General features: G+C 34.6%; 2 protein-coding genes across 4 annotated transcripts; both read left to right on the top strand.

The window, feature by feature from the left end:
- Positions 1–314: 314 nt before the first annotated feature.
- On the top strand, positions 315–61147 carry LOC145286193 (uncharacterized). Of its 3 annotated transcripts, none has more exons than XM_080134989.1 (8): positions 315–591; positions 29128–29261; positions 36723–36859; positions 42898–43030; positions 50607–50746; positions 52786–52860; positions 56537–56658; positions 60809–61147. In XM_080134989.1, exons 2-8 carry the CDS (start codon positions 29159–29161, stop codon positions 60996–60998), a joined length of 900 nt encoding a protein of 299 aa, XP_079991115.1. In that variant the 5' UTR covers positions 315–591; positions 29128–29158; the 3' UTR covers positions 60999–61147. The 3 variants fall into 3 exon arrangements, with proteins under 3 accessions (XP_079991115.1, XP_079991116.1, XP_079991117.1); XM_080134990.1 differs by lacking the exon at positions 315–591 and adding an exon at positions 26938–27107; XM_080134991.1 differs by lacking the exon at positions 315–591 and adding an exon at positions 26946–27111.
- Positions 61148–113038: 51891 nt separating this feature from the next.
- Positions 113039–113362, top strand: LOC145286523 (protein FAM200B-like). The gene has a single exon (XM_080135419.1). The coding sequence runs from the start codon at positions 113039–113041 to the stop codon at positions 113360–113362; it is 324 nt and encodes a 107-aa protein (XP_079991545.1).
- Positions 113363–121896: the final 8534 nt, after the last annotated feature.

Below are 121896 nucleotides of genomic sequence, written 5' to 3'. Positions count from 1 at the left end.
TTTCCATGAATACATTTCACTTTCATTGCCCGTCCCTACACTCAAAAACCTTTTTATAATTTTATAGCATTGCTTTCGGTTCTTCAAGTGTTCACACTTAACTGTTCAAAAAAAAAAATGTGGAGTATAAAAACTAAAGGTTTAATTAAGTCGTCCAATAAAATTAGTGCCTTAAATGAAAAGAAAAAGAAACGACAACAATAAAATAAAAGAAAAAAAAGAAAAGTAAAAAAGGAAAGCGTAGGAAAAAAAAGAGAAAAATGTGCGGAATTGCCGACTGCAACAAGGAAAAACGGAGTGGGGGGGGGGATATTAGAACGGGCGAGTTCAATTAAAGAGTGGAAGTAGGGGGTGCACAGGTTGCGTGTTTGTTTCGCTCGTTCACATTCAATGGCGGAATTTTAAGTATTGATGAACTTGTTTTCTTCCGTTTAGAGCTTAAAAACAAAAATACTAATATTTATTTCCATTAAGCATCGATATCTACTTATTCTTAGAAATACGACCACCTTGTAGCAATTTAAGTTTTTATTGGGAAAAAGTGTAAAACGAATTACCGGAAAAAAAAATCTCGTCTACGAGCAGAAAGGGGTAAGTTATTATTGTTGTTGTTTTCAACGAAACCTAGTAGTTTGTTTTGAAATTCTTCTACCGAAAAAAAAAAATGTTTGCACTTCTATTTTATAAAGCCAATTTGATTTTAGGAAGTGATTTGTAATTTGTATTGTATAGTTTGAGATATATATAGCTTTTGCATCAACAACTCGAGGTTTCGAAATTTGCGACATCCTCAGAGCTGAACCGTTCGGTGTGTGTGTATATATATATATATATATGTGTGTGTGTCACTTATCTAAGTTTAGTAGGAGAGAACTCCAGTGGAGTAACTGGAGTGCTCGATCATTTAGGAAATTTCATAAGAGCGCGTAATTTATTTATATTCTTTAACGCATAAATAAAAAAAATACAATCGCACGCCACGCATATAAATAAAGATTCGTTGCTGAGAAATAAATATTATCAATAGGAAAAAAAGAGTGCTCAATTGTAGCACAAGAGCAATATATATATATATATATATATATATATATATATATATATAGTGGACTATAAGAATCTTGCCCCCTTCTATTTTTTTTTCGTCTTTTTAAAAAAATTTTTCAGCTGATTATTATCGAATGAACACAGATAATAAAAAACAATGAAAAAAAAGTCAATATTTGTTGGGGGTGCTCAGTTTCTAATGCAACGTTCTAGTAAATCGATCATCCATTTTAGAACCACTCGACATTTTAGGCCAAATTCTGCGAATTTAGCTTTTTTTTAAAGCAGTTTAACATTTTTCGAATTTCGCTTTTGAAAATAATCTCCGTAAAAAAAAAAAAAAAAAAAAGGCCAAACTGTTTAAAAAAAGGCTAAATTCGCGAAATTGGCCTAAAAACGTTGAGTGGTTCCAAAGATGTGATCGACTGATCGAGTTACTAAAACGTTTCATTAGAAACTGCACCCCCTACAAATATGTGAATATTGATTTTTTTTTTTTTTTTTTTATAATCTGGAAGAATAATGTCGATTTGATAATAAGCCGCTGCAAAAAAATTGAAAAAAAAAACGACGAAAAAAAAACAACAAAAAAACAAAAGAGAGGAGGGGAACAAGCTCTTTCTGCAGGGATCAGGGTTTTTGATAATATATATGGAATTCTCTTCAGCCTATATTTATATCTGTTCTCGCCGTAAACTGTCCGAGCCGAGCGAGCACCTTGCTTACATAATATGCAAATCTTAATATACAAATATAAAGAACATATCAGAATGCAAGTGAATATTTTTTATTTAAATATAAACATAGAATTCGACATTTAATAATAAATATAAGTACGCTCAAGGATGCAATATTGCAGTACTGTTGCGTGTGTTGCCACATCTGAGCAGGAGCTGCTAAAAGCACCTTATCTGCCTTGACAGAGTTCAAAATAGGCTTCGTAGCCTAGTAGGGAATGCCCTTAAAAGAAACATTGCGAGCATTTATGTGCTCTATCGTTATTTTCATGGCAAGTGCTCGTCTGAGCTCTAATCTATGGTCCACCCTCCACCCCTGCCAAAGTTCCACGAAAAGCATTCGTCTTGCTGAAACTCCTATCAATAATTTCTCCCACTCTTTATCTGTGCCTAAACCTAAACGTGGTTTCCATGATCAAAGTTTCTTTCTTAGAACTCTGCACGCCTGTGAAAATCTCTTCCGTTTGCCTGCTTTTTAGTTGAGTATAATATGGTCGTCTTCAAGTCTAACGTAAACAAGTTCTTGATGATCCGTCCTCGTATGTAATCCAATTTACCAAATTTCCACTACTAACGATTACTACGATATTTTCACATTAACTACCATGGATTCATTAATCCTTATCTTCGAGTGGCTCCCGAGCCTTGATATAAGGTGACTAACTTCTTTGTAAAAAAAAAAAAAAAAAAAAAAAAAAAAAAAATTAAATATTCGGCTAAGAATTTCTACCTAAATAAAATAAGGTTTCTACCTAAATAAAAATAAAAAAAATCTAGGTTAATCACGTCGTTTCTTGACGTATGTAAGTTCATCTGAAAGATGATACGCACTCAAAAATTGTATACTAGGTACCCCCAACGCGCGCCACAGTTTTAACCCCCCTATATGTAACACGATGTAATTGTAATTTATTTAATGTTATCATTCTAACTTTTTTACCATTTAAAAGAAAAAGCTTCAAATAAACTGCTAATATTTTTTAACATTTACATTATCGACGCTTTAAAACAGTGTTCCTATGTAGTGACGTTTTTTTTAGCCGTCGTTCACACACCCATGTTTTAAAAATCTAGTAAAAATCAAATAATCATATTTTCCTGAAATTTTCGATATTTATTCATTATTAGAAAACTTGCATATTAAAAGTAGGTTTCGTTAAATATATTAGAGGAAATATATTTGTTATCCGTTCTGCCGTTCTATCCTGACCCTACATTTCATGGTCCGAAAACTAAACAAAATAAATGTGGGTTAATAAACGTTTCAACATTTTTTTAAAGCTGAAAAGATCAAATAATTAAAAAAATAGTAATATATAAAATCCTGTTATTTATTTCACTTACCTCAAAGTTGTAAATAAAATTGGACATAAATTTAATATTATGTTAAAAAAAAAAAACACTTGATAATTTTTTCTCGGTAATATAATTATTCGAATTACACAAAAAAAAAAACAACTCTAAAAAATAATTATTTTTAAAAAGCTTTAAATGATATTAAATTCAAATATTACGCGATATAAAGTATAGATTTTTTTAATAACAGGTTTCCAATAATAAAAAAATATATTCATATAGAAGAATATAAGACTATTGAGATAATAAAAATTGTAAATCCAAAATCGACCTTAAAAAAAATCGTTTGGATTTCATTTAAATTGATAGAGGGTGGTCCTTATGCTTGACGCTTTTTTTTTTTTCAAAAATGTACGGAGGCTTGTAAGGAACATTATTTTTAAATACATGTTTCGACAGAAGACGTTAAAAGTAATTTTATTTTATTAACTCTAGTCTGTAGTTCGTTAATAAAAATGTATTTGTTTTACAAAAGGTAAGTTTTATATTATTTTTTATCCATAGCAAAAAAACAAAAACAAAAAAAACGTTACTCCATTAAAAATTATAACGCGAACGCTTATCCATAGAAATTAACACAAACACACGAAATGATGACGTCATTATTAATGTGTACTATTGACGTTTTACACATCGCTATGGAGGTACCTATTGTATACATTTTTTTTATTTTATTTTTTTAGATTGACATGCTAAAAGTATTGGCTTTAAAATCTAGATTTCTGAGGATAAAATGAAAATTTGGTACTCGTTCAGTTTACGGACCGTGCTGAAATTAATAACGTTATTATTTAGATAGAAAGCCATTTTTCACATGAGGAGGAGGGGGGGTAATTATTCTGTACTCCAAACAATTTAATAAACAAAGAATACAGTAAAAATTGAATTTAACTTGAAAATTCCATCTAAAAAAAAAAAAAAAATAGCACGGTCCGTAAACTGAGGAGCACCAAAAATTAAATGTGGGCGCGGAAACAAAATGGCGACCTCTGAAAGCCATTATAGAATACATTGGATAATAAGGGTCTTAATATCATAAAAACTACTTGTCGGCGACAATATTAAATGTGATAACTGCTCAGAACAGACCCGAATACATATAAAGATCAATGTTTTTAAGATATGTCTTTAGTTGGTACTCTCGTGCACATTGACCTTATGATTTTTTACTAGCAGAGAGACCTGATGTTGCCTGGGATTGAATGAGGATCAACGAATGTTCACACTTTAATATTTTTATTATCACAATCGGTGAAATCGCCCATTGTTCAATCAAATCGATTAATTGCTTACTCTGGTTGAGGACCCATCACTTGCACTGAGAGGAAGCCTCGCCTCACATGCCTCCCCGCAATGACAGTCTACAATTAGTCTACATTGCACTGTAGAGAACCTACTGTTGATTTGATAAAATTATTTTCATATATAGTGGCTTGAATTAAAGTTTAAAATGGAAAAGTCTAGTATCATGGTTTAGTTGTGCTCTAAACAGAAACAGTCATTTCCAACGTGCACCTCACCTGTCATGTCAAAGAACCTACTGTTGATTTTTATATACCCGGCCTTTTTGCTTGTGTGGTAATAAAACTTCTTGAATGCACTTGTGATGTTAGGCTGTATAATGTATTAACTTTGATACAAAATCGCCTGTTCTTTCTTTCATGAGATTATTATGATTAACAGGGTAATAGTCCTTCCTTGACTGAGGCAATTTCAAGGATTTAGTAGAATAACGATTATCGCCACAAAGTTAAAAGGTTCAATTATAGTTCATGCCAGAAATTAAGCTGAAACAGTACTTTCTTCTTTCAGATTCCCAACTGGGTATTAATTTAAGCTAGAAGCATGAGTTTCCATGAATGCTGTCTGTGATAAAAAGGCGGGAAAATTCGCTTTGATTTGCATGTTCAGGACAATTGGTTGGCAAGAACAAAAAATCTTCGTTGGGCGACGGGCTTATGTGCCAATGAAGGCATCTGGTTCTCAAAATGATGACTGTTGATTCTTGCCAACCAATTGTCCGAAACATTAGTATGTTCAGTGTAGCGTCTGTAGCGACTATGTAATATTTGTCTATATACACAGGGTGTCCACAAAGTCTGGCTACATTATGTAGCCAGACTTTGTGGGCACCGTGTATTATATATATATATGGTAGCCAGACTTTGTGGGCACTCTGTATGTATGTATGTATATATATATATATATAGATATATATAGATATATATATATATATAATAAATTTTTAACTGAACTTTGCTTTTTAAAGTCTTAGACATTTATTCCAAGATTTAGATGATGCCATTTTGAATTGTTTTTGTTAAATTATTTTTTTTAACAGCTTTAGTTTTTATTTTAAACACATTAAAACAAAATCGATAAAAATAGGGTTCTTGTGCAGTTTAATCAATACATTAAAAAAAATGAAAATATCGAAAAAAAGGTTATATTCTATGTATCTTTTGAACTGAAGATCTCCGAAAAAACATTTCACTTAATTTGATCGAATAGGCTTTTTTTTACAGCTGAAAACACGTTTTTTATGACAGCACGTTAAAGGCAGACATCTTCGCTTTTTTTTTTTTTTTTTTTTTTTTTTTTTTTTTTTTTTTTTTTACATTTTTGTTTGAATTTTAGAAACGCTACGGGAAGATAACTCCAGTTAAAGCGCCGACACTCCCTCCCCATCTTTAATACTAGCTTTTCTTCCTAAAAATCGAACCTTTTGCTCGGTATCATAACAAATGTTTTTTTTTTTCGCTGTAAAACAAAAACTACTTGATGAAATTAAGTGTAATTTTTTTTTTTTTCGGAGAACTTCATTCCATAACGGATACGTACACTTTAAACTTTTTTTCGATATTTTCATTTTTTTATGTCTTCATTAAACTGTACAAGTACCAAAAAGAGTTGATTCTTGTTCAAACCTCTTCATATATGTATGTGTGTACTGTATATATATATATAAGAAAAATCTGGATGATGTATGTATTATCAAGTAGTTTTATTTTTAAGTAAGAAAATCAAATTTTATGAGTGCTTGTCTTGACCACCATTTTGAAAACAATCTAAATAAAAATAAAGGGAGGATAACTCGACATAATTAAAATTTACGACATCCATGTTCCTACGAATTCCCATTAATTGCTTAAAAAATGATTTTCTTTATAAAAATAAAACTACATGATTTTTGGAATGTAATATTTTCATTCTATGACGAGTACGTAAATTATAAATTTTTTTCTGTATTTTTAAAAAATTAGGTTGAACGCTCGACTTGCACCACAAAACAAACAAATGGCTGCCAGCGATTAAAAAAACAACAACAAACAAACAAAAAACTGAATGAAAAGTTAAATTTTTAACACGAACTTTTTAGACATTTGTTCTAAAAATATTATTTAAGAACTAATCATATTTCAAAATTTTTAGAGGAAGGTTGATAATTTCGATTACTTGTATAATTCTGACTACTGTTCTCATCTTCGTTGGTATTTTCATAGCATTTCCGCCTTCTCAGATGTATCTTTTTAAACTCATCAACCTACTTTTTTGGTCCCCCGAAAAAAGGAGGGTGGACCTGTTAACTCACCCTTGTCCGTTCGTCTGTCTGCACTTTTCTCAATAACTACTTGGAATTTTTGGAAATTTTGCACAAACATTAAACATTATGAGCAAAAAAGTAACAGAAAGGATTTTCCGGAAAAACTCTGGTTGCCCCCCCCCCCCCCTAGGGGTGCCTTCCCGGTTAAAATGGCATAAAATTGACATTTTATGCTTATTAACAAAAAATTGATGTCTTGGGTTTTTATAAAACTTTTTGAAAAGTTGTAACTAACTGATTTCTATATAATTTTGTTTGTCTATATTTCACGATAGCTCTTGATTGTCCCCCAGAGGCTCTTTTAGGGCTAATAAAAACACTCCATTTTTTTTGGACTATTTTACCATATTTGTCCAAAAATTTTTTTCGTGGTGCTGAACTCAAACACGGGGGACCATGCATACTTCACTTGTTTTATGTCAAACTCTGGAACCCATACAGGTTTTTTAACTGAGCATTTTATTTAATCAGCAGGGATACATTGTTCTTGTCCTGTCAGCCATTACTGGGTAGAAGTATATCAATTGTCTGTTATTCTTAGTTTTTATCGCCTGTATTGATGATGGAACCTTCAAGTTGGCTGAAGACAGCCAACTGATTGTGAACCAATGCTTTTAACCGTTATGCCACATGTCCATGTAGATCTTAAGAAAGTAGATTTCATTGGCTAAAACGTTGAGAATATAGCCAAAGTATAGTAGTCCGAATAATTTCGATAATACAAAGGAAAATGTATGTGAAGTATGTGAGCTCTTCAATAATTTCAATTGTATAATTAAGCAAAAAAAAATAAAATTAAAAAAAAAAAATGATATACATACAGCCACACCCAGTTATACCGTGTGAAACGATAAAATTGTCGCCTTAAAGAAAACAACACTACAGTTTTATTTTAAAACTTTTATCGAAAAAATTAATTCAGGTGACTTGATTATGTAGTAGAGCTGACATCTTCAATGTAGCCACCTTCAGCCTCAATCACTGCCTCGATACAAGTCCAGAACTGGGTCATGCCTTTTCACAAGCACTGGCAGGAGCTCAGTGAATACTCCGCAGATGGTGGTGATCAGGTTGGCTTTGGTGTTGTGGGAAGTCATGTTGGTGATGTTCTTGGCATATTACCAAACAAGTTAATTCAGCAGGTTCAGGTCGGTGAGATGAGAGGATCCAGTGAGAGAATCGTACAAAGTCTTAGCACTCTTTCTGAAGTCTCTTTGTACTTGTAGGCCAGTGTCGAGTCCTACTGCCATACCCAGGGTTTGCCAGCGGCCACCTGATTGTACGAGGGGATCACCACACTCTTCAGCACCTTCAGGTACACTTTGGTGTTGACTTTCAAGCCGACTTCGAAGATGTGAGGTGGCATGATGTGGCCCTCACTTGAAACCACACCAAAGACCATAACCATGGCTGGAAACTTCGTTGAGCTGTGCCCTCAAGCATTGAACCGTTCAGATTAGAATTTTGAGGATGCTGGCAATGGTTCTGTTGACATAATTTGGATCGGTAGATAGCATGAGTTGTACAGCGGCGCATCTCGCTCGTTAAACATTGTCACTTTGAAACATGATAGAAAGCTCCTACTGCTCTTGGCATTTGTACACAACGGGCCAACTAATAGATGGTCTGCAACAAAAAAAAGAAAACCGGTTTTCATCAAACAGAAATGGAATTATGTTGTCTTTTCTAAAGTGACAATTTTATTGTTCCACCCTGTAAATGAACCCATGATTTTAAATTTCACTTAGTTATTCTTATTTACTTGCCTTCCCACGAGGGCAGAGTTTGACATAAGATCAGTTCTTAATGTGGGAGAGGGGGAGACAAATCCAGCTCCCCGAAAGAAGTACTCTGGATTGAAACAAAAAAAATAAAAGTGCATCAGTCTAGAAGAATTTCTGCTTCACTGAGTGAGGAAAGAAAAGATGAAGTGTAGTATAACAACCGATACTACACTTTGCTCCCACTAAAAAGATTATTCTTACTCATATGTTAATCTGATCATAGCCGAAGAATTATCACACAAATAAGTCTGATAATGACTTTGTTATTGTCGGACTGAGGTGTGGTTGGTTCTGTCCAGGCTAAAGAGACCCAACTTCCCAAGCTTTATCTTCTCGCGTTTTGAGAAGGGGTTAGTTTATTGTTAATTGTCTGAGGCGTCCCTACTGCTGCTCAGGCAATTTTTTTTTTTTTTTTTTTTTTTTTTTGTGGGTTAGAATGTACCTATCTTAGTGCCCTTGCTTCTCAAAACCACACCTGAACTTGTTTCTAGCTTCCTAGCAAAGGAGCTAACTAATATGTCGGTCATGGTTTGCTGCAGATATATGTCATAAAGCAAATTACAGAATTCAGAAATTTGATAGCTTTTAGATAGAATAAAAAAATAAATAATAGCATGTTAAAAAAAAACTGGCTTTATTAGTAACATGTTTGAAGGTGCAAATTTTATACTTATCAAGAGTGTATCATCAGCCCATCAGATTGTAGGCCGTTGTAGCTTCTCCTGGTTCTGCTCTGTCAAGCTGAGATATTGTCCTAGATTGTCTTCTATTTGAGAAGGGATTGGTTTTATGGTCAATAAGTTGAAGCTTAAATTGGCCTACCAGTCAAGGATACCTCCTCGACAATCAGTCCGACACAGGGTGGCTCATTGTGGCATCTTCTGGTTCTGCTCTGTCAGACTGAGGCATAGTTCTGTGCAGTTCTAGGAGGTCCACTCTCCCAAGCTTTGCGTTTTGAGAGATGGTTAGTTTATTTTTTATTTTTATTTTTTTAATCATGTTTATCCCAAACAAGGCATATTACCACTTGGATGTAAGGGGCTACTATTTGGGACCATGTTTAGATGAGCAAGATGTTGGTTTACATTACATTTAAACTTCTGCATATCAGTACAGTTAGGGAAGCAAGTAGCAGGAAGGAAATTCCAAAGTCTAGCTGTCTGAGGGAAGAAACTATTATAGTAGAAGGCTTCCCAGCATTTAGGGACTTCTCCAGTGAAGGGGTGTGATTTTGTTGCTTAGTGGATTTGTCGGGGGTATGTACGTTGAAGGGGAACGAGTGTAATAAGTTCGTCAGAGCACATTCCATTAAAATACTCGTAAAGCAGGCATAGAGATCCAACATTGTGGTGATGGGACAGCAGTTGGAGCTTAGTTGACAGTGCAGGACCTATTCGATTGAAGATTCTTTTTGGACCCTATTCAAGAGGGTGACCAGCAGTAGATACACTAGCCCATATGTGGCAACAATACTCCATGCTTAAGCTAATGGTGGCTTTGGAGAGGTACAGGATACTCTTAGGTGTGAGTAATCTTCTAGTATGATAGAGGGAACCCACCTTCTTTGCAGCAGCCTTTGCAATATCTTCAATGTATTTATTCCAGTTTATATTGCCTGTGAATGTTAGGCCAAGGAGGTGAAAGGAGGACCTTTCAGGTAGGTTGTTATTTGTCATGGCTATTGGTGATTGGGAAGGCTTCGAATTGTTAAAGGAGAGCAGATTAATTTTAGTAGTGTTAAATGTTACCATTCATTTACGGCCATATTTCACTATGGTCTGGAGTTTGTTTTTTAAGGATTGTGACATTGACTTAGATTTGTGTATATCTGTTATTTTTCCTCAGGCCTGTTATAGAGCATTGTATCATCAGCAAATATACCGATCTTGGACACAATGGTATTAGGAGGTCGTTAATGAATATCAGAAATAATAGTGGTCCAAGGATCGAACCCCGACGCATTCCTGCATTAATGTCATACTTTTAGGATGTACGTCTATGTTACGGATTTGTTCGTAGTCTAGGGGTAACGGAACACCACAAACATACCAATGAAAAATAAGAGTAAAAAAAAAACTTGAAAAGAAAAACAAATTTTTATTAACAAAGAAAAAGAGAAACAAAATCAAAAATAGTAAAGGAAAGGAATGTCTAATAAGCTGATTATAATCGATAGTGTAAGGGAAATAATTCTGTTTTCTAGTTATTTCCCTTTTAATAGAAGTAAATGTTTTTATAGTAATGTTTGTTTTTATCTGTTAGACATAAATGCTTTTTGGTCAAATATAATTCAGAAAAATCTATATTTACCAGTTTGTTGGTGAAAGAGATTTTTCTCTGTATCTTGTTTGGTTCATCTGCTATTTTAACGACTCAAGTTTTCTTGTGTTTTCCTTCAGTCGGAGTTATAATAGGTGGTCGCCTCTCATTGCATCCCAACATCATTTTATAACTGAGTTATAAATAACGCTTGTTCACTATTTATAGTGATCGCTAGAGAAGGTTCGGGAACAAACAATTTAGAATGTTTTTTGTTCCATATTTTGAAAATTTCCAGAGACGTTAATTTAAACGTTTTATTATTCAAATTCTTAAGTAATACTTTTCATATTATTTTATATAATCTTTTATTGCTATTTCCTTTTAATTAAGTAATTTATTATTTTTATTATTATTATATAATATTTTAAGTATATTTTTATTTTGTTATAATTTATAATAATATTAATAATTATTTTTATTATATGCTATTATTTGGATAATTAATATTATCTCTTGTGTAATAAATCATAATTTCTTCATGTCATAAGAGGAAAATATCATCCCATGACAGTCTATCAATGACAACCTGAATTGCCCTCTTGTCTAAGAAGGATCTAATTATATTTAGTATTTCTTCAGTTATACCATAGGATTTAATTGTCATTAGGAGCCCTTCATGCCTTATCCAGTGCATGGTGTATACATTTAGAGATGGCTGTTAAAATTTCTGCAGTGAAACGATATTGCCTAAATTCATACTGCTGGTCAGAGAGATTAGCTTTTGCAAGGTGGTGGACTAGTGCTTGATTGATTAATGTTGCAAAGATTTTAGCGAAAAGTGGGAGGAGACTGATAGGGTGATAATTGAGAGGGTCAGTCCTTCCACCAGAATTCTTGTACACTGGTACCACAAAGGCCATCTTCTGCTATTAGGGAAGCAAAAATTAGCAAGGCATTTATTATAGAGTTTGGAAAGTATGGGGGCTAGCTCAGCTGATCATTTCTTAATTAGCATAGCAGGAATAAGATCAGGCCCACACGCTTTGGAGGTGTCTAAGTTATGATATTGTTGACATGAGAAAGGATGATTTTCAGATCAAGTGTGGTTTTAGTTTGTATAGGGAAATTTGGGAGGGAGTTGTTTGTTGGCTGTAGGGTGGAGTTGGAGGCAAATTGCCTAGCAAGCAGTTCCGCCTTCTTGATTGCCATGCATGCGATTTCCTGGTCATTGAAGGAATCATTGATTTTCCTTTATTTACTACATTATTATAAATTTTCCAGGAATCATGGATTCCTATCTTCTACAATTATATGCATTTTCTGTTTATTTCAACATGCCCTTTTTGGCTCTGGCTATTTCTCTCTTTCAACGATTTCTCGCATCTATAAATTTTTGCCTATTAGTACTTGAGTTCTGATGTACCAACCAGTGGGATGCATGCTGTAGTGAACCATTGGGGAGAGTGGGGCTTGCTATAATACTTCCGTGTGGAAACCTATGCTTCAATGCCCGCTTTGCACCATTCGGTTGTCTCATTGGCACACTGTTCAGCAGGAAGAAAAAAGCTATTGGTCCATGGGGCATCTCTGATGTGTTCCCAGTCAGCCCTTTTTGCAGTATCTTGTAGTTTTGAGTAACGACTCCTCACCTTGGGGTTGGGATTTAAGTGTGATGTCTACTGATACCACTTGGTGGTCTGCGTTTCCAAGTGTACTGTGGGCATTAGTCACACAATCCTCTGCTACTGTGGTAAAGAATAGGTCTAGAAGTGAAGCTTCCTGATGTTCACAATCTGGGAGGTAGGTCTTGAACATGACCATCTGTGTAAGGAAATGGGCTGTAGAGAAGCTATCAGTACAGCGTCCAGCTGCATCTGCGCAACTTGAGAAACCAAGCTAATTTTTATGGTGGACATTAATGTCATTAAACACATGTACTTGGGTATTAGGAGAGTAGAGAAAATATAAGTGATTAATGCAGTGTTGAAAGGCTAGTCGAAAGCATATGAAGGACATTGCTCTCTAGTCAAGGGGAGGGTGCTATAAATATAGACTCCATGTGTATATCTATCAAAGTCCGTACAGTAGAGAGGGAGGTATCCTGTCATGTTATAGTAGTTAAAGAGGATTGAGAACTGAAGGTTAACTTCACTAATTTCACTAGTTTACAGCTAATTGCCTGAGGCTCCCTCTCCAGAGATTTCCGAAGCTCAGCCATTATTTTGATGCTTGTCTAGCTTTGCCCCATTATTAAAAAAATAAAAATAAAGAAAACTGTACATATCAACTTGCCTGTGACTGAAACACCAAATATTATGTAAATCGATCAAGTAGTTTTATTTTTAAATAAGAAAATCAAATTTTATAGTGAAATTACAGAAGACAATCTTGAGATGTCTTTTTGGTAACAGTAGCGGAAGAAAGGAGATAACTTCAAATAATTTAAATTGGCATAATTTTAAAAAAGCCTTTCTTAACATTGGGTGGATAGAGGCATTGGAAAAACTCAAATTCAATCATTTTTTTTAATTATTTTATTAAGTATAAATTATTGAAAACAGTTTTTGCAATCTTTTTTATTATTAAGAAGGATTAATGATGCAAACTTTGATAATCATCTACAAGAATTCCTGTACCTGTGGAGAATGAAGGCCAAATACTTTGAGAATATTATGTATTGTATAGGTTTTTTTGTTTTTTTTTTATGATTGAAATTTTGTTGTTTTGATTTCAATAATTTTATTTTTTATACTTTCATAAACATATATTTACAATATAAATTCATTCTTAAAATTTTATTCTTAATTATTAAAATTTAAAAAAAAAAACAACTTTCATTTTTATAATTTTGTAAGCATATATTTAAATAAAATAAAAATTAAAAAGTGCAGATAAAAACTAATTGTGTTATTTTTATCTATACATTAATACAACAGTGTGTGTTATTTTCTGTGTCACACTTACATCCGGGTCGTTTAATTGTTATGTACCTCCATTTCTTGTCATAAATAATTTTACCAAGAATTCTTCATAAGTTTTGGTTTCGGTTCCGATTATAGCTGATGGCACTCCGGTAATCTTTTTTTTCTTTTTTTTTTTTCTTTTTTTTTTTTTATAAAGCATTTTATTAAGAATTCTTCCGAAATTTTGGTTTCAGTTTCGATTATGGCTGAAGGAACTCAAGTTATATATTTTTCATAAGTTTTTATTTCGGTTTTGATTCAAGCTAATGCACCCAAGTCATATGGATATATTTTCTTGATTTTTGAAATCACAACTTTATAAAATATAAAAATCGATAGAACATTAACTCTATAATAATATATATGAAATCTGCAAGAATTAAAATATATCTGAGCGTACTTTACGACCGGGCTTTGCCGGGCGTTCGTGCTTAGATAAATACTTTTGCAGTTTTAATAAAAAAGCTACAATAATATCAGAGTGTCTTTATTTACACTGAACATCTACAGAATGCCAACATCAATATATTACATATGAATGAGTCCTCCATGGAATTTCCACAGGTCCCACTAATCTATATAAATTTTGTTAATTTTTATTATATATCTTATTTCAATAATGTCCTTTTTTTATATTTTATTTCAATAAATCAGTTTACAATAGAAATATTGAAGAACAAAAAAGCGAAGGAACTGATCTGCCCTGTCACCGCTTCTGGTAACACTCCGCAGAAAAATGAGAAATATGTTGGCTGACTATAATCATTTTTTTTTTAATTGTCATTTTTGCAACAAATTATTTTTTTATAAATAAGATTTTCCAAATTAAATTTCATTATTAGCGTCACTTAGTATTTAGATAATAATTGTTTTTTTTTTTTTTTTTTTTTTTTTTTTTTTTAAATCTTATTTTCACCCCCTAAATAAATAAGTGCCAGTAAGGGGCTGCTATTTGGGACCAAATTTTCAGGGATACCATTGAGGGAGTTGGGCAGCGAGATGTCTATTCACATTATACTTGAACTTCTGCATGTCAGTACAGTCAGGGAAGCAGGTACCCGGGAGGGAATTCCAAAGCAGGGTTTTACATCAAGATGTACTCCCTAACGGTAACCTGTTACAGATCAGTGGTCTGTGTGTTTTAATCAAGACGCAATGTTCAAGTGAGTTACCAACTAAGGTCAACAGTCCTAATTCAACTGAATTGGTCAGTTTGGTTTTTGGCTATTTAACACTTACCTATGCAGATTCGTTTATTACAGGAATCTGGTGTATTTCATGGAGGCATATCTGCCTATGGCAAGTCCGACGCCACCCTCTAGACTGAAATGCTAGTTATAGGAATGAATGTTGGTGTGAATTACAAGATTACAATTTATGTGTAGAAAAGAATGTGGGCTGCATGTTAGCCATGGCTGTACAAAGTCAATCTCTCCAAAATTGACCCAGAACAGTCATAGTGAAACTTGTAGCAGGGTTTTACAGCTGGATGGCCTTCTTAATGCCAACCTGTTACAGATCAGGGTTCTGTGTATTTTATCAAAACACAAGGTCTAAGTGAGTTACCAGCCAACAGTATAAGTATGGCTATGTAGCATAGCTCCTTATTTCTTTTACTACTGAGATTCTAATCATAAATGTCTATAATGTACTTCAAATAGTTATGCATGACATTGCTTCTTAGGAGTATGTGTCATGTAAACTATTATTTAACAGTAGGTATTAGGCATCAATCAATAAATATTCCTAAAATTATCAGTCTTTTTGGAGTATTTTAAAGGGCATAATATAAATGTGTAAATACCCCCCCCCCCCAACAAACCTGACAAGCAGCAAAATCACTCGTCTTTGCTGCAGAGGTGCCCATATATAAGGCTTTCTACTCTTAATAGCTTCTTTCCTCGGACCATTTGCCTTTAGAATTCTCTCTCTGCTCCTTGTTTCTATCTACTGTACAAGCATGCAGAAGTGTAAATGTAATGCAAACAATCGTTTTGCCACACAGTTCCCCACTTAGGCGACCTTTAAAAATCTGACCCTTATTGGATAGCGACATCTCTCTAATTGGTGATGGTAGCAGTCGCAGAGATGTTGATTTGTGTTTTTTTTTTTTTTTTTTTTTTTTTTTCTTAGGCTGGAATAATGGAAATAATTAAAAGAGCAACGAATGACTCCATTATCTTCTCTGGGATTTAATTTACTTTTTTTACATCTCGATAAACTGCCTTTTATTTCTCAATCCCTGTAGGGTGATGGGTGCCTCAAAAATAGCGTTGGTTCACTTCCACACTTAACTCCTAAGAGAAAGAAGTTTTTCTTTCTATGATGCAACTTCTTGTGCATGCCAACCTTACTTCTAGCTTGACCTTGAATAGCAAATTTTGTGTTCGTGCTTAAGTAACCATAATGTATTTTCAGTTTTCAACCTCATTTTTGTTATCTATAGTATTGAATCTTGCTACAGTCTCATCTATAATAAATATTTAAGAATAATTAATTTCCGGAAATTTTTATTAGTGAAGGTTTGGCCATTTTTCGTAGTTTTATTTTTTTATTTTTTACTTTTGGAATCCTTTGAGATAAGGCTTCATAATTTGTGCATTCATTTGGGCTTGTTGCGCAGTGGATAGAGGCGTTGAGTCTCTATGGTTCCAAGTGAGCATTGTCTAAAGATAGTGGTTTCAATCCTACCCAAAGCAGGTCAGAGGATTAGCTGGTCAAAACGTGGTGGGGCAACAATTTTAGAAGGCAGTAATTACTGGGGATAAGTTACAAGACTCTGCATTCCTATTCCGTCGTGGTTACTCACCTGAAGAAGGCCAGAGGATGGGTTGGCCGAAACATAGTGAAACAACAACTACTACTATTGTTATAATATTTAAGTGACCTCCCTTTTATGTAGCTTCATTGTCAAATACCATTAGAATAATATACAATCATTGTTATAATATGCAAGTGATCTCCCTTGGATGTAGCTACATTGTCAAATTCTATTAGAATAATATACAATCATTATAATGTGCAAGTGACCTCCCTTTGGTGTAGCTTCATTGTCGAATTCCTTTAGATTAATATACAATCATTGTTATAATATGCGAGTGAACTACCTTGGGTGTAGCCATATTGTCGAATTCCATTAAATTTATATACAATGATTGTCATAATATGTAAGTGACCTCCCTTGGGTGTAGCTTCATTGTTGAATACCATTAGAATAATATACCATCATTGTCATAATATGTAAGTGACCTCCCTTGGATGTAGCTTCGTTGTGAAATATTATTAGATTAATATACAATCATTCTAATATGTAAGTGACCTCCCTTGGGTTTAGCTTCATTGTCGAATTCCATTAGATTAATATACAATTGTTGTTATATGTAAGTGACCTCCCTTGGGTGTAGCTTCATTGTCAAATACCATTAGAATAATATACAATCATTGTTATAATATGCAAGTGATCTCCCCTGAATGTAACTTCATTGTCGACTACCATTAGATTATGCAAGTGACCTCCCTTGGATGTAGCTTCATTGTCGAATACCATTAGAATAATATACAATCATTGTTATAACATGCAAGTGACCTCCCTTGGATGTAGCTTTATTGTCAAATACCATTAGATTAATATGCAATCATTGTAATATTATGCCAGTGAACTCTCTTTTATGTGGCTTCATAGCTGGATATTTGTACTAGCAGAATACCAAGCGTTGCCGGTGATTGGATAAGACAGGTGGATATATGTACTAGCAAAATACCCGACATTGCCTGGGATTGGATGAGATAGGTGGTTTGTTTCCTAGGAGAATACCTGGGATCGGATGAGATAGGTGCATATTTGTGATAACAGAATACCCTATATAGGAAGATGGGGCGATTATGTCATAAAATCATGAAAAATTATTGTCCAAATAAGTAACATATCCAAGAATTATGAAAAATGATGAACTGTGAGTTATTTGATTGGTGTGTTTGTAATGAAATAAACAGCCCAGATATTGTCTGAAAGTTAGTATTTTAGTAATGAAAAAATAAAAAACCCAGCCAGACAATGTCTCACAGTTATTATTTTAGTAAGAGGAAGGGGATTATGTGGGTTAAATCATGAAAAAATGATTGTCGAAATTAGCAACATATCCAAGAAATATGAAAAGTGATTAAATATAAGCTATATGTGTTTATAATGAAATAAACAGCCCATATATAGTCTGAAAGTTATTATTTTAGTAAGAGGGATTTAATTATGTGGGTTACATGATAAAAAATGATCGTAAAAATTAGTAACATATCCAAAAATTATTAAAAATGAGTAAATTTGAGTTGTTTGGTGTGTTCTTAATAAAATAGAAAGCCAAGATGATGTATTAAAGTTATAATTTTAGTAAGAACGGGGCTATAATCAGTGTTAAATCAAGAAAAATGATTATCGAAATTAGTAAAATATCCAAGAATTATGCAAAATGATGACATGTGAGTAATTTTATTAGTATGTTTGTAATTAAATAGACAGCCCAGACAATTTCTCAAATGTATTATTTTAGTAAGAGGTGGGCGATAATGTTGGGTAACTCATGAAACATGATTGTCGAAAAAAGTAACATATCCAAGAATTGTGAAAATTATGAAATGTAAGTTATTTTATTTCTGTTTTTATAATGAAATAAACAGCCGAGAAAAAGCCTCAGAGTTATTTCTTTAGAAGGACGGGCTAAATTATGTGGGGTTAATCATGAAAAATGACTGTCGAAATTAGTAACATATGCAGGAATTATGAAAAATGATGAAATGTGAGTTATTTGATTGGTGTGTTTGTAATAAAATAACTAGCCAGACAATTATTGTCGAAATTAGTAACATATCCAAGAATTATGAAAAATGAAGTTTTAGTTATTTGATTGGTGTGTTTATAATGAAATAAACAGCCCAGTCAATGTAGCAAATTTATGATTTTAATAAGAATTGGGCGATTATATGTGCGCACTCATTAAATTTGATTGTCGAAATTCATAACATATACAAGAATTATGAAAAATGATGAAATGTGAGGTATTTTATTGATGTGTTTGTAATGAAATAAACAGCTTAGAAATGTCTCAAAGGTATTATTTTAGTAAGAGGAGAGGGATTATGTGATTGAACTCAGAAAAAATGACCTTTGAAATTAGCAACATATCCAAAAATTATGAAAAATGATGAAATGTGAGTTATTTGATTGGTATATTCATAATGAAGTAGACATACCAGACAATTTATGAAAGTTATTATTTTAGCAAGAGGTGGCGATTATTTGGGTTACTTCATTAAAAATAATCGTCAAAATTAGTAACATATCCAAGAATTATGGAAAATGATATAATGTGAGTTACTTTGTTGGTGGGTTTGTAATGAAATAACCAGCCATACAATGTCTAAAAGTTATTATTTTAGTGATAGAAGGGGGCGATAATGTGGATTTACTCATGAAAAATGATGGCAGAAATTAGTAACATACCATAGCCTATGTATCAAAATTTTTATTTTAGTAAGAGTGGAGGCGATAATGTAAGTTAAATCATGTGACATGGTTGTTGAAATTAGTAACATATCCAAAAATTATGAAAAATGATTGAATGTGAGTTATTTGGATGATGTGTTTGTAATGAAAAACCAGCCAAAACAATGTCTTAAAGTTATTATTTTAGACAGGTGAGCGATAATGTGGGTTAAATTGTCGAAATGTGTAACAATCCAAGAATTATGGGATTCAACGAGATATGTCAACATATATACTTACAGATTACCAGGAGTCACCCTGGATTCAATGAGATACATGCAAATGTATGCAAGCAGAATACTTGGCGTTGCCTTGGATTGAATTATATTGATTGAAATATATACTAACAGAATACCTTGCGTCGCCCAGGATTTCATGAGATTGATTGAGATATATACTAGCAAAACACCCAGCGTTGCCCGGGATTGAATGAAATAGGTGAGAATATATATTAGCAAAATACCTGGCATCGCTTGGGATTTGATGAGATAAATGTGTTGCATATTACCTGTCCTTGCATATACATGCTGTAAATTACCTACCCTAGGTAAGATACAATTATTTCATATGTGTAATGCCCGTCTTATGTAGGTAAAATATTCTTTTACTCGAAATAGCAAATGATACATAAACATACAAAATTCCTCTCTCATAAGAATAATAAATATATTACAAAACCAAATTCAATTTTTTCATTGTTTATACAGTCCCAAGCAACGCCGGGTAGCCCCGCTAGTAATGATATAAATCAAAACAGTGGCAGACTGTTTATAAATGTATATAATAGAAAAATCTGGTATGTCTCTATATGTACTATTTTAACGATATTAGAACTAGGAACTTGAATTTTGGTTGTTCTGTTATACGGCTTATCAACCCTTTACTAACACAGGTACTTCCTTCCATGATGCAGTTATTGTACACGTAGCTCTAATTATAACTCTACTTTTATTGGAAAATTCTTTCTTAATCTATCCTGATGTGGAATTTTCCATTTTTAATCTTACTTTGTACATGCCAAATGTTTAATATTGCTGCGATGGCAAATAACACAAAGAACCTTTGAGATTATTTGATATGTTTTTGTCCCACGGCAATGTTTAAATACCGCTCTGTGCTGTGGCTGAACAGACCAAAGCTGTGATAATGTACATTCACATTAAACCCTCTGCATAACACACCAGTGTTTGCTTAGAAATGTACCGGCGATCTTCTTTCACATTGTGTTCTGTAGTCCTGAACATGCTGCCTCAGAATTGTGTGAATGAACATGTATCACTGTCACATTTTTGGAGTTCTGTATTGACTATCTTGAGAGTCGTAAATTTTATGTATTCTCTAATTAGCTTATTAGTCTTTGTCTATTAACGGTTTTATGACCGTGGCTTAATAAAGGGCGGGGGGGGGGGGAGAAACCCAGGATTCCAAAAATATGCTTTCAACAATTTGCCTGATCAAGCTTTTTTTTTTTTTTTTTTTTTATCAGAAGAAAAGGCATTATGTTTCTGAATTTTTGAGATGAGGATTGATGATTCGTATCGTTTGGATTATTCACACTATTGGTTTCATATTAAGTGTTATTTACACATTGTTCCAGAAATATTTGGGGTGTATTGGATAAAGTATTTGACAAAATTGTAAAAATTACACTCTTCTGGAGGTTGAAGGTTTAACCCTCAGTGTGGTTGACATTCAAAATACACTTGCAAATTACTTAGGACTTATACTTAGTCATGGCTGATGGAATGGGAGCACGCTACCCCCATGGATTAAATAAAGAGTTCTGTTTGAAATTCTGTGCAGATTCCTGAGTTTGATAGAAAGGTTCCCGCGTTTGACAGAAAGGTTCCCGCGTTTGACAGAAAGGTTCCCGCGTTTGACTGAAAGGTTCCCGAGTTTGATAAGTTACACTTGAAGAAGGTCAAAGGTTACATCGACCGAACCGCTGTGTGAATAATAATCCAGATGAAGATTGCTAACAATATGAAGAAGAAAAGTTTTAATCTTTTTTACGTAGATGCTGAAATCTGTGTCCTTAAAGATTTTTTTTTTCCGGTTTTTGGATTTTCCTTCCTGAGTTTGGATTGTTCACAGATGGGTGGGAAAGATAATTTGTTTTAAAATGCTTCCTCATGCTGAAGTGTTTTTTCATAAATATTTCGTTCGAAAGATAAACAATTCTTTTCTCTATTATTTTGTTTTTTATTGTTTTATTTAATTTAATTTTTTTTTTTATTCAAGGTGTCCCCCAAAATAGTTAGCATCATTTGAGACGTGCATGTCGGAGAACAATATACATTACACTCCATTAAAAATAAAATTGCAAAATATATTTAATTTTAAAATATAAAATTATAGAATTATGTCAGCAATTTAATTTTTCATGTATAATTTATTATTTTAATATATGCTCTCATAATCTCATAATCTATATAAATAAAACGGTAGATGTATGTATGTGTGTCTATCTGTATAAATGTTTAACTGCTAAATTCTTAAACTATTGGTCACATAACACTGAAATTAACAGGAAATAGTAATCATATGCCAAAGATAGTTTATAATGAGTAAAATCTTTGTTTGGATGGCTACAGAAGTGGGCAATGTAAAATGTTCATTTCAACTTGGCAACAGTTTTATTAGTTTGCGCATGCTTAAAATAATCAGTTAAAAATCATTTAATTTTATAACTTTCTTATCTATTTGTTGCGTTAGCTCAAATGGTAGTGAACGCGGTTGGAGCGTTAAATGTTTTGGTTTCGATTTTAGCTGATGGCACCCAAGTAATTTTTTAAATTAGTACTAATATATATATATATATATATATATATATATATATATATATATATATATTCAATAAAGGTCTTTAGTTCTCTCCCACTGCAAGAACTATGACACCAGGGTTAGAAAGTGGGATGGAGAAGTCAGTGAACTCTGACCTGCAAAAAGTGTCTGGGCAGCCCCATCAGTATTCCCGGTAAGGGTGCCTCAAGCAATTAGCAACAAACTAACCTTGTCTCAAAGGGAGAAAGCAAAGCCTGGGAAGCTGAACCTCCTAGAACTACACATAATCAGCATTATACTATAATCAATAAGGATCGGGTCATTACAGGAATGTTCTAAAAATTCCTAGCCAGTTTAAGATATTGAATAGAGAATCAGCTTTGTAATAATAAATACGAAATCTGCATGAATTAAAATATATTTATTATATCTGTGCCTAAATCCAAACGTAGATTCCATGAGCAAAGCTTCTTTCTTAGAACTGCACGCCAGTGGAACTCTCTGCCGTTTGCCTGTTTCCCACCTGACTACAACTTGGACGTCTTCAAGTCCAACATAAACAAACTCCTGACAAACCGCCCCCTTAAGTAAGACACTCTATCAAAACCCCCAATACTAATGATTACTACAATACTATCTGATTGATTACTGTACACGCAATAACCCTTATCCCTGAGTGGCCTTTGGGCCTTGATAAGTGGTTACCCCCATGTAAAAAAAAAAAAAAAGAAAAAAAAGTGTATTTTATGATCGGCAAGGTCGGGCGCCCCCCACTTCCTCCGTGCTCTGCTAATTTTTATAAATTCCTATAATTCTTATTTACTCTATACATAAAGTTTGTATCTTGTAAGCTTGTTTACTTCAATTCACGTTACCGCACATCAACCCTTTTGGGTTGTACAACTAATCTTCTTGTATAAGAATGGTGCTCTACACGTTGTGGACCAGCTTTATTCAGCCACTCAAGCAATGATTTACATGTTCACACCAAAATGTGTCCATTACAAAGAGGATATTGTGCAAGGTACCGTTTCTCTCTGTCTTTCCTTTTTTTTTCCTCTCATGGCCATGCGTCCTTGAGTTGACTTGTGGGCACACTGTTGTTCTTCCTACCAATTTTCTCTCTGCAAAGAAATCTTTTCAAGCGTAGAATAATGCATGCAAAGTTTTTTTTTGTATTTTTAGGATATAGTTGAGGTTATTTTCTCATGCAGCAGTTCGGAGACGCATCGCTAATTTCCATGCTAGTCCCTCATCTTACAAGGAAGGGGTCTTGAACTCACTGGCTACATCCTAAGACACACATGCTCGCTTTCCCACTTCCAAGAACAACTTCATGCGTTTTTGACACTTTCCTGAGACACACTGTCTAAAGTTCTCCTTTCTATCTCTTCTCAAAAACGTGATCTCATCACAACTCTCGCTCTCACGCGTCTGGTCCTGTGACATCACAATCTGATGATAAGCTCAACTTTAGTGTGATCCAGGAACCCTTTTTCTGTCACTCAGCTGCGGCTGTGTTCAGGTTTTTGAACTCAATAACTTTCAAACCTAAAAAATGGACGTCCGTTATTCAAATCTATATCTATGTATCAGCTAAAACTGCTAGTCTGCTAACATAGAGTTGCATCATATAAACATTATTATCATTTCTGATGACCTAAAGGAAAAAACAAACTGACTTGATTTTAATCAACTTTTCGATCGTGTCTCTCATGCATTATGCTATATTTGTTTTATTGTATTGGCAAAAAAATATTTAAAATTGTTTTTTTTTTTTTTTTTTTTTTTAAGTTTAAAATATCTTGCCTTTCATTCCAGGAAATTCTGTTTTAAAAAAATAAATAATTAGCAAAAAAAAAAAGGAGTGACTTTTTTCTTTTGTTTCCAAAACCGAAAATGTCAACAATTTGGCGAGATTTCTTTGGTAAAGAAGATACAATTTCTATTTTGTGTATCCAATTCATTAAAAAAAAAAAAAAAAAAAATTAAATATATGAAGATTGAAAAGAATCAAAATTAAGACGAAAACACGATTTAAACGTGAAATTGTTTACAAAAAAAAAAAAAATGACTGATCAACGCGTTTGTTGACATTTTATTTTGAGTAAATGATTTCTTTCTAGAATTCATTTCAGGTGGCGAGTGTTTTCTGACTAACTATTTGCTCCTTCTTATCACTTGAAAAAAAAGTTATGTAGCCCATCTAATTATTTAGAATTTGTGCTTTATGCCAAATTGATGGTTGAACTAAATATTATGGTATTCGTTCAGTGCACAGTTAAGTGATTAATCACTAAAATATCTCATCTACTCTAGATGATTTCTTGGAAACTTCTGAGCCAATCTACCTGAAATTTTGTATGGACCTTTGCTATGATAAAGTACAGCGAACTAAGTATTATGGTATCCATTTCACTGGCCAATTAGAGATTAATAGGGATAATCATAGGGATAATTATTTAATGCAAAAAATGAGCACAAATTTAATCATATTTATAAAGTATTTCTAAGTCAACGGGCTATAACCATGCCTGTTTTTAACTGAGTAAAAGGTCTATAATGTTTCGTTTTGGTCAATGTGTTCGTCTATGTGTCTGGTGTTTTAAGTTTTTTTTTTCTTTTTATTTCACTCTGTAATTTGCGTTTGTGTGTGAGTAACAGCCTTTTTAATTGCTTTCAACCTACAAAAATAAAACACAATCGCGGGTGGACACAGGCAATTATATAAACTATAAAAATAAGTTAACAATGTTCTTTATGAGGAGGAATAATAATGTTCCTTGTAAAGAGGGTAACAAAAGAATTGTCATTTTATCTTCCATAATCCTTCTTCACTTCTCGGGCAAAATTCAATGTTTAAATTTCCTTGTGATTTTTTTCTTTGTTAAAAAAAAAAAAAAAAAAAAATAGCGCTAAAAATATTACTTTTCACGTGTCATACTAAAGTTTTTGTTTTTTTCTTTTTGTCTCATACGAACAATTTAAAATCTAATTGTAGTCTTAATTTCTTTCTGGTACATATGCAGAATACAGACCGCATTATCATCTGTATATTCCGGCAGGTTACGTGAACCGCCGGAAGGTGTCAAATGAAAACGAACCTACAGGGTGAAACGATAAGTGTTGCCCTAAAGAAAACAACGATATATTTTAAATTTTTTATTGAAAAAATCAATTCAGATTACTTGATTATGTAGTAGAGCTAACATCTATTCAATGTAGCCGCCTTCAGCCTCAATCAATGCCTCGACATTGGTCTGGAAGTGGGAACATGCTTTTCCATAAATGCTGGTGGAAGCTCGGCGAATACTCGGCAGATGACGGCGATCAGGCTGGCTTTAGGATTGTAGGAGGTCATGTTGGTGATGTTCTTGACATATGAACAAATGAAGTAGTCCAGTGGGTTCAGATCGAGGGGAGAAGGTGGGGGGTGCAGTGAGAGGAGAGTACAAAGCCGTAGCACTCCTTCTGAAGCCAAGTCTGGGTCTCTTTGGACTTGTGTGCTGGCACTGAGTCCTGCTGCCACACCCAGGGTTTGCCAGAGGCCACTTGATTGTACCAGGGAATCACCACACTCTTGGTCAACATGATTCCATTTCTATTTGGTGAAAACCGGTTTCCTTTTCTTTTTTTTTTTGTTGCAGACCATCTGGCCAGTTGTGTCCAAATCCCAAGAGTGATAGGAGCCTTCTATCATGTCTGAAAGTGACACAATGTTCAACGAACGAGATCGGGGATGCACCGCTGTGCAACTCATGCTCTCTACCGATCCAAGTTATGACAACAGGACCATTGCCAGCACTCTCAAAAATGCATCGCTGGATTGCCACGAATAACAGGGATATGCACAGGGTGATGAAAATAAAGTTTTTGGTCACGGTTATGGTCTTTGGTGTGCTTTCAAGTGAGGGCCACATCATGCCACCTCACATTTTCAAAGTCAGCTTGAAAGTTAACACCAAATTGTACCTGGATGTGCTGAAGAGTGACGATTCTCTTGTGCAATCAGGTGACTGCTGGCAGACCCTGGGTGTAGCAGCAGGACTCTGCACTGGCCCACAATTCCAAAGAGACCCAGACATGGCTTTCTCTCACTGACCCCTCTTCTCCCTCAACTTAAACCTGCTGAACATTTGGTCATACATTGAGAACAACACCAACATGACCTCCCACAACACCAAAGCCAGACTGATTGCCGCCATCTGCCAAGTATTTGCCAAAATTTGTGAAAAAGGTATGCTCCTACTTCAAGACCCGTCTCTAGGCAGTGATTGTGGCTCAAGGCGGCTACATTGAATAGATGTCAGCTGTACTACATAATCAAGTTACTGGAATTGATTTTTTTTCAAAAAGTTTTAAAATAAAGCTATAGTGTTGTTTTCTTTAGGGTGACAAATTTATCGTTCCACTCTGTATATACCAAATTTCAAGTCTGGAGATCAAAAATTCGTTGAGTATATTGGTTGAAAGTTGTTCTCCCCCCCCCCATATTTATAGATATATAGATAAACTTTTGGAAAGGATAGTCCAAGGATGATTGTGAGAAATGGCCATGCCTGAATCCATAGTTTCCACTTATATTGTTTTATTAACAATCAGATTTTCAAATCTTTCCTGCTTTGTATATTACATTTTTTCTTATTTTTTTTATTTATTTTTTCCTTTCACCCAACCTAAAAATGAATGTGTTCAAATGATAAAGCTGTTTCCAATTGTAAATTAAGCCATTCCCTGAATCAAAGCATTTATGAATCACAGAGAGGCGGGTAAAGGGGGAGAACCCTTGAAATGTAAAGTATGTCATAAGAATCAATCTGCTGCTGCTGCTGCTAATAATAAGTCTTATATATATATATATATAAATGTAAATTTATAGAAAGCAATATAATGCAGAGGCGTAACACAAACTGAAGCAAATGAAAACATTTAGATTTATCATTTATTAATACAATATATAAAACTCATAGTGTGTCTGTCTCTATTTTTTTTTTTAAACTTCATCTTCCTTAACACAAGGTTGCAGAGCAGTGCAAGGCAGGTTAAATGATCAGATTTTCTATGGTCCGTTTTTATGAGCCTTTTGCTGGTATAGAATAGCTACTGAGTGGTCAAAATTACAACAAAAAAAATTGAAATTTGGCAGAAAGAAGTTGAATTAAAGTATTCTTGTATGCATTTGCAAATATGTATGTATATATATATATATATATATATATATGGCACAATCACGTTGACACTGGTTCTCGCCAGATCACCAAAGTTAAGCAACGTTGAGCCTGCCCATTACCAGATGGGTGAGTATTTGGGAAAGTTAGGCGCTGTATGTACTGCACAGAGTCGTAGAAATTTCCAGGTTGGTATCTGGAGGCGCATTAATTCACTGGGAGAGATGCACCGCAGTCTTCGTTAAGATATGCATCTAAGAGAAGAAAACTCTGATGTAAAAACCTTTGGTCTACTGTATACTCTGTCCTGTGGCAGTCATCTGCACTGACAAAGATTAGCAGCAATACCAAAAAGTGTAGTCGTTTCTACACAAACGTTTCACTAAAAACAAATCATCTGTGTAGATTTCTGAGCAACTTAGTTGTTGTGGCGGAAGCTCATACGTCAAAATCGATGGGAGATTTCATCATATATATATATATATATATATATATATATGCTATAGTTAGCTCTTTTTAGCTATTTATCCACCTGAAAATAATTCAAATGGTAGTGACTAAGGCTGGTTTTGGTTTCGATTCTAGCTAATGGCACCCATGTTTTTTTTTTTTTTTTTTGGTGGGATGTGGATTGGCGGCAAAGTTTTACTTTCATGCCAACTCAGCACTCACCTTTTAAAATAACTTTTAGAGGTTTTTGAGTGTGTTGAAAACGAATATCAGATATAAATTTTAGGCAGACGGGTAGTTTCCTGGATATTAAAACTTTTATTATCCAATGTAATCCCTAATGTTTTCGCTGGCGGCCATGTTTTTTACCAACTGAACAAGTACTAATGCGCCTGCATATAATGAAACAAATATCATTTTTTCACTTTCTTAATTAATTTCATCAATTTGTTATCAGGACGAAATATTTCAGTACGGGCGGCACTAAAAATATAGCCATCCCCCCCCCCGATAAATCAGGGGACCAAAAATCACAAGAGGTATACAAGCGGATCAAGTCAAACAGTGTTATATGTAACAAACTATTGTTTTAATAGAGCCAAAAGGAAACAAAACAAGAAAGTATGGGTTGGACGCTTTAAAATGTGAGAAGCTCAAGAGATCCCCATCCCCCCAAAAAGTGCTTATCATTATGCCACATTATTATTAATTATTATTTTTTTATTTTTTTTTTTTACATGGGAGTCACCACTTATTAAGGCCCGAAGACTATTTGAGGATAAGGGTTAATGAGTGTACTGTAGTCACTGAGACAACAGCGTATTAATAGTTAGTGGTGGAAATAAGGTACAAATGAATTACTTAAGGGGACGGCTCAACAAGAACTTGTTTACATTGGACTTGAAGATGACCATATTGTAGTCAACTGGAAAGCCAGCCAGTGGAACAGTGTTCCGCAAGTGGGAAGTTCTAGGAAAGAAGCTTTGTTCATGAAATTTGCATTTAGATTTAGACATAGATAGAAAGTGGGTGAAACTGTTGATAGTTGTTGTAGATAGACGAGTGTTTTTTTGTGAAAGTTTGGCAAAGAGGGTGACCAAAGATTGGAGCTCAGACGTGCACTTGCCATGAAAATTACGATAGACCAGAAACAGACTTACAACGTCTCTTCTGTGGGAATTAGGTTACAGGGAAGAAAAAAAAAGTGCATCACCTACCAGGTTTCAAAGCTGGTTATGAACTTTGTCAAGGCAGGATAGAAAATGCCGAACAGCTCCAGCCCAGATATGGCAACAGTACTCCATTTTAGGACATATCCGGCTCTTATACAGGTATAGGGTTGCGTCAGGAGTTAGATACCTTTTGGATTGGTAAAATAACGCAATTATTTTTCCGGCGATGTTATTATTAAATAATATTGTTTTTGTTTTTTATTACAGGTGATTCTTGGATACAAGCACCACAGCCATCATGGGCAAGAAGGCAATTTTATTTTGTACTCTTAGCGTCTTGGTTGCAGCACTTATCATCAGTCTCCTCGCCGTATCTTTTCGGAAACTCCAGTCTTATGAAGGTTAGTTTTTACTAACTTAAAAAAATAATATTTTTCAGAAATCATGGACATTTTCTTTTACGAATCGAGTATGATGACCATTTTATGTTAAAATTACACACAAAAAAAAATGAACACGCTTATAAAAATTTAATAAGTTTAGTTTTTAATCGGTACTTACAGAGTATAAGGACTGTGTTAACATTGGAATTGTCCTGGTGGTTTATGGAAAATGCTGGAAGGTGCCAAAACGCTGAGTTCCTTAACCCTAATACAAAAAAAAAAAAAATCATACAGAAAACATTTATTTGCTATTGTTTTATTAAAAAAAAAATCTAAATATTTATCTTGAGTTTGAGTAAAATAATCATTAAAAAAAAATCATAAAAATATAAAAAAAACTGTTTTGTTTGCTATCAGTTGTTGTTAATTAAAAAAAATAAATATTTATTCATGAAACTTACCTTACAATGAGTGTTTTTTTTTTTTGTTTAATTTTAATTTTTTAAAAGTTTTGTAAAAATTGTCCAATAATTATTCAAGAATATTTCTCATTTTTTTATTAATTTTCTATTAAATTAACTTCATGTCAGCAAATATATTTTTCATTTTTTAATTAATTTTTCATTGAAAAAATTTAGCCAGCATTTACACATAAAAAAAAAATCGTCTTCCAGCATTTTCCATAAACTGCCTGGACGATTCCTATGATAGTACGGTTTTTATACTGCATCAGTACTATTTAATCAATAATAGTAAAAAATTGCTTTTTTTTAAAAAAAACATAGATTTTTGTGTTATATCTGTCTGCTAATTTAATTTCAGAAAAATTAACCAAGTGACCTATCTGACATTGTTTGCTAATAAATGAGGACTACTATGCACCCATGTGCTAAACTCTGTATTTACCATTTTTATAATCGTCTGTAATTTTCAAGTTTTACTTTTCTTTATTTATGTTGTTTATTTATGTATATAATCTTACTCACCCATTATGCTGATGCTGCCACTATTCTATGTACCACTTCCTTTATTTCTCTCCTCCCACGCCTATTCCTATTCACTTCCTCTTACCACTTGTCTCAATCACTCTTCCTCCCATTATCTAAAACATTCAATATGCAGAATAGCAATCTTCTGTAATTTTTAAGTTTTACTTTTCAGTACTTATGCAGAATAACATGATGCTATCATTGGAATTTTTCAGGCAGTTTATGTAAGGAAGGTGCCAAATGAAAATTTCTTAATTTTCTTTTCTTTTTTTTGTGCAAACACGGGCCAATTTTTTCAATGAATAAAATATTTTTGTTATTACAAAGATAATTCAATCAAAAATGAAATGAAAAATCAAAACAATATTCTTTTTTTTTATCTATACAATGAATATTTATTAGACAATTCTTACAAAATTAAAAGAAAATTAAAATTTAAACAAAAAAATTAAAAAAAACACTCATTGTAAGGTAAGTTTCACAAATAAATATTTATTTTTTAATAACAAAATTTTTTTTATTTGATTTTTTTTATGATTTCTTTTCTTATTTTCATGATTTTTTTAAAATCCTTTTATTTTATTTTATTTTTATTTTTTTTTTTAAATCAAGATAAATATTTATTTTTAAGAATAATAAACCAACGATAGCAAACAAATGTTTTCTAAATGATTTATTTTTCTTTTGGCTGCTCTGATTTTATTGGCTGAGCGTTTTAGTACTATACATAATCTGCCCGGAAAACTCTGATGATGCATAAATGACCTCTTTTCTTCTTTATTTATGTCATTTATTTACATCATCCTATTATTGTCCCATCATGCTTCTGCTATTACTACTACTATTCTATCTACCACTTCCTCTGTTACCCTGCTCCCACACATTTCCTCTTACTTCTTGTCTCTCTAAACCTTCCTTCCATTATATCAAACTAATCGGTCCCACTTTGTCAACTGTCCCATCATTGCAATGTTGCATCTCCGTGCTTGTTTGACAATTATTTTAATGGAATGTGCTCTGATGAACTCTTTGCACATGTGCCCCTCGACAAACCCGCTAAGCAGCAAAATCACACCCCTTCACTGTTGAGGTCCCTAAATGGCAAAAAGTTTTCTACTCTAATAGTTTCTTCTCTCAAACAGCTAGACTTTGGAATTCCCTTCCTGTTACCTGCTTCCTTGACTGTACTGATATACAAAAGTTTAAATGTAATGTAAACCAACGTTTTGTTAATCTTTCCTAAGCATGATCCCAAATAGTAGCCCCTTACGTCCAAGTGGCAATATGCCGTGTTGGACGTGAGCGTGAATACAAAAAACAAGAAACATTCAAGATGCAAACAAGCAAGCAGTCTCCATTAGAATTATAGAGATAAAATCAAGTACAATTTAAAATTTATCATTCAATGTTTTGCTAATCTGCATTCAGCGATCCTTATTTATTTTATTATAAAAAAAGATTACATTAATATTTTAACACTACTTTTTTTATAGTTTAAATCTTTCAACTACTTAAAAAAAAAATTTGTTTTATTTATTTAGGTTTAAAATGAAAGTTAAGTGTATCTTTTTTACCTGCTGTCTACATATATGCTAAGGTACTGCCAAAGTAAATGTTATTTTGAACGTAAAATGGTCACAATGTTGTAAAATGGTTTGAACACATGACTACAGTTCATGTACGAGGTACCTTAAATAAGTTTCCAGACTTTTTGTACAAGCATTCAAAATTGTTGCAAATGCTTGAAAATTCAGTATGTTATCGCTGTACATCTTATGAGATGACTGACAAATTTTTATGATTTCCGGTCCAAATGAACAGCTACAGCAGGAATTCGAATACACCCTACTAAAGCCTAATTGTCACAGCTGGTGAATTTCAAAAATGCAGTCGAGACATGAGGACTCTTTAGTAGAATGATATGTAATAAAACTTTATTTTAAACTTGGAGAAAATGCCACAGAAACCTATGGAATGCTTCAGACTGCTTTTGGACCATCTTGCATGAATTGAGCATGTTTCTGAGTGGCATAAGAGATTCAAAGAAGGCAGGGAGTCTGTGAGGGATGATGAGGTTTGGGAGGAATAAAGAAGTCAGAACACCAGAGTTGATTGGCACAATTAAAGAATTTCATGAATAAGGACCGCCGTGTGTTATATAGAGACAATAAGTCCACAGTTTGATGTCAGCGTGAGAACTGTACACACAATTATTTGTGAGGAACTGAAGATGTGGAAGATTTGCACAAAGTTTGTCCCCGTACACCAGTCCACAACTCCATCCTTGTTATGGACTATTTAACCAAGACAGTTTCCCACACTCCCTATACGCCATACTTTGCTCCCTGTGAGTTTTAGTTATTCTCTAAACTCAAGGAAACCTTAGAGGCTGTCGTTATGAGACAGTTGAGGCAATGAAAGAAGCTGTGACGAGGGTCAGTGACACGCTCACACAAGAGGACTTCCATGGAGCCTTCCAGAAATTGTGGGTACGTTATAAAAAATATATTGCAGCCAAGGGAGTTTCATGTGTGTACTATCAATAAAAATGCTCATACGAAAAAAAGTCTGGAAACTTATTGAAGGCGCCTCATATTTCTAAATTTGTATGTACAGTATCACCTTGCACACACACTTTTAAAAAGTCATATCTTATCGCAATAGAAATTAACCCATTGTATGGCGGTGCTGTTTGCCTCCTTAAGGTCTTGGTTTGAGCAATGAGGACCCAATCGGCAGTTTTCCCTAAGGTGGTGCATCGTTTGTACCTCTCCACATGGACATAAAGGTGAAGTGTCTAGGCCCCACTTGTGGAGGTTGTCTTTTGTTTTGCCTTCTTTGGCTCTGGCTCTATTTAGAGTCACCCAGTTTTTTCTACCAAGGTTTGAACCCTTTAAAAAGTTACATCGTCTAATCAACAAATGATTGGTGATCTGATGTCGTCAAGATAAAAATATTCTGACATTATCCAGTTTAAAATAAATTGTTCCTAAATCAAAGAAGTAAAATTTTAAATAAACACATTTGAAAAAGTCACATTCGTTTTATTGATTTTAAGAATCTTTTGCTGATAATTATTTTTACGGTAAGGACGCATAAGATATTTATGATTTTAAAAAATAATTAAATTTGAAAGATGTTTAAATTTCTTTAAAGAATATTTAGTATTTTTATGGAAGAAAAGAATAATTTTATTTCTTGATTCTATTGATCCAGAATGATATTTACAATTCAAAATGGAATATTATTATTATTAACAATAAATTATATAGACTGATGTAGAACGTAGTGTGAAATTTTTATAGGGTTTTTCTTAATCAATTGATGCTGCCATTCAGTCTCAAAAGACAAAGGATACCCCCTGCAAAGACAGCTGTGCATATAAGTATTGGCAAGGATTGCGCAATCTCAACCACACCTCTCCTGAATCAGCACTGTTTAAGTCGAGGACGACTGGAAACAATGCCGAGATAAGCGGAGAGCACATACAGCACCTGGAAGTCCCAAATGGTCACCCATTTAGTACTGATCAGGTTAAACGTTGCTTAACTTTGGTGATCCAGCGGTTCCTCTAGTATTAATACTTTATTAATACCAAAGCAGAATATTTAATCTATATATCTATAAAAGTGAGAATGTGTGTGTGTGAGGACAATTTTCAACCTATATACTCAACAAATTTTTGATCTACAGACTTAAAATTTGGTATATCAGGTATTCAGACATGTGGAAAACTTTTTAATCTGGTTTCATCCGGAAAAAAGGAGCTGCTAAGGGGGACAAAATTGAAAAATTGGTTTGTGGGAGTCATCAGATTTTTATTTGTCAACTGTTTTACAAATGTGCATGCGTGAATCGTTCACATGAGAGATTACTAATGTTAAGATTAAGTAGGTTTGAAAACACTTTCAAGTCGTGTCAAGCTGTCTTAATGGTTATCGTACTTGACTCCCTGTCTTTAGATTTTGGTTTCAATCACAATGAGAGTATTATTTTTTTTCTTTTTTACTTACAAGAAGTGAACTGCTAAAAAAAAATATACTCGCATACACACGTCTAAGTTTCTTTCTGTTTTTCACTTCATTTTTTTAAAAAGGAATTTAACATTACATTTGATACCTATGATATTTCTGTTTATAATAAATAAGAATAAATTTAGCTAAAGGTTCAAAACTACAAAAACAAACACCCACAATATTAGTATATTCTAGGTACGGGCAAAATGAATGCCGATGCTCAAAATGTATAAACATTTTGACTCCTCCCTTTCCTTAAAAATTCACTAAAAATCAGGAAATTAACCAATTTTAATGAAAATTTCAGTATTTATCAAATAATGATCGCGGAATATAATGAACTAATTATTTTTATTTAAATCTTAGTGAAAATGTATTTTGTTTAAACAAAAAATACCGTTACTAAAGTTATGGTTTTCAGTAGTAAATAAAAAAACGCAAGAATTTATTTTTGCTTTTTTTATGTAAATAAAGCATCATAATTTGTAACAATAAACATAAAAATAAAATAATTTTTACAGGAAAATTACAAAAAAAGCCCCTGAATCCATATTAATGAATTCGATATAACTCGAAGAAAAATTAATGTCTCAAACTACCAATATTATCATTGAATTCAGCATTGTTTATTTAATATTTTCACACAAAAAAATTATAATTGCAAAAATTATTTCTACTTTTTTTTTCTTTTTACGCTTACATTTTTAACGTAATCTTTGCATGTAAGATTCTAATATTTCCATTGCACGCAAGAACGTATAATTATCAACGTAAAATAATGTTCATATAATCTTGGAAAATAAAGTAAAAAAAATTAAATTGAAAAACAGGAACATAGAAAAATAATTTAATTAAAAAATGGCAAAAAGTATACGAACGTTCCATCTCGGTAAGTATGGATGCGCAGAGTTGAAAAGAAAACCCATCTGTTTTGCCCACCCTCCTCCTCTTTTCAACTACATGCCTGTTTGTGTTTATCAACTTTGAATTTAACGTAACCATTATGATAAATTTTGACGTAAGTCTGTATTTTTTTTTAGTGTGTAATTTTTTCAATGATCATAAATTGTTTTCTTAACCAATTGTAATTCTGTATTAATATTAATAAATAATGGTGCTAACTTTTTTTCTTTTTTCAAAGAATAAATTGTCAGTAGTATAATTAATGAATTTAATTAACTTTTATGCATTTTTAAATGAAGGAAAGAGGGTCTGCAGCTAAAAAAAAAGAAGTCTCTCTGTATGCCGGAATAAAAACATAAATTATGTCTAATTTGTCCTTCCATAGATATTTCAATTTTGCCGCCAGTGTTTATTTTGATATGATGAACGAGTCTCATTCCTACCATTGATATATTTTTGGATAATTATTACTTCTTTTTGCAAAAGTTAAGTACATTTATTGTATTAATTCGTTATCTTTAACTTAATACTTAACTTGGAAATAATTCCAGAAAACATATTTTTCTTACCAGAAAAATGTAAACGGGATTTTTGTCATAATAAATTTTTATGTGAAATCTAGGGTTTTTCAGATTTGAGATAAAATTATTCCATGTATTTTTTTTATTTCACACACTTTTTCTTTGAGGAATTAACTTTAAACTATAATCTTTCAAATACAATAAAAAAAAAGTACTTGAAAATTTAAAAAAATTATGATTAACCGGCGTTAAAAACCATACCCCGCTACCGAAGAAGCAGTCATTAATTGTCCATACCTAGTATATTCTTGATCAGCGTTGCCCTAAATAAATAACATCTAAAATTTAGAAAGAAATATTCATTTTTTTTTTTTTTTTTTTTTTTTAATACTAAACTGGCAGATTTCGTCGAAAGTGTTGATTTTTCAAAGGGAAGTAACTTTGATTTTTTTATAAGCAATTTTTCAAAAGGAAAAACTGCTACTTATCACTAAGCAAAATGAAAATAAATCTGTAATTGCTAAAATGAATTTGAAATATAATCTTTTTAAGATACTCAATTTAAAAACGAATGTCTATTAAAATAGAATCAAATATTGAGGTTGTATACGCTAGTCTAATGCACACACACACACACACACACACACACACACACACACACACACACACACACACACAAAAAGATATAAAGACACTAGTTTAAATCACGGTTTTTTGTTCTAAGGGAGATAACTAAAAACTCACTTTTCACTAATTGTCTTTGAAAACTGTTTTCGTTAATAAGTTTCTACCTGATTGTTTTTCATAATTTTCGGACATTTTAATTACTACGACATAAAAGTAAGTAAATATCATTGGTTTTACTTGAAATTCAATTTTTTAAATTTTTATTCATGAAAAGTTTTTAAGGCAATTAGTGAAAATTGAGTTTTTAGTTATCTCTCCTAGATAAACCCTGTGATTCAAACTAGTGCCAACACAAAAAGAATTAGACTGGTTTTCTTTTAGTTATAAGATATTGTGTTCATTTAAAACATTTTTATTTTTCAGTGGGTCTGATTTACAACAAAATCACTCGAAAACTGAATAGTAATCCTCAGACTGAAGGTCTCCATATTGGACCTCCTGGATATGAATTCATTGTTTTTCCGAATGTCTATGAAACGATGATGTTTGATGATCTTACGGTAAATAAAACTGAATTTTAAGAATATGTTATGTTAGGATGATTAATCAGAAGCGGAAATTTGAAAAAAATCAAAATTTGGGGTTTTCATAATTAAAAAAAAAAAAATGTCTATTTTCCAATGGTCTAAACAATTCTTTAAAAAGTCTTGGAAAGTTGGGATGCCCACCTCAATTTCTACGGTTACTCAGAGCTCTACACTAATATAAAGGCTTACCTAAACTTCAATGGATGTCTATCAGAAACCATCTCCATTGACAGTGACGTGAAGCAGGGTGATATACTAGCACCTACACTTTTTTCTATTTGTTTTGCAACTATGCTTTCTTATACCTTTTAAGGATTGTTTTCTGGGTGTTGATTTGCATTTCAGAACCACAGGTAAAGTCTTTGATTTTCGTTGTTTTCATGCTTCTACAGGGGTCTTTTTTAGAAATTTTATTTTCCACCTGTCTTTCCTTCTCTCTTCCTCTCTTTCTTTACCCCCCCTTTTCTTGGTGTATCTTGTGCTGTTAATGCTTGTTATATCACGTGTTGAATGCATGCCTTTTGATTGATAAAAGGAGATGTGTGCGCCATTTTGTGGGAACTTTTGAACGCGAGAAAGAAGTCGGCTTGCTATTCGGCGTCAAGAGAAAAGACGTTAAAAATCGCAAGTTTAAACAAGAGAAACCAGTGGTTTGATTTCTTTTTCTTCAATCAGAATTTGTCAAGGAAGACGACACAGAATTAGTCAGAAAAGACTGTTTAAAAAATCAGTTGTAAACGAAATTACGACCTCTTCACCGAGGAAGAAATAACTATTTTAAGGCCTAGAATTGGTCTTGTTAAAAAAAAAAAAAAAAGAATACTAACTCCAGTGAGGTGTTAGAATTCATGTCAAAAGGAACCAAGAAATCTTCTATAGAAATACATTACACCACAGAAGATTTGGATTATTTTCTTGGATTACAGAACCAAGAGGATTGAAATTTTCTCGAATGAGAACATGGTTAATGGTGCAAGGGAGGTAATTTACATACACCCTCTTTTAAAAAGATTAAGTGTTGACGTGTTTTATTTAAGTTCTTTGACACGCAGTAAGCCCTGACTACACCTATATTCTTACCCCTACTATCCCTTACAATATTGTTAATGGAGTTCTTTGAGAACCGCCAGAGGGACTAATTTGGCAGACACTGTTATTGGTGAACATAAAACTGACTATATCTTTCTTTCCCTATTTATCTTTCCATTTATTAAAAAAAAAAAAATTGTTTATCGTATTCTTTCGTTTTTTTTTTTCCCCCTTGTTGTGCAATGGGATAACCTTCATTGGACGTGATGATAAAATTCCTGTTACTTTCAGCACCTGGTTCATGAACTGCTCTATGCAGATGACGCTGATCTTGTGGCCCATAGTGAGAGAGATATGTAGGATATCGTGGATCTCTTTTTAGGGGCATGTGCATCTTTTGGGCTTACTATCTGCCTTAAGAAGACAAAAGTCATATTCACACCTCCACCCAGTAGTTTGTATGTGGAACCAAATATTTTTTGTCAACAATCAGAGGCTTGCTGTATTCGTGTATTTGGGTAGCACTCTTGCCAGACGGAACCCTGGATGCTGAGGTCAACTATAGGATACAGCGTGCCAGTAAGGCTTTTGGTAGCTTAGAGAAGCGAGTATGACCTGACAGAGGTATAACGCTTCATGCAAAGATCAGTGTCTATCAGTCTTGTATTTTACCATCCCTGCTTTACACTTCTGAAGCCTAGACAACTTACAGTAGACACATAAAGGTCATGGAGAGAGTACACCAGAAATTTCTGAGACACATTCTGGGCATCAGGTGGAACTCTTTTATACCTGATACGGATGTCCTCATGCGAGCTGACATCTGGAAGAAAAATCTGTCAGATACGTCAGATCTGTCGGAGGCTTTTGTGCAGAACCACATCTGTGATTTCTGCAGTAAAATAACTTTATCTGGAGCCGGTTTAGCTATCCACAAGCGATCACATCGAAATCAGCCTTTAACAAGGAAAACACTGCGGAGACCAGATATTCTATTTGGTCTATGGTCTGCAAGTCGAGTTGAAGTCTGAAACGTCATTTGGAAATGCATCTTGATCAAATCTCCACATGTATATGTGTGTGTGTGTGTGTGTGTATAATATATATATATATATATATAAGAAAAATAATAAATAAATTATAATCTGTATCTATATATCTATAAAAGTAAACGTGGCTGTGTGTGTGTGTGTGTGTGCCTGTGTATTTTTTCGCAAGATCAGTATCGTTTTGAAGCTCAACCCTTCAGATGATAAATACCGAAAAATTGGCTAAAAACATTAATTACTTCACCCTCAACTGGGCACTTTTCGACAGGGAGGAGTTGCTTTTTCGCCGATATTGTCGAAAGTCATCCCCTCTTTTCGATTGTTTAGCCTTAATTTAAACCTACATCACTTCCGGTCTGGCGGTGGTCGTAACAGCAAAGACGTCAGGTTTTTTCCTGTTCTTTTCTTCCTTCGCAGTACGGGTTCGAGCCTGCCTTCCTACTACCACTTTTTTTTTTTTTTTTTTTTTTCTTTTTTTTTTTTTTGCTCAACATACACCTCCAAATACCTGGACAATGCCGGGCTGAAATACACACACACATTATTAATATTTTTTAACCAAAATTTTAATATACTCGTAATTCAACCCGATTTTGTCTGAGCCCTATGTACTGTTCATAACTTTATGTGCATATATATATATATATATATATATTAAAAAGTTTGACTCCTGCCCAGGTAACCTACATCTAAAATTTCAAGTGTTAAGACCCAGAATTGACGAAGGAGTTTAGCAGAGTCTGCAAAGGTCAACTCTTTCAGCTTCAACCTCTTGGCAGCCAAATTTTCTGTCCAAAAACTGAGTAAAAAGCTTGCTGCATGTACGAATACCCTTTATGTAAAATTTCAAATGTTTTTACCTAAAATTGGTTGAGTAATTTTGTAGAGACCGCAGAAGTCAAATTTTTAAAAACTTAGGCCCCAATTTTGACTCCTTAACATTTATATTTTTGGGCTCAAATCAAATTAAAATATTTGATCCATGTTCAAGTAACCTACATCTCAAATTTCAAGTGTTTAGACCCAAAATTGGCGGAGGAGTTTGGTAGAGTTTTCAAAGGTCAAATTGTTGAACTTTGACCCCTTGACAGCCAAATTTCTGGCCGAAAACTGATTAAAAAGATTTTCCCAAATCTCAATACCCCTTATGTCAAATCTCGAGTCTGTAGACTGAAAATTGATAGAGTAGTTTGGTAGGGAAATATACACACATAGACACACACTCACACACAGACATTTTCACTTTTATAGATATATAGATTAAAATATCAAAATTTGGTAATATTCATCTATTATCTATAAATATAAAAGCGAAAATGTATGTATGTATGTGTGTTCGCTTTTTCTGTATGTCTGTAAAAGGCTTTTTTCCAAAAAGCGGTCGGTCAGCTCACAATTTTTAAAACTTTTTATATGGCATATAAATGATAATATTTACGAGTTAACAACAGAGGTCGCCTGTCTATTTAATTTTCTTGACATCGAAAAGATAAATATTCAACACTTTTCGCTCACCGCATGTGGATTAGTCTTTTTTGTTTAATAAAAGTGACGCTAATTCTGGCGGTATTTTTCTGGTCGCCATCGCCGGAAATGTCCGAAAGCAAGCAGCTTTGGTCAATGTGGAAATATTTTCCTTATATCAGACAATTGCTATTCAATTTGGATAATCCCCTTTTTATGGGGAGCTGGTTTCCCCCTCAACCCCTTGGGAAAATCAAAATAAAAAAAAAGTACCCCGCAGTCAAAGTTGACCTCATTAAAACGGGTACTTGCCAATTCTAAATAATTAAATAAATTCAAATGTGTTTCTGTTGTATGTCGCGGTGGCCCAATGGCTAATGTCACACGTTTTTTTTTTTTTTTTTTTTTTTTTTCACACTTTAATTTCCAACTTTGCCTCAAGGGTTCGGGTTCGATCCTCATACTTATCTATCAAAACTTTTTTTTTTATTATTTTACCCCCCCCCGACACACACACACCTCCAAAAACCCCCCCTAGTATAAATATAAAAGCGAAAATGTGTGTGTGTGTGTGTATGTTCGCTTTTTGTGTATGTCTGTAAAAGGCTTTTTTCGCTGGACTTCTCAGTCGGCTCCTTCTTAAAACTTTTTATATCACATCTAAATGATAATATCTAAGAGTTACGAACAGGGGTCGCGTGTCTATTAAATTTGCCCGACTTTCATGCGCTATTTTTTCCAGATTTTTAGATCGCCGCATGTATCTTTCGCTTTTCAGTATAAAAAAAGCGAAACTGGATTCAAATCGGCAGTTCCCGGTGGTCTCCAGAAAGCGCTGTAAACATTTGATTAATGTCGGCTGCGTCATATCAGACAATTACTTTCGTCTGGACACTCCTCTAATAAACGGGGAGCTGGTTTTCCCAAAAGTTGGGTAAAAACAAACAAACCGCGTTATTGACCTCATTAAAAACTGTCCTGCAGAAAATGTTAACTGCTGACTAGCTATTGCTTACGTCGTCGTAACACTCGCAGAAAATGTTAACTCCACGATTTCCACTTGACCTCATTAAGTCATTAGGTGCGGGCACCTGTCAATTCTCTTTCTACTTAAATAAATTCAAACGTCTTTCAGTAACTCTTTCTTGCTGGCCGATCGGTGAACGTGTCATGTTTTTTTCACATTTTATTTTCCAACTTCGCCTCAGGGCTTCGGGTTCGATCCTACATACCTACCAAAACTTTTTTTTACCCCCCCCCCCGTCTTCCTCACCCGGGCAACGCTGGGTACCTCTGCTAGTCTATTATATAAATCTCACCTGTCTGTTTAAATGTATGTTTGTATGTCTGCCTAAAACTTTCAACAGAGGCGACGAATTTTCACGAGATTGGTATCCTTTTGAAGCTTGACCCTTGAGATGACAAATATTAAAAAAATTGACCAAAATCATTAATTCCTTCACCCTTAACTGGGCAGTTTTCTACATGGAGGGGGTCGCTTTTTTCGCTGACATTTTTTTGCAAGTCATTCAAACCTCACATTAACAACGTTGCATAAAAGACATTATTTTGACCGCCTGTGACATCACAACTGCGGTAGGTGCATCTATGAGACCGTTTTTTTTTTGTTTTGTTTTGTTTTTTTTCACCTCTTTTTCCACTGATGTGTTACTGGTTCGAACCTGCGTACTACTCCTATTATTTTTTTTGCTCAACCAACACCCTTACTTTCTTTTCCGCCTTTGTATCATGGGTTCGAGCCTGCCTGCCTACTACTTTTTTTTTTTTTTTTTTTTTCAAACACCCAGGTAATGCTGGGCACCCAGGCTGGTATACCAATAAAAATTAAAGTTAAAATAAATTGATTCAATTATTCAGCTTCATGATTATTAGCTTTTATAATCAAGCATTCATATTCGTTCTAATTGTTTTGTGACCATTTGGATAATTTCAAATTTTATGCCATGTGGATAATATATATATATATATATATGTATTTATTTGTGTGTGTGTGTGTGTGTCTCATATATATATATATATATATATATATATATATATATATATATATATATATATATAAAATCTATAAAAGTGAAAATGTTTGCGTGTGTCGGTGTACATTTCCCTACCAAGTAACTTTGTCAATTTTCAGTCTAGAGACTCGAGATTTAACCCAAGGGGTATTGAGATTTGGCAAAATCTTCTTAATTAGCTTTTGACCAGAAATTTGGCTGTCAAGGTTCAACAATTTGACCTTTGAAAGCTCTACCAAACTCCTCCACCAATTTTGGGTCTGAACACTTGAAATTTTGAATGTAGCCAGAGATAGCTTAATTGTGAAGTCAATTTCTAAAAGCTGTCCAATACACAGTGTAACACAAACATTAAAACCGATGATGATGATGATGATAACTACAATGACAAAGAACAGCATCAACTCATATCAATTTCTCTTTATTTTTCTTCTAGTGCCTAAATTTTAATGGCGTTAGGATTGAACTTGATGTCACTTGCCAGTTTAAAATTCAAGTGGCCCACATGAAACAGGTTGTGATGGAATTCAGAAACATTTATAGATTTAAACAAATCCTTAAATATATGGGTAAGTTTTTATTTTTATTTTTTAAATGTCTAATGTTTTAAATGTTTTAGTTTTTAAATGTCCTGAATAAACTTTCTTCTGTTTATATATAGCAAAAAAGAATTTCTGCAGAGTCGTTGCTTCTTCACACTTTCCAAATATCTATCTATATATCTATCTATCTATCTATCTATAAAAGTGAAAAGTGTGTGTGTGTGTGAGAGGACACTTCATATACTCAATGAATTTTTGATCTAAAAACTTTATATTGGCATATATTACCCCCAAAAATGTAAAAAGTTTAAAAAATAAAACCCTACTGGTGGAAGTGGAAAGAGAAAAACATGCCAATTTTCTCCTAGGAATGAAAACTTTCCACAAAAACTATCAAAACTTATCCACACAAGAATCTGAATACAGCCAAAGGTGTAGTAAAATCGAAAGACCTCTCAATGTGCACTACTGAAGAGATAGCAAAAGAACTTAAAAACCAAGGAGTAATAAACGTTAAAAGAATTAAAATAAAAAAGAGAATCAGACTATACATACAAACACTTACATTATGCAGGTCGATAGACCCACTATCCCAAAAGAAATCAAAATTGGGTGCAACGTTGAAAAAGTTGAACCCTTTATACCAAACACACTTAAGTGCTTTAAATGCCAGAAGTTTGGGCACCATGAGGATGCATGTAGGGGACGAGCAGTGTGCGGCAGATGTGGCCAGAGAGATCCAGACCACACTATCAATAACTGCAATCTTGATTGCAAATGTGCAAATTCTGGAGAAAACCATCCTGCTTATGCTAGAGCATGCAGAATCTGGAAGAAAGAAAAGGAAGTAGTGTCAATAAAACGTACCAAAAACATCTTCCTCGAAGCCAGGAAAATAGTAGATGGATATATGAAGGAAAAAATGTACTCTCAAGTCACCTCAAGTTGTATATTATCCAACATCACTAACGAAGACTCCAAATACGAAATACTAAAAACAAATTGTTACAATTGGGACCAAACGACTGGCCCAAATTTATAAATGAAATCAAACCAAACATATCAAAAATTAATCATCCCATTAAATCATCAACTAATGTTACCAATAAAACAAATTTTCAACCAAAATCAGAACATCCAAGAAAACAAAGTCGATCAAAAGACCACAAAAATCATCAGTACCGTCGTGCAGATGCTGAAAAAGACGAAACTAAGGAAAAACAAAATTAGTTAAAAGAAAGACCACACAGGTCACCAATACGTCTTCCCCGTGGTGAAAAAAAACACACTTGAAAAACAAAAAAATACATCTACCAAAAAACAAAATAATATAAAGAAATTACTACAAACAGAAGCCACCACTACTACTACAAATAGATTTACGGAATTAGAAGACATGGAAACTGAAGTTACTCCTCAAACCAAAAAAAAAATCCTCATGAATTACAAGAAAATATAATGGAATTGCCGTGGATTGTAGGCAAATTACAATGAAATTTTATTGTTGCAAACCAAATTTAATCCTTTGGCTATTTATCTCCAAGAAACCTTCCTTAAGAATGAGGACAATTTGAATATAAAACACTATCAACAATATAACTACATTCATAATACAGGACTTAATAATAGTGTAACCCTTTTCCCCCTCCCATTGCAAAACCCAATCATATTCTGCAAGGCAGAGAACAAAAATGACAAAATCCACTATAAAACAACCAAATCAAAAGCTACGAACTAACGAGTGAAAATACAAAGAGCTTGAAGAATAACAATCTCATAAAATAACTGGATACAACATCGAATACTATTCTCAAAATAACTGGATTCAGCATTAAATAACCCAAAAAGAGTTGATATGCCGTTAAAAAAAAAAAAGATCTAAAAACTTGAAATTTGGTATATAGGATATTCAGACATGTGGAAAAAAGTGCCATTAAGGAATCAAAATTGGTACTTGGGAGTCATCAGATTTTTATCTGTTTGTCAACTGTTTCACGACTGCATGCAGTAATTGTTCACATAATGTTAGAATAAGTAGGTTTAAAAACAATGTTTAAAGAATGTGTCAAGCTGGCCTAATGGTTATCGTGTTTGACTGACTGTCTTTAGATTTTGGTTTTGATCTCAGCTTGAGTATTTTTTTTTTTTTTTTTTTATAGAAAAAACATAGTACTCGCATGCACATATCTTAGTTTCTACATGAATTAAAATATAATATTTATGCATATTTTATGACCAGGCAGTGCTGGGTGGCCTGTTAGTATGTGTGTATATATATATATACACACACACACCCCGTGCCAGAATTATATGCAAATCGATATTTTTGTTCTAACTCCGATAGTTTTTCAATGAAAATTCGTGAAATTTCGCATGTTATACAGCAACACTAACGCATGCGCAGATATAAAATTTTAAGCTGATCTGCGCAATAGCGAGCAAACGGCAGCCATTTTGGTGACTTGCAGTTTTTTTTCAGCGTGGCAATTTTATATGCAAGATGGGACGTAAACGTGCTTTAAGTCAAGCTGAGAAGTCTAAAATTGTTCAAAGGCTCCATAATAAGATTTCCAAAGAATTACACCGTGATCATCGTACAATAAAAAAAATATTGTACTAACCCTCAACTTTGCAGCGGATGTTCTGACAAAGGGGAAAATTCGTAAGAAATCATATCTGTCACGTCAAACAATGAGCAAGATCAAGAGAGAAGTTCGCTGTAACCCACTTGAAACTAGCAAACAAGTTTTTGAAAAAGCTGGTGTTCCTGATGTGCCTAAATCAATTCGTTGCCGTATCCTGAGGACGACTGCAAAATTTGGAAAAAGAGAATGGAGTGGGCAAGAGATCACATGAAGGTGAATTTTCAAACTGTTTTGTTCACCGATGAGTGTCAAGCGACCCTTGATGGACCCAATGGGTGGAGGGGAGGATGGTACCATAATGAGGGTCTACGTTCCCAAAGGACCAGGCATCAACAAGGAGGTGGTGGTGTGATGTTCTGTGCTGAAAGCATTTGCAATGAGCTGGTAGGACAATTCAGAGTCGCAGATGGAGTGAAAATTACCGCCAAACTCTACATTGACTTCATTAAGGAACACTTGGAACTCTGACACAAGAAGAATTTGGCATTCCGGAAAAAGATGGTATTCATGCATGATAATGCACCGTCTCATTCTGCAGGGATAGCCACTGAATATTTGGAGTTTTTGTCAGACATGGGAAAATAATGCAATGGCCAGCCTGTTCTCCAGATTTAAATCCCATCGAAAATCTGTGGAGCATCTTGAAACAAAATATTTACTCCGGAGGAAGGCAGTACAACTCCAAGGATAACCTCTGGAATGCTATTCTGACTGCTGCCAAAGACATTTCATCAGATGAAATCGAAAGTTTGACATCTTCAATAGACCAAAGGCTTTTTGCTCCTGTCAATAAAAATGGTAATTATATATGATATTGATTGTACTATGAAACCATATTGAAGTTGTTTGTTCTTTATTATTGTTGTTCTCAATTTACAAATTCCTAGAATAATCAATGTTTCGATGATCTTGTAGCACTTCACCATATTTTAGCATTAGTTTGCATATAAAGTTGGCACGCTGAAAAAAATGCAAATCACTAAAATGGCTGCCAATTGTTTATTACTGTGCAGATTAGCTTAAAATGTTAGATCTGCGCGTGTGTTAGCTTGCAATATAACGTGCTAAATTTCATAAATTTTCATTGAAAACTATCAGTTAGAACAAAAATATCGATTTGCATATAATTCTGGCACGGGGTGTATGTATGTTGTTAGCATTCCTAGGAATTTTAAACTGCAGTTTTTTAAAAAAATTTTATAAAATACTGAAGTCTTCTTTAGACTATCTATTAGTTTTTTTTTAGATTTGTTTAGTGAGATCTTCCTTTTATCCTGGCACCAAAGGTACTTAAGTTTTTTTAGTTTAATACATCTTGATTTTTATATAATTTTATATGCTAACTGGCAAGGAGATTTGACATTGCCTGGGATTGAATAAAGATTAACAAATATTTCAGACCTCCAACACTTTTATTTTCATTGAAATCAATGACATTGCTCATTTTTTAATCAAATCAATTGATGGCCTGCTTTAGTTGAAGACCTATCGCGGTGCACCGGGAGGACGCGTGACATGCCTCGCTGCCGAGATCTCAAACATTCTCTTTTTTTTATAGTCCTTTTTTCCCTAATAGTGATGTCAGTTCTCCTGCATTTATATGCATGCATCTGCTATATATTGATTTCATAATACATTTATATACGTGCATCTGCTATATATTGATTTCATAATACATTTATATACGTGCATTTGCTATATATTGATTTCATAATACATTTATATACGTGCATCTGCTATATATTGATTTCATAATACATTTATATACGTGCATCTGCTATATATTGATTTCATAATACATTTATATACGTGCATCTACTATATATTGAGTTGATAATACATTTATATACGTGCATCTGCTATATATTGATTTCATAATACATTTATATACGTGCATCTGCTATATATTGATTTCATAATACATTTATATACGTGCATCTGCTATATATTGAGTTGATAATACATTTATATACGTGCATCTGCTATATATTGATTTCATAATACATTTATATACGTGCATCTGCTACATATTGATTTCATAATACATTTATATACGTGCATCAGCTATATATTGATTTCATAATACATTTATATACGTGCATCAGCTATATATTGATTTCATAATACATTTATATACGTGCATCTGCTATATATTGATTTCATAATACATTTATATACGTGCATCTGCGCTATGTTATATATTGATTTCATAAAATTATTTTTATATAATGGCATTTTTAAAATGCAAACATCAAGTATCATAATCCAATTGTGCTTTATACAGAAACATTTATTTCGAACATGCCCTTGTCTTATCAAAGAACTTACTGTTGATTATATATGCCGGGCCCTTCTGCTTGTGCGGTGATAAAACTTCTCAAATGTATTTGTAATGCTTGGCTGTATGAAAGTTTCAAGTTTGGTCAGAATCGGACTGTTCCTTCTGTATTCGGATTTAAAAAAAAATTTTTTATTATAGATTGGTGGCATTCCAATGCACAACTTGTCTAAGAACACCCCCAGACAGATGTAGTACAGTTGTGTGAAATTTTTTTTTTAAATCGGCTCAATCATTTTGGAATCCATGTGGAAAAACACACATACAACACACATACCCCCCCCCCCGCATGCATGCACACACACACACACACACATACACACACAAAGGGCCCTTAATATATAAGTAGAGATTGACGTGCCACAGATTAGTTCTTAAAATAGTTTTATACTTTTATTAATCTATTATTAATCTATGTGTTTATCTACTTATATATATTATATCATTTTTTTTTTTTTTTTTTTTTTTTTTGTTGTCAATTTATATAATAGCAAAATAGTAACTAGATTCTGTCTAGATTTCTTATTGGGAAAGTAGTATTTTCTGTAGGGCAGCCGTCCTGTTTTTAAATCTCTGAAACAGATACATGGTAAATAGCAGATGATCCCCATTTGCTTAAAACTTTTTTTTTTTTTTTTACCCCCTCACTGTTATTTAGTTAAATGTCCATTTTGTAATTGTAGCGGAAAGTTGGTTTATGCAAGTGCTAAGTTTGCTATATGTTGAATTTAAACTGAATAATAAAGGGCAATCAGTAATTCCCCCAATATCCAACAACCAAAAGGTTGCAGCACGGCAACCAAAAATGCAAAACTGCATGCTTGGTGATTCGCCTCCAACTCCACCCTAGAACAAACAACTCCCTCCCAAAGTTCCCTATGCAGACGGAAGCCAAAATTGATGATCTGAAAATCACCCCTTCTCATGTCCGCGATATCATAAAGAACTTAGACACCTCCAAGGCGTGTGGACCTGATCTCATCCCTGCTATACTAATTAAAAAATACTCAATTGAGCTAGCCCCTGTATTTTCCAAACTCTACAACAAAATGCCTTGCTGAATCCTGCTTCCCTAATAGCTGGAAGATGGCCTCTGTGATACCAGTGTACAAGAATTCTAGTGAAAGGACCGACCCTCTCAATTATTGTCCTATGAGTCTCCTCCCCCTCTTTGCTAAAATCTTTGCGACGCTAATCAATCAAGCACTAGTCCACCACCTTGCAAAACTAATCTTCTTTCTGACAAACAGTATGAATTTAGGCAATGTTGTTCAACTGCAGATGTTTTAACGGTCATCTCTGAATGCATACATCATGTACTAGATAAGTATACATCATGTACTAGATAAGTATACATCTACTAGATAAGGCAGGTAAATGTAAAAACGTTTTCTACTCTAATAGCTTCTTCCTTAGAATGACTAGACTTGGGAATTCCTTTCCTGCTGCCTGCTTCCCAAACTGTACTGATATGCCGAAGTTCAAATGCAATGTAAATCAGCATCTTAATCTTTCTTAAGCATCGTCTCAATTAGTAGCCCCTTACGTCCAAGTGGCAACATGCCTGGTTGTGAGTGAAGGTGAGTGAAAGAAAAAAAAAAAAATTTTTGAACGTAACATTAAAAAAACTAGTAGGAGCCCATCGAAATTCCAGTGTTTTCTTTGAGAGGTGTTCCAAAAGTAATGCCTCCTATTTTTATTCCACCTGAATGGATCAGAAGGAATTGTAAATTGCATTGTTATGATGACTGAACTTATGCATTCATGACCTGAAAGTTTCATCTCTTTGTTGCAGATATTGATGGTGTATGACTCTAAGAAAGCAGCCCCTGTCACGAACGTGCGTCAGAAGCAAAGATGCGTCATTAAGTTCCTGGCAAAAGTGCATTGAGAATGGTGGTGACTATGTAGAAAATAAATTTTGGAGCACAAAACGTTGCTCATTTTAATTGTGCCTCTTACATCTTTGTAGCTCTTCAACTTTTTTTGAATTAAATAAAAAAAAAAAATAGGAGGCTTTACTTTTGGAATGACCTTCGTACATCAGTCTGTAGCCTATAGAATTGTATAACTTACAACAACTGAATTTTACCAAGTACTTTATCGACTATGCCATGGGTCCTTTTGAATAATTCAAATAATACAAACAACTTTGGACCAGCGCAATGCAATTGATCATGCTCAGTACAGTGGACACACAAGTGCATATTCGTACCACCCCAAGGAACGTGTATAAACTAAAACAAATTATCAATCCTCATCTTAAAAATGCCAAAACATTAAAAAAAAAAAAAACGCAATTTTTTTTTTTAAATCATCATTATATCATATAGATTCAAAGATTTTTTTGTTGTCATTGGTTTCCCCCAATATTTTTCTAGTCTGAATTCTTTCTAGAAAGACATCGGGAGGGACATATGAGAAAGTTGCCAACATTCTAAATTGTAAGTGATTGTTGTGGAAGGAACTGGATTCGAACCTGGAACACCCAGATTGTCAGATCATGTTGTTAACCATTTGATCACCGTCACATACCTTTAAGTAAATAAATGTTCATAAGGATGGAACAATATGATAGAACAAAAACAAATATTTTCATCTTGCTTATTTTGTGTTTCAGGAGTAGCAGCCATCCATGAAGCCTGCAGCAACTACACAACAGCACAGTTCCAAGAAACTCGCGAAGCTTTTCAGTCGCTTGTCATGAAGAAAATCGAGGCACGTTTTAACAGCGTGCATGCCGATGTCTCTGGAATACAAGTTAGTATTAAAACAAAAAGAAAAAACTCAACTTTTGACTGCTTGTTCAGTTTTACTCTTTATTTTTGTTTTCATTTTTGAAGAGTTCCACTTGGAATAGGGGGAGACAATTCAAAAAGATTACAAAACGTCATACACTTTCTGATAATGCAACTTAACAGATTATCGAACATTTGGGAACATGAGCCACCACCGATAACATCAAACGGAAAGGTAACAGTGTTCTATTACAAAGACATAAAGATGTGCAGAAACATAAAAGACAAGGCTGTTAAATCAGACATTGTAATATAGAACAAACCCGAAAGAACTGTGCTCATTATTGATGTTATCGTCCCAAATGACTATACAGGGTGTCCCCCCCCCAAAAAAAAAAACGGGCCCCAAATCTAATTATGCCCCATTTCTTAGTGTTTTGTCCGAATGAAATGAAACTTTGGTCATAACTAATTTATTATATTTAAAACATCACATCAAAGCACTAGGGTCTTTGGCCTTTTTTTCTCCGTTCTACAGCATATGTTCTAGATGGCCTCCATTTAGCTTTTGTTTTTCTTGGGGGGGGGGGGTCACCCTGTAGAGCTGAACATGAAAAAAATAACAAAATATCAGGACCTAAAAAATGATTTAAAAACATGATCCCTGGAAGAAATATGTATTATACCGGTTGTGATAGGAGCAACTGGCCTATTAAAAAAAAACAAAAAACTTAGATATTTGGAAACAATCTCTGGAAGACCAAGCTGTAACAAAATACAGTTGGCAACCATAAACAAAAACCGTCCTCTCATGACGACGACCGGTTCTACGCATTCGTCAGATGACGTCATGGCCTGATTTAGTTTAAATAGTTGAAGAACTGACTGAATTTCATGTATGTTGTGTTAGCTCAGTTGGTTAGAGCGTTGGGTCATTATCTAAATGTTTTGGGTTCGAATCGTGGTGTGAGATGTCTTTTTTTTTAAATTTTTTTTTATTTTTTAAATTTAAATATTGAAGCAGTGTGCCATTTTTCACGTAACGTTCGTTTTTCTGTTTTGTTTTTTTTTACTTCGCTTATCCACCCCCGACCACATACCCCAAAAACACCCAGGTACTCACCGATTTTTAAAATTTTAATATCGAAACAGGCTTATTAAGCCATTTTTCACGTGTTCGTTTTTCTGTTTTCATTGTTCGTTTGCCTTGCGTTAGTTTTTTTGTGGTTTTTTTTTTTTTCAACGTTTTAATTAAAACGTTTTCTTTTTTACTTCGCTTATAACAAACAAACCTACGTCGTCATCGTCATAATGCTCAACGACTTCCGGGTGCGCACCTGTCAATTTGGTTCTTACTTAAATAAATTCAAACATCTTTCAGTAACTCATTCTGGCTGGCCGATTTTATTTTCAAACTTTGCCTCAGGACTTCCGGTTCGACCCCCCCCCCCCCCGGTTTCTTTTTTATTTAACACTACACACACCTACAAACACCCGGGCAACGCCGAGTACCCCCGTTAGTCTATTATATAAAAGCGAAAATGTCTGTTTAAATGTATGTATGTATGTATGCCTAAAACTTTCAACAAAAGCGACGGATTTTCACAAGATCAGTATCATTTTGATGCTTGACTCTTCGGACGATAAATATCGAAAAATTGGCTAAAAACATTAATTACTTCACCCTTAACTGGGAAGTTTTCTCAGGGAGGGGTCATGTTTTTTTTGTTTTGTTTTTTTTTTTCCCCCCGATATTTTCAAAAGTTATCCCCTCTTTTCGATTGACTAGCCTTAATTTAAATCTTTGCCACTTCTGGTTTGGCGATGGGCGCAACAGCAAAGACATCACGCCGTCGTTCCCCCCTGCCCCCCATCATGGTACACTTCAGTTCTATATACCTTCTTTGGAGGTGGAAAAAAATATAATCATAATAGGAATTTGCAGGACCCATGAATATTGCCTCCCACTATATGTTGTTTTAGCATATCATGAAGACAATCTGGTCACAACAATTTTGTTTTTTCTTTTTTGTTGTTGATATATCTTTTATTTGTTTGCAGGTAAATAACATCAAGCGTCCGAGTAAATATGAAGCGGCCATCAGAAGTAAAGAAAGAGCTAGGGAAGATATTCTTGTAAGTTTCCTTTTTTTTGCTTTACTAATGAGTAATTTAAGTTCTATGTGGTTAAAAGTGTAGCAAAACCCGAAATTAAATGAGGACAACAGATAAATTTAAATATAATCTTTACGGTTATAGTCAGCTAATATACTTCCTAACTTTCAGTGGAGCGCTACCAGAAGTGGTGACAAGGCAAATCAGTTCCTCCATCTTTTTGTTCTTCAGTATTTCTATTTTGAAGCGATTTATTGAAATAAAATAAGAGAAAAAGACATTATTGTAAAGTATACAATAAAAATTAACAAAAATATAGAAATAAAAATAAGTGTTGTTTTATTTGAAATTTTAAAAATAAGTTTTTTATTTGAATTTATATAATAAATATATGTTTATGAAAGTATAAAATTGAAATCAAAATAAGAAATGAAATTATTGAAATCAAAATACCAAAGTTTCAAACATAAAACAAAAAACATATCCAATACATAAAAGCGAAGGAACTGATTTGCCTTGTCACAGCTTCTGGTAATGCTCTGTAGAAAATCAGGAAGTATGTTAGCTGACTATAACCATCTTTACTTAACACACACACACACACACACAAAAACAAAAAAAACAAACCAAAAATATTTTTACTTCAGCAGAGAGTGACCCCAGTAAAGCAGGGAAGTTGATGAAGGAGGTTAGAGTATGCCGAGTAATTTGAATGATTCCAGCAGCTGACTATAACCATCTTTACTTAACACACATACACAAAAAAGAAACATTTAGCATAAACGAAAACAAACCAAAAATTATTTTTTCATTTAACAGATGAAAAAGCAGTAAGAGGTAGTTGATGAAAGAGGAGAAGGAGGAGTATGCTGAGTAATTTGAACTATTCAAGCAAAAAAAATTTTTAAAGAAGTTACATTTTGTTAACAGGTTTTAAAGAGGATTCTTACGGCTGGATTTATAACCCTAGAATCACGCCAGAGTTGAGGTTGAACTCATCACATCGGCAAACCAGCAATTGCTGAGTTAGTGCGAAAACTTCCTTTTATAGAGAGCGTCACTGAGAATTAATATGTTCTAGATCTCTCTCAATCTTTTTTTAAGGTTCTGGAAAGTTCTGAGACCTTCTGGATTTTTCTATTTTTTTTCTATATTATTGTAGATTTGTGTGAAAGAAAATATTTTTAAAATAACAAATAAGACCTCTTTCTAAAATTTAGGGATGTTAAATTGAGCCACTCGAAGATAAGGGTTAATGAGATGGGAATGAATGCCGAAAGATGACAAACACTTTGGGAGATGGGACACATCCAACACTTGCCAAACAATTTTTTAATTCACCATTTTTTAATTTATCATTCGCCAGAAGACGGCTCATAGAAGTTGAAAACTTCGTGATTATGGCAAATTTCTTTTTATACTTGAACAGAACATTCAAACATTGCCCCACTAAATTTAAAAAATTGATCGCAAAACAGGAATTATCCCTGCTGTTCAATAAAACCTGTATAAGAGAAAAATGCTGCCCAAATATACTAATATATATTATTATTATTGTTATATATATATATATATATATATATATATATATGTGGAAATATTCTTTATTCACTTATATTTCTTTTTTATATATACCAATCCTTATTTAAGACGCTCAATGTAATTACAGAGCATATAATGAATGAATATAATGAATTAATGACAAAAGTCTATATTCCAAATTTCATGATGTTGACCATCTTGCAATTTATTAATTTAATTCAGTTGACATTTACAATTCTTGACAGTATCTGTTTTGTAGCACAAAATCAATCACATAATTATATCAATCAGTGAATCTATTTTATCCTTAACTCATCAGAAGAAATAGCAACAATCAATCCACCAAAAGGAAATAAAATGTTTTTGGACATGATATATATTAAAATAGTTGTTAAAACTGTGCCTAAATCAAAACGTAGATACCATGAACAAAACTTCTCCCTTAGAACTGCACGCCTGTGGAACTCTGTTCCGCTTGCCTGTTTCCCTCTCGACTTCAACCTGGATGTCTTCAAGTCCAACACAAATAAATTCCTGATGAACCGCCCCCCCTCTAAATAATGACACCTTACAAATTCTCCAATACTATTGCTACACTATCCCTTTGATTACTGCACACACAATAACCCTTATCCCTGAGTAGCCATTGGGCCTTGATAAGTGGTGAACTCCATGTTAAAAAAAAAAAAAGAAAAGGACAAGATATTATAGTAAAAGAAATAAATTTATAACTTAAAATATTGCAGCGTTAAAAAGTGATTATTAGGGCTGTGACAACAGCATATTCTTTTCATTCTTTTGACTCTCAAGTATATGTCCAACACAGACACACTTAATCAACCAAGAACCACATTAGTCTACATAAAAAACATATAAAATATTAAGAGATATATACTCAAGAGTCAAAACAATAAAAAGAATATGCTGTTGTCACATCACTATTGATTATATAATGTTATAAATTGAATTAAAAAAAAATTCTTAATGCTGGAATATTTTAAGTTATAAATTTATAATATTTTTTACTAGAATATCTTGTCCTTTTCTTTTTCAGTTTTAACAACTAGTCCTTTACTTTTCCATGTTTAAGCTTTACCATATTACTTTTCATGCTGTGATTTTTCTATTGTAATCCATGATTTTTCCTGGCTCCCAGTAAAATCATGTGTTCTTTGTTTAATTTCAGTCTTATTTTTCTGCCCTCATAAACATAACATACACATATGTAATAACAATGTATGGCACTCGCCTGCTTTCAATAAAATCTCCCCAATTATCTCCCTTTCATTCTCTGTTTCACTTGTTACTTCTCTTTTCGCAAAGCAGTGAATTAATAGCAACACTAGTCATTGAAGCAATGTGGTTGCTATGGAAACTAGTCATAAAAAATGTTGCTCACCTCCTTACGTTTTTTTTTTTTTTTTTTTTTTTTATGATTTTGAACACCAGTAAATTCATCATAACTTTTGTTTTACTGAATGAGATATGAAAATTTTCTTTTCACAATATATATAAAAACAGTAATAATTGTTTTAAATTTGGTCAAAAAAAAATGAGTGAGCGGTAAAGCTTTAAAGCAGTTCTAAATGACTAAAACTGCCACTTAACATTTTTTATGACTAGTTTCCATAGCAACCACATTGCTTCAATGACTAGTGTTGCTATTAATTCACTGCTTTGCGAAAAGAGAAGTAACAGTAGTGTTTGAATAATACTTGAATGCCTATTTTATACTCAGTGTGTATATATATATAGTATATATAATATATATATATATATATATTATGCCTACTAGACACTGTCTTTGAGTGTCCAAGATCTTTCTGTACAGGAGTTTGTTAGAGCAACCTAACATAAAAATACTTTTTCCTACAAGTAAACTCTGGCTAAATATTCAAAATAACAGTATTCGCGGTCAAAATAAAATCTCCTCAGCAAACTTTTATTTCTAAAATTAAAAACAATTTCATTTTTATAATTTCATAAGCATATATCTTATAAAATTTTAAATAAAATACAAATTATTCAATAGTCTGAATAATCCAAATTAAATGAACAAGCTCTGACTCTAACACATTGATTCTGGCTCGATTGACTTCGACTTTGCGATCAGGTTTATTATGCAATTGTTTTTATTTATTTTTTTTATTTTTAGGTTGCCAAGCAGGAACAACCCAAAAAACTGACCGCAGCTAAAACTAAAGAAATTGAGGCCAAGACTCAGTATAACATCATTATTGAAAAAGCTCGTTCTGAATCCAGGATCAAAGTAAAGCAGTAAGTTTAAGTTTCTTGTTTTTAAAACTGTGACAATAACAATGTTTTAGGATTTTGTGGAGAAATTAAATTATTAAATAAAACATTTTCTTTATGACTTCTGCTTTCTTTTCAAGTCTTGCTAGTGTACAGGGTGTAATGATAAATTTGTGTTTGTAGCTGTGTGTTGAGCAAAAAAAAAAAGAAAGAAAGTTGTAGTATGCAGGCAGGCTTGAACCCCTGATGCAAAGGTGGAGAAAGTGGAGTGTGTGTAAGGGTGTTGGTTGAGCAAAATAAAAAAGGAAAATTGCGAGCACAAAAGAAAAAAGCTGTAGTAGGCAGGCAGACTCCAACCTGTACTGCGAAGGAAAAAAAAAAGTGATTCGTTAGCTGTTATGCTCATCGCCAAACAGGAAGTGATGTAGGTTTAAATTAAGGCTAGTCAATCAGGAAGAGGGGATGACTTTCGAAAATATCGGTGAAAAAGCGGCCCCTCCCTGTAGAAAAGTGCCCAGTTAAGGGTGAAGGAATTAATGTTTTTGCCAATTGTTTTTATATTTGTCGTCTGAAGGGTTGAGCTTCAAAATGATACTGATCTCGTGAAAATCCGTCACCTCTGTCAAAAGTTTTTCCGGGATATACAAACATACAAACTACATTCAGGCATGCATTTAAACAGGCAGAGATTTATATTATAGATGAAAGATGAGAAATAAAAGTTATAACTTTATTATGTCATCAGACCAACAAGGAAAAGTAAAAGGGGAAAAGTGAAGAAAAACAGAAGCTATTCCTTTTATGTTATTAAGCCAATTTTTATATTTGCATTTTGTATAATTCCGGCCCTTCTCTTCTTCTGATGAGAAGCATTTAGCTTCAAAATGCTATCGCCTAAAGAGGTTTCTTTTTTCTAAATTTTCCCCTTTTACTTTTTTTGCAATAAAAGCATATTTTTTTAATCTTTACATTAAAATATTTATTTTTTAATTTTTTTTAAAAGTTTACATGAAAAATATTTAAAAAAAAAATGTAAAATATGTTTTTATTGCAAAGCATTTAAATTTAAAGAGTAATTTTTTATGTAAGCTTTTAAAATATATTTTACATACACACACACACACACACATATACACATATATATATATATATATATATATATTATTTTATTACCATTTTATCTGTTTAGTTACACATGTTTCTGTTACTGAATCATATTATTGATCCAGTAACTTCGTCAGACTTGGACAGAAGTGTCCAAGTCTGACGAAGTTACTGGATCGATAATATTGCTCTGCAATAGTATTGAGCACCTTCAAGTTTTCATTATTTACCAGTTCTGCTATAATGTAAATAGACACCGTTTTGTATTATCTTTTTTGTATATACATTGAAGGTATGGATGTATAGTCCAAGCATATTTTTCTTCTCGAAGTGTCTGCGTTTTTTTAGCTTAACTTTTTGTGAATTTGTGTGAAAGGCTTGTTGGGAATTATGGGTAGATTTATTCAAATAGTAGTTGCGAGTGAAGGTCAGTGGGTGTGCTGGCAGCGGTTGGGGGGGGGGGGGTTAGTATCATGGGGAACGGGAGAGTGTGCCAGTTCTATGGGCAATGGCCAGAACGGGTTAGGTGTGAGGGGGGGGGGGATTATCCAAGGCGTTTAAGTGTGTTGTAACCATTTCGGAATGCGACCTGATTTAGGGTAGGTTTTTGTGTTTCCATATAAATAGCTTTATATATATATATATATATATATATATATATATATATATACACACACACACTTGAATGCAAGACATTGAATTAGACAGTATCCTTGAGTGTCTAAGGTCTCTCTACATGGGTTTGTCAGGACAACCTGGCATGATGATACTTTTCTCTACAAGTAAACTCTGACCAAATATCCAAAATCACATAGTATGCAGGCTAAATAAGATCTCCTCTGTATGGCCAACCTGCAGTGGCTTATATGAGAAATGGTGCATCTTCTCCAAGTGATGTTGTATATGGTAACAGCACTAAGCTGGATACTCCACCAGACTAGATGTATTCTTGTCCTGGAATCCAGTAAAACCAAGAGACCACAAAAAAGATATACTAGAACATGTTTAACTGATCAATTGAAGAGAGGAAAAATGATATTAACTTCTTTACTAACTCAACGTTTGCAAGGTAAAGGAGAACTTAATGAAATATTTGAATATCTGTATATCTCATATAGAGATCAAGTGTTGATTTTTGAGATCTTCGACTGAAATAAAGTGAAACATATATATTTTTTTTTATTTATTTTTTTTTTTTTATTACATTTTCACCCCAAACAAGGCACATTGCCACTTTGGTGAAGGGGGCTACTATCAGGGGAAACATCTACTGGGGTACTATGTAGGAATTAGGGCAGCAAGATGTTGGTTCACGTTGCACTTGAACTTATGCATGTCAGTACAGTTGGGGAAGCAGTGACCCGGAATGGAATTCCAAAGTCTAGCAGTTCTGGGGAAGAAACTACTGGAGTAGAAGGATCTTTTACATCTAGGGATCTCTACAGTGTGGGGGTGGGATTTTGAAGCTTGTCGGGTCTGTCGAGGGTGTTCACGTCGTGGGGGCACAAGTGCTTGCAGTTCTTCAGAGCATTCACCATTATAATACTTGTAGAACAGGCAGAGGGATGCAACGTTTCGACGATGGGACAGAGGCTGAAGTTTTGATGCCAGTTTAGGGCCTATCAGATTTGCGACTCTCTTTTGAACCCTGTCAAGGAGCGAGAGACTAGTAGCCGATGCACCGGCCCAAATATGACAGCAATACTCCATACATGGGCGAATAGTGGCCTTATAGAGGTACAGGATACTTTCGGTTGTTAAAAGTTTTCTAGCACGGTAGAGAGAGCCCACCTTCCTTGCAGCGGCCCTGGCAATGCCCTCGATGTAACTGTTCCAACTCATGTTTCCAGTGAACGTTAGGCCAAGGAGCTTGAGAGACGTACTCTCATATAAAGAGTCGTTGGCCATTGCTATAGGTGGTAGAGAAGGTTTCTTGTAATTATTGAATGAAACCAGTTTTGTCTTGGTGACATTGAACGTTACCATCCATTTTTGTCCCCATTCCACTACTGATTGGAGGTCATCCTCTAGTGTTTCTGCCATTACTTTAGATATATGTTCGTTTGTTTTCCTGTCGTGCCTGCTATAGAGTGTGGTGTCATCAGCATATATCCCCATCTCAGAGGCAATCTTGTCGGGGAGGTCATTTATGAATATCAGGAACAGCAGAGGTCCCAGGATAGATCCTTGGGGCACTCCCGCATTTATATCATATTGTTTAGATGTACGACCGTCGAGGACAACCTGGATTTTTCTCTTATCTAAGAAGGATTTAATTACGTTAAGTATTCTACCAGTGATACCGTAAGATCTAATCTTCCTGAGGAGACCCTCATGCCATACCCTGTCAAAAGCCTTAGATATATCTAGAGCTACCGCTCTTCCCTCTCCCGCTTTGTCCAGTGAATGGTATATGCGTTCAGAGATTACAGTGAGGATGTCTGCCGTGGAACAGGCTTGTCTAAATCCATATTGACGGTCGGTCAGAAGTTTAGCATCTGTAAGGTGCTGGACTAGAGCATGGTTAATTAAGGTCTCAAATATTTTGGCAAAAAGTGGGAGGAGGCTAATAGGGCGATAATTTAATGGGTCAGTTCTTTCGCCAGAATTCTTGAATACTGGTACTACAGAAGCAGTTTTCCAACAGCTCGGAAAGCAAGATTCATTAAGGCATTTGTTGTAGAGTTTGGAGAGAACTGGAGCTACTTCGGCTGAGCACTTTTTTAATAGCACAGCTGGGATGAGGTCGGGTCCACATGCTTTGGAAGTGTCAAGGTTTTTTATGATAGCATGCACCTGAGCAGGGGTGATTTTCAGGTCGTCTAGCGTGGTGTCTGTCCGCATAGGAAATTAAGGTAGGGGGTGGTTTAGAGGGTCCAGTGTGGAGTTTGAGGCAAACCGACTGGCAAGCATGTTAGCCTTCTCGGTTGCTGAGCAAAGAACCTCGTGATTGTTGGTTCTAATATTTAAAAAAAATAAATATTAAGAATTTTTTAATCAATTTTTTTTTTTCACAATTCATTAAAAAGAAACAGTGTTTGTAGAATGGTTTTAACTTGTATATTTTCAGAGCACACGCTGAAGTTGAAGCAATTACATTCCAGTATCAGAAGGAAGCAGACTCTTACAAACAGATAATGGATTCACAAGGTTTAGGCTTCAACAGTACAGGTTTCCTCTCTTACTTGGCCATACGAGCCCTTTCTTCTGCCAAGAATCCACTCTACATCAACATGGACTTAGCCGAAAACCACCACTGAACAATTTTTTCTTTTTTTTTTTTTTTATTTTATTTTGTCTTTTTGTTTTTTTACATTTGATTAACAATACAAAAATGTAATCATAATTTAAAATCTGAGTTTTAATAATAAAATTAACCCAATAAAAACATGCAAAAAGCTTAAAAGAAGCTTTATTCAACTTATAGTATTTTTGTACGAGCATAAATAATAATTTAGACTGAGGATTTCTTATTAAAGGGAGGTAATCTTAGACTAGAGATGGCTTAGTACTTATTCAAGGGAGACAATATAAAAACAAACTTGTTTCTTTCATTAGCATTCTGCTGCAAGAATTTCAAATGAAAACGAATTTACCCTAGACACAAGTCTATATCTTTTTATTTCCAATATATACAATCATGTTGACCAGGTTTTAAAAGTTGCACCTGAATAGTATTTAAGCTGACAAATCAAATTTTGATTATGTCATGCCAATTTTCATCCGTTGTTGTTATACCATGGTATTGGTAATAAGCTAACTGAGTTTGCTTCAATTTGTTAAAGAAAATATACTTAATATAATACTTTGCTCAATATTTGAATTATGATTATTAAAAAATATATTATATATATATATATATATATATATATATATATATATATATATATACTCTTATATATGTAATAATACTCTTCGAAATGTTTACATATACATCATGTACTACTAAAATACCCAATTCTCTCTCTCCCGTACATTATATATATATATATATATATATATATATATATATATATATATACACACACACGCATTTATAAACACATATGTACTAATGTATATATTCAATAAAGTTATTCAAAATTGCCACAATTAATTAAGCTCAATAAAAATGGATTTACACTTTCAGAGCATTTATATAACTTTATTAAACGTTCCAAAGTCACAGAAGTATTCACTTCATTCACATATTGTTTTATTGCTGTGTGTTACTCGTGTTTCGTTGGATGGCATGAATATACCAAGCAAATCTTCAAAGACTTACATGAGTTCATCAGGAAAAAAGAAGAAAAAGATATACAGTTAATTTATTTTCTTGGATTGAAAAGGATAAGTAATGTTAAAATGATAGGAAGCTTTCAGAAATTATAAGAGAAAACATAAAAAAGCCTAAAAACCTAAAAAACAAAGTTCTACGTGTATAAAAATATTGAAACCTACTGGATATAAAGAAAGGTATGCATTAATTCAGAAGGATTTTAGATCAATACATGGCGCCATATTTGAATCAATAGTGAGCTAACAACTTTTGTGACTTGGAATGTTTAATAAAGTTTTATATATCTATATATATATCTATATATATCTATATATATATATATAATGTCTTGGAAGTTCCTTTAAAGCTATTTAAAAAAAAAAAAAAAAAACCCTCCTTCATTGAAACATAATTTTATCAGTAATTCCCCCTACACGATAAAAAACAAAAATAATGTATGATGTGTGTACCCGTTACAGAAAGAAAATATTGTATGCTTAAAATAATATAAATTGATCACATAATTTTATTTTTAAATAATAAAATCAAATTTTGTATCCAAATGAACAGTGGCAATATCATGACACCATCGCCTGAATCGCTGATGATTTGAATCAATTTTGAATAGCTTTTCAAATGGTAAAATGTCAATCCACATCAATGAAACCAAGGTACATCTCTGCTATATGTAACTTATTGTGTGTGTGTATATATATATATATATATATATATATATATATATATATATATACGTACACACACACATATTTTTTAAATTTTTATTCTTAATTATTTGTATTTCTTTTATATACTATGAAAAAGATTTAATGTTTAATCATAAAATAGTTTCTAGAAAAATCTTTTGAAGTAACACGAATTAAATTAATACATAGCACAAGTGGTCATACCTTTGCTAGAATAAATTTTGTTGACATAAGTATTTCCTGATGTTTGAAAATTTTTGAATATAAGAATAATTTTCATTTTATTAAAGTGTTTAAATCAAAATTAAGTCACTCAATCGAATAGAATAAATCATATCGTTTTTAAAGAGATCATAATAGTTTGATGATAATAATCGGACATGGAAAATTTATCCAAATACTTTGCAAAATAATTAATTGCTACCTGCAGGAAAATAAAATGAATGATGACAAGATTCCTCTTTTTAAGTTTTGAAATGGAATTAGCATTTTAAAAAATAGAACTTGAAAAAAAAAGGGAGATAATTCGTCTTTTTTATTTTGTATTCTGAATATTTGAAGAAAAAATTAATCTATAAACATGAACAAATTATTGAAATATTCTGATGTTGTATTTTGTATAAATTGGTTTTCTCAATACCAATGTCTCTGTCACAAATATTCAATATTAAAATGGATTTTGTTTTGCTGTGAAACTAAATGGACACTAAAATCAAATTATTATTCTGCATTATTTTATATTTATCTTTAATCCAAGAGGAATGGCTCAGTTTAGTCCCAAACAAGATGAACGTAACACAACAAATCCTTATCAGACAAATTCTCATTTTGACACTTATCAAATTGAGCATATTAATTAGATCTTGTAAATAAAAGTATCTTATTGAATTCTTCATGTTAGTCCTAAATAGTAGTATATCTGACAAATTGTAATTTTTTTTATCCTTTCAGCAGTTCTTCACACTAAAAGTAATTTGCTTTAGTTTCTTCCCAAAAATAATTATTCCAGTGATTCAGATTATTAGATTGGAGACAATTTTAAATAAAATAATGACTCAAAATGTATTTTTAGTTTAAATTTATGTAAGGTATCTCCCTTACATTTTGATTTAAAAAATTTTTTTCTTTCCGCTTTTCATTTTTATTTTTTTAAATTTAAATTAAAACTATGTAAATGACTCACAGACGACACTGAGCAGGTTCAACTAATTGTGTATAAACTTAAATCAATTGCATTTTTTAATTGCATATACTTAAATTTTTACATGAAACTTTAAGTATTAACATACAATTGAAAATTTTCTTACTGCCTCAAGCTTATAAAAATTGACTAAAAACTAAATATACATGTTGTTTTATTTCAATGTTTATAAAACTTTAAAACTGTTTTTGAAAATTAACTGTATGAAAGAAAAACTTTCTTGTACTATTTGCACTAAAATTGATGTCATTGTCAAAAGCAAGAAATTTTTTTTCCCCTAAAAAAAAAAAATAACGCACATGAAAAAGGTCATCCGTTATGAAAAAGATGAGATACTAAAAAAAGTATCAGTACCCAGATTTTTAAAGGATTTGTAAGAGTTATTTCCCTTGCATTGAGAACTTTTAACCCCCCCCCCTCCTCTGACCAGAGCAAGAATATTAATTGTTTGCTTTTTTAATAAAAATTATTTGTATAAAATGAATTAAAATAATTTTAATTACTAATTTAAAAATCCATTAAGAAACCAGATAACACAATGCAGAATTTTTTTTTTTTTTTTTTTTTCAAATCAATGAATCATGTATTGATTTTTTTTATCCAAATTTTTGGATCTATGAGCCTTCCTTTAGGTTGATACAGAATTTTCTTTTCCTTGTTTGAGATCTTAGAGTATTGTTGAAGATTGTTGATTTCTTCCAGTGTTGTTGAAGAAACTGTCTAATCAGTAAGATCAGGCGAAATCATTAATCATAACCTATGCTGTAAGAGCTTGACAAAAAAAAAAAAAAAATATCTGTATCACCACAATTAAGGATTAAGGACGCCAAAAATCTTAATTAAAAAAAAAATAAATGATTTATTTGAAAAAAAAAAAAAAAAAAAATCCTGCGAGTTTATATGGTTTTTAATAGATTTTCAAATTTGTCATTATCTCAATGTTTCTACTGTAGTAATATTTCAATGAATTCATATTTGATTAATTTCAGTATTGTTTAGATGCTATTGATAAACTTTTAAAATGAATTTGTCTTGTTAAAATATTTTTGTCTGATTCATCGTAATTGTCTCTCTGTAAAGTTAACGTTAGACACTAGATGGATTTTTAATGTACGGAAATCCAGCTCTCCAAAATTTGGCATTCCGTAATGTCTCAGACGACAAACAGGCATTACCCCCTCCTTTTTGGTTTACTGAGAGGCTAGTTTCCTAAAAGCAAATAAAGACTATGCTTTCATTTTAGTCTGAGGAGTGGATGTTGGGATTCATCTTGTTTGGATGACACCAAAGCTGAAAGTATTTCATTATTGTCTGTGTCTTCATTTTCATGCAAAAATCCTTGTAAACCTTTTTCAGTTCTTTTATTGTTTTCTCCCATAATTTGAACATTGTACATCAGTGCTGTTATGTTTTGTAAAAATGTCCAAAATATCTAAACGCAAATAATCAACGAATAAATTGATATAATGTTTTACAAGGAAAATGTCATCTTTATTGTTTTGGTAGGGGGGGGGGGTTGAAGGATACATATGAAAAATGACTGTTTTTTTTTTTTTTGGTTTAGGATCATTGTAGTCAAGGGCGACTAGAGGCTCCTTTTTTTATTGGCAATTATAGTAGGATGTTCAATAGGGTGCTACTCCTTTTTGTGGATCCTCACTTTCTATGTTTAGCAAGAATACATCAAATATCTTTTTTTTTTCTTGATGCTTTGATAGGAGTCCATTAAGAATTGAACCCCTGACTCCCAATCCACCAGAAAACATAACTATTATGCCAAGAAGTGGACACAAATTTTGATACTTGACTTTCTCTTAAAACTTCAGTTAAAGCCAGAAATTACTTTCTATATTTGTTGATTTAAATACTTCAAGATTAATTTTGAAATTCCAAAGCATCTAAACTTCTGATTCTTATTTTATTAAAAAATAATTTTGAACCTTTAAGATGACTGGAGAGAAAGTAATTTCTGGCTTAAATTAAAGTTTAAAGACAAAAGTTGAGCATAAAAATGTATATAGAATTTGTCTGTTTTGCCTTTCGGAAAAAACTTGTTAGATGGCGGGGAAGTAATCTTCTTTGTGGCAGAATATGAACAGTTATTTCTCTTTGTTTCTTGTTCAATTTGTTTGTGTCAGCCATTTTAAAAAGTAAACTGGAGTTTAAAAACAATTTTTTTTTTTTTTTTAGTGTTTTGCATTTACAATTAAACCTGGTATATCTTACTGTTTTTTTTATTATCAAACAAAAAAAAAACAGAAAAGAAAAAAGAAATGATTTGAAGCAATAAGTTGCTTTAAAATAGGACCAAGCATGTTTTTTGGTTCTTCTTTCTTAGGTGTAGCGAAATTGAAATATTGAATTTCAAATGAAATCAATAGTATCCACTGAATTGCCGTGTCACAATAATGAACATATCCAAAAATTACGAAAAACGATAAGGTAGAAAATGAATTATTAATGAAAATTGTTTTTGGAGACAATTAGCAAAAATTGAGCTTTTTTTTTTCTTTTTTTTTTTTTTTTTTTTCAAGAAACGAAACTGGAGAGTTCTGATTGTAACAGGGAGGTAAATATTTTCTGAAAACTGTAAATTTGTGTTCAATTTAGCAAAACTTAATTTTCAACTCTTACAACTGTCGCTGACCACAATAGGATCCAAACTCATTGTGTTTTTTGTTTTAATTTTTTTTATTTATTTATTTTTTTATAGATTTCTCTAGGAATATATCTGCATAAGGGAAATAATCCCTATAAATAAACAGTTACTTCCCTTTTATTAATGCACCAAATAGATTGGAAACAGACCCATCCCCTGGAAATGTGCGCCAATTTAGAGTCAAAGAGATAAATATTTTTTTCCAAATTTTAAATATTTAAGACAAGACCGAGCATAAAAAATACCGACTTTGTGGGTGTTTGTTTTGTAGCTTTTGATTTTTAGCTGGACATACACATAGACAACGACCGTTTTGTATAATAGATTTAAGAAAACAATTCCTTTAATTTTCAAAGCCATATTTTCTTGCAGCAAAATCGTTGCAAAGTGTATTTTTTTTAAATGGTATTAATTTATGTAAAATATAAACAACAAAAAAAAAATTGTTTCAAATTTTATCGATGTTATTTTTGAAAATATCATTTGTGTGTCGAAAATTTAACGAATTGTTGTATTGTGGAATTTGTTTTTATTATTCATGTTGTCTGTTTCGAACAATATTTTTTGATAACTGAATGTGAAGATGATATTCGGACGTATCATTTATATCCATAAAACTGTCGTAAAACTGCTCCTTAGAGGGTGTGCCACTACGCGACTCATTTTTAAAAAGCAAGTTTAATCACAAAAAAGTTCAACCCCCCCCCCCCCCCCTCTGCTACAAACCGTCATATTACGGATCTTTTTGGATTCTCTCAGTTTATATTGTTTTATATCCTCTAGCACACCAGGTAGGTCTTTTTAAAAAAATTTTTTTTTTCAATTTATTCGAAAAAAAAACAAAAAAAAACAATGTGGAGTATCGTTCCCACATCTGGGCAGGAGCTGCTAGAAAGGCCTTATCCTGCCTTGACAGAATTCAAAATAGACTTCGAGGCCTAGTGGAGGATGCTTTTTTTCTCTTCCCTGCAACCTCTTTCTCACAGAAGAGACGTTGTGAGCCTGTCTCTGCTTTATCATTATTTTCGTGGCAAGTGCTCGTCTGAGCTCCAATCTATGCCCCCCCCCCTTGCCAAACTTTCATGAGAAACACGTTTAGCTGAAAACACTATCAATAATTTCCCCCACTCTTTATCCGTGCCTAAACCTAAACGTAGATTCCACGAGCAAAGCTTCTTTCTTAGAACGGCACACCTGTGGAACTGTCTTCCATTTGCCTGCTTTCCAAGTGACTATAATATGGTCTTCTTCAAGTCCAACATAAACACGGTCTTGATGAGCCGTTCCCCTTAATCAAATTTACCTAATTTCCACTGCTATTGATTACTATATCATTTTCCCATTGACCAATGTACACTTATTAACCCTTATCCTCGAGTGGCCTCTGGGCCTTGATAAGTGAAAAAAAAATTGCCATGTAGAGAAAGGATGGTAGAAATTTACACGAGAGAATACAGTAGCCAAACATCTGTTCGAATTCAATTGTTAGTGCATTCATTACCTCACTGGGAAGTCAGATCCTGTTTGAGGAAGCAACCTTCTTTGGGTTCAATCAGTTAACATTTCAAATATCACAAGCCTGTAAAAATACACAACAAATATAGAATAAAATAGAAAAGATCAAACAACGAATGAAATAAACGATGGTTGTAAACGTAAATACTTTTAGAGAAAAAACATTGAAGGTAAACACCTTCAATGTGTTTGTGTATAACTATCTTTTTATAAATGAAAGTTAATCCTGTGGAAAGATGTGTTATCAACAGTAGTAATAGTTTTTTAGCTTTGATCAAATAGATGCTGCTGCTGCTTGTTGTTGCATAGTGAATATATTGCTGTTGTTAGTATTATGCCCTTTTCTCTACCCTGCAACCTCTTTCCCACAGAAGAGACGTAGCGAGCCTGTCATTGTTCTATCGTTATTTCCATGGCAGGTGCTCGTCTGAGCTCCATTCTCTGGTCCCCCCTTGCCAATCTTTCTCAAAAAACACCCGACTAGCTGAAACCACCACCAATAATTTTCCCCACTCCCTATCTGTGCCTAAATCAAAACGTAGATACCATGAACAAAGCTTCTTTCTTAGAACTGCATGCCTGTGGAACTCTGTTCCGCTTGCCTGTTTCCCTCCCGACTTTAACCTGGATGTCTTCAAGTCCAACACAAACAAATTCCTGATGAACCGCCCCCCCCAAGTAATGACACCTTACCAATTCTCCAATACTATTGTTACACTATCCCTTTGATTACTGTACACACAATAACCCTTATCCCTGAGTGGCTATTGGGCCTTGATAAGTGGTGAACTCCATGTAAAAAAAAAAAAAAAAAAAATTAAGAATTAAAGTGGTCGGATCTCTTGTGCCAAGAAATAAGCGTTTTACTTTGATGTGGAGACTATAAAATGCCATTTGGTTGCAATCTTACTGGTTTATTGCAGATGATGGTGATGATTGTAGCTTGTCTCAATTATTACTTTATTATTATTATAATAATAGCAGCAACAGCTACTCTTTTTGTAGGTTATGTTGCGCATTTACTTTTGTCTTCTGTTGTTGGACTGACAAGATCTCAATTTGCTGTCAGTCTCAACAAATAAAGTAACTTATATTTCACACGAATAATTATAAAAGGTTGAAACCAAGAATTAAGGGAAAACATAGGAAAACTTAATGCTTTTATTAGCTGTGATTTTTACATTACTGTTTATGATGAAAAAAAAAATGGTTAAAATCTCATTTTTGTTTCTAGTGTGACGTCAGTGAAAAATTCTTATAACTAACTAAAGAGTGTCGCATTTAAAAGTAGCCCACAAAAATGTAGTAGAGAGGAGAAATATTCTTTTATTGTTTAAATTCCGTGCAGTGTTATAAAAGATGCTGGGAGTGTTCCCTGTTGACATCCATGCATTTCTGGGCATGTTCATCAACTTTTTACAGATACTGCCTGTAGATCTTCTCTGGTGATTCTCCTGATAGTAATGTTCTCCTTCAGTTAGTCTAGTTTGTGATGATTATTTGCATAAACTTTTTGTTTTTAAAGACCCCCAAAGATAAAAATCACATGATGACAAGTCTGGGAAACGTGATGGCCATAACCCTTTGCTTATTGTTCTCTCTTCCGTAAACGTGTCGGTGATCTGTGAAACGTGTGGCATGTAGCGCCATCTTGTTGGAAAAAGAATTGCATTTTGTCTTGTGGTGTCAGTTGGTCGTTAAGAGAAAGATTAGAGAGAGCGGGCTACTTTTAAGTGGGCTACCTCGTGTTATAGTAATAAAGCTAACATATAATCTCTTGATCTTTAAATAAGTTTTTAAGGTTATTATTATCACAAAATAATCTTCTCCAATCCTCCATTATTGGACAATAAGTGAAGCAGGGCAACATTAAAAGCATGTTAGAAAGTATTAAAAAAATTTTTAAGTTGATAAAAAGTTGTCACCTATTTTATTTTATTTTTTATTTATTTATTTATTTATTTTTTTTCCACATTAAAGTGAAATTTGACGATTTTTATGACAAAATAAATACACGGAAACAAATTGTCTTTTAAAAGTGAATTTTTGTTTTATTGCCACCCTCATAGGTGCAGTTTTACCAAAATTGCGTTATTTTTTATTAAAATCAATTTTATTCAAACTCTTTTTATTAAATAAAGCAATATCATGTTGGTCTCTTTTTTTTTGTTTTGTTTTTCTTTCTTCGTTTTGTTAATCTAATAACTCAGCTTATTCCTTTGTTTTTCACACGTTTGGAGGGTAGTGGTGGTGGTGGTGGTGAATACTGATGTGGACTGGCAACCTGTATGTTCCAAGTTCGAATCTAGTTGGTTGCATAACACCACTTTCATTTATGGATGTTGGCAATGTTCATGTGGTCTCTCCTGTAAGCGATTCAAACATACACTAAAAAGAAAATAGCTGTAATTGCTTACCTTCTTTCTTTCTTCGTTTCATTTTGATTCACTCTCCTCGTCATTCCCAGAAGCATATAAGTTTTCATAGGAACATGTTAACTCAAAGTATTTTCAACCAATGAAAATCGTTTCAAACACCAAAAAGTAACAAGTCTTTATCAAGCTGACATGAACATAATAAATTCCTATAAAATAGTAGTTAAAAACTTTGTTTTCTATATTTTATATATATAAAGAAAAATGCGACATGAAAAGTAATATGGTTAAGCTTAAACATGGAAAAGTAAAGGACTAGTTGTTACAACTGGAAAAGGGACATGATATTCTAGTAAAAAATATAATAAATTTATAACTTAAAATATTGCAGTATCAAGAATTGATTATATAATGTTAAAATTGAATTAAAAAAAATTCTTAATGCTGCAATATTTGAAGTTTTAAATTTATTAGATTTTTTACTAGAATATCCTGTCCTTTTCTTTTTCCAGTTTTAAAAACTAGTCCTTTACTTTTCCATGCTTAAGTTTAACCATATTACTTTTAATGCTTACATTTAAAAAAAATTTTTTTTTTATTGTAATCCATGATTTTTCCAGGCTTCCAACAAATTCACTTGTTCTTTGTTTAACTTCAGTCTTATTTTTTTGCCCCCATAAACACATATGTAATAACAATGTACGGCACTCGTTTGCTTTCAATAAAATCCCCCCAATTATCTCCCTTTCATGCTTTCATTCTCACTTGTTACTTCTCTTTTCGAATTAGTAGCAACAGCTACTGAAGTGACGTGGTTGCTATGGAAATTAGTCATAAAAAGCGTCGCTCACCTCTTTACATAATTATACGATTTTTAACACCAGAAAATTCATCATAACTTTTGTTTTACTGAACGAAAATTGAAAAAAAAAAAAATTCACAATATAGCTGAGTTTGGTCAAAAAATGAATGAGCGGTAAAGCTTTAAAACAGTTCTAAATGACTAAAACTGTCACTAAACCATATATTAAAACACGGTAGTGTTTGAATGATATATATATGTTTGTGTTTTTATTTAATTATATTTCACCTTTTATTTATACCAGGCCTTTAATTTATTAAACTAAATGTAATTACAGAGCATATATATTCTTTAAGAACATATAAGAAATATTAGAATTGTGCATTTCAACGTACTTAAAGATATAAGCAGTAAGATGATCAACATCTTGACATTGGACTTTTGTCATTCATTTATTTATTTATGAACCAAATTTTCTCGTAGCTGGGCTCAAATCTCATGATCAACAGGAATTGTTACTCTGTGCAGAAAATTGGGTTCATTTCCACAACTATTCAAAAAAATCTGTTGCGGGAGTTTAAAATTAGAAAATGTACACTTGCACTTACTGAATCAATTTGTGATTCTGACGAACGCTAAAAACAAATGCTCTGATTGTTACATTCTTACTTTCTCCACTTTGTTTGAATTCTCTCCCAAAAGCAAGAAAGTTTTCACATGAACATGTTTTCACATGGACGTGTTAACATGTTTAACCAATGGAAGTCGTTTCAAACTCCAAAAAGTAAAAAGTCCTTGTCAAAATAATTAGCCAATGAAAACTTAATAAACTTCTATAAAACAAGGAAACAAATGGTCAAAAGAGACAAACAGTTCTCACTAACCAGACGCATCAGACAGGACTCTAAGAACTTATTCCTTACCCCCCCCCCACACACTTTATAACTTTGACTGCGGTCAACAAGGTGAAAAGAACTGTGACTCGCATACCAGCCTTCTTCATCTTGTGCATATATTGTTACACATTAGCAAAAGTCAGGCGAATGGAGATAAATTGCTACTCACAGCTATGTGTAACGTAGCTGTTACATGTCAACACTTGGGGCCCACACATTGTATGCTGACAGTCTTGTGTCAGCCATTTGCTTAAAGGAAAGAATTTGATTAACTTTTTTTTCAATTGAAACAGACCTTTATTTACGGGTACTTTCAGAATAATACCTTGTTACTTGTTCAAAAGTCTTCTCGTACTTCAATGTGCTTAACAATTAACAAGGCTCTGCCGTGTCAAACATGTGGTACTCTGTCTTTGTCCGGCCAAGTTTAAGACATATTTTTCCCTGTCGCTCCCAGGCCATATGTGTAACACATCTATTTTTGTTCTTCTCGGCCAGATTTTTCTATTTTATAATCTTTTTCTTTCCTTCCTTGCTGTAACGTCACCTCACATACAGCTCGGTCATTTGCATACAGTTGCTGCATGAGCGTCTGCACTCTATTACATATGAATGCGCTAACTAAATATTCACATACATATATTATTTACAAACACATATCATTCACACTATGAATATTTTGATTTCGAACTACTAACTCAATTTTCTTCACCAAACATTACTTTGCATAAATGAATACATACTAATTGAAAATAACTTTTAGCTAGACGAGTGTTTGCTGTGAATGTCCTGCGGAAGGGAGCATGTGAGAAAGAGGTTTTAAGTAGGAAAAACGAAATTTTATAACAAAACATTTTTATATCTACAATTTTATAATCTATATATATAAAAGCGAAAATGTATGTGTGTATGATTGGATGTCTGCTAAAAACTTTCTACAGACGCAACGGAAATTCACAAATTTGGTATCACATCGAAGCTCCATCCTTTGCTCGAAAAATATTGAAAAATTGGCCAAAAACGTTAACTTTTTCACCCCTAAATCGACAATTTTCTATAGGGGGGGGGTCAACAAAAGCGGTCCTCTCATGACAATAACCGATTCTACGCATGCGTCAGATGAAGTCGTGACCTGATTTACTTTAAATAGTTGAAAAACCAAACAAATTTCATGTGCGTCATGTTAGCTCAGTTGGTTAAGTCCTTGGTTCATTATCTAAAAGTTTTGGGTTCGAATCGTGGTATGAGATGGGTTTTTTTTTTTTTTCGATATTTTAAATTTAAATATCGAACCAGTGTTATTTAAGCCATTTTTCACGTAACGTTCGTTTTTCTGCTTTTTTTTTTTTTTTTACATTGCTTATTCTTAGCGACACCCAAAAACACCCGGGTACCCACCAATTTTTTTAATTTTAATATGGAAACAGGCTTATTTAAGCCATTTTTCACGTGTTCGTTTTCTGTTTTCATCATTCGTTTGCCTTACGTTAGTTTTTTTGTGTTATTTTTTTTATTGTTTGATCACCGCATAGCGGGGAAAACAGAAACTGGTTTCCGCAACTTGACGTTGTTGCACCTACTAATTTCGGTTTATAAACGACAACTTAACACATTTATCAATTCATCTGTTCCCGTGGTCGAGATGGTTAGGTAGCAGGGTTTTTTTCCCATTTCCTTTCCACCTCCACGTCAAACGTTCGGGGTTCAAGCCTACCTTTATACTAAAACTATTTTTTTTCTTTTACACCTCCAAACAACCGGCCAACGTTTTTTTTTTTTAACAGAGTTGTTTTAATCTACCCCCCCCCCCAACACACACCTCCAAACATCCGGGCAATGCTGGGTACCCCCGCTAGTCTATAATATAAATTTCACCTGTCTGTTTAAATGTATTTATGTTTGTATGTCTGCTTAAAACTTTCGACAGAGGTGATGGATTTTCACGAGATCAGTATCGTTTGGAAGCTCGACTCTTCAGACAACACATATCAAAATATTGGCTGAAAACATTAATTCCTTCACCCTCAACTGGGCACATTTCTACAGGGAGGGTTCACTTTTTTCGCCGATATTTTCGAAAGTCATCCCCTCTTTACGATTGACTAACCTTAATTTAAACCTTTGCCATTTCCAGTTTGGCGATGGACGCAACAGCAAAGATGTTACATTTCTTTTCATGTTCTTTTCCTCCTTCGTGGTATGGGGTTGAGCCTGCCTGCCTGCCTGCTACCAATTTTTTTTTTGCTCTACACACACCTTCAAACACCCGGGCAATGTCGGGCACCCAGGCTAGTTGTAGATATAAAAATGTTTTGTTATAAAATTTCGTTTTTTTTTTTTTTTTTTTTTAATTTTTCGTTTACAAAACTGTGTTCATGTTTTAGTTTGCACTTGCTAACTGGTGAACCTTCTATTCTCTCCAGATTTCGTTTCTTACCAAATTTTTATACACATACATGCACATCTGAATATATCATACATTTTTTCCTTCACTAAAATATAACTTAAACTTAATTTGTATGAAATGTCGGTGTTGTTCTTAGCAATAACTAAAGATGTTAATGTTGTTCGAAATTGTTTCTACTAAGGGCGGGGACCACGCCATAAGTACCTGATTCAAGAAAGAATCAAGAAAATCAATGCCAACATGCACCTGCTTACGTGCAAAACAAAAAAAGAAAAGAAAGATTTTAAGAAAGTGATAAAAAATCTAACGGTCTATTTTTCTCTAACGGGCTCAGCATGTTGTATGTAGACTTGATTGCAAAGGAAAATGATAAAGAGGACTCAACTTTTCTTGATGGAGGAAAAAGGTATTTATTTTGTCACTGCACGTTACCAACACAGCTACTCACTATCAATATCAGTTTTACAAAGTTTGACTTTTCTTAGGAATGAGGAGAGAGAGACTTGCATTTGCAGGCCATCACTTGCCAACCTTTCTTTTTTGTTTTGTTTTCTTTTTCTCTCCCCTCTCCTCGCTTTTGTCTCCTTGTTCTACTTCTGTCTTTTTCCAATATTCATCCCAGTCTCGGTTGCCCTTGCAAAAATTCGTCATAGAACACGACTGCGGGCAGTCTCGTGCCAGCTATTTGCTTAAAAGCTACAAGGATCAGTTGAGGCGAGAGCTGCATGAAGTTTACATCCCAGAGGAAGACTGGGAAGGTAGGCCCATAGACAGAGACAGTTGGAAAGCTTTGTCAAAGTGAGGCAATACGAATTTGGAGATCACAGAAGGAATGCTGCAGAGGACAAATGTAGAAAGAGAAAAACATCATCTGCCCAGGGATTGCCTGATTGTCACAAAGTGTTTATGTCAAGGATCAGACTGCACAGTCACCAGAGGGCATGCCGCCAAGGACAATCTATATATATAATTATTTACTATAATAATTATTAAATACCTACAGACACTAGTATTTCATCCTTTCAGGAATCGTCAGTGCAGGGTGTAATGATTAACGCTGGTTGGTAGATTTGAACCTGGCAACAGAAGCCATCTCTGACTTCATTAGAAAGGACCCAATATATTTTGCCACCATTAACCGCGAGAAATAGTTGAAATTTAAACATTTATTTTTAAATGTTTATTTTTCTTACCTCTGTCATAGTGATCTAATCATTATATGATGATCTGCACATACAAGTTAAATTGACCAACTTTATTTCAACTGAAAGTGCTCAATGATAAGAAACGAGTTTTCTTATGCATTTGAGTCCATGACATCTCACTTACGCCACATCCCCAAATGCTAACACAATATTGTTACACAAATACATTGATTTATTTTCTTTACTGTTAAGTGCGCATAATGCTGAGAGACGCATGTTCTCCTGATCTTTATAGGAATCAGAAGAGTTCATTGTAATCCATAATGTCCATACCATAACATTAACCTTTTACCTTGTAGTGGCTTTTAGCCTTGATAAATGTGATTAAATGCTTGAAAAGAAAATTGGTACAAACCTGTTTCATGCAATCTGTAGTGTTAGTTGGCAGGTAAAAATAAAATAAAATAAATGGATGCTACGTCTTTTTATATGTTTGCTATCTTGTCACCTGATATACAAATGAAATGCTTTTGAGTCTGAATAAACAGACTGATTTTTCAGGGACTCGGGCAGTTTTAACAACAGAGTGTCGGATTTGGAGTAGCAAGGTTTGACAGCAGTGTGACAGATTTGGAGTAGTGAATTTTAACACCTGTGCGTCAAATTTAATCCCAGAAATTGATACTTGGAAAGTGTAGAATAGTTAACTCTTGACTATTTAACCACAATAAGTGATAAAATTAGTAAAAGAAAAGAAGGAAAAAGATAGATAGTTTGGGGTTAACATGCTAGATCTGAAGATTTGCATTTTTTTTTTTTTTTTTTTTTTTTTTAGCATAATTTTTCATTAATATTTTAGGTTACAGGCAATTGTATCCATTAAATATATGTAAATTTTGGTAAATAAAAGTAATTATATACATATTTTTGTTGATATTTAAAAAATTAGTTCTGTAGCTCATCTGTCAAAGCAGACATTGTATATTTTTCTAGCATTGTCGAACTTAACGAACAAATCTGTCCTGCTATTGCTCATGTGTCTTCGGATCTGGCTGCCAAAGTATTTCACTTAGTCTCAGAAGAATTAGTGCATTGAACTCCGCAGCAGTGAGATTAAACCTGACACCACAAACCTTCTTGTCAGGGGTTTCCATAACAATATCGTTTACCTGTGCTTGGAACATTATTACCACATCTGGGCTCGTGCATTAAACACTAGCCTCTCCTTATTTGATAGACTATACAAAGTTATTTTATTGGTTTTTTAACTCCTGTAAAAATGTGAGTGTAATTTGCAAATGTACTGTAATATAAAACCCAATCCAATCCAAGGAATAATAGTAAAGTTGAGGAGGATAATAACACTGAGATAAAATACTTACTCGAATCGGATCTCAACCAATCCGAACTTCAGAATAATATGCTTACTCTGGAAGCCCAGCATCTATTTTGTACTTGCTAATTAATGCTTGTAAAGGTGTGGATGATGATAATACTGATAGTGTTATTAGGGATGTCAATAAACTAAACACCAATAACAGACCTACTATCATTTAATGCCAAAGCGGCTCAATAACAGGTTTGTTAAAATATAGAATCACTAGACATATACCGTCTTTTCAAATTCACATCTTTGGTTTCTTATATTTGGGATCTTAATGATAAAAATATTGGCTTTCAATTTAAATGGTAATTGATAAAATAAACATATGGTCGTATAAATCCTTCGAAAGACATGAAAGATGAAGCCTTTTTAATCATTTAATATAAGGGCTCTTTGTTAAACAGAAAAGATGAAATATTACCTTGTTGCATGCATCAACGTCTTTAATTATTATATGTTCACTAAAAATTTCACTCATTTTTCCCATCTTTTAATTTTAATTTAGTTTCACTTTGTAATTTGTAAACCTTTTCTCTACCCTGCAACCTCTCTCCTACAGAAGAGACGTTGCGAGCCTGTCCTTGTTTTATCGTTATTTCCATGACAGATGCTCGTCTGAACTCCAATCTCTGGTCCCCCCTCGCCAATCTTTCACGAAAAACACCCGTCTAGCTGAATCCACTGTGAAAAATTTCCCCCACTCTATATCTGTGCCTAAATCAAAACGCAGATTCCATGAACAAAGCTTCTTTCTTAGAACTGCACGCCTGTGGAACTCTGTTCCGTCTGCCTGCTTCCCTCCGGACTACAACTTGGTTGTCTTCAAGTCCAATGTTAACAAATTCCTAATGAACCGCCCCCTTAAGTAAACATATCAGCAAATCTCCTCACTAACGTAATGTACTTGCAATAACCCTTATCCCTGAGTGGCTTCCGGGCCTTGATAAGTGGTGATCACTGTGTAAAAAAAAAAAAAAAAAAATCGGAATTCTTAATCTACACCTGGATTTTCAATAGAGTTCTGTTAGACAGGTATCAACTCTATTAACTTCTATGTCCGGTCTTTCGTCCCAGTCACCGTCACACTTTGATTAACCATCCAATTTCAGATGTCTTTGCGTGAACCACTTCCTCCCAATTGTCTTTCTACTTTTGTTCTGCTAATCAACTTATTTCCTCTTTTTGTTATAGTCTTTCCTTTTCCTTTTTAAAATCAGTTCCTAACACTTTATGGGATGTCTGTATTATTACATATAGAATAATATACATATACAAATAGTGGTATATGTACATAGATAGACAGGTAGATAGATACATAGTCAGAAAAAATATTTTTCTCTAGTATTTGTAGTCAAAGGCCAAAATTTTACAAGACAAATAATTCTGTTAAAACAAATCTGTTGCAAGATTCTTGAGAGAAGTGGAAAAAGTAAGATGTTATTAATGTGTTAAGTGTTATGAAGATGAATTAAGTGTGCGCAGTTTCATGGTACACAGTGGTCGATGTGTCAGGTCGATTGTTATCTACTTAGCTTGATATTTACTCCAAAACATTGCATAAAACATTTCAACATTTATCATGTAAAATCTAACTGCCCATTCTCCCTCCCTCCCTCCTTCTCTCTCTCTCTCTCTCTCTCTCTCTCTCTCTCTCTCTCTCTCTCTCTCTCTCTCTCTCTCTATCCGTGTATATATATATATATATATATATATATATATATATAAAGTATCTTGCTTAAGGAGAGGGTTTATCAGGAACTTGTTTATGTTGGACTTGAAGACATCCAAGTTGTAGTCAGGTGGGAAGCAGGCAAACGAAACAGAGTTCCACATGCATGCACTTCCAAGAAAGAAACTTTGTTCATGGAATCTACGTTTTGATTTAGGCACAGATAAAGAGTGGAGAAAATTACTGACAGTGGATTCAGCTAGACGGGTGCTTTTTGTGAAAGATTGGTGAGGGGGAACCAGAGATTGGAGCTCAGACGAGCACTTATCATGGAAATAATGATAAAACAACGACAGGCTCGCAACGTCCCTTCTGTGGTGCAGGAAAGAGAAAAGGGCATCTCCCACTAGGCTACAAAGTCTATTTTGTACTCTGTCAAGGCAGGATAGGCTGTTTTCAGCAGCTCCTGCCCAGATATGGCAGCAGTACTTCATCCTTGAACGTACTTGGCTTTTATATAGATAGAGAATTGCATCAGCACTGAGATATCTACTGGAGCGGTAGAAGGATCCCACCATTTTTCCAGTGACCTTGGCAACAGATTTAATGTAGGTATTCCATTTCAGATCAGGAATAAAGGTCAATCCCAGAAGCTTGTCAAAACATGGGGCCTTTCCAAGACGAGAGCCATCCATTTCAATTGATGCCAGATGGAGATCAGATCGTTCATGATGTAAAGATAGAAGCATGTATATAGTCAAATAAAATTATAAATTATACCATAAGGTGGGGCAAATACGGTAACCAGGGGTTCGGAAAAACATTGTATTCCACATCGTAACCTGAAAAAACCATATCCTAGAGCCACCGTATCCCAGGGTTGTACCATATATATATATATATATATATATATATATATATATATATATAAACTGATATTTACATTGGTTTTACAACAACTACTCCATCCCACTGCCTCACTAGGCAGATGAGTTTTTCGATGGCACAATGGACCATATCGCCAATCAATTCAACAAAAAAAACTTATGAAAAATATAGTATAATAATTTGAAAATAAAATGAAAAAAAGTCATGAATGTGGACTGGTTCTGTTTTTTTGGTCATTAAAAACGCTAAATCATATATATATATATATATATATATATATATATATATATATATATATATATATATAGGCATGCATCATTTCAAACTTCCTGTCCATAGAATACTATTATGACTATTAGATTAAGACGAATACACTTCCATTTAAATGTCAATTTCTCATGACCTAAGGCGAAAGAACGCTAACCCAAAAAGCCATGGTTCAGTTCCCTTCCTGTGCTGATAATTATATAAGCATGAAATACTAGCATCCATAGATCTAAAAAATTATTAATATTTATTGAAAAAATAATCAAGTTATATATATACATATATGTATAATTTATAGAATGTGAGAGAGAATATATGATTATTTCCACAGCCAGATCTGGCTGTGGAAATATATATATATATATATATATATATATATATATATATATATATATATATTGGGAATGGATGCACAAATTACCATTAGAAAGTCCGACTGTCATATGAGCGGTCGGGTTTCGATCCTGACTTGAGGTAGTTGCTTGCCCAGCCGCACTGATGAGCTGTGAAACTGCGAAACAGTATTGCATGTGGATGACTATATACATATATATATATATATATATATATATATATATATATATATATATATATATTACTATAATAATTATTAAATACCTACAGACACTATGTTTCATCCTTTCGAGAATCATCAGTGCAGGGTGTCATGATTAACACCGGTCAATAGATCCGAACCCGGCAATAGAAGCCATCTCTGGCTTCATTAACAAGGACCTAATCCATTCGGTCATTGTTAACTGTGAGAAATACTGTTGAAATTTTAACATTTATTTTCTAAATGTTTTTTGTTTGTCAGAGTGATCTAATCATTATATGATGATCTGCACATAAGAGCTATATATATATATATATATATATATATATATATATATATATATATATATATATATATATATTTAGCTCAGAGACCCAACGTTGACCAGGATTGAATGAGGGCCAACGAGTGTTCGACACTTCCAATACTTTTACTGCCATCATAAATCAAAATCGGTGAAATCACCAATTCGTCAATCAAATCGATTGGTTGCCTGCTCTATTCGTACTAGGAGAAAGTTTCACATGCTTCCCGGAATGACTAACTGTAGGAAACCTGTTGTTGATTTCATAAAATTATTTTTATATAAATGCTTGAATTAAAGTTTTAAATGCAAAAGTTCCTTTTTTTTAATAGTCTTTTTTTTTTCGATTATCGATTTTTGATACTTATCAGAGTCATTCCGATACAAAACCTATGTAAAAACACTCCCAGACACATAAAAGATTTGTAGGAAATTTCATAAAAATCGATCCAGCGATTTTGGAGCCCATAGGGAACTCTCTCTCTCTCTCTCTCTCTCTCTCTCTCTCTCTCTCACACACACACATACACACAGTGCTTTATATATATATATATATATATATATATATATGTGAAGAAGTTAAAGAAGTATAAATGTGAGCCTATCAAGATGCGTTAAGCTAAGCTTAATATAATAATGGGATTATAGACAACAAAAAGCCATGTATTGGTATATATAGATTTATGTGTCAACACTTACCCCCATTAATGTTTTTATCTTGGCAAATAAATCTATATGTACCAACATATGGCTTTGTCTTGCCTATAATCCTATTATATATACTTATGTATATGTGTGTATGTATGTACTTATAGTGTTTTATGCATTTTTCAAGTATTTAATCAGCGAAAAACAAGCGATGTTGATAAGCTTAATCGTTTCTATTGATAAACAAGTTTAAAGTGACTCGTAAAAATAACGATAAGAAATACTTCTGTTACGCATGAACACATGATTGGCCTCCTTTTGTCTCAAGAGAAAATGGACACTATTTGCCAGGGTGCCTGTTCCCACAAGCGGGATCCTACGCTGGCACATGCCATACTTTTCACCGCATCTACCGTTAGTCTCTCACTTTTATACAGTTTTATATACCTAAAAAGGAGTCTCAAAGTCCCGCACTGTCGGCCAAGCTCCAACCTCTGTCCCATCCCAGTTTCACATCACTGTGCCTGTTTTACTACCTTAATTGAATGTGCTCTGATGAACTCATAGCACTTGCGCCCCCCCCCGATTAACCTGATAAACAGCAAAATTCCACCCCTTCACTGGTGACGCCCCTAGATGCCAGAAAGCCTTCTACTCTAATAGTTTCTTTCCTTTGGACTGCTGAACTTTGGAATTCTCTCTCTGTTTTCTACTTCCCTGACTGTACTAATCTGCAGAAGTTTAAATGTATTGTGAACAAATATCTTCGTGCTCAACTCCCCACAATCTGATACAGCCAACCAACCTTTCTGTGATTCAAGACATCCATGCTTCTGCAACAATTTATCCAGGAGAAGGAAAGCTCCACATAACCATACCAGCGGAATCAATTCATTCTTAGGATAACATATGGTTCATGGCTTTGCTAGAGCCATTTTGGATGACGTTAGCATCTTTGGATATTACACAGAACAACAGCAAAATTTAATATAAAATGGGTATAAAAGTTATGTTTTAGTGAAGGAAGAAAATGAAAAAAAATAAAAAAAATGTCTGCCTTAAACCATTAACCTAGTTTTAAAACAGATCCTTTGTTCGATAAAATGTATGCCCATTGGCTGATAGGAAGGGGCGCGGTGGATACTAGAAAGCTGATTGGCTAACTAAATCCTCAACAGAAGAGGACCTTATAAAAACGATAAACAACCACAGAATTCGCGCATAAGCCTGAGGAATCCTAGAGTGGATGAAACACCAAATATTCAGTGTAGCTTAATCGTCATATATATTTTATAAATTAATAACTAGCTCTACCTACGTATTGAGCACTTTTGAAGTAAATACTTAAAGTTTACGCATAAATCTATACTTTCGTATATTAATTTTATGTGAGTAAATGAAGTAGTCATATATATATATATACATATATATATATATATATATATATAACCTTGATTGTAGACTTGATTTAACAAGAAAGAATAGTTATACATACATTTTTTTTTATAAGCAATAAATTTGTGAAAAATGCATAAGACGTATGTGTGCGTGTGTACATGAGTGCTGTTGGTATTTGCCGATCAGTTGTGATTAAGTATTTGTTTACAGTTGTTACTGAGGTAATTCACGATTGTAGTGTTTGTTCATGATTGGCAATGCTTGGGCTTACCTCGATAATGTTTGATAGTACACAAAAGGTCATCTCATAAAAGAACCGGTTGCGTGTGTAAAACGCACTTGGAGCTCATGATGCATGAGTTGCACGCTACTCGAGAAAAAGAGGAAGGAAAAAGTGAAGGAGAGAGAGAAAATTGATATCGCCATCTATTGGCTGAAACATGCAACAGGGGCGATAATCGTATGTGTCTCGAAACTGAAAGTGTTGTGCATTGTGTCTGTGTGTCTCCTATGCACGAATCTTGGTTAATGTGTCTCTAAAAATGGGTTTGACGTAAGTTAGAATAATCTAAGGTGATGCAGAAGTGTAATTGTAATATGAGAAAACATCTTGCAGCTCAACTTCCTACATGATGTCTCAAATAGTAGCCCCCTACATCCAAGTGAAATTGTGTCTTGCCTGCGGTGAATAAGAGTAAAAACAAAAGAAGGTATGCACACGTTGAATCAGTGACAATGTGTAGCGATGCATTAACATCATTTAATCTATAATATAAATCTCACCTGTTTGTTTAAATGTATGTATATATGTATGTAAGTATGTATGTATGTATGTATGTATGTATGTATGTATGTATGTGTGTCTGCCTGAAACTTTCGACAGAGTCGACGGATTTTCACGAGATCGATATCGTTTTGAAGCATGATCCTTCGGACAATAAATATCGAAAAATTGGCTAAAAACATTAATTCCTTTACCCTCAACTGGACACTTTTCTACAGGGAGGGGTCGCATTTTTCGCCGATATTTTCGAAAGTCATCCCCTCTTTTCGATTGACTAGCGTTAATTTCAACCTACGTCACTTCCGGTTTGGCGATGGACGCAATAGCAAAGACATCACGTTTTTTTTGTTTTTGTTTTTTTTTCACCTATTTTTCCTTTTTTGTGGTATGGGTCGGAGCCTGCTTGCCTACTACCACTTTTTTTTTTTTTGCTCAACATACACTTCCAAACACCCGGGCAACGCCAGTCACCCACGCTAAACATAAAGCTTGACTTGATTGATGCAATGCATGAGTTTCTCACGTGCAAATAAAATGCATCCTCTAATGCAACTTTAATGAGTAGAAAACATTAAACATGCAGCTATTTATACACGAGGAAAAAAACGAATGAACACATATAGTAAGGAAATAACTGAGTTTGAACTCTAATCTATGCCCCCCTTGCCAAACTTTCAAAAAAAAAAAAAACACTCAACTAGCTACAACCAGTAACAACAATTTCCCCCGCTCTCTGTCTGTGACTAAATCTAAACACAGATTACACCAACAAAGCTTTTTTTCTTAAAATTGTCCACCTATGGAACACTGTTACATTGGCCTGCTTCCTGGTCAACTACAACATGGTAGCCTACAAGTCCAATGTAAACAAGCTCTTGTTGAACCATCCCCTTAAATAATCAAATTCTACTCAACTTACACTATTAACGATTACTAAACTATCACCTTATATTCATTAATCCTTATCCTTGAGTGGCCTTCAGGCGTTGATAAGTAGTGACTCCCAAGTAAAAAAAAGCAAACAAACAAACAAACAAACAAAAACCTTAGAGGAAGATCTCAGTCTGTAATGGAATGGAATCAAAAATAGATGGTAACATTCAATGCTGCTAAAACTAAACTTCTTTCCTTTAGCCATGGCTAATGATACACTACTTAAGAGCTCTTCATTCAAAACTCTCGGTTTAACATTCACAGGTAACATGAATTGGAACAATTATATCGAGGGCATTGCCAAGACTGCTGCAAAAAATTGGGCCCTCTACCATGCTAGAAAGTTACTCACACCTAAAGTGTATCCTATAGCTCTACAAGACTTCCGTTCGCCCATGCTTGGAGTATTGCTGCCACATCTGAGTTGGTGCATCTGCCACTAATCTCTCACTCCTAGACAGCATTCAAAAACGAGTCGCTAACTTATTAGGTTCCGCACTATCAACCAAACTCCAACTTCTGTTCCATCGCCTGTGCCTGTATTTTAATAGAATGTGCTCCAACGAACTCCTAGCACTTGTACCCCTTCGATGTAAATACCCTTTATGACAAACAGCAAAATTCAACCCCAACACTGTTAAGATCCCCACATGCCAGAAAGCCTTTTAAAATAATTTCTTCTCTTGATCTGCTAGACTTTGGAATTCCCTTCCGTGTGCTTGCTTCTCTGACTGTATTGACATGCAGAAGTTCAAGTGTAATGTGAACAGATATCTTGTTGCTCAACTCCTTACATATTATCTCTGTAAATTTGGTCCCAAATAGTAGCCTCTTCGTTAAAGTGGCACTATGCCATGTTTAGGGTGAAAAAACTCACATTGTGTAGTTTCCTCTTGACAAGCCCTGGAGATGTTATTAGGACATGTTGTGTTTTAGGTTCTGTTAGATGTGATTGAGCCAGTTGTGCCTCTGATAGAGTGAGATGAAGGCTGATTGATTATGTGATGAATAAAGTGAGGGAGAAACTAACCACATACTTATTCTTAGAAAAAGAGTTATACTCCCTGGCTGTAGTCTAAGAAACACTGGTAAAATATTCCTCCTTGGATTATCTTGTGATATTGGATTTTGTCTTGGATCATACTTGTAAATAGTAATGAGCCGGTCAATAGAGTAAAGTACAGGTAGATCATAGGGTGAATCAGAGTTATTGGGGTGACATTTGAGCAGACTGCCTCCCTGAGTGTTGTTACTCTAGCTATGCCATTAGATTGTATCACGGATATTTTTATAAATTGAACATGGATAGGAATCATAAAACAGCTTCATTTTCTCTGAGCTCAAAAAAATGATGTCATTCATCATCTCGATTAATACCTCTTTTTTGTTTACCCCAGAGTTTCCCAAACTTCAGGACACCATGGAGCCCCTGAGCAGGTCAGAGGATTTTTTCACGGAGCACTGACAAGATAATTTCAAAAATATGATAAATGTTTATCTTAGATCACTTATACAATTTTATTTTTATTTCGGACTATTAGTCTCATCTTTTTTTTATTAGTTGTTGTTTTTTTAATCTTTTTTTTTTTTTATTGGTTCACAACGTTTCGGCCAACTTCCTCTGGCCTTCGTCAGGTGGTAACCGCGACGGATAGGAACTTCGAATCTCCTAACTGCATTCTCAGTCATCACTGCCATCCATAGTTGTTGTCGTCTCACCTCATTTTTGACAACAACTATGGATGGCAGTGATGGCTGAGAATGCAGTTAGGAGATTCGAAGTTCCTATCCGTCGCGGTTACCACCTGACGAAGGCCAGAGGAAGTTGGCCGAAACGTTGTGAACCAATAAAAAAAAAAGATTGGAAAAACAACAACTAATAAAAAAAAAGATGAGACTAATAGTCTGAAATAAAAATAAAATTAACATAAAATGCTCATCTCAAAATAAAAATTCCAATTAAGGAATAATATATATATATCACTTATACACTTTTCTTTAAAATGACGACTTTTAAAGGTTTTCCACTATGTTGATTAAGAATATCTCATTTACATTTAGCGGATGCAAGTAGTTTCTGCGATTTAAATCCTTGTATTATGCACTTTAACTCACTAACAAGACTTTAATTTTTCTACAAGAGGGGGGAACATGCTTCCATCAGGCAATGCCGGTTAACAGGTTCTGCTAGTATATATATATATATATATATATATATATATATATATATATATATATATATATATATATATATAATAACTCTCTGAAGTAAGCAGCGAGTGGAAGTTCTTCATTATGCTTCATTTTTCACATTGTATGATTTATGCATTTCTTTTTCTGATAAAAATTTCAGTTTTTCTGATGAGTTTATGTGAGGAAACATTTAATGTAAACATATATGTATATTGATTGTTTAACGTAAACAAAACAAGTTTGATATGTTGATTGGTAAGATAAATAAACCTTGGATTTTGGAATATAGAAAAATTGTTGTTAATTTATATATGCTCTGTTGTTATATTCAACAAGCATTGAGCTTCTAAACAAAAAAAGGATTGGAGTCGTGATTTAATATACACAGTTCTGTTTTTAAATCTCCCGAACGGGTTTTCATGGTAAACAACTGATGATCCCTAAAATAATATTAGGACTAATGTGAATTTTTAAAAGTGACTGCAAGAGATTAATGACTTACAATAGTTTTTAAATGAAGAACATGGAATTAAAAGTTTATTTATTCCTTCTTCTTCTTCTTCTTCTTCTTCTTATTATTATTATTATTATTATTATTATTATTATTATTATTATTATTATTTGTCTAATTACAGTTTTGTTTGGTTTGTTTGTTGATTGGTTGGTTGGTTGTTTTTGTTTTACGGCATATCAACCCTTTTCAGGTTATTTAATGCTGAACCCAAAGATTTTGAAGAAAAATTTTTTAATAGGATATATTTGTTGTTTTCAAGTCGGTTTCTATTTAGCCCATAGTTGGGACCCTAACAGGTACTACCATTCCGGATCAGAGTGGACCTGGGAGTAATGGCAATTAAAGGGTGGCTCCACACTCTCCAAAGCCCGCAAGCTGGGGCCTCACCACTGGATATAGTTTAAGGTCATATCCAGGACCAAATTACAGTTTTAACGGCTGAAAAACTTCCAAGACTATATGTGTGTGTGTGTGTGTGTGTGTGTGTGTGTGTGTGTGTGTGTGTGTGTGTGTGTATATGTATATGTATATGTGTGTGTGAGTTTATATGTGTGTGTGTGTGTGTGTGTGCGTATAATTTTTTTTTCAAAATACATTCCTACAGGTCACCAAATAAGAAATATAGAAAAAAGATATAAACAGATACACTTTATTGATTTTACACACACACACACACACACACACACACACACACACACACACACATATATATATATATATATATATATATATATATATATATATATATATATATATATATATTACTACTCCTTTGCACTTTAGCTTCTTTGCTATTTGGCGTTAGTTAAATGACGTGTGTTGTTGTTTGCGACAATTTTGATCATAAGTTTTTGGCCATGACATCAAAAAAACGGAAAGCGGTCACGTATTTTTCCTTTCTTTTTTTTCTTTCAAACGGAAAGCAAGCGTCACAAGTGATTGTGATTTTGATAACAATCGCAGCAATAACGATGCACGAGTTGGCAACTGAGGGTCGGATGTTGCGCAGATTTGTCTAACTAGGTTAAAGTCAAGAAGGACAAAAATAATTTCGCAGATAAACGTTTTGAAAAGGTTATTTACAAGTGTCTTCATGTGTCAAACCAGAAACATTGAAAAGGCATATAGTGATATATATATATATATATATATATATATATATATATATATATATATATATATATATATATATATATATATATATATATATATATATATATATATATGGGGAAATATGTTTATTAAATTATATTTTGTTTATACCAGTCCTTATGAAGCTCGATGTAACTACAGAGCATATGCAAATAAATGACAAAAGACTATATTCCAAATATCAAGATGTTGACCATGTTACCGTTTATTTCTTTATGTATGCTGAAATGTATAATTCTTGACAGCACCTGTTTCGTAGCGGAGTCATGTAATTATGATGTCAATTTTTGAATTTATTCCACGCTTAACTCATCAGAAGAAAAAAGAACACATCAACTTTAAAAGAAAATAAAGGAATATCGGCATGATTACAAAATCTGAAAATCAGAAGATAAGTTGCAATTGTGGTTTCTTTTTGTTAATTTTTCTTCAGTGCATACACAATTAAATTGTTAAATGTTCATAGTTTTGTCAGCTGGAACTATTAAATTGGAAGCGTATGTTCTATCTGAACATATTGAATCTGATGTTGCTTTGCAGGGTAGAACGATAAAGTTGTCGCCAAGAAGAAAACAACACTACAGCTTTATTTTTAAACTTTTAAAGAAACAATCAGTTCAAGTAACTTGATTATGTAGAAGAACTGACATCTAGTCAATGTAACCGCCTTCAGCCTCAATCGGGTCCATAACTGGGAGCATTCCTTTTCCATAAGTGTTAGCGGGAGCTTGGCAAATACTCAGCAGATGGCGGCAATCAGGCTAGCTTTGGTGTTGTAAGAGGTCATGTTGGTAATGTTTTCGACATATGATCAAACGAAGTAGTCCAGCAGTTTCTGGTCGGGGAAGGAGGGAGTCCAGCGAGAGAAGGGTAAAAAGTCGTAGCACTCCTTCTGAAGCCAAACCTGGGTCTTTTTGGACTTATGGGCTGGTGCCGAGTTTTGCTGCCACACCCAGGGTCTGCCAGCCGCCATCTGATTGCACCAAAGGATCACCACACTCTTCAGCACATCCAGGTACACATTAGTGTTGACTTTCAAGCCAACTTAGAAGATGTGAGGTGACATGATGTGGCCCTCACTTGAAACTACACCAAAGACCAGAATGTTGGCTAGAAACTTTGTTTTCATCACCTTGAACATCTCTATGTTATTTCTAGCAATCCAGCAACAATTTGAGAGTACTGGCAATGGTCCTGTTGTCATAACTTGAATCGGTAGAGAGCATGAGTTGTACAGCGGTGCATCACCAATCTCTCTTGTTGAATATTGTATCATTTTCAGACATAACAGAAGGCTCCTATCGTTCTTGGGATTTGTACACAACTGGCCAACTGGTAGATGGTCTGCAGCAAAAAAAAGAAAACCGGTTTTTATCCAACGGAAATGGAATCATGTCATCTTTTCAAGGGCAACAATTTTATCATTCCAGCCTGTATATTCTGGGCGAGGAGTCGACACTTGCCGATGTTTGGTTTTCAGGTGTTTTTTCGACTTCTTCCAAGAGATGTTGATGAATAACTCTCCACCCATAAATTTACAGCTTGTATCATGTCCATTGTGTAAGATTTGTGATTTGGAATGTGTTTTTAGGTGAGAATGTGATTTCCTTCCTTTCAAACATTTTGCAAGGATTAAGTATATCAATCAGTTCAACTTGAGGAGCAGAAATAATTTAACTTCTAGTGAGTTAAGGGCAGAATGAATTAAAAAATTGGTAAAATAATTACATGACTGATTCTGCGCTATGAAACAGGTGCTGTCAAGCAAGAATTGAACATTTCATCATATTTTAAGAATTAAACAGTAATATAGTAAACATCTTGAAATTTGGAATATAGACTTTTGTCATTTATTTGTATATATATATGTGTGTGTGTGTGTGTGTGTGTGTGTGTGTGTGTGTGTGTGTGTGTGTGTGTGTGTGTGTGTGATGCCTTCAATAAGTTTCCAGACATTTTTTGCATAGGCACTTAAAATCATCGTAGACTTGAAAATTGAGTATATTTTTGCTATACATCTCATGTGATGACTGACCAATCTTTACGATTTTAGATTAACTACAGCAGGAATTAGAATACACCTTACTAAAGCCTGATTGTCACAGCTGGTGAATTTCAAAAATGCAATCTGGACGTGAAGGCACTTTAGAAGAACGATATGCAATAAAATTCTGTTTTAAACTTTGAAAAAATGCCACAGAAACATATGAAATGCTTCAGACTCCTTATGGACCATCTTGCATGAATCGACCATCAGTTTTTGAGTGGCATAAGAGATTCAAGGAAAGTAGGGAATCTGTTAGGGATGATAAGAGCTGGGAAAAAAGTAAGGATGTTAGAAAATCAGAGTTGATTGGCCAAATAAAGAATTCCATGGATAAGTACCGTTGTGTGTCTATAGAGAAAATAAGTGCACAGTTTGATGTCAGTGTGGAAACTGTACACACTGTTATTCACAAGGAACTAAAGATGCGGAAGATTTGTGTGAAGTTTGTCTCAAAGGTGCTCAGAGAAGATCAGACTATTTGGCCAAGATGTGAATCAAGACAGTTCCTCACCCCCCCCCCATACTCCAGACCTTGCTCCATGTGACTTTTGGTTATTCCCTAAGCTCAAGGAAAACCTTAGAGGTTGCCATTATGAGACAATTGAGGAAATGAAAGACGCTTTGACGAGGATGATTGATACGCTCACTCAAGAGGACTGTCATGTCGCTTTCTAGAAGTTGTTGTGCATTGCAGCCGAAGGAGATTACTTCAAAAGGGACTAGAATTTCATGTGTGTACTATTAATAAAAGTGTGCATACAAAAAAAAGCTGGAAACTTATAAAAGGCACCTTGTATATATGCATACATATGTGTGTATATATATGTATATATATATGCATACTATATATATATATATATATATATATATAGTATGCATATATACATATGTATATATGCATACATATGTGTATATATATATATATATATATATATATATATAGTATGCATATATACATATGTATATATATAAACATATGTATGCATATATAGCCTTGGCCAAAATTATGGAGCATCAATGAAAAATAGGAATGATTCAAACTTATATATTTAAACGTTAAGAACAGTGAAGAAAACATTAATAGATCTATTTTAACAGCAATCAATATTTGAAATGTCCTACTTTTGCCTTCATAACAGCTTTTATTCGTTTTTGCATTTTATTGACTAAATTGTTGCAGGTAGTATGATCTATTTCCTGCCACTCTTCATGAAGTTTAGCCTCTAATTCTTTTTTGAAGAATATTTGTGCATTTTCACTCTTTTCCCTAGATGGGACCACAAAGTTTCAATGGGATTTAGATCTGGGATTGAGGGGGCTCCTTCATCACTGTAATCCCTTTTTTATTCTCAAATCAACGCATTGGAAATTTTGACGTATGGCATGGAGCGTTGTCTTGTTTAAAGATTACATCACTTGGAATTTTATTATTAAATATTTTAGTCAAAGAGGTTTGGTAAACCTGGTGCAGTATGTTAGTATTAATTGTAGAGTTCATTTTGCCCTCACATGTGTACAACATTCCAGTGCCTAAAAGAAGCCATGCAGCCCAAACCATTATGCTTCCTCATCTAAATTTGACAGTTGGAACCACACAATCAGCTTGAAATGCCTTACTTTCCCTACAGCAAACTTAAACTGCTCCAGCGGCGCCAAAATCTGATGAAAAAAAAAATTGTTTCGATTTTTTAATAAATGTTATGCAATAGAGTCCAAAACTAAGGGAAAACATTTTAAAACCTAATATTTGTTAGAAATGACAACTGTGAAAAGCTGAAATTTTGACAACTGGTAGTCGTTATCATCCATCTTAAGATATTAAAATCTGAATCATTTGCGAAGGATAGAAAAAGAATTATAATAATAATTTATTTATTTTCAAAATAGGAACGTCCAAAAGTAAGGGATAAAATTGAATAAAACAATGTAAGCAGTATGCTATATTCAAATTTTTTGATTTCCTCTAAAGAATAAGTCTTACTTAGTCATTTGCAAATGTTGAATCAGCCAGCACCATGGTGAAATGCCAAAAACTTGATTACTCTGTGAGACAAGCTATTGTGAAGCTACACAAGGAAAAGCACACTATTAGAGACATTTCAGAGAAAGTTAAACGTTCCAAGAGTGTTGTACCTATTTACAATGCCTCCCCACGGGACAGAGGTAGACACCAGGGTCGTTTTTTAACGTGGAGAAAAGGTTTTGTAGGCAGGGTTGTTAAATCCTACAATGATATTGGCAACATAGTTAGTGCTTTTAAAACCGGCAGACCCCGCAAAACTTTGGCAAGAGAAGATCGAATAATGTAACGTATGTCATTAAAGGACCGTTTTAAGTCTTGCACAGAAATTAAAAGGGTTATGAATAGTACCTCATGTGTTAATGTGTCAAGACAGACTTTTTTTTAGACGATTGCAAGAAATAGGGCTGTTTAATCGAACCCCAGGGAAGAAACCACTTGTTAGTTCGAAGAATAATAAGAAGAGATTAGTGTTTGCAAACAGATAAGTAATTTGGACATATGAAAATTGGGTAAAAGTATTTTTTAGTGATGAAAGCAAGTTTAATTTATTAATTATTATTATAAAGCAAGATTTCGAAATTATGGATTGACCACTGCAAAGTCCTGACTTAAATCTAATAGAAAATCTTTGGATGAACTTATGAATGAAAGTTATGGAAAGAAACCCGACTAACAGAAGATTTGTGGGTGAAGCTTCAAGAAGAATGGTCTAAAATTAGCATCGAGGATTGTCAAGAACTGATTCGTTTCTGTAGTCGAAGATGTGCAGCTGTTATTGGGAGCAAGAGCTCATTTCTGTATAGTCCTTTTTTACGGTGGCGTCATTTCGCATTCGCATATTGATTGTACATGTATTTTTATTGTTTTTTTAGCTGTTTACATTATTTTTCTCGATTTTGGTCCCTTACTTTTGGACGTTGCTATTTTGAAAATAAATGAATCATTGTTATAATTCTTTTTCTATCCTTTGCAAATGATTCAAATTTTAGTATGTTATTATGGATGATAACGACTACCAGTTGTCAAAATTTCAGCTTTTCACAGTTGTTATTTCTAACAAATATTAGGTTTTAAAATTCTGTCCCTTAATTTTTGGACGCTACTGTATGTCGTAGTTTGCTTGAAGCATTGTTAAACGGATAAACAGTGTTTATGAAAGCTTACAACGCAGGAAGGTACAGGATGTAAAAATTTCAATTGACAACCTAGAGAGTAGATATATCTTTCTCCAGAATTATAGAGAGAGGTAGAGAGGTAGAATTTTCAATAAAATATGTTACACTTTTTGCACTGAGCAACGCCAGGTAGCCCTGCTGATCTAAAACAATGGGAACTAACGATAGCTTAGTAGTTAACAACACGGACTGAGAGCTGGTATTTCAAGTTCGAATCCAATCTGTTCCATAGAAGCCCTTTCAAAATATTTACAGCAAATACTTGTCCAGTTACAACAGCTTCCTTTATTCTCGATCTGTGCCTAAAACTAAATGAAAATGAAAATTCCACGAACAAAGGTTCTCTCCTAGAACGGTTCGTCTGTGGATTACACTAGTGTGGGGTTGCTTCTCAGCCGCCTATAACATCATAACATCACCAAGAATCGAAACCAAAGTGTCTAGCTTACGATTTGCTTTTTCTTTTGACGTTAATGCCTGAGCTATGAAGACATGTTTGCTGCAATGCTAAAAATTAAGTGAGTGAAAGTTATGGAAAGAAACCCGACTAACACAGAAGATTTGTGGGTGAAGCTTCAAGAAAAATAGTCTAAAATTAGCATCGAGGATTGTCAAGAACTGATTCGTTCTTGTAATCGAAGATGTGCAGCTGTTATTGAGAACAAGAGCTCATTTACGAAATATTGATTGTACATGAATTTTTATTGTTTTTTGGCTGTTTACATTGTTTTTCTTAATTTTGTCCCTTACTTTTGGACGTTCCTATTTTGAAAATAAATAAATAATTATAATTCTTTTTTTATCCTTTGTAAATGATTAAAATTTTAGTATGTTATTATGGATGATAATGACTACCAGTTGTCAAAATTTCTTACTGTAAGTGTTCAACAGTTCCACTCCTTAGTTGTTGTTACCTGCAGATACACTCTGATCCAGTGCGCTAGCTAGATCTATGCTATGGTTTACATTGATTTTGTTCTGAGTATGGGACTGAACTGCATCCGGGGATGCTGAACAATCGTTACTCATAATGCAAATACATCATGAGAATAAATAAATTACTCAAATAATTCATTGTTCGTGAATAATAAATTTCTGCTTCATCATCTACTAGGCAAGATGAAAGATGGATTCGAAATTATAAGTATTAGGTCGATGGAAGAAAAATTAATTTATCAACTATTGTGATTTGGACACTTTTTACTATTGTGACAACATACTGAAAAAATGGTCAAAAAACAAATATATAATAACAAAATGTTACCAAAGGCAAGATAAGTTACTCTTCTACCTACCTGGATAACTTTTTGGTGTTTTAACTAATTTTGAAGAGTATTAAGTTTGAAATGTCAAGCGCTTTAATAAAACTGACATCATCATTGCTGACATGAGTCTGTCAGTTTTGGAGTCTTGAGAATTGCTTAAAACTTGAAACTAAAACAAAATAATCATAGAAATCCACTCAATAAATATGTTAGAATAATAGAAAAGAAACCGGAATAAAATTAGTATTCTTCTTTTGCGTCACACTGAGTTACATTACTCTTAGGTCCGTAATGACCGGAAGTGATAGTACCTGTTGTAATCCCACTTATCTGTTAACTATAATCGATCGGTTATTATTTATATATACATACAAAACAATTAATCCATAAATCATTTGTATACAAAAGATATGCGCAGTTTAGAACGAAGGTTCTGTTTGTAAAAGAAAACATGTTTATATATCAAGAATACGTACCATACACCGGTGTTGAAGTCAGGGTCATGTGGATATGTGTGTGTGTGTGTGTGTGTGTGTGTGTGTGTGTGTGTGTGCGCGTGCGTGCGTGCGTGTGTGTGTGTGTGTGTGCGCGCGCGTGTGTGTTATAGTAAGTCCACGTGTATGCATTTATAGTAGGCATGTTGAGTCCATAGTTTTTCTCGTCAAAACTCAGAGCAAGAAAGCCAGAGAGTGGGGTTGGAGTTGGAAGAAGTGCTGTGAAAGGGGCCAGCTTGCTTTGATCTCTTGCCCGGAAAAGTGAAAGTAAACCGTGTATTAATCCTTTTTATCAACTTCTATCATGTGCTCAGCTCGACTGAGAAATGACCTCTTATTGGTAAAGCCAGAAAGGAAGTTGAATGCTTGCACCAATTAGCACCGAGCTTAAAAACCAAGCACAGACTCCAAATCGTAAACTAAAAGCTGTCGCTGCTGCTACCATTGTGATCGTCTGTGATGTATCCTTTCCATCAGAGAGTCTTCTTCATTAGAAGATCTACCATAGATAATATTGTTTCATATTCAAGTATTTGCTCATTGGTTAACTCGTCCTGCTAAACTATATTTAAATAACACAAACTAACAACCTAGATGTGCCAAGTTCGAATCCAGTTTGTTATACGGAAAGACTTTCACTTAGGATATTGGCAACTTTCACGTGGTTCCTTTTGTAAGTGTAACAGAACGTGGACATGCATATGGCAGCTGCATGCAAATGATCGTGCCGTATGCAATGTGATGTCAAGGCAAGAAAGAAGGAAAAAGATTATAAAAAAAACTTGTGCACAGACCGAGGATGATGTTAGAGAGAGGACAGAGATAGATGTGTTAAACACATGAGCCGAGGGCAAAAGGTTTGAACAAGATATAGAGCGTTATTCTGGAAAGTACCTGTAAATAAATGTCTGTTGTTTCAATGGTAAAAAGTGAGCCAAGTTATTCTTTGTCTCGGTTTCCTTGCAGAGCTGTCTACATGTTAACAAGTGGGTAACGGTACATAAGTACTTGATGTCTTTCTAGATAGAATTATAACTAGAAAGATGTTGGGGAAATCAATGCCAACAATAGAATTGTAATCGCAAAGCCATTCCAACAAATAATCGGAGTTGGCAGAAGTGCTGTGAAAGGGATCAGCTTGTTTTGATCTCTTGCCTGGAAAAGCAAATGATTGAAATTAGTAACTCTTTTTCTTTCTCTGGATCGTTTTGATACACTTTCTTCATCACTATCTAAAGCAAGTAAGTTTTAACATGAAAGTGTTAACTCAGATCGTTTTCAATCAATGAAAATCGTTTCAAACTTCAAAAGTAACAAATCTATGTTAACATAACAGGACAATGCAAACTTAGAAACTGCTATAAAATAGTGGCTTGGTGATCTGAAATCAGTGTTTTCTGGGTATAATTGCGATGCGCCTCAATTTTCTACATCAACAATGCCTCATGCTGAAATTCCTTTAAGCCTAATGTTATATCTCTAGTAAACTCAGCCACCCAGAAGATAAACACAAACAGATACAGACAGCGGAACTTTAAAACAAACTTTCTGGCGCTTTTGTCTACTTTTTATTCAAACTTCTCAACAAACTTTGATCTTTCAAAGTATATTTTATATCTCTTTAAAATTGCACATATATAAATATATTTTGTTCATTATTTCATGTTTTTTCGCTTTCATCCACAAAATCCGGTTGTGCAGTTAGCACTTGCTAACTGGTGACCCATTCATAACATACATGTTTTTTTTTTATTCATCTTTTTATTTGGCATATCAAATTTTTTTTTATTATTACATTTTCACCCCAAACAAGGCACATTGTCACTTTGGTGTAGGGGGCTACTATCAGGGGCAACAAGTACTGGGGTACTATGTAGGGATTTGGGCAGCAAGATGTCAGTTCACGTTGCACTTGAACTTCTGCCCGTCAGTACAGTTGGGGAAGCAGGGACCTGGAATGGAATTCCAAAGTCTAACGGTTCTGGGGAAGAAACTACTGGAGTAGAAAGATCTTTTACATCTAGGTATCTCTACAGTGTGAGAATGGGATTTAGCAGCCTATCGGGTTTGTCGAGGGTGTTCACGTCGTGGGGGCACAAGTGCTTGCAGTTCATCAGAGCATTCACCATTAAAATACTTGTAGAACAGGCAGAGGGATGCAACATTTCGTCGATGGGACAGAGGCTGAAGCTTAGATGCCAGTTCAGGGCCTATCAGATTTGCGACTCTCTTTTGAATCTTGTCTAGGAGCGAGAGACTAGCAGCAGATGCACCAGCCCAAATATGACAGCAATATTCCATACATGGGCGAATGGTGGCCTTATAGAGGTACAGGATACTTTCGGGTGTTAGTAGTTTTTTAGCACGGTAAAGAGAGCCCACCTTCCTTGCAGCGGCCCTGGCAATGCCTTCAATGTAATTGTTTCAACTCATGTTTCCTGTGAACGTTAGGCTAAGGAGGTTGAAAGATGTACTCTCAGATAAAGAGTCGTTGGCCATTGCTATAGGTGGTAGAGAAGGTTTCTTGTATTTATTGAATGAAAGTAGTTTAGCCTTGGTGGCATTGAACGTGACCATCCATTTTTGTCCTCATTCCACTACAGATTGGAGGTCATCCTCTAGTGTTTCTGCCATTTCTTTAGATATGTGTTCATTTGTTTTCCTGTCATACCTGTTATAGAGTGTGGTGTCATCAGCATATATACCCATCTCAGAGGCAATTTTGTCAGGGAGGTCATTTATGAATATCAGGAACAATAGAGGTCCAAGGATAGACCCCTGCGGCACTCCCGCATTTATATCATATTGTTTAAATGTACGACCGTCGAGGACAACCTGGATTTTTCTCTTATCTAAGAAGGATTTAATTATGTTAAGTATTCTACCAGTGATACTGTATGATCTAATTTTCCTGAGGAGACCCTCATGCCATACCCTGTCAAAAGCCTTAGATATATCTAGAGCTACCGCTCTGCCCTCCCCCGCTTTGTCCAGTGAATGGTGTATACATTCAGAGATTACAGTTAGGATGTCTGCTGTGGAACGGGCTTATCTAAATCCATATTGTTGGTCAGTCAGAAGTTTAGCATCTGTAAGGTGCCGGACTAGAGCATGGTTAATTAAGGTCTCAAATATTTTGGCAAAAAGTAGGAGGAGGCTAATGGGGCGATAATTTACTGGGTCAGTTCTTTCGCCAGAATTCTTGAATACTGGTACCACGGAAGCAGTTTTCCAACAGCCTGGAAAGCAAGATTCATTAAGGCATTTGTTGTAGAGTTTGGAGAGAACTGGAGCAACTTCGGCTGAGCACTTTTTTAATAGCACAGCTGGGATGAGATTGGGTCCACATGCTTTTGCAGTGTCAAGGTTTTTTATGATAGCATGCACCTGAGCAGGGGTGATTTCCAGATCGTCTAGCGTTGCGTCTGTCTGCATAGGAAATTCAGGTAGGGGATGGTTGGGAGGGTCCAGTGTGGAGTTTGAGGCAAACCGACTGGCAAGCATTTTAGCCTTCTCAGTTGCTGAGCAAACAACCTCGTGATTGTTGGTTAGTGGGGGAATTGTTGATTGCCCATTATTTACTACACTGTTGTAGATTTTCCAGAAGTCACAAGTTTTTGTGCTTCGATGCGTGTTTTAGTGGTTTCTGTAAATTCTATCTTAGTTGTCTCTATTTCTTTCTTAACGTTACTTCTAGCTTCTATGTACTTCTGTCTGTTTGAACTGGAATTATGTCGGTTAAATCTGTGGTATGCATGCTGCCTTTGAGCAATGGCAATTGCACAAGTCAAAGTAAAGCATTGGGGAGAGTGGGGCTTGCTATAAAATTTCCGCATGGGAACATGCGCTTTCATTGCAGTTTTGAACCATTCAGTGGTCTCATTTGCGCACTGTTCAGCAGGAAAAGAAAAAATATTTCCCCATGGGGCATCTCTCATAAGATCTCTGATGGCTTCCCAGTCAGCCTTTTTATAATATCTCGTTGTTTTGAGCACTGGCTCTTCAGTTTTGGCTCTAGAGTTTAGGGCGATTTCAACCATTATCACTGCATGATCAGCGTTCCCAAGTGGGCTGTCAGCATCCATTATACAATCATTGGGAACTGTGGTCAAAAACAGATCTAGAAGTGATGCATTTTGTTCATCCTGGTCAGGGAAACGGGTTGGAAACGTAACAATTTGTGACAGGGAGTGAGATATAGAGAAGTTACGAGTTGTGCTGCCTGCTGCATCTGTGTAAGTAAAGAATCCAAGCCAGTTTTTGTGGTGGACATTAAAGTCACCAAATACATGTACTTGTGCGCTAGTGTTGAGGGAGAGTGCTGTGTCTATGCTGTCAGAGACTTTGTTTATTATGGTGCAGTCCTGGGTCGAGGGAGAGTGGTAGAGAAAGTAAAAGTAGCTAATGTTGTGTTGCAAGTTTAGTCTAAAGCACATAAAGGCTTGATCATCCGATTCTAGGTTTGCTTCTCTAGTCAAGGGAAGGGTATTATGAATGTAAACTCCAAGTCCGTGCATGTGTCTGTCAGAGTCCTTACGGCAGAGTGGGAGATATCCAGGCATGTTGAAGTAGTTAGAGGGGATGGAGGAGTGTAGGTTAGTCTCATTTAGTGCTTAGATATCCGGTGTATTTGTTAGGAGAAATGCTTCAACATCAGCTAGATTAGTTCTAAGCCCACGAATATTTGTGAATGCAAGCCTCAAGGGAGGAGGCAAGTTGGATTTGTTTGACTCTAAGCCTGGTTTAAGCTTATTTTTAGATTGTACTGTCATCATGTTTTTTAAAGAGTTTCAGTTTAGGTAAGGGGGGGGCTGAACAAGAGGTTATGCAGAGCATCAGACATGCATCACAAGTAGACCATCAGCTGACCTTTCTTCAATTAGGATTGTGGTCTCAGGAAAGCCCACCGGGGATGAGTGCAGGTCCCTTTCCATGCACAACAGGGCAGTACAAACATCCCGATATTTTACAACTGTTGATGGAGCAGCCACTCTAAGCGCTACCAAAGAGTTAGGGCACCTGTACTACCAGCCAGAAGGGGCACTAGCAAATCATTGTATTTATACGAAATGAATGAATAAATGAATATTAATAATGAAATGACACATCATGTAGCTATGGCATCATTGTGTTGGCGCTTATGTCAACAGATACTTCGAACTCAGGGAGATAACCAGCATAGACATAGCAAAAAATAAGCATATTTTCCAAAGTATAATTTGGGACGCTTATTAATTAACGTACGCAAAACAAAAAAGTAAACAACCTGTTACAATGAAGCGATAGTAATTAATCAACAACAAAAATTAAATAAAATTGTTAACGAAAATAAAAAAATTTTAAAATAAGAAATTTGCTTTCTTTATTTTCGTTAATCAGTCAACATCAGGATGATTAAATCTTTTTTGAAGGAGATTTTGAAGTATTTAAACTGTCAATTTCTGGCAATGGTTAAAGTTTAATTTTTTTTTTTTTTTTTTACTATTCTGTAGTTGCACCTAGCAAACATTCTTTCATTGTCCTTCTAATTATTTCAGGGTCCAAAATTATACCTTGGAAAATAGGCTCATTTTTGCTATGTCTATGCTGGTTATCTCCCTTAGATCGGATTATCTGTTGACATAAATGCCATTGTGTCTTGGTGCATCCGGGCGTTGATTGCAATATGTTGCTCGTCCTGTGCAGTTCTAGAAGGTCATCAATTCCAGGCTTTGCCTTCCTTTTTTGTGAAGGGGTTCCTCTACTCGGGATGCCCAGGGATATTTTTGCAGGTCAGAGTGCTCCTCCTTGAAGGCGCTCCTCCTTCAATACCACTTTCCGACATTTGTGTCACATGTATCTGCTGTGGGAGGGACATAAATACCACGATGTAGCTGTGATGCTTTTTTACTTTAGTACGATATATATTCCATGTTTCCACTCCATACGAATGAAGTGAAACGTATGACCTATATTATTCATACGGCTATTCTCATCTTGAATGTTATTCTGACAAAGTTTCATCCGATTTAACCAACCTTTGACCTTCTTCAGGCATGTCTTGTTGAACTCGAGAATCTTTATATCAAACTCGGGAATCTTTATATCAAATTCGGGAATTTATATAGAATTTCAAACTGAACCTTTTATTTAATCTGTTGTCGTTCTATCAACCATGGATGGGTGGAAATCCTAAGTAATCCTTATTATATTCTTATCCCCTCCCCTCACCACTAAGGTTTGGTGCCACTAGATCAGCCTGTCTGAAGTTTATCGGCTTCCTGACTTTAAATGCACCGCACATTGATGTTATTGTTTTTTCCTTTCCCTCAAACAAAAACAATTTTTCTCTACAAAACAACCAAACCAAACCAAACACCATGAATAAATATTTGAAGATATAAAAAACTTGAAGCATAAAAACTTTTTCCAAAATGATTGAACCTGAAAAGGGTTGATATGCCGTGAAGCGAAACAACCAAACTAAGCACTTTGAATATGAAGCATAAAACCTGTTTTTACAAAAGCATAAGATTCAACATTCAATTATTCGAAAGGGGTTGATATGTTTTTTTTTTTAAATTCCATTTTCACCCCAAACAAGGCACAGTGCTACTTTGATGTAGGGGCTACTATTGGGGACATAAGTTGTAGGGATACTATGTAGGGGGTTGAGCAGCAAGATGTCTGTTCACATTACACTTGAACTTCTGCATGTCAGTACAGTTGGGAAAGCAGGAACACGGAAGGGAGTTTGAGAGTTTAGCAGTTCTGGTGAAGAAACTATTAAAGTAGAAGGCTTTCTTACATCTAGGGATCTTTACTGTGTAGGGGTGGGATTTTGTTACGTGTCGGGTTTGTCGGGGATATTTCCGTCGAGGGGGTACAAGGGCTTGTAGTTCGTCAGAGCATCTACCATGAAAATACTTGTAGAACAGGCAGAGGGGTGCAAAATTTCGTTCATGGGACAGAGGTTGAAGCTTGGATGACAGTTCAGGACCTCTCAGGTTGGCGACTCCCTTTCGAACCCTGTCCAGGAGTGAGAGACTAGTATCACATGCACTACTAGCCCAAATGTGAAAACAATACTCCATACATGGGCGAATGGTGGATTTGTAGAGGTATGGGATACTTTCAGGTGTAAGTAACTTTCTAGCATGGTTTATAAAATAAAATAAACAAACTAAACTCCTACAGAGGATTTAACCTTTAACCTCCCCAAAACTGTCACTTATAACTGATTATACTTAGCACTTTTATCCATTGTGCCATAGTCCATATGGAAAACTGCCCTATAGAATTTGCACTTCACTCAGACGGTAACATTTCAGTTTATCTAGTTTCTCTTAAAGTCCTCCATAAAATATGTTTGCTTTAACCATACTTAACAGGAATTGTAACATGGCCACTACTTTTCAAATGTGTCATTAAATTCCAACCCTCTTTGTCCCACACGCTGTCTGGTACTGCTGAAAAAGAAAAAAAAAAAAAGGAAAAGAACAAAAATCCGACTCTGCACATTTCGTTATATTTTCAAAGTTTTTTTTGCACACATGTGCTTTTTAGAAGTCTCTATCTCCTCGCCATTTCACACAGACCCAGCCAGTGTTTTCTTGCCTTCAACTCACACGTCAATCTTGCCCAAAAAGCAACTTGCTTCTCTCCTCGACCACAAGGTGTATTTTTTCTTTCCTTTTCTTGTGATCCAAGCTTGCACACACTTGCTAATTTACATATATCCTTTAATGGCTGCTGCTGCTAATATTTTCGTTAGCCAGCTATCCTTCGGCTGTTGCTGATGATTTTCTCACACATGCCGCTATGTGTTCTGTTAAAGAATTCTTTTTTCAAACTAGTGCTTTCTGAGCTCTCATCTGCATTAAATTCTTACATTGTGTCTATTTGCTTGTATTTTCAGGAGATCAGGGTTAAACAACAGGTCGATTTATTATGTGGGGGAAATCCAGCTCCCCAAAAAGGGGTACTCTGAATTGGGACAAAAATAAAAATTGCTTCAGTCCATAAAAATCTCTCTTTTGCCGATTAACTAGAGAACATATGTAATGTTTTCATCAATGAGCAATAAAAAAAATGTTTTATTACATATGTGTTGGTAGGTTATGTCTGTATGTGTGTGTATGTTTCTCTGTGTATGTCTGTGTGTGTGTGTGTTTTTATATATGTGTGTGTGTGAGTGCGTGTGTATATATATCTATGCGTGTGTGTGGGGTGGGAGTTTTGAATGAATAATTGTGTGTGTGTTTGTGCGTACGTGCGTGTGTTCATGAAATAGTATGAACATGTATGAACGCATTGGTAAAAATGAAAAGATATGCCAAAAAGCCTATAAGAACTAATTTAACATTTCAGGTTTAGTTTCTTTAGAGAAAAAAAAAAAAAAAAAAAATCTCAAGATTGTTGCCTTCCGAGGTTTTGAATGCTTCCGACTTTTAGTATACACTGCACAGTAACCATTTTTAACCATTTGGTAGTGTTCTTACATTAATAGACTCCTAATCTCTCACTTCTTTATTATATTTAAAAATTCTGAATATTGTAGGGTTGAAATTAAAGTGAAATGTTCACATACCTGAGACGAGCTTTGGAAACGAAACATGGAGCCTAGCTGTTTGTTGATTGTGAGATTGATCAGTTTGACAAGCACTATTTATACAGAAATATGAAAGAACTTTCTACTGAAAGTAAGTAAGTTCCATGAGGGGTAAGAATTGTAGGATTAATGAATAAAATTTTTGACCATGAGTAACAGTACAAAGAAAGTGTTTATATGTTCTTTTCATTCTCTTCATTGTTGCTGTTTGCTGTTGTCGACATTTAATGAGGGGGCGCTTTGTTTAATGGTTCTTGACTATCCTGTCTGTTAAACTAAGATTAATAAAACTTCTCGTGCAGGAAAGACATAAGTAAACATTCACTGAATTTCTTCAAGGTTTTATTGAAGAGAATAGATTTAGAAGAGAGAGAGAGAGAGAGAGAGAGAGAGAGAGAGAGAGAGAGAGATTAAATAACTAAATAATTGTTTACTTCTTAACTTCCTAACTTCAGAAATAAGCGATGCAAACAACAGAGACATCAATGGATTTTTCTATTTAGATTATTTCTACATTATTGGACGTTAGTTTTCTCTTACTTGAAGACGTGACGTCATTCGTCATATCCTTATATAGTTTGACTCCTGTTTTATCTACTGCATTTGGCCCTTAGCATCCCCCCCCCGCTTCAACTTCACATCACCCATTGTTGGGTACAATTCTGTTTGCAGATTAAGGTTTACCTTAACATGCACCTAAGGTGACCCTTGTCAAAATTCACACTAGCTAACTTAATCGTCACTCATGTAGGGTTCCTACTATATAACACATATAATAAACTTGGGTCAAAGCTGGTAAAAATGCAATCAATTTTTGTGTCAAACATGTGAATTATGTTTTGTTTTTGTCTTAATTTTCGTGAACGCAAATAAATTCGGTTATCAGTGTCACTTCATTTTTCTCAATCTTATCTTTTTTTTCATGTTTTTTTGTTGATACTTTTGTAAACGCATAAAAAATTTTAAAAAAATACACAAGAAAAACATATAAATCAATAGTGAGACTACATACTTCCACTTGAAAACGTAAAGATAGGTCAAAGTCTTCTTCGGTGTTTACTTCTCCATAGTGTATTAAGTAATCCCAAAGTTATACTATGGAAATGTTAACTCAAAAACAATTTATCTACAGGTCTCAACTTTATGTGTGTGTCTGGGGGAGGGGTCATTTTACTCCTGATGTAATCCTCAAGAGTCAGATACATCCTAAGTTAGAGTACTGGTTCCGCATCTGTGAAGGTACCATCCAGAGAAGTCTTTCTTGCCTTGCTAGAGTGCAAAATCAACGTGCAATCTAGTGACTATGATGTTTTCTTCTATGTACAATCGGTGTGTCACCAAAGAAACTTTCCTAATCAGATTCAATCAGCTCATAAATTTAGGCCCAACAATCAAGCAAATCTTGGCCCTGTCCAACCAATTTAGTAAATCTAGGCCCAATAATCAAGCAAATCTTGGCCCTGTCCAACCAATTTAGTAAATCTAGGCCCAACAATCAAGCAAATCTTGGCCCTGTCCAACCAATTTAGTAAATCTAGGCCCAACAATCAAGCAAATCTTGGCCCTGCCCAACCAATTTAGTAAATCTAGGCCCAATAATCAAGCAAATCTTGGCCCTGTCCAACCAATTTAGTAAATCTAGGCCCAACAATCAAGCAAATCTTGGCCCTGTCCAACCAATTTAGTAAATCTAGGCCCAACAATCAAGCAAATCTTGGCCCTGTCCAACCAATTTAGTAAATCTAGGCCCAACAATCAAGCAAATCTTGGCCCTGCCCAACCAATTTAGTAAATCTAGGCCCAATAATCAAGCAAATCTTGGCCCTGTCCAACCAATTTAGTAAATCTAGGCCCAACAATCAAGCAAATCTTGGCCCTGTCCAACCAATTTAGTAAATCTAGGCCCAACAATCAAACAAATCTTGGCCCTGTCCAACCAATTTAGTAAATCTAGGCCCAACAATCAAGCAAATCTTGGCCCTGTCCAACCAATTTAGTAAATCTAGGCCCAACAATCAAACAAATCTTGGCCCTGCCCAACCAATTTAGTAAATCTAGGCCCAACAATCAAGCAAATCTTGGCCCTGTCCAACCAATTTAGTAAATCTAGGCCCAACAATCAAGCAAATCTTGGCCCTGTCCAACCAATTTAGTAAATCTAGGCCCAATAATCAAGCAAATCTTGGCCCTGTCCAACCAATTTAGTAAATCTAGGCCCAACAATCAAGCAAATCTTGGCCCTGCCCAACCAATTTAGTAAATCTAGGCCCAACAATCAAGCAAATCTTGGCCCTGTCCAACCAATTTAGTAAATCTAGGCCCAATAATCAAGCAAATCTTGGCCCTGTCCAACCAATTTAGTAAATCTAGGCCCAACAATCAAGCAAATCTTGGCCCTGCCCAACCAATTTAGTAAATCTAGGCCCAATAATCAAGCAAATCTTGGCCCTGTCCAACCAATTTAGTAAATCTAGGCCCAACAATCAAGCAAATCTTGGCCCTGCCCAACCAATTTAGTAAATCTAGGCCCAACAATCAAGCAAATCTTGGCCCTGTCCAACCAATTTAGTAAATCTAGGCCCAACAATCAAGCAAATCTTGGCCCTGCCCAACCAATTTAGTAAATCTAGGCCCAATAATCAAGCAAATCTTGGCCCTGTCCAACCAATTTAGTAAATCTAGGCCCAACAATCAAGCAAATCTTGGCCCTGTCCAACCAATTTAGTAAATCTAGGCCCAACAATCAAACAAATCTTGGCCCTGTCCAACCAATTTAGTAAATCTAGGCCCAACAATCAAGCAAATCTTGGCCCTGTCCAACCAATTTAGTAAATCTAGGCCCAACAATCAAACAAATCTTGGCCCTGCCCAACCAATTTAGTAAATCTAGGCCCAACAATCAAGCAAATCTTGGCCCTGTCCAACCAATTTAGTAAATCTAGGCCCAACAATCAAGCAAATCTTGGCCCTGTCCAACCAATTTAGTAAATCTAGGCCCAATAATCAAGCAAATCTTGGCCCTGTCCAACCAATTTAGTAAATCTAGGCCCAACAATCAAGCAAATCTTGGCCCTGCCCAACCAATTTAGTAAATCTAGGCCCAACAATCAAGCAAATCTTGGCCCTGTCCAACCAATTTAGTAAATCTAGGCCCAATAATCAAGCAAATCTTGGCCCTGTCCAACCAATTTAGTAAATCTAGGCCCAACAATCAAGTAAATCTTGGCCCTGCCCAACCAATTTAGTAAATCTAGGCCCAATAATCAAGCAAATCTTGGCCCTGTCCAACCAATTTAGTAAATCTAGGCCCAACAATCAAGCAAATCTTGGCCCTGTCCAACCAATTTAGTAAATCTAGGCCCAACAATCAAGCAAATCTTGGCCCTGTCCAACCAATTTAGTAAATCTAGGCCCAACAATCAAGCAAATCCTGGCCCTGCCCAACCAATTTAGTAAATCTAGGCCCAATAATCAAGCAAATCTTGGCCCTGTCCAACCAATTTAGTAAATCTAGGCCCAATAATCAAGCAAATCTTGGCCCTGTCCAACCAATTTAGTAAATCTAGGCCCAACAATCAAGCAAATCTTGGCCCTGCCCAACCAATTTAGTAAATCTAGGCCCAATAATCAAGCAAATCTTGGCCCTGTCCAACCAATTTAGTAAATCTAGGCCCAACAATCAAGCAAATCTTGGCCCTGTCCAACCAATTTACTAAATCTAGGCCCGACAATCAAGCAAATCTTGGCCCTGTCCAACCAATTTAGTAAATCTAGGCCCAATAATCAAGCAAATCTTGGCCCTGTCCAACCAATTTAGTAAATCTAGGCCCAACAATCAAGCAAATCTTGGCCCTGTCCAACCAATTTAGTAAATCTAGGCCCAACAATCAAGCAAATCTTGGCCCTGTCCAACCAATTTAGTAAATCTAGGCCCAACAATCAAGCAAATCTTGGCCCTGTCCAACCAATTTAGTAAATCTAGGCCCAACAATCAAGCAAATCTTGGCCCTGTCCAACCAATTTAGTAAATCTAGGCCCAACAATCAAGCAAATCTTGGCTCTGCCCAACCAATTTAGTAAATCTAGGCCCAACAATCAAGCCAATCTTGGCCCTGCCCAACTAATTTAGTAAATCTAGGCCCAACAATCAAGCAAATCTTGGCCCTGCCCAACCAATTTAGTAAATCTAGGCCCAACAATCAAGCAAATCTTGGCCCTGCCCAACCAATTTAGTAAATCTAGGCCCAACAATCAAGCAAATCTTGGCCCTGCCCAACCAATTTAGTAAATCTAGGCCCAACAATCAAGCAAATCTTGGCCCTGTCCAACCAATTTAGTAAATCTAGGCCCAACAATCAAGCAAATCTTGGCCCTGTCCAACCAATTTAGTAAATCTAGGCCCAACAATCAAGCAAATCTTGGCCCTGCCCAACCAATTTAGTAAATCTAGGCCCAACAATCAAGCAAATCTTGGCCCTGTCCAACCAATTTAGTAAATCTAGGCCCAACAATCAAGCAAATCTTGGCCCTGTCCAACCAATTTAGTAAATCTAGGCCCAACAATCAAGCAAATCTTGGCCCTGTCCAACCAATTTAGTAAATCTAGGCCCAACAATCAAGCAAATCTTGGCCCTGTCCAACCAATTTAGTAAATCTAGGCCCAACAATCAAGCAAATCTTGGCCCTGTCCAACCAATTTAGTAAATCTAGGCCCAACAATCAAGCAAATCTTGGCCCTGTCCAACCAATTTAGTAAATCTAGGCCCAACAATCAAGCAAATCTTGGCCCTGTCCAACCAATTTAGTAAATCTAGGCCCAACAATCAAGCAAATCTTGGCCCTACCCAACCAATTTAGTAAATCTAGGCCCAACAATCAAGCAAATCTTGGCCCTGTCCAACCAATTTACTAAATCTAGGCCCAACAATCAAGCAAATCTTGGCCCTGTCCAACCAATTTAGTAAATCTAGGCCCAACAATCAAGCAAATCTTGGCCCTGTCCAACCAACTTAGTAAATCTAGGCCCAACAATCAAGCAAATCTTGGCCCTGCCCAACCAATTTAGTAAATCTAGGCCCAACAATCAAGCAAATCTTGGCCCTGTCCAACCAATTTAGTAAATCTAGGCCCAACAATCAAGCAAATCTTGGCCCTGTCCAACCAATTTAGTAAATCTAGGCCCAACAATCAAGCAAATCTTGGCCCTGTCCAACCAATTTAGTAAATCTAGGCCCAACAATCAAGCAAATCTTGGCCCTGCCCAACCAATTTAGTAAATCTAGGCCCAACAATCAAGCAAATCTTGGCCCTGTCCAACCAATTTAGTAAATCTAGGCCCAACAATCAAGCAAATCTTGGCCCTGTCCAACCAATTTAGTAAATCTAGGCCCAACAATCAAGCAAATCTTGGCCCTGTCCAACCAATTTAGTAAATCTAGGCCCAACAATCAAGCAAATCTTGGCCCTGTCCAACCAATTTAGTAAATCTAGGCCCAACAATCAAGCAAATCTTGGCCCTGTCCAACCAATTTAGTAAATCTAGGCCCAACAATCAAGCAAATCTTGGCCCTGTCCAACCAATTTAGTAAATCTAGGCCCAACAATCAAGCAAATCTTGGCCCTGTCCAACCAATTTAGTAAATCTAGGCCCAACAATCAAGCGAATCTTGGCCCTGTCCAACCAATTTAGTAAATCTAGGCCCAACAATCAAGCAAATCTTGGCCCTGTCCAACCAATTTAGTAAATCTAGGCCCAACAATCAAGCAAATCTTGGCCCTGCCCAACCAATTTAGTAAATCTAGGCCCAATAATCAAGCAAATCTTGGCCCTGTCCAACCAATTTAGTAAATCTAGGCCCAACAATCAAGCAAATCTTGGCCCTGTCCAACCAATTTAGTAAATCTAGGCCCAATAATCAAGCAAATCTTGGCCCTGTCCAACCAATTTAGTAAATCTAGGCCCAACAATCAAACAAATCTTGGCCCTGTCCAACCAATTTAGTAAATCTAGGCCCAACAATCAAACAAATCTTGGCCCTGCCCAACCAATTTAGTTAATCTAGGCCCAATAATCAAGCAAATCTTGGCCCTGTCCAACCAATTTAGTAAATCTAGGCCCAACAATCAAGCAAATCTTGGCCCTGCCCAACCAATTTAGTAAATCTAGGCCCAATAATCAAGCAAATCTTGGCCCTGTCCAACCAATTTAGTAAATCTAGGCCCAACAATCAAACAAATCTTGGCCCTGTCCAACCAATTTAGTAAATCTAGGCCTAACAATCAAACAAATCTTGGCCCTGCCCAACCAATTTAGTAAATCTAGGCCCAATAATCAAGCCAGTCTTGGAACAGTCCAACCAACTAGTAAATGTAAGCCCAACAAGCAAGCAAATTTTAGCCTGGTCTTACCAATCTTATCCCAAAATGCTAGTAAATTTAGCATCAGTCTAACGAGCTAGTATATCTAGGTCCAATAATCAAGTAAATCTTGAATTTAGCTAATCTAGTTCCAACAAACAAGTATATCTTGGCCCAGTCCAACAAGTCTAGGCACTACAATCAAATGCATCTCAGTCTGGTTCAAACAAAAATAGTAAATTACGTTTCTGTAATTTTGAGATGACGATTGGTAATTCGTATTATTTGGATTCTCCAAACTATTGTTTTCAGTAGGACCCATGGCGCATTGATTAAAATCAATTGTAAAATGTGATATTCTCCTGAAGGTTGACGGTTCAGTTCCCGAGAGTTTTAGGGATACATACATACATACATGATGATGATTGCAATGTCTTGTCAGACGAGTGCCACTCCCTCAGACATTTAAAATCCATGAGCCCAAATGCCTGAGGGAGTATCTATACAAAGATGATGTTACAGAGTCTTAGCTTTGTACGACAGCTAAGTCTCTCTCTCGGTTCAAAATGTTGAGATCCAGCAACAAGCAAGAGCAAGATAACCAGCAACAAATTAAACTGCAGACCAGCTTAATACGGATACTGGTCTTCTGCTTTATGTTTTTTTTAAATCAGAGATTTGCTTCTCCTAGATAGGTTGCCTTCACCACGGATTACGGGAGCCCTCTCCACCCCAATACACATATACACACACACACACACACACAAATATACACGGTGCTAGTTGGCCGTTGACCCAGAAAAAGAGTTCGGCCTTTGGAAGGTCTTGTTTTTAATCCTTCAGGGAGTCTAGCCGCCCTCCTCACCAAACAAGTCTGGTGGGGGAACCAGTTTAGTCGCCGGTGACCCGACCATGAGGCAGGTAGTACTGGGTTACATGGTACCAGTAGCATATGACATGACTGACACAACATACATACATACATACATACATACATACTATTTAAACAGACAAACGAGATTTATATTGTAGACTAGTCTGGGTGTCCGGTGTAATGTGGGTGTTTGAAGGTGTGTGTTGAGAAAAAAAAAGTTGTAGTAAGCAGGAAGGCTCGAACCCGTACCGTGAAGGAGGAAAGGAACGCGAAAAAAAAAGTGATGTCTTTGCTGTTGCGCCCATTGCCAAACCGGAAGTGGCGAAGGTTTAAATGAAGGCTAGTTAATCGAAAAGAGGGGACGAATTTCGAAAATATCAGCGAAAAAAGCGACCCCTCCCTGTAGAAATGTTGAGAGTGAAGGAATGAATTAATGTTTCAGCCAATTTTTCGATATTTGCCATCTGAAGGGTTGGCTTCAAACCGATACCGATATCGTGAAAATTCGTTGCCTCTGTCGAAAGTTTTAGGCAGACATACATACATGCATACATACATACATACATACATACATACATACATACATACATACATTCATACATACATACATACATACATACATTTAAACAGACAGGTGAGATTTATATTATAGATGATTCTTGCAAAATATACAATTAAGAGGTCATTTCAGTTCCATACTACATTAAGGAAAATTTACTTGACTAAATAGCAATATTAATTAGTTAAATGTTTCTAGTGAGAGAATTGTTTTAAGTGTTCTATTTAAAATTATTATTTAACAAACTTTAAATAACAATTATATTGATAATATATTTAATTTAATTTATTTGGAATTATTATTTCCGACATCAACTTTTTTAAAAACGGGTTTAGAGTTATTTTCCCTTGGAAACATCGAAGCATAAAAAAGTTAAAACAAACTCTTCATTAATAAAATAATTTGGTAATCTCAAGAAGGTTAAAATATTCAAGCAAACAAAAAAAAAACACACTCAAGAATAAACTGAAAAGATTTCATTTGTTGGTTTTTATTATTCTTGAAATGGGTATACAGAATTTTAGACCTTTCCGGCAATTGAAACTTGAGCCACACTTTTAGACCCCCCCCCCCAGCAAAAAAGCAAATTGAAAATTTCCTTTATTTACGATTAAAAAAAAAAGCCAGTTAAAAAGTACCTTTACAAAAAATTAAAAAACAAAACAAAAACAAAACAGACGCAAGTAACGCACGTATTAATATTTATAAGCGTTATTTTTCAATGGGCAAAATAGTTTGCAAAATATCTTTTCCTTTCATTCGAATTTCAGGTTCGGGCCTACTTCCGTTGTTAATGTTTATTTATTTATTTTATTTCGCGGTCGCTCGGGCACTCGCTGCTATTTTTATTGAAACCAAAGTTGTTTTTATTTATTTATTTATTTATTTGGAGGGAACTTTCCAGCGCACGGGAAACAAAAGTACTGAATATCCGGGGAATAGTTTTTTCTCTTTGTATCCCTTCTGCCGAAATACCTGGTGGCGAGGATATCACGTACTTCTTTTTTTGGGGGGACGATTACATTTACATGTTTTTATCCGTTCCTTTATTTTTAAAATTGTTGTGGAGGTATCAATGTTACCCATTGATGAAAGTGATTAATATTCTTAGTATAGCAGGTGTGTTCCAAACAGAACTTCATGTCGACCCGGGCAACATCGGCTACCCATGGTGGTATATATATATATATATATATATATATATATATATATATATATATATATATATATATATATATATAATGTTTTTTTCCCAAAATAAAGAATGACAACCCAACAGCAAGCAAAAAAGAAGTGTAGGCAGTATAGTGTGAAATATCTGGAATATGGATTTGTATTGGCACCACAGAACCAACAGCAACCAATGTGTCTGCTGTGTGAGAAAGTGTTTTCAAATGAAACCATGAAAACTTCGAGATTTTTGGAACATTTGACAGAAATACACTTTGATGAAGCAGACAAAAATGTAGCATATTTTCAATCACTTCGAGAAAAGTTCCAGAAACGGAACCTATTGGAAATGTGTTTTCTAGCACTTCACAACAATCCCATTACGGTTTGTGTGCTTCATACAACATATATTTGCTGATTGCTAGATTTGGCAAGCCTCATACGATTGCGGAGGAACTTATTCTGCCTGCAGTAGGAAAGGTTCTGCATGCAGTTGTACATAAGTCACCTGACCAAATTATAAAAGCCATACCTTTCTGATAACTTGGTTCAAGGAATAGATGAAATGGCTGAAAACACTGAAGAAGCATTGTGCAACATTCTTGCTACAAGAGAATTTAGCTTGCAGTTAGATGAGTCCATTCTACGGGGAAATAAATCTTTGCTTCTCGCGCATGTTCGTTTTATCAAAGATGAGAAGTTGGTTCAAGAACTGTCATTTGCAAGACAGCTTAAAACAGGCACTACAGGAGAGTCAGTATTTCATGTTATTGAGGATTTTTTTCAAAAAGAAAAACATCCCACTTTCTAACATTCTTGCGTGTGCAACAGATGGATCACCATCCATGATAGGTCGTTATCGTTGTTTCATAAGTTTCGTGAAAAAAGCCGAACCTGGTGTGCTTACGGTGCACTGTGTAGTCCACAGGCAGCATCTGGTAGAAAAAAATCTCAGTGGTCGACTTCACAAATCAATGAATATTGTTATCACAGCAGTAAATAAGATCAAGGCGCATCCTCTCAATTCCAGTCTGTTTCGACAGCTTTGCATTGATAATGGTGAAGAGTTTGAACGTTTCTGGCTACACACAGAAGTTAGATGGCTATCAAAAGGAAAAATGCCTGAAACGCTTTTTTTCTTTGTTAGATACAGTTGTAGAATTTTTTCAAGAGTCTGGGCTCTGTGATGATTTACAAAACACCAAGAATGACATTGCTTATTTGCCAGATATATTCACAAAATTCAATGAAGTTAATTTGCAGTTGCAAGGATATGATGTCAAATTTATGAAAGTCAAATTTGCTATTTTCACCTTCCTGTCAAAGTTATTCAAACGAAACTTAAGCCGTCATGAACTTTACAAGTTTCCAAACCTCTGTGAATTGGATAAAAGAAAAGAGCATATCAGATGATGACCTTCAAGTGTATTGTGTTCACCTAGAAGAATTGCAAAGATATATGTCTGAGAGATTTCAGGATCTTTTATTGGTAAAAATACCAGACTAAGTAATGAATCCATTCTTAGATGTCAGCAGTGAGGAAACAGGAGAGGTAGAGGAAGAATTAATTGCAATCCAAAACGACATTGAACTAAGTCCAAAGTTCAAGAAATCATACCAAGACTTTTGGCTACAAAAAAAGATCTCTGACTTCTATCCAGTATAATGGATCAAGGTGAACATATATTTTATTGCTTTTCCAACGTCATATTTGGTAGAAAGGAGCTTCAGTGCAGTTGACTTTCTTATTTCCAAGCACAGGAACAGACTTAGAATTCCAGAAAGTGGAGATCTACGTCTTCTTCTTCGTGAGTTCCAACCCGATGTGGATAAACCAATATACCTACACCAAGTACACCCATCCCATTAGCAGCAATTATGAAATTATGCATTTGGATAATTAAATAAAATTGTTCATTAAATGAAATATTATTTTTGAAAAACATATCTTGTACTTAATGCCGTTGTTTTCAATTTAAAATTTAGGTAGTAAGTTATGAAAATATATTTACGTCAATCCACAGAATTTTCCGCGTTTCATCATCACAAAGACTCGTCAGTCACGGAATTGATGCTACTATGTGTTTTAGAAATTCACCTGATTTTAAGTTTGTTAGCTAACCAATCAGATTCTTTTTTATTTTCGCCCCTGTATTCACTAACCAATGGCCGGGCTTTTATTTAATCTTTCTTCGTTCATGACTCATCCCTCCAAAAATGAACAGAGAGAGAAAGAGAGAGAGAGAGAGAGAGAGAGAGACAGACAGACAGACAGACAGACAGACAGACAGAGTAGTAACAATATGTATGTACGTATGCAGTTATTTCGTTCTGTGTCTAACTTCAGTATTTACTTCCTTTTATTAATCTTTGTTTTTAATATAGGGGAAATTTTAGACAAGAATATTACTTTTCCACGTGTTTATATAACAAAATTAGGTGATAGTCCACAATTTAATCTAAATAAAAGAAAAAAAAAGTACAGAAAATACAGAAAAATCTTTATGATGTGCGTACCCATCATGGAACGAAGATGTCATACTCCGAAAATCACGTGTCGTACATTGATCAAGTATTTTTTTTTTTTTAAACTAAGAGACTTAAATTTTATGAGTAAGCTAAAACGGACTGCCTCGCGTTGTCATGTTGAAAAAAAAAAAAATAAATAAATAAAATAAAATAAAATAAAATAAAAACAAGGGCAGATAACTCCACAATGATTTAAACTTGCGAGGTAGTTTTGTAATGTTAACGATTTCACATTAATCGCTCAAAATTTTTTTAAAATGATTTTCTTTATAAATAAAAATTACATGACTAATTTAATTTTTTTTTACTTTTGGAATGAATATGATATTTTCATTCGTGAAATTTTTTGTTTTTTCTTTCTTTTTTTTTAAATTTTTATTTATGTTGAACTGTGAACTTTGCACTCAGAATTGAAACATCGACTTTCTCACTTTTACTTCCCTACCGTGCAGTTACACTGCGTCTCAAACCATTACGAGAAAAAAAAAAAAAAAAAACACACACACACACACACACACACACACACACACACACACACACACACACACACACACACACACACACACACACACACACACACACACACACACACACACACACACACACACACAATAAACGAATGCTAAAGAAAGAAAGAAAAAAAGAAAGAAAGAAAAAATGACAAGGAAAGTAAGAGAAAGAAACAAAACAGCAACAGCAAACACAGGAGTGTTATTATTGTCTGACGACATTTTCTTAGGATTGATTTTGTTGGTTTGTCGTTAGTGTAGCGAAATCCGATAGCCGAAAAATTGAGTTTTCATTTTAAAAAAGTATATATTGATAACTACTTACATTTCTTTGTCAACGATAAGCAATGCTATCTATTCTTTTGGAATTTTTAATTTCATTTCAAATGCAGTATTTTCAAATAAGTTTTCGTTACAATATCTTTACTTTGTATATCATTTTAAAAATCGTTTTCCGCTCTGTCTAATCGTTTTAGTTGCATTCGTTTTAAAACAATTATGTCTTCTTTTCAGAACGTTGAATACAAGACGGAAAAAAAAAGCAATTTTTTTTTTTTTACATAGGAATCACCACTTATCAAGACCAGGAGGCCACTCGAGGATATGGGTTAATGGGTATACATTAGTCAATGTGATTATAGCGTTGTAAATATAAGTAGTGGAAATTTTGTAAAATGGATTACTTAGGGAGATGGCTCATCAAGAACTTGTTTACATTGGACTTGAAGACAATCAGATTGTAGTCAGCTGGAAAGCAGGCAAAAAGCCGTTGAAACAGCTCGCAATATCCACGAAGCGTTTGCCTCAAGAACCATTACTGAACGCACAGTACGATGGTGGTTTAAGAAATTTCGTGGCGGCAACGAGAGCCTTGAAGATGATAAGCGTATTGGTCGGTCATTGGATTTTGACAACGATCGATCAAAAATTTTAGTTGAAGCCAATCGACGCACGACTGTTTGAGAATGTGCTTCTGTAGTAGATGTAACGTATACGACGATTTCTAACCACTTGAAAGAGATTGGAAAGACAAAAGACTTGGTAAATGGTTTCCTCACGAATTGAACGTTAACCAAATAAAAAACAAACAAACAAACAAACAAAAAAAAACGCCGTTATGAAATGTCATTTTCCCTTCTTTATTTACACAACAAGGACAACTCGTTTTTCAACCGGGTTGTGACTTGCGATGACTTTACGACAATCGGTGATGCTCAGCTCAGTAGTTAGATATCGACGAAGCTCTACGACACTTCCCGAAACTAGAGTTGCACCAAAAGAAGGTCATGTTGACTGTGTGGTGGTCTGCGACCGGTCTCATCCATTACAGCTTTTGAATGCAGGCGAAACCATTACGACAGTGAAGTACTGTCAACAAACGGATGAAATGCATCAGAAACTTCGACAACAACACCCAACAACAGAAAAGGACCAATTCTCTTCCACTACAATGCCCGATTGCGCGTTGCTAAACCGACCCTGCAGAAGTTGAACGAATTGGGCTACGAAACTCTGCCTCATTCGCCGTACTCTCCAGAGTTTCACCTACCGACTACCACTTTTTCAAGCATCTCGACAACTTTCTGCGTGAGAAATACTTAAAAAACCTAAGCGATATCAAAAACGCCTTCAGCGACTTTATCGCCACCAGAACATTGAGTAGCGATACACAGTGCGATGGAAAGAGAAATCTGAGGTCTTGTTACACTTTTTTTTTATCCTTATTGCGACAACTGAGTGGTCGAAGGATCACAAAAGAGACAGAATGGAGGATGAGCACAGTTCAGGGAAAGTTGTCAGAAAAAGATCTAGAAAGTTTGCAAATTGTCCCTCAGCGTCGGGAAAGCGAATGGGTTCGTAAACAATCCGGATTGAATCATAGGCAAGGGAGAACTCATGAAAATCTTCCTTCACTATCTGTCTTGTTTGAGTGAATTCAACGTTGAAATCTCTACAGACGTGAATGTTGGCAGTAGGGATGAGCAAACAGGATATGGTCAATTTTCTCCACAATACTCTCAAAGATACTGACTCTCACATTCTGGGGATGGTATAGGGCAAGTATGAAAATGGTGCCGTAAGTGCTACTTGGAAGCACATGCAGGGTAGTTTGGCGTCTTCTTTGGAGACGTCCCTGCCGCAAGAGAAGCCATCCCTAATGTAGGCGCATATTCCATTTCCGTGGCGATCTTCAGGGTCACGTTTGAAGGTTAAGTTAGAATAACCTTTTATCAAGAAATCATCCAAGGAAACAGGAGCATGCCAGTTTTTCACAGGAACAACAGATCCGGTTTGATCTCCCATAATTGGATTTCAACCTCTGCAAAGTTAACATGTAGATCCCCACATGTTGGAGAAGGAGGCCTGTTAGTAGGGGTTCTGAGTTTAATCTTTTTTAAATTGATTTTTTTTTTTATTCATGGTAAGGTTGGGAAGTTTTGTAAAAAAGGCCAGCAGAATTGTTTAATGAAAGGCACGAAGAGAAATAAAGAAAATAATGTTTTTTTTAACCATTGACGAGGGAAAAACCGTAACATTTCCACTAATATAGCATCGAGAGGCCCTATTAGAAACTGCTACATGGTTCAGACTCCGTTCAACAAATAGCAATACAGCAGCCACAGTACTTTGCACCTGGGAGTTACACCAAGGTAGCGTCCTTGACTATCATGCAGATAACGCCAGTTAAGTTTAAAACGTTTACCTCCAGCACACTTATTGGTGACGGGGTAACAGGAGTAGGAGTAAAGACAGAAAGAAAGAATAACTCAGAAGTACTCCTCCAGTTACTACTCATGCAAAACTGCCGACGAGGAGGACAGTTTTTTGTCCCCCTTTTCCTACTCTCCAGGACGGCTCCACAAAGATTTGTTTAAATTGGACGTGAAAACGACTGTTGCAGTCAGCTGGGAAATAGTCCCGCAATATTGTGTTCCAAAGACGGTTCGTTCCAGGAAATAAACTTTGTTCATGGAAGTTCCGTTTAATTTTAAGTGTACAGAGAGAGAAAGGGAAATTATTGACAGTGGTTGTAGTTAGACGAGTTTTTCTCGTCAATGTTTCACAGAGTGGAATGATGGATCAAAAACTGTTTAATGGCGTTGGTGAAAGGTATGCATTGCTATTTGTTTCCAAAAGATTCAGAAGGTTACAAGAGAAATCACAATCGTGATATCTCAGTTTAAGTTTTTTTTGTGTTTTCATGCCCCTTTAAAAATTTCCTCCGGATGAAACGTACAGTGATAACCCCTGTTTGATGTTGGTGACGTCGTGAATCAAGTATATATTCAGGATCACAGGAAAGAAAAACTTTGGTTGTGGTAATAACTTGCCTGTTCTCATATTAATATGATGAGATTAGAAAACGTTGAGGGTAAATGCTAATAGCTACTATTAAATCTCCCCCCTTCTCTCTCTCTCTCTCTCTCTCTCTCTCTCTCTCTCTCCATAAGCTGTATCGCCTGAAGAGGTCTCTAGGTGGTACTTGTAGCTAGCTGACCGAAACATGCTCACAACTGTGTTGGAACATATTACTGCTTATGTAAAAACAAAAAGAGTATATATATATATATATATATATATATATATATATATATATATATATTACTATTTCATTTCATCATATACATTAATATAAGTAGATATAATTATATGCGTAAATTTTCAGTATTTACTTCAACAATGCTCAATACATAAGTAGAGCTAGGGTGGCAATTAAGCTACACAAAATATTTCGCGTTTCATTCTCGTGAGAATCCGTCAGGCTTATGCTTATCACGCACTTTTATATAAACATATGGTATCGAATTTATTAGTTAGACAATCAGCTTCTTGTAACAGCGCCTATCCTAATCAGCCAATAATCGGGCACTTACAGGAAAAAGGTACAGTCGACAGGTTCCCCCTTTATCTTTGTCCGTTTTATGGGAAAGGGTTAGTTATATCCTTTTTGCGTATAGAAAGCTGACCTACGTTCAACCTAGGTATAGTTAGATACGTTATTTTGTAGTTTGGTTTATATTTCGGATATTATGTTAGTTTTATTTATAAAATTATTTATTATATGAACATATATGTTTATTTTTATTTTATTTTTATTTTTTATTCTATTGTTGTTATTAATTTAAAATTATTTATGTATCGCTATCCTAGAGTAAAGTTTATTTTTTGCACACAATTGTTCGCTATTTCTCTCCTACAGTTTAATAGATGTTGGGGTTCTTTAAAGAGGATGAGGGTAGCGTAGTATATTTTTATTTGTCATTGTGCATTCCTTCCAGGTATTACCTTTTGGAGGCAATATAGTATATGTTGGTCCCGCATAATACCGTTCCATCAGGATTACCTTCTCGTTTTGGCGTGTGTGTGTGTGTGTGTGTGGGAGGGGGAGGTAGTGTAGTATCTGTTCTGTTCTCACCTGGGGAAGAGCTGGCTGTTAAAAGTTGCCTTTTCTGCCTTGACAGAGTAAAACCCGGCTTCGAAATCAAGTGGTCGAAGCCATCTTCTCCACACCATTTCTTTCTCCACAGAAGAGACGCAGCGAATCTATCTCTGCTCTATCGTTATTTTCATGCCAGGTACTCAACTAAGCTTCTATCTACACCCCCCCACTTCACGCCGTAGAACATTCGTAGCAGACACTCATCTATTTACCGCAACTGTCAACAATTTTCGTTACTATCTGTGCTTACAAATAAACGTAAATTCAATGAACAAAGTTTATTTCCTAGAAGTACACGTGGAACAATACCGCGGGGCTGCTTCCCAGCTAACTGTAATAATGTCATTTTCTAGTGTAACGTAGACAAGTTCCTGTCGAACCTTCCTGTTAAAGAAAGAGTACTGATCATCATGGTGTTGTTAACCGGCCATCTGGCACTCATTAAGATTTATCCTCGAATGGCTTTCGGGTCTTGATAAACGGTGCTTTCCCGCTGTTTAATAATTATCATCATCACAAGCATTAAATCCTCAGCGGGGGAGGGGGCGTAGTATCCGTTAATCATGATGCCATCCTCAAGTCATTACTTCCTTTTTTTTTAGGTGGGTGGAGGAGGTCAAAGGTTCATGTTTCTTCCTTGTGTTACCATATTCCATGGCTATGGAAAAATACGCTTCTTCCGGTAGCATATTCACGTTAGTTATAATTATTTTCTTAATATTTTGTTCGATTGTATTTTTTATACTTTGTGAGAATTCAACATAAATACTCCCGACTGACCCGGCAATCAGCAAAATTCCACTCCTCCACTATTGAGGCCCGCACACACAGGCGAGCTTTCTACTCGAATAGCTCCTTTGTCTTGAACTGCTTGCCTTTGGAATACCCTCCCTGCTACATGTTTCCTCGGCTGTACCACCACGTAGAAATTTACATGCAATCCGAAAAAAACATCTCGCTGCTCAACTCCCCACTGAGGAATTCCCGATAAATCCGACCCCCATGTTACAGTAACCCTGTGTACGTCTCAGTAGCAGTGTGGTTTGTTTGGTTTGAACATAATAAAAATAATTATTTCCCTTTTGCGTACAGACTCCGATCGATAACCAACCATCTCGGTGAAGTAATTACTGAACTCTGACCTTTTTAGGTAGTTGAGTTAGTGCTTTTCGCCCCCCCCTAATAAAATAAATATTCAACACAAGCTACTGAATAAACGAACAAACAACTTCGTAAAACTTAACAAGGAAAAGGTTTATTGAAGCGAGTCAGGGTAAGATGCCAAAAAGATATAACTCGGATAAAACTTGTCTACCTTTGCCCGGTAGTTATTCCCAAGTGGGAATCGTCGATACCGGTGTAGGCAGAGAGAGAGAGAGAGAGAGAGAGAGAGAGAGAGAGGTCCGCTCTCTTTGGTGTCTGGCTGGAAAAGAGGGAAGGAGTTTTCTCGTCCGGAACGGAAGCAGTTAGAGT

Source organism: Euprymna scolopes, chromosome 10, assembly GCF_053919585.1.
Source record: "Euprymna scolopes isolate OS-2025 chromosome 10, ASM5391958v1, whole genome shotgun sequence".
NCBI classification, from domain to species: domain Eukaryota; kingdom Metazoa; phylum Mollusca; class Cephalopoda; order Sepiida; family Sepiolidae; genus Euprymna; species Euprymna scolopes.
Note: the sequence above shows the minus strand (reverse complement) of the source record. Positions and strands in the feature narration are given on the sequence as shown.

Excerpts from the sequence above, each read along its gene's own strand:
- LOC145286193 (XM_080134989.1), top strand. The coding sequence starts at position 29,159 with ATGGGCAAGAAGGCAATTTTATTTTGTACTCTTAGCGTCTTGGTTGCA. Across the intron at positions 52,861-56,536 it reads GAGCTAGGGAAGATATTCTT|GTTGCCAAGCAGGAACAACC; the intron begins GTAAGTTTCCTT and ends TTTTATTTTTAG. Across the intron at positions 56,659-60,808 it reads TCCAGGATCAAAGTAAAGCA|AGCACACGCTGAAGTTGAAG; the intron begins GTAAGTTTAAGT and ends GTATATTTTCAG.
- LOC145286523 (XM_080135419.1), top strand. The coding sequence starts at position 113,039 with ATGACAACCCAACAGCAAGCAAAAAAGAAGTGTAGGCAGTATAGTGTG.